The sequence below is a fragment of the Parambassis ranga genome, chromosome 10 (assembly GCF_900634625.1).
Source record: "Parambassis ranga chromosome 10, fParRan2.1, whole genome shotgun sequence".
Taxonomy (NCBI): Eukaryota; Metazoa; Chordata; class Actinopteri; family Ambassidae; genus Parambassis; species Parambassis ranga.
The window spans coordinates 5809392-5935725 of NC_041031.1; the positions used below are offsets into that span (position 1 = coordinate 5809392).

Below are 126334 nucleotides of genomic sequence, written 5' to 3' on the forward strand. Positions count from 1 at the left end.
TAAATGTACCATTTCCATTAAAAACCAGTTGACTTCTTTTCAGAGTTAAGTCCGGCCTGGTTTCATTTAAAAGCCCAACATGGCGCCCCTTTATTCACAGAGTCTGTAAGAAGCTAACATGGGAATGGATAATGAGCTTTCCACTACTTTAAAACTCTGCTCTGTGTGTTGGGACTCTTGGGGTGGAGGAAGACTCACACATCGGCTGTCTTGATCACAGTGCCAGTCCACATGTAAAAAGTCGATAACGGCAGTGTGCATCGGGGCTCCGCCGCTCACGCTCCATTAGCTCTGTGTTTCTACAGCCAGCTGTCTCAACACACTCCCGAAATGTCACAAAGAATGAATGCAGCGGGTTGTAGCTGAGTACAATCTGCCTTTACTGTTTCATTTAGAAGTCATTGTGATCCTCGTCCATGGTCATGTGACTCAGGTCAGATTTTCCATTGGAGCTAATGGACACTTATTTCTGGAATGTGTGTGTGTGTTAAACCATATCTCTGAGAGCCTTATTTGACTGCATGGTTACCTATGGCAATTAAACCTATAAATCTAAGCTGTCAGTGTGTTGTCTCTACACCAAGGACACACACACACAGACTCTAGTGAAAATGAAGGCCTGCAAATAGGCTTTCCACCTCCTCACTCATTAATGGAAATACTTAATTAGATGGGATTTATGTTGCACACAAAATACACTTCAATTTCCACTAATACAAGACTCCTGTCCTTCATTCTTTTCATTTCTCTCTCACACACTCTGAAGTCCAGCTCACTTTTCCATCACACACACACACACACACAGCCCTCTCCTTCCCTCCTTGAATCCTAATGCGCTGCTACAGTCAATGAATTAATCATGCATGGTGAAGTGGGCTAATAGTTGCTATGATGTAGAAATAAGAGTTCATTAGCACTAATAAGGAGACTAGCTCGGCTCTTATAATGTAGATCAAGGCCAATCAAAGGCTGGAGTTTTATTTAGAGAAGAATATCAAGTGTAATATGGGTGAAATATTGCAGATTAGGAAGCGTCACTCTTATCATACATGTTAAGGCGTTATGACTTTAACGCCATATCTTTAGCTTGTGAGTCCAAGAAAAGAAATAGCAGGAATGACTGGTTCAAACAGATTTTTAATCCATATTTTAGAGACATTAAATACTTAAAAACAATGGAACTGCATCACAACTTTTTGATCATCACATAGAACAACTTCATTATATAAAAAAAAGAACCATAGAAAAGGCCAAAAAGATAAGCACTGATAGAAACAGAAGAAAAAAAATCAAAATAAAAAAACGAGCTGAAGTTGTGCAACACCTTTAAAAATACAATGCAAGTTGGACAGATGTGTTTGTAGATGTTTTTTTTTTTTTACACATGTTGTGTTGTGTGTACATCAGATCCATTCGTCAGGCTGGATCAGAGGCACAGTGTTGCTGCTGCATTCAAAAGCCAACAAATTCTGATCCTACTTTAATGCCCTGCGTCTTACAGGTTCCTTCTTTTAACATTAAATGCCACGTGAAGGCCCAGAATTCATAGTAATTATGAACCAATGAATCTTTCGCTGTTTTGTTTTGTATGCTACATCTCACATTATAATTTGGACATTATTAAGAGTTGTAGAGCAGAACCGTTTTTTTTTTCACTGCAGGGATCAGGGTGACTGAAAGGCTTTAAGAAACTTCCTGTTTAATGGTTCGGTTTCACTTGGACTGCTTTGATTTCCCACATGATTTAACACGTGTTACAGTTTCAGGAGGGAAGCAAAATGGCAATCTTAGAAATGCTACACATGAGGCAGTGAACGCATCACGGTGGAAATGAACATGGTGTGCAGAGGAATGTTACTAAGTGGAATTATCATTTGTTTTTTTTGTTTTTTTTCCTTTTTAGCTAAATGCAATTTAAAGTGCCAGTGTTAAATATGGAGCTGAAACTATAAGGCCATTAGTTTAGCTTAGCTTAGCTTAGCCGATGCTGTAGGTGCTTTTACACTGATGAAGTATCGTGACAATGTGACAACACAAGGTCGGCCATCTTTGAAATGTAGCAGAACGGAACAAACTTATAAAAACACAAAAGAAAATGATATTTATTATTCCAAATATTATTTAAGTTTGACACACAGCAATGTGCAAAAAGGCAAAATGTGGTTTTAGGTTCAGCCTGGACAAACCTCAGGTTAGTTACAAATCCACAAATTGTTCATTTTTAAGTTATGACATGTTAATCTGTGAGCAAGTTTCTATGGAAACTGTTAACCCTTTGAAGTGATGAACACCAATAGTGACTTAAAAGTGAAATATATAGTTTGGTTCATCAAAAGATTCAAATTCCAAGACCTTTAAAATTTCCAAGATGGCTGCACATGGCCATGTCTACATTCGTTGGACTCTGTAATTTTGTCTCCCTTAATTAGAATGAAATGAAACTTGGCAGAGATAATGTCCACAAGCTTAGCTACAGATTGAAATAACTTGGATGCTTCATCTACATCATTTGTAAGGAGATATTCATTGTAAAAGTGTAAATTTTCAACAGACGAGAATTTTTTTTTTTCATTTTTGCTGTGTGCCATCTTAATTTACAAAGAGCCAGAGGCACACAAACTAATAATTACACATCTGAGCAAATCTCCCAGGTGTTCCCTTTATTATGACACCAAAAGTATCCAAATACACCTTGTGGTTGCTGAGATATACTCAATTCATTTTGGGCATGCCATTTTTCAAGCTGATGCCTTAAAAAATAAGCTTGGGGTAGAAAGGGGTAAATTGAAGGCGTTATCTCATTTTTACCTAATGCTAAGCTAGGCTAATGGCTTCAACACATCATTATTGTAATCGTGGACAATTTGAAAGTGTCTGATTTAAGTAATGATAAACACCGTATGTCATGTTAACAGCTGTGTGTGGTAGTGAGTGTGTGTTCACGTCGCCTCGCAGTGACCTCATCATAAGGGACTAATATTTAGAATACTATATTTCTAACACTGTCACATGACAGCACAACTGAGGACAATAGAAAGAAAACATAAACAATACAAGCTGGTAGATTATATGAATCTCAAAGGAATACACCTTTAAATAGTGCTAGTTCATTTTTTACCGTATGAGGCAGTTTTTGGCAATTCACTCAGCAATCAAAGTGTATCTGTGACTCTTTTTTGTGTGAAATGCAAACACATATTAGACACTCATCACTGCTGGAGAGATCATCAGTGTATTATCCGCTCGCTCCCATCTGTTGTCAAAAACATAAATCAGTCTGTTTAGCTCTCTGCTGTAATCACAGCAGCAGTGCTGTTGTTCCTCTGTCGCTGCTTCTTTCATAAACAAGTTGACAACTGTGATAATGCAACAGGAGCTAATAGGATATTTAATGAGATGGCAGCAGAATAAAAAGGCCATGCTGAGGAAGTGTGTATATGCAAAACTGTTTCAGAACATACACACACATATTGTGACATTGCATATAAATGAACTCTTGCATGAATTCAACATTTACCATAGCCGTCATTTCATATAGAACAGTGGGATGATACCGATGTTTCCCCATGTCACCGATGGAACGTTTTTTTCTTACTTTACAGAGAATTAAAATAAGGGACCATTGAGTGAAATCAATAATAACCATAGTAACATCACTGTTTCACCATAAAAACAAAACAACACCAAACATTATTGAATCGGACCGAGCGGCAGTCCCATGGATCACTGACACGTGACGACTGAGGTCGAACAGTTAGTGAGCTGTCACAGAGGTTAGCAGGCTCACCTTCTAATTTGGCTTAAAAAAATAAGAACAACAAAAGCAAATCGCTAAAAGAACAGGAAGTTGACTTTGGACTGTTTTTCCAGTAAGATTTAGAAGGTTTTTCAGGATTCAGATGAATGTGTCCATGTTAAAGGAATAGTTTTGCTTTCTCGCCAAGAGTCAGATTAGAAGACTGTCTGTATGGTAGCTGTGTAGCTAATATAAACAACTGCTTAGCTTAGCTTAGCATAAAGTCTAGAATTTGGAAAATCTGTCTCTAAGAAGCCCTCAAATTAGATTTTTTTTAAACTAATGCTGTACAGAAACATTTTATAGCTAGTAAAGTTATGCTACATCAGCTACATGAGCTAGCTAGAAAAGTAGCCTGACAGACTAGGTGGAAGTTTGAAGTTGGGTTAATGGCATCAAAATTCATCATCGTCATTTATATGTAAATTTAAGCTTAAGTTTGTCATCAATCATCTATTTTTGCTTCAAATAAACAGGCTCAATACATATTTATCTCAGAGCGTTTAGGGACAGGTCGTGGGACAAGCTAGCCTTTTACCATTTTCCAAGCTAAGCTAAGCTAAGCTAAGCTAAGCTAAGCTAAGCTAATTAGCTGCTTCATATTCAATGTACAATTATGACAGCAGTGTCAGTCTTTGTTTGCCATATTACTACCAGGAAGAAGTGCAATTAGCATAAATGCCCACATGTGTCTTTAATGTGTTTTGTGTGTCTGCCCCTCTCTCGCGCTGTGCGCTGTAGTGTTGTGCATTTAAAGCAGTTCCGTATTATCAGGTGATGCGGTACATTCACACTGTAAACGACCGATGCAACAGGAAATACACTGACTTTTCCAGATTGGGGACAAGTAGTTCTTGGTCTGAAGCTATTATTTATTGCATGCAGTGATTATTATTATTTTTTAATTTTCAGGCATTTCAGACAAACCCATTCTTGCTCAAATTATCAAAAGAAAACAAAAAATACAGCAACTGATAAAATACAGCAACTGATGCAAATTTGACACTTCCCTCCTCCTTCTTCTTCTTAAAGCCAAATCCTGGTGTCGTCATAAACGCCAGTAAAAAGCTTATGGAAACCATTGATTTTACAAAACAAAACAATCTCATATTTATACCAATATGGTATGGAAAATCATTTAGGTTCATTCTTTGTTTTTTTTTTGTTTTTTAAATAAATAGAGCAATTCCCACCGGACACAAATAGAGGCACTTGAGTTTCTTTCATTACTTTTCTTCTTTTTTAAAGTGAAAATGATTATTTTCACATCCGCATTGTCTTTCATACACATTCAAGTGATGGTCAAATGATCCAAAAACCTAAAAAGTCATGCTTTTAAATGTGCTGGATTTACACAGACCAAAGAAAACACATTTAACTCTTCATGGCACAGTGAGACAACAAAGTCTCTGCTTCTAATGTACCACGAAGAGTTAAAAAAAACACACACATAACGTTTGGTGCTGTGTAACTGCAGCCACAGCTTTATGCATGGACACCCCCCACCCCTCACACACACACACACACACACACACACCCTTTACCACCTCCATTCATTCACATTGAATCATTGACACAAAAAAACAAAAACAAAACCACACAGTCTGTACATTATGGTACACAAAGATCCTTATTGTTCGGTCCAGGTAAATGATTTAAATAGACTTGACAATCAGCTGTACACATACGCACATCAACAACACAACAACACAGCACATGTTGGGGGAAATGACTATAAGATACCTGGCAGCAGTTGATTTGATCTCATTTAAGTGCTGTACAAAGTCGCAGATTTGCGTTGACATCGGGGGCAGATGAGATTTTTTTTTTCCACCCTGCTAACTTGCTCTGCATGTGGGTGGGGGTGGGGGGTGGGGGGCTTAATTAGAGCCAAATCACACTGAATCTTGTAGTTTTTTCCCTTCCGTAGGTGTTTGACGCCTTAGTGGGTGGGTTACTATGGGAACTAGAACTGAGTGGAATTAGACAAAAGCCCATAACAAGTAAGAGAAGAACCAGAGAGAAGCTTTATTTGATGTAAAAAAAAGGACCATTTAACTGACTGTTTGCTCTGCTCAGTAGGTAACTCCAGGAACTACACCTACCAGGTCATGTGACTCTTATTTGAAGCTACGACCTGTGTCACTGATCTAACCCTGAATGATTTTTGTCCACTTCTCTTTGGTTCAAGCCGAGCGCCTGCCACTCTTACACTGTTTAATATGTGTATTATTAATGGGTGGCAGGTTTTGGTAGTGCTTTAAATTGCAAGTATTATTCATGTGTTTGTGCAGTTACTTTCACTGCCAGAAGGGGGAGACACATCCTCTGTACTGGAGCTTTAATGTCATGAAACTAGCCTTGAATTTTATTATGATTTAATAAGCATCCTAAAAAGCAGTATTACTGTGGCTTGTGTGCCATTATTTAAACATATAAACCTAATTATTTGTGATTTATCATCCTCTGTGGCTTGTTTTCTTGTGATTATAGATCTGTCTCATAAGCCCCCAATAACTATCTTATTACTAATTATTTACATAGTGAGGCTGCAATCTACAGCATTACCAAAAGTTGTATTTTTCTTTATTTATATGTGGACATTTCTAATCATTCAGCTCAGGCCATGTTAGGCTAACCACACTGGGACAGGCCTTTGATAGACTGGTAGACTGGTGTGAGCTCATGGTTTGCTGCTATATCTCCATGTATGTAAGTCTTAACACTGTAGTGGCTCGCTCTTGCTTCTGGCTGTCTTGCAGGATCCCTCTCTGCAGACTGAAGGCGGACTAAAGCAGCAGCAGAGGACTGACTTCCACCAGCTCTAGTGGTTGTAGCTGACCATCCCTGCTTTGCTATAGTGTGGTCCTTATCTAATGGATTGGACCGGTATTTTTTTCACTTGGATCAATATCAGCCTGAGGCTTTAATTCTATTCCCAATCACTGACACATTTCTGGTCCACTGCTGGAGGAGGAGATGAGCCTCTGTTGAGCTCTTTCCCTACATTCAGCCTCCTTAAATCACACCAGCCCCTCATGTTTGAAAATGATTCCCTCTTACTAAAAACTACTTCTCTTATTCCATTCAGGGACACAGAGGGCTTTAAAACGCGGACTGCTCCTTCAGGGATTGAAGCAACCTTCACTGATGTACTGTTGCAGTCACTCCAGAAAGCAGCATCAGCCAAATGTTAATATGTTCATTTGTATTGTGTGATTCACACTTAATATTCCCATTCCCTGACTAACTGCTCAGCTATAACTGCAGGTGCATATCAGCCCAATTAATCCACCCAGTCTGTGCCGTCACATTACCGTGCATGTTGTTGGGTCATTTGAAGGATCCCAGTGGGAAGAGATGCTTCGTCCTGGGCCTCATCTCACTTGTTATCCCAGTTCTAGCTCCCAGGCCCATTTCTCTCTCTCTCTCTCTCTCTCTCTCTCTCACTCTCTTTTATTTTATTGTGTTTTTATGTTGGCTCAGGTCTATTCTTTACAGCAGGTGAGCTTCTATGCGGAGCCAGTGCAGTCCCTGCCTGATGTAGCGGACCAGCTCAGTCATGCTGCTCTGCTGACTCAACGACTCCATCACCGAGTCCAGTTCCTGGAAGAAGTCTACGGGAGGGATAGAGACAGAGTTAGTCCATCTGCTGCTGGAGTCACACATGTAACTGGTGTTCTGATTGTGCTGTGGGCTTCAGAAGGAGGAAGGTAGGAGCCATTCATTCACAACTGCACGCACTTATTACAGTGTATAAATATACATTCATACATGTTGTGACTGTGCAGAAAGGTGCAGTGTGTTAAGGAGGAACAATGTTTAACCCTTTGAAAGTTCAGACCTCACAAGTGCTTGGTCCCAAGTCTTTATAAGTCCCAACACTACCTGGGTCTTATTTTTCTAAACTTCTGGAGCTGATCCAGCTGTTGATGGGGATGGCATTTTGTAGATGACTTTATCTGCTAATTGTATGGACCAAGCTACAGCTAGTTGGTTAAAACCAAGTGGCAACCTTCAGGGCTCAAACTTGAAGCCCATGCGGAAGTGTCAAAACTGGTTGTTCACACCGCAACCACTGGCGGCTGGCTCCAGAAGCGAGTCATTTTCCATAGACTCCCATGTTAAAATGGCCGACTTCTAACTTGACACAGAAATGAACATGTTTACAGCCTGGTACAAAAAAACACATTCTGGTCTCTAATGATAGGGTTTCTTCTTGTCAATTGTACGGTGGGGTGAATTTTTTTATAACCCACTCGTTTCAATTTTATTCAGACTTAAAATTACGCATAATTATGGGCGTTGCCACTTGAGCGACAGACGATTGCCGCGAGTTTCCTGCTTCCACGACCACCCCCCCCCCCGTTCATATTTGGAGTTTTGGCTGATGTGACGCTGCCAACATGGCGGCAGTCAGAGTGTCTCGGAGCCTCCCACCGAGCCTCAAAACGGCTCTAAAGAAACAAACGGGTGACGTCACAGAAGCTTTGTCGATAGTTTTTACTGTCAATGGTTAAAACTTGCTTACTTGCTGATGTCATCCTTAGCAAACCACTGTCTGAGTGGATAAAGATGGCTGCTGATTTCTCATGCAGTGAAAAAACTGGGTTTTAACAAACTTGATTACTCTTTGTGTCTGTGACTCTTATGTCGTATTAAGTCGAACTAACTGTTCCTGCAGCAGTTGAGATGAATGAAACCTGAATTGGAAAAAAAGTGACTACAACATAAATCTTAGGATAGTGTAAAAACACTGCAGGAAAACAAAAAAGATTTATTACTCTCAATGTTTCCAGATGTTGATGAAGAAAAATGTGCTCATGACACAAAAGTCAATAAAGTCAACAAAGATGATTGATGCTGATTTTCAACTTTTACCCTCAGACCGTGGATTCTGATTTAATAAAAACATACATGAAGTCCTGTGTGACTGTAGTCCTACCTTGGCAGTCAGTGGCCAGTCTGTCAGCCGTTTCCCAGTGTTCATAGCTCCGCAGGATGTTGTTGGTGATGTTAACGTGGCTGGCAGCCATGTGGTGAATCCGTTGGGGAATAGCCACACTGCCTGTTGACCCCGGTGCGCCTCCGGATCCTCCTCCTCCTCCTCCGCTGCTGCTGGCAGGGGAGGGACTGAGTGAGAGGGGAGATGGAGTCCCATTGACCCTGAAAAACACAGCAACACAGTTAGTCGCAGTAATTCCACAGGGACTGTATGCTGGAGCGCTGGAGCTTTTATGTTATAAAGAGGAAGTGCTTTCAGAGTTGTTCTTAATCTTAAAAGTATAGCAGTATGTGGTGATTCCTGTTAGATCCATCCATCCATTATCTGAACCTGCTTTGTTCTGCAGTGCTGGGTCACGGGGGGCTGGAGCCTATCCCAGCTATCTATGGTTAAGAGGCGGGGTACACCCTGGACAGGTCACCAGTCCATCACAGGGCAACATATAGACAACCATTCACGCTGACACTCACACCTACGGGCAATTTACAGTGACCAATTGACCCAAGCCTGTCTTTAGAATGTGGGAGAAAGCCAGAGCACCCAGAGAAAACCCACACAGGGGCCCCTAGTCAGAATCGAACAGGGGGCCTTCTTGCTGTGAGGCTGGAAGGATCGATATTAGATCCATTGTCTATATAACTTTTATTATTATGTTCAAGGGGAGGTGAATGAGAAGAGATTGGGGGGGACATCCAAAAAACCCTCTATGCAGGGACACATTATTATTACACAGCATTCCTACTACTGGTCAGGTGGTCAATGGTTAGGTTGAACCATGCAACCGAAACAATGAAAAGACACTCTACGGTTATTGTTGGGTGTTAGAGAAGGTGTAACATTCCTAATATTACTGTACAGTAACATTAGACCTGTCAGTATAAACTGCTCCCCACATCTTGCACAGCTGGATGTGAGACTCTGCCAGTGATGTAATGTCTGTGATGCGGCCTTGACCCTGGCTAACCTACGACTTGTGCCTGATTCAGTGCTGTGCGCGTGCACACACACACACACACACTAACTGAGCTCCAGTCCTGCTGTTGTGCAGCGTCAGAGCTGTCCAAACTCATTAGCCTCACATCCGCAGCTCTCCTCCTCCATCTATCATCACTCCCTCCATCACTCCTTCTCACCCGGCACTCAGCATCCCCTCCAGTCTTCTCCTTCTCACATCTACAACAAATCAATCCTTTTATTTGCTTCCTGAGGGGTTTGTTTGAGCAAGTGACTGTCAGTGCTGGGATGGGATTCTACAGCAGAGCTCTGGTGAATTATAAATTCTCAATTAGAGAGGTGAATAAAGGCGGGGTGATCCTGAATGTGTGTGTACTCACTTCCCATTAGTCCTCCAGGGAGAAGGGGCTTGGTGGGAACTCTTGGCTGAATTCTGGATCACAAAAACATAAAAATATATTCAACAGAGAAGAAATACTAAGCATATTTACACTACTAATAACCCAAATATATTTAAGAGAATGTCCTGCATTTTTTACATATAACTTTATATATGAAAGTATAAAATGATGATAGACATTTATAAACACTATAGTCCTTATGTCAGGTAGCCAAAGACTTCTTGTCTGTTCATACACATGTAAGAAAGTCCTAAGCTGCAATTTATTTTGGATTTAAAAAAACATAAGCATAAAGCATTGGTATTATAATGTGAGCTTAGCCTGACTTCTGAACATGAAACAGGATGTAATATTATTCAGTGATGAGAATTTACCAGTCCACATAAATGTCTCATGTGTATTACAGAACTACATAGACTGCTTTTTGTGTCATCTCTCTTTTAAAAATGAACTGTTCTGACTCTATGTACACATACTTTATGTACACAGCTTCCGCACACATGCACCACTAAACCCCCCCCAGTCAGTCGCTTCCCAGAAATCCAATCCCATCAATGCAAATGCAGCACTGTGATAATGACATCCTCAGTAATTAATTAAACTAAACATAATTAATCAAAACAAGCACATTAAACCCTAACAATCCACTGCCATGATTGATGGAGCTAATTAATACATAATATCAAAGAGAAAGAATGGAATTTAATAACGGCATGCAAAATTAATGTACAGGCACCATGAAAATGAATATGAGATGTATTTGAGGGATTGTGATTGGCTTTGTGTGTTTTCACAGAGGATGAGAGAGGGGACAGACTGTGTGTGTGTGTTACCTTGAAGTACTCCATGAGCGACCGCGAGTACTTGACAGCATGGTCTTTCTTCAGATGGAACATCCTCAGATACAGCAGAGACAGACAGCGGTTACTATGGAAACACAAGCATTAGAAGGCAGATGAATCATCCGTACACATTCTCTTTAAAGCTCCATCTTCAATATTATTTTCACATCAACCACGCATAATGCACCTGGACTAGCAACCCCCCCCCCCCCCCCCCCCCCAAAAAAAAAAAAAAAGTCCTCATGGATTAGGAGGAGCTTCAGTGAATTACAAGAGGGTAAATATATAATAATCATTTTGCTATACTGTCAATTTGTTTAATCTCAGCTTGTTTATACTGTATTTGTTGGATTGTTGTGGATAAGAACAAAAATCATTTAAATTCTAATAAAACGTATTTTGCTGCAGGTTCCTGTCACCTTCGTCACTGTCATTGCATCCAACAGTGCTCCATCACCTGCTACAACTCTATAATATTCTTATCCAGCTCCATGACTGGCAAATCCCTGTGACCTCCCCTCTACTGTGAGTAAGCTGCAACCTAAGATGTTTTTTTTTTTAGCATCCAACTTTATGCTGAACCTTTTTGTTACCATGCAGCGGTGATGGTATGTCAGGATTGTTTTTGCTCTGAAGACACAACTGTTGACACTGCTGATTTCTGATATAAGGCTGTGTTTTTGTTTTTTATTGCTTTATTTGTGTGAATGACGCTTCTAAAAATCTCCAAAGATAGTTGCTTCATTCAGCAATTTGGCAGCATACACTGTAGTAATGATAAAATCTCACAATCACACATAAATCTTCATGAACTGTTGATACAGTGGCACGGACCATCCTCCTTCACACACACACAAATATTCATTGGAGGAGAATCGTACCACAGCACGGCTAATTTCTTCTCAGAGATGGTGGCTGAATGGCTGGTGAAGTTCTTCAACCTCATGGCATACCTGCAGTGGAGACATGCTCATTACTCATTTTAAAACTTACACACTTCACTTTTACTTTTAGGTAATGCACATAAAGTCAAGGTTTGTTTTAATTAGAGCATCAAACTCATTCAAAGAGCTGTTCTTTATGACAACAGTGAGACAGCGCTCAGTGATTAAGTCCTTCAGCTCACCGGCAGCCATCAGAAATCCTGCTGAAGTGGCCTTAGGCAAAACAAGCTACAGGTTAGCTTTATCTAACCCTGCGGAAGGATACATTTCTCCTTTGGTTATTTATTAGGCATTTCAAAAGATAACGTCAGGGTCAGCTGTTGCCTCCTGCCCTCCCTGACCTAATCAGCTCTCTCTGCTTAGTGAGATGGTTTATCAGTCAAAATGAAATGCAGCAGCGACAGCTGCATCAAGGGAGACAAGTTACACCCTAATACTTTATTGATTCCTGAAGGAAAACCTGTGTCCTTTCCCCAGCTCCGTCCTCAGGGAGGTCAGGGGTCAGAGCCACAGATCAGCAGCCCTGCAGCTGGTAACGATCCAGTGTCTTGCTCAAGGACACTTCAACAGGATAGATGAGTGCAGCCGAGCAGATCTTGAACCTGAGCACTTCAGTTAAGAGACTCTGTCCCACTACACCACCCTGTTGTCAACCTGCCGCCTTTCAGGCACAGCAGTCATTTGTTATTCTCAGTTTGCTCACTTAAATTTGCACTTAGCGACTTCACACATTTGCGGCTCTGGAAAGCTGGAAACCTGCAGAGATCTAGTAATGCAACACTAGTAAAATTATACTGATTAGCAACCTTGCAGGTCTGCGGGGCTAGAGACAAAAAGGCAGAAAATATGATGTTATATTAGCAGAGCACTGTTTCATGCTAATTTAGTTATGATCAAAATGTTCTATTGACCATTTTAGACCTAAAATTACAACAGGTCAGAAAGGTAATTGCTATGTATGGACAACAGGGGCTCCCTCAGCAGTCTGCTGTAAGCCTCAGGTGGAACTGCAGTTTTTGGCACGTATAACAGTCAACTGTGCAGGCCTCTATGATACAGTGCACTCCTTGTGCGCAATTTTCCCATGCGTTTTGTTGTCTTTATATTTCCAAAGATGGATGCAGGTACTAAGAGGCATCTTCAAACAGAAACCATTATACTCCTATACTCTGTACTTAACTGCATTTAATGTAACTTGATACCCTCTGGCACAAGAATTTCCTTCAGGATTAATAAAGTTTTATCTTATCTTATCTTATCTTAATCGGGGCTGATCTTGGATTTCAAGCTGTTGTGTTCTTGTAGAGGCCATGTTCACCCTCGTTTTATGGAATCCCTTATATAATCTAGAATGGAATCCCTTATTGAATCTAGAATAGAATCCCTTACCCTTTATGGATTCTAGAATAGAATCCCTTATCCCTTATGGATTCTAGAATAGAATCCCTTATGGATTCTAGAATAGAATCCCTTATCCCTTATGGATTCTAGAATAGAATCCCTTATCCCTTATGGATTCTAGAATAAAATCACTTACGGATTCTAGCAAGAAAAGATAATCCTTGAAAAAAGGTCATGTTAGACGTGGAAGTGCAAAATCATTTTTCTGTTTTCTACAGATTTTATTGTTTTTAATTTTGAACATGTGAATTTCAGTTCAGATTTTTTTTATTGTTCACACAGTACAGTATATCTCTACAGATATAAGTCCTTGAAAAGTAGTCAGGTAGCTCACAGAAGCTCATTAGCATGGCCTGAAGTCTATAGTCCTCATACAGTAAGGTACAGTCAGATTATCATTAATCACTGCTGCTCTGAATACCATGCTCTGAATACTATGCTTCATTAGGAAGTGGAGACATGTTTATAGATGTTATGAGCGCACACACACGCTCTCCTTCACAATGTTCATACCTTAACAAAGTTTACTTTAATTGCAGCAACTGCTATGACTACTCTTCCTATTGTACTGTTTTAAAATAGCTTTGCGGTATTGTTAATAGAGCCGTGCAGATATTATGGTAGTTTCATGCTACAAACTCATCAGGGAAGTAATAAAGTAGTAAAAGCGTGTCCATACCTGATAAGCTCCACAGTCTCAGAGTACATTGTGTACGGTGATTTGGCTTCCAGTGGATCCCTCTCCATAGCATTTCCACACTCTATGAATGAAAGAGCGCCGTCTGCGTAGTTCACTGCCTTACCAAATTTATCCATCTGCAGGAAAAGAAAGACAGAGAGAAAGTGACAAAGATAAAAGAAATGAAACAGAGGGGAGAGAAAAAGATGAAGAGATGGAGCAAGCAACATCTTAGCATTGTGGCAGAAACACACAGCCTTCTCTTTGAATAATCTCCCACGAAGATGCAAATCCCCAGATAAATCTGAGGAAACAACGCGTAAACATAAGATAAATAACAAGTTAAATAAATCTCATTTCATTGTTCGGGGGGGGGGGGGGGGGGGGGGGGGATCCGATAATTCTTTTGATATTGTATAATCTTGCAGACATCATCAGTCCTTGAATGCAATGTTCCCTTGGAGACAAAAAATGGTGCAATAAATAACACAAATTATACAGTGCAGTTATTGATATGAAGTAGATTTTCATTCTATGGAGACTTACAATGCACAAATAATTACTTTCTAGACTGTAACACTGTGTGTTTTTAAATCAGATGTTGCTATCTAACCATCTGCCTTCACTTTGCCTCCTGTATGTGGAAAATATGTATGTGGAGCCGCACGCTGTCTTACCAAAGCATCGGCCTTGTGCTTCAGTCTCTTGGCCTCCTGCATGTAGTAGTCGGCGCTGTGGACTCTGGAAACAGAGGAACAAAAGAACATAAATTCTGACGTATTGTTTAACAAAAAACATCCTGCGTGATGGAAGGTGATTTACATAATCACTACAAGTAGCTTGCAGTGAGCTATATACATTAGCCTGCTTACCTCAGGCTTAATGTAACCTTAGTACAACAACTAAACATGTTGTTTCATGAGCAATGCAGGAGTATTATCTCTTCAGTTTTCATGGTAACTGGACGTTGTGTTATGTGATATTACATATTGTTACACAGGTTGTATCACTACATAATTAGGTAGACATTGTTAAAATAAAGTGTTACCATAGCAAGATAAGACACGTTGTGTCACTAATACTCCTCCGAAGGAGGAGTATTAGTGAATCCAATTAAGACTCCTCAGACCTGTGAAGGTGCGAACCTCAGGTAACAGAAGGAGATGAGTTATGCTGCTCTAATTACAGTCACATTGCCACTCTGTCAGTGACATTGCAGTCAATAACTGTTGCAATATTCTGTTTTGTGTTATTAGTCGAGTGCATTCGCTTGACATACGTGTCACTGAAGGACAGTTTGGGCCTGCGAGGTTCTGCAGAGTCCATCAGCTGTTCTGACCACACCTCAGAGTCTGAGTGGCCGTTGGCATGGTAACCTTCCCCACATTGCTTCTCAGCGTGGGAATCCATTTCCTGTAGTAAAGAGAGAGCGAGAGAGAGAGAGAGAGTTGAAATCTGTGCTTCTGATAGTATTCACTTGTTTTATAATGTGCAGTTTTCATCGACTTGCTATTTAAACTTTATTGTTGGCTCCTCATTCACAGTGATGGATTCATTTTGCCAGCTGAATTACAGCACCACTCGTGCTGTCAAGGCTTTAAGTGGGAGCAGACAGAATGAGATGTGGTAAAGGTGCCACATCCGCTCCCTCATTCATACAGTCAAACGCCCAAAATCCATAGCACCGTCATAGTACAAGATCCACGTCGACTCCCTGTTATTTAAATAGAATTATGTTCATTCATGAGCACTTACACTTCCATTTCTCACATGTGATGCCTTTCCTTCACTTCTCCTGTGTCTGTGTGAGGAGGAGGAGGAGGAGGAGGAGGCGGTAGTGGAAGAGGTGGAGCAGGGCATCCCAGCAGCGCTGCCCTCCGGGTTGAGAGAGGAGGCACCATCACAGGTTCGTTTACGTGGTGGATCGTCTGAGAGGGGGGAGAGGAGGGGTGGGAGCAGCTTCTCTTCACGCCGCCGAGACTGCTTCCTGTTTAGAGAACCACTGTGCGGAGACACACACACACACAGTAGACAAGGCAGGTAGATTATTCATTTATTTGGTGAATAAGCTCTGAGCATATTGTCTTTTTAAATGGTTTGTTTTAGGATTTATGATCAATATGTCAACAGTGAATTACCAGGGACCAATCAGATGAAGAATGATATTTGAAAACTAAGAAAACTGAAAGCATAATGGTCTAACAGGAGAAACAAGCCCAAGCTTCCTGTACAGAGTGACATAAATAGCACCCATTCTCTACCCCTTCACTTTCACCTGTTTGTAGGGCTGTTTGGTAAAGGGGTACATTCTGCATTCATTCCCAGGTCACATGACTCTGCATGCTCCCATTGTGATGGAAGCGTGGATCCTGGGTGGAGACATCAAATTCAAAGTGCCTTCTCAGCTAAGAATTGAATGTGTCTCTATTAAAGCATCAATTACACATTGTTGTTTAGTCAGAGTTGACTTTTCAATGACTGAATTTAGAGGTATAAAAATGTAATCTGTTAATTAATCCTCGATTCCCATCGAAAGTAACACACCATAAACAATGGAAAGCCAAAATTGACGTCTAGTGAAGCTTAAGAAGGCAAGATACATACATATACATACAGACCAAGCCTTCTGTCTATTATCTCAGACTATCCTGCCCCCACCATTCCACCACTGCCTGCTGATGAGAGTATATCTAGATAATAGATTTTGCAGGCTTTAATATTTCACCAATGTGGACCAAAAAGGAAAAAAGCTCATCTTATAAAACCCTGCCTGTATGTGTTGGACTAACAAGATCTGCCACTGTTGTTGCAGCTTCATTTGCATTTGCCGAATGACACGGTGTTTTCCTTCTAAAATGTTGTAATTCTGCCTTCCCTGGTAGCACGGTAATGATTATTCCCTCAGCCGCCTTATTGTAGCTCTTGTGACTCATATTGTTTGCAACACAACAGATAATATTTTTATGTTTTTTTTTTTTGCTCTGCCTGGAAACTCTGGGGGTTTGATGCAGCGAGAAAAGTTGCTGAGCTCGCAGAACAAGGCCCCGGGCACCGACATTAGTGATAATATACAAAATCAGGGAGACAAAGACTAATTAGTTGCTGCAGAGAGCGTGTGTGTGTGTGTGCACACTTTTGTGTCTGTATAATTGATTGTGTGTGTGTGTGTGTGTGTGTGGCTTTGCTTGGGTGTATTTGTGTGTTGCTTGTTAAGTGGATGCTGCTGGTATTTTGTTATGTGTGTGTGGACAAGCAGGTGAAAGCTCTCATGGTTCCTTAAATAAGTTAAGACTTGATTAGCATAGAATGGCCACAGTATGTGTTGGATTTTCCTCTGTAATGTATAAGTTAATAAAATATGTTTAATGTTTAATATTATATATAGGAATAAAGTTGAGCTACACAAGACTCATGAAATATATGAGCTTCTGGGCTTAAGCCTCCTTATTATCTAACTTACAAACATTATAAACAGGATACACTACAGACATCTGTTTCCACTCAGTTGCAGCATGTTAAACAGCTTGTACTGCATGTAAGTGTGCCTGCAAATGCACTGACTCCTCACAGCCTCAACATGCCGGCTGAAACACTTATTACATTTTCCATATTTAAATTTGAATGAGCTTATATACAAACAAAAAAACAAACATCCACAAAAGTCAACCGGTACTTTTGTTTTCAGCTGCATTTTGGTCAAGGTAAATCCTGAGGTCAAAACCACTCCGTTTACAAAAAACATTAGACAAACTTCCTATCCTATCTGCAACAGGCTTTTCTACCATTTTCTTGGCTGCCATGGTAACAAGAATTTACAAGCACCTACTGTATATAAGCTAAACACTATACCTCAGAATTGCAACCACTACCACTGGTTTCCTTGTGAGGACTCTGTATATTACGAGGCGCCACCTAGCGGTTTGGAGGACAACAAACAAGCTGGATTAAGCCGAATTGAGCGCGTGTGAGAGTGTCCAGAGTCTGAACGTATCCAGTTTAAAGGCTGTCCAGATACAATCCTACTCTAGCTGGATTGACTTTGTCCAGTGTGAACGGGGCCTAAATTTACTGAGCACCAGTATGGTGTTATTTAAAGACTTACTGCTGGACCACAGAGTCACAGTAAAATACAGTTATTGCAAAGTATTTGAAAAAAAATCGTCAGCCACTGATTGACAATCTGATGTCACAAGGCTAATAATTACTGTAGTGACATGCAAGTTTAAAAAAACTGATTTAACTGTCATCTTGAACCCAAATTTGTGTCGAGTTCAACAGTTAAAATGTGCTTTCAGTCTATTTATGGCTCTGAATAAATATTTGAATCCACCTCTTTTTTTCTGATTTTCAAATGCTGAACAGAAGAAGACTTTCCTGGAAACTCATATATATCAATACGGGCAAATGTAGGTCATTTCTAATTACCTGCAGTCATAATATGACCCCAGTACAGATTGTCTGGAGTCTCAGGAGACTGCTAAGTGAGTCTAAGCATCATCCAGTTTACAGCTGGAATACAAATCCGGATCATAAACAGACAAACAAAACAGTGTCACAGGTTCAACTCCAGGTCACTCCCCTCATTTCCCTTCCACCTCTTGCTGTTGTATGCGCTTTGATAACGCTGAGATGATTAAAAAAAATACTTCCTCTGTAGTTGTCACACTGACGCTTATTTATAGTGACAGCCAGCTTAGTATGTTTTTAATAATTCACACAGAAAGCTGCAATTCACGGCCTGCCGTTCCTGTGTCACTGAGTGAACTCAGATCGCCTGTCTAGTGGCCCCATTGCTACATTCAAATCTTTAAGCCTTCCTAAAAATACTTGTCTGATTACCTTCACTAGTGCCAGTCATATGAGGGCAGGGCGTTTAGTGTAAAGGAGGCGAGGATCAGCCTTTTTCCAGGTTACAGCAGGTACTGCAAGGTACATTTTAAATGACAAAAAAGTCTCCTCCCTATAACAGAGACATCTCCAAGCAATGCAAGTGTTACACTTCCATCTGATCCTTCTCCATGTTTGCAGATGTATTTGAGAGAGTTATAAGTATAATAAAAACACTCATCTTAACCTTTTTGTTCAATAAACAGCTATATAAAAGATTGATCACATTTCCAAGTTTGCTTATAAGACACAAAAATAATTCTGTGTTCAGCCTTCAGTTGCTGCCAGTGACTGCAGACATAAAGTAGTATTGGATGAGTCAGACAGAGAGCAGACATAGTGCCACATACACTGCATGGTTTACCTATAAAAGTTATAAATCGGTAACAATTGATTCTGAGCCCCGCTGACCACGACCAGAAAGAGAGAACACACGTTTTGAAGACTTTACATTGGTTGCCTGTCAGTTTGTGTATTGATTTAAAGTCTTTTTCAGCACTTCATGGTCTTGCAGCAGCCTACTAGTCTGACATGTTTCTTATCTACAAGCCAGGAAGGTCTCTCAGGTCCTCTGCAAGGCTCTCCTAGTTGTTTCATAGTGCAGAACAAAAAACCTTTAATCTGCCCATTTTTAGACTGTACGCCCGAAACCAGAATCAGAGAGCAGCTCCACTTGACATCTTATTTGAATGTTTAAACTGAAATGAATTTCAGATGAATCTCGGTTGTATTTCCTGTGATCTCTGTGATACTAACTTACATTCTGATATAATGAGGCCACTGTTTGTGGGCAGGTGCCAGTACAATAATAAAATATACAGTGAGAAGCCAAAACACTATCAAATTGTGTGTCTGTGCTCTTGCTAATCTGCGTGCTGTCTGTGTCTGTGTGCTTACTCTGTGGAGCTGCTCTTGTGGTTGTGTATTGGAGAGATGCAGGGTGGGAGGAGCAGACAGTCTTTGTCCAATCGCAGCTTCTTGTTGCAGTTGACTGATGATTCTCCGTGGTCCGACTGGGAATGCAGAAGACAGCAAAACACAGAGAGACGAGAGGGAGTCAAATATACAAATGGCTTATATGAAAAGAATTTCAGGAGGGAAATCCAGTTCCGCACCTTGTGTTTCCTCTTGCTCTTGCTGGTGTGTTTGTCTGTTGGAACCACCATGTTTGCAGCCGCCTGCCTTCTGTGTTTACCTCCGTTCTCTCCTCTCTCCGTCCTCCCAGCCAGCCTGGGATTACTCTGCTCCTGCACAGGGGGATTGTCCAGGACCCCCAGCCCTTGGCATATCTTCTCTCTGTCCCTCGCCGTCGTCCGCTCCCTCTCCCCCACTCCGAATCTCTCTCTGTCCTCTCTGTCCGTCTGCCTCTCTCTCTCTGTTAATCTGTCTCTGTCACCTTGCCTCTCTCTGTCCTGCACTAATTGTTCATTTTCTTCCTCCTCCTGCCTCTCCCCTTTCGCCAGCCTTTGTCTCTCTCTCAGCCCTGGCCACTCTCTCTCCTCCTGCTTCTGTCTTTCTCTCTCTGCCACACCTATTCTCTCCTTTTCCCCCTGTCTCTCACCATCCCTCCCTTCACTCCTGTCCCTTTCTGCACCTGCCACCCTGGATCTTTCCGCCAGACCCTGTCCGGGCACCCTGCTGAGCAAGCTCAGGTCAATTTTCACCCATAAACTCTGGATCTCAGGGTATTCTCTCAAGGGAGAAAGAGGCACCTCATGTCCCATATTGGAAGGTGGTGACATGGACTCCAGGTCCTTGCTCTGACCTTCTGACCCTCCAGGATCTGGAACAGATGTACCAAATGAACCACTTATGTTGCTAATGCTTAGAGAGTTACAGCTACTACTGCTGCCATTACTGCCACTGATGATGCTACCATTACTACTGCTGCTACCATTAGTGGTCACATTGCTACCATCTTTGACTCGTAGTCCCTTTCCTCCGAACGTTCCCAGACTCCCCGCACTGCCAGCAGAGCCAAGGCATGGGAGGAGAGGCGCGTGCATGTGCGCGTTGGACAGAGTCTGCGTGTTAATGGCAGAGCGTGTCGTCTGAGGCGGCAGAGCGGGGATTTTGATGGCTTCCTCCGTATCCGAGTGGCACTCTGATGAGGAGGAGGAGGAATCTGTTTCAATGAATTCTCTGGACTTGGGTGTGATTCGGGTGCTGGGACCTCTGTGTTTCCTCTTGTCCTGTCATATTTATGCAAATATATAACAAATAAAAAAAAGGGGGAAAAAAGCAAAATTATAAATGTGCAACAACCTTTAAGGACCACTGTAGCTGTGGGAAAAAAGTTTTTAGCACAAATCAAAGGAAGTCATTTATTCACTGCTGCACTTTTAAACAAAAAAAAAAAACCCTGCCAGTGACAAATGTTACAACCAGAAGCTAAGCATATACAGTGTATTACTGAATGTGATAATATCATGCAAATTCGGCAGCACCAGTTGCCAGCTTGTTCTGCTAATCTGTGAAGTGAAATGAAACATGTTTGACTGTCTAATTTTGAACGTCAGTGATATATTCACTGCGCACAAGTCACACGCTGGAGCGCAGGCAGTCTGTTTGTCACATGCAAATTTAAAGATGCATTACAGAAGCAGTTGCACAGCTTCAGATAAAAACAGCAGAGCTTTTATTCATACTGTAGATCACCAAGTGTCTAATGGAAGTCCACAATTATAATCATCATCAGCAGCGATGCTGAGTCCTGAGATGCTAACTGTCAGAAGTCCATCTGAGGAATCCTCTGACCTTTCTGCGTGCCTGCGTCTCTGTTGGGACGTAGAAAATAAAGATTTGTTTTTTTTTTTTCCGTGCAATTGTGTGTTTATTGCACACTACAAAAAATAAATAAATAAAAAAAGTGAGCAAAAATAAACATGAAAATAGGGAAATGAAAACAAAGCAATGAGTAGGATGGATGATTATATGTGACACCACTTTAAAATCATTGGTTGGTTGCTGCCTCTAAATGAGCCTCTTATGTATTGTGTGCTAACTGCTAATGAAAGGATGATTGCTCGTGTAATGCACTTTCAAATATAGCCATAATGGAAGTGGTAACAATAAATAACAGCCGGTTAAAGCAGGTGGCATTGGAATTCAAACGGATAAGGATGCCATCTCTGCTGTGGAACGCTCTGTGACAGCGAGAGAGTTTACATGCTATTGTACTACTACTACTGTATGATGGGAGTATTTACACAGCACCCATGTTCACTGGGATAAAGAATGCGTACTGGCTTTAGCTATAAAGACAATATTGGTTTCTAGCAATCTGTGGAGTTTTATTCAATTAGAAGAAACAGAATTTAGTGTCTGATCCTGATGGTGCTTTTTTCTTGAGTGATGAATGCAGGAGAACCCCTGTTTATTTTCTTCTTTGAGTGTGCCGCACACCTGCATCTGTGGCATTGTCTTTTGCTTCCAATCCAAACTGACCCTCTGATATTGAACGCTTCATTTCAGATCAATTATCCTCCACAAGAGACAAAGAAGAAGTGAGGAGCAGCATTGTTTGTGCAACACCAACACAAGAAACTACAGCAGCAGATGCAGTGAAAAAAAAAACGTTCCCAGTCTTCAGCAGAACCCACTCGCTTGGCAGACGCCAAACTTCTGGACTCTTTCCAATTCATGTTGCCATCTGCAAAAATCCATTCTCTGTAAATGCCACGTTGTGTTTTGTTGAAAAAGGAAAGAAAAAAGAAAAAGGGGGGGGGGGACTGTCTCTTTGTATAATTCTTATTTACTCTGGTGGCAAAAAGCTTTTCCTTTCTTCAGCCACGTTCTGTGGAAAGTTCACCTCCTCTCCCTGTTGACATTAGTGGTCCTGCCAGCTGTTGTGCACAGTGAAGGCTGGCAGAGGATCAAACGGTGACAGCACTCACACTGCACTTTGCAGATGTTTGCTCTCTGGATTTTCAGATTTTTCAGTAGGGTTATATATATATATATGTGTGTGTGTTTTTATATATAGATGTTTTTAGGTGCAGTGTCAGGTTGTTGTTGAAAGGAAGGGTGATCACAGAATATTGTGTTCAATTTGATTCTACATTCTAACCTTAAATATTGCATTATTTTACTACATTAACATTAGAGGATGAGGGGATAATGATTTTCTGTCTTATATATAACTTCCCTGAAGCCAATTATTGTTGAAAAAATAATGATAAGTAGACACTGAATAATTAATAATATGCCCTGTGAGGATGAATTAAAAGTTTGGAACTCTGTGTGGCTGCCAGGTCGACTGAAGCTCAGCCCGCTGATGAGGAGGTGGCAGATGTCAGGGTCGGGCATGTCATGTCATGTCGGGTCACTTTTTTTTTTGGAGTTTTGTCTCAGGCTATCTGACAGATGAGATGCTGTTTGCTCATTATTTTTCCTCTTTTTAATAACGATGACAGCTGTCTGTTAATGTGCTGCTCGTTAATTTGTTTGCGTTCTTCAAGAATATTCTCCTCAAGCATAATAACGGACGGGGAAATCGGTTTTCATAGCAAATGAGAGGCACCAAAACAGCATGGAAATTCCACAATGAGTTATGTGAAGGGATGCTGACTGCTGCTGTTTTGTTTTTCCCCTCATCATGAAACTTTTTTTCTCTAGTTACAAAACATTAACATTTATAGGCTATTTTATGACTTTGGATTCATTTTCAGACTGCTTTAAATCCCTCTGTTCTTGGCCTGTGTCACATTGTAAAAACATTGTTATTACATAGTATATTGTTGACCCCTTTATGCCTTAATATGGCTATGAAGCACTAGCACAGTATGACCTGAAACCTGTCAATGCGTAATGCCAAAAACAATGAATGGATGGCCAAAGAATCACACTGGGAGAGTTTCACAGATTCTAGGAGGATACCAAAGAGAAAACATTTCTCTTGAAGCTTTCCAGGTCGAATTAAATACCACTGAAGTAATTCAGCTTTAATTTACCACCTAAGCATAAGAAAATAAGGAAAGTTTAACCTCACCAGGAGAGTGAGGGGGTAACTATTCATTTGGCTAAGTTCTTATAAAGGAAAAACCCCTAAATAATGATAATGCTGGACTGAGAGAAATCACATGAACTGCAATATACAGACTCTGTATACAGGATCAACATGCTTGAGTGTGGACAGGATGTTGCTCCCAGTGACCAGTGGTGGAGGAAGTACTGAAGCTTGGTACTTCAGTAAAAGTAGAAGTGCTACATCAACAATCCTACTTAAGTAAAAGTCTTAAGTACTTTTAAATGTACCTAAAGTATTAAAAGTAAAAGTACTCACGCAACAAATATATATTATTGATTTCCATTGCGAAGGATATGAACAGGTTAAAATAATCAAAGAAATCATCTTAAAATTAAAATTGACCATGTGTAGTTAATTTACTTTTTCAGTCCAGAAGTAGCTCTGGACAGGTCTGTGTGTCCTGAGGCAGGCTGTGGGCATCAAGTGAACAGAGAGGCTGCTGATAACAGACAGGCATTCAGCATGTTTACTGTGTCAGTGTTCCTGCTGTAGATTCATGTTATGATCCATGTTAATCAGACATTAATGGATGGACCTGTGTTAGCAGACAGCAGCTAACTAGTTAGCTCACTGAGCCAGAGCACTGGCATCATGACTCAGGCTCATTATAGAAACACAGCTGGCAGCGTGACACCACCTCCATGCAGAGTCTGACCTCACATCAGTCCAGCACAGCTGTATGAACACAACTGAATTCATAAATGTACTTGTAACTACAGACACTGTAGAAATGTAGTGGAGTAGAAAGTACAGATAATAGCTGCATAATGTAATGGAGTAAAAGTATAAAGTATGCACTATTATCTTTACTTAAGTACAAAAGAAGTACAAATACTTAGTTACATTCCACCACTGCCTGTGACACACAGTCACCAGGCTTTCTTACCTGAGCTGTTCTTGTTTCAAACTGTGTTCAAAAAGTTTTCCTGACCTCTTTTACAATGGCACTAGTCAGTGCTGAATGAGTTAAGTAATAATCCATTTCTCTGCTGTACAGTTGTATGACTTTGACAAATCTTTGGGAGCCTTTAAGATAAAATGCTCATTATAGGATACAATGACAATGTGTTGCATATGTGTAGGACCTGGGCATGATCTGTGTTCCAGATGTTTACAAGTGAAGGGATGTGGTGCCTGAGTCATGTACTGGAGCTGCCAAAAGACACACACACACACACACACACACACACACACTAACCTGGTTTACACTGACAGCAGGTACTGGCACAGGGGTTTGCTGTAGTGCTGCTGGTGGAGTGACTGTGCTGTTGTTTGAGTTGGTAGCACTGCGAGGTTCTTTCCTCGGGGCTGTTTTCCCACTGGGGGGTTTGCTTCGCGGCCTTGGAGGGTTCTGATGCTCCAGGGAGGGGGGAGGCAACAGGTCCTTCTCTCTCACTGCAGGGCTAACGGGAGCAAACACAATAAGCAGCAGAGTCTGAATGGGAGTCACTCATGAGCAAGGCACTGCAGCCCCCAGCTGCTGGTGTGCACTTGTACGCTGACAATCAGCAGCACATAATGTTTGCCTTGGCTGACTCCAGGGGGTGAATGTGTGTTCAAATGAAAAAAAATATAAGACAGCATGAAATAATTGAAAACAGCATGCATTCAACCAAACTTGTTTGGATGTGGGACGCTTAAAATGGAAAGAAGGAGGGGAAAGAGAGAGAGAGAGAGGGAGCAGAAAATAAAGAGAGGAAGCTGGAGTCAATGTGTTTTTATAAATTAGCCCAAAGTCAAGCTGTTCACTGACATGTCTTCTACTCAATCAGAGCTTTCTCTCCACAGACATGGGAGTGACAGTTTTCACTGGCTCGCTGCCAAAAATGCTGTCAATACAGTGACGGTGTTTGGAAGGATAGGAAGAGTCCAAACAGTGAGCGTAACAGGCATTATATTAGTTTTTACAGACAGTCACTAATCCATAAATATGAAGTCTTGTTTTTCCACTGAAGTTAAAATTAATTATATTGATTAGAAAAGATATATATATATATATTATTACTAGATGCACACAAAGCTCCGAGATGTTGTAAGTCATGGCTTAAAGAGCCGCTTGTCATTAAAATATATTATTGATTAAAATCAATAATATAAAATAAGAGAACATGTTCAATGACTTTGGGATAAATGAATCTTATATTTCTTTTTTGTCACCTGTTATCATAAATGCATGAACCTTATCGATAGGCTAGTTTAATAGAATAAAGCTCAACTTTTGAGCAACTTTTTGCCGACGACTTAAAATTATTTTGGCACTTTGCATAATTTCAAACATATTCTCTGGGAAGGTTCCAATCAGCATCAATCTAAAAACAATAAAGAGTGGCAGTCTGTGTAAGTAATGGAAAAATAAATACCAATGGAAAAGGAAATGCAGCTGTTTTATTTAAAGTCCTTCCTCACCTGTGCTGGTTTGCTCTGCTCCATGTCTGGTTCTGATTATCCTCCACACTGTTTGACCTCTCTGTCCGCCTGGGCTGTTTCTTCCCTGTGGTGTTCCTCCTTGGGGTTGTGACCTCCGGTCCAGACAACAGGCCCGGCGACAGCCTCATCTTCGACCTCTGGCTCTCCCCTGAGGTCTTCTGGCTGAGCTTGGTCTTGGCTTTCTCCCTGCCCGGGCTGCACAGTGCACCAAAAAAAAAAAGAAAACAGATTTTGTTTTTGTCAGTTGCAGTCTATAGTGAGTTTGCCCATCTGTTGGTGTTTCCTTTATTTATTCAGCAGTTATGTGACTTTACCGATACACCGCACTTGTAGCGCTTACCAGAAGCCTGCCCTTGTATCCTTGTGCTCCACTGCAGGGGCTGCTGGGACAGGGGTGCTGCTGGATCCACACGGCTTGGTCTTGGCAGCTGTACCCACTCCTGATGCTTCATTTCCTGAGGAGAACGTCTCTTGACCTTGACTGATGGAGCCTAAGAGGGAGACCATTTGATCAAAATAGGTTCTAATAAACTGTTTCTCTGTATATGTATGTAGTCACTGATAGACTCTTTCTTGTCTCGTTACCTGTGCCATGATGTTCTTGCTGTGGGGGAACTAAGGGTTTGGTTTGAGCTTGGACTTTATTCAACCAGCTGTCAAGCTGCCACTTGTTAGTAGAAGGAGGCTCCGGCTAGAGGAAATAATATTTCAGAAATACATTCTGTGAAACCTTTTATTAGGACAGTCAGTGAAGAGAAATGGTCATAAACCTCTTGAAAATCTTGCTTAAAGCAGGAAAATAGCTGTGTGTGTGCTGCTCTGTATGCATGTTTGGACTGAAGCTGCTTCACTGTCAAGATCCTCCTTCCCCCCTTTTCTGCATAATATTCTCTCACTTTCTCCCAGTGTGTTCGACTGCATATACGCCCATAAAACCAGGCAGCGTCGAGCCATTAAAATAATATGATAAATAAGGTTGTAATTCGCTTTTCTGCAGTTGGAGTTTTATGACTTTTTAGAACACCACACGGAGGCTGCGGGAAGAGACCATTTAATGTACAGACTCACTCTGAAGTGAATAGTAGTGAATCAGGAAGAATAAAAAAAAGCAATGAACGCAATGAAAGTGCATCTGCTTCTGTGCAAAACAAAGTTAGATACATCTGTCAGAGGTGAAGACACCCATGACATCAACAACCTTTATAGCTGGATAGTTGAATGATTGTTAATGACGTCGCCCAAAAAAAAGGGGAACAGGCAACCTGAGATTTTAATTTAAGTACTTATGTTATAATTTATCACAATACATTAACTGTTCGAAATGTTAGCATTTGTTATAATGCTCAGTTAACAACACTTACAAGGAATACACACTCACACACCTACACACACAGAGTTGTGTGTCTGCCTACCTCTGGAGTGTTTGTGCGGGAGGCCTGATTATACTCGCTGTCACTGGAGCTGCTCTCTGACTCGTCTGTGTCAGACTCTGAGCTGCTCTCTGATTCACTGCTGCTCCCCGATGCACCGCTAAAAAGGACAGAAAAGACAGAAAGAGAACCAACGTGTCACAGTGTAGCAAAACAACAACAATCTGATGGACGCCGTCACCAGTAATGTGGTGACAATAAAGAAAAAGTGTCCCGCAGACAGCAACGTCCCCTCGTTCACTTTGTTTTTAATATTTGAAATGAACCACCAGACATGATGATGATGATGATGATGATGCAGATGATGGTTTATGGCAGGATGTAGCCAGTTTTTTAAACCTCCGCTCTCAAAAAGAAAGTGACAACCCATCCTATTTTTCTAAAGCCACTTTGAAACATGAATTAACCTTAGACTGTACTCGGACACACACACACTTTCAAAATGTCTTAGAACTGCCCTTCATACATTGTTCTTCACTCAAACAGCTCCAGAATGTAACCAGCATGTGTGGCAACACATTTCCTTCACTGCAGTTAAATGGAGCCCTGCAGTCTTAACTGACTCATCCTGTAGTCTCAATCAGTGTCAGAGTAACTGAATGTACCAGCTGGGTCATGGCTTTCTGTCTCATTCCAATTTGTTCTCTGGCTTTGGTGTCAAGACTGCAGTTCCCCTCCAGTCTGCTTTGAATGAGATGAGCTGAAATGATGGTCTGCCATACACAGAAAGTGGTCAGCAAGGGTACTGGGTGTATTTTATGTATTTATGGTAGACTGATGTAAAATGATGCTAATAGACCGCTGCTCATTAGTTGCAGCTGTGTATGCATCTGAAAATGTATGTAAGGACATGCTGTTTAGTGTGGAAGCACAGTAATACAAATATGTTCAAAATTATGAAGCCAGAGTGTCAAGTACGAACTATTTCCAGGAAAATAATTGCAGTATGCCTGCATAAATAATCCCACAATGCAATGGGGGGGAGAGATACAAGCCCACCTTAGAGGACTGTGCTGTGTGCTGCCAGTCCGTCATATAGTGAATTTAACCAAAACAAGGGTGCATGCCTGGATTGCTTGACAATAATTAAATTATTAAATCTCCTACAGTGATCAGAAGCACATCAGGTCAGTAATACATAACTACAGTCTGTTCTTCAAAAATAACAGGCCACAGAATGCAGCAACTGACCAATCAGAACCCAGTATTCAGCCAAACCTTGTATTTAATCTGTATGTTCTCAAAAAGATTTCGGCCACTGAACGACAGTACATTATTGTAAGTACTGTGTGTTTTTGGGTGCTAATCCTATTATCAAAACACATATAAAAACACATTTCTCTCACATCTTGGCTATAGGCAATACAGAATGGGACGTTATATCCACTGTTACTAAAAGGATTCCTAATCACCTCCTACTACATCAATAAGCAGAACATAACATCTAGCTCTCCAGGAAAGCAGAACTCTCTAAAGTGTGTATATTAATCCTCATTTTCTTATTTTATCTATTGTTTTAAAGATAATAACAACCAGCTAATTCACTGAAAGTGAAGCCTCTCATAGAGAATATAATAAAAAGTCCATTAATAAACGCATAAACACAGCGTTTTGAACCTGTGCAATTGTCTCATCCTCTCTGGTGCTTCAGCTGGCCTTATGTTCATCCATCCTTCCACAGAGCTTTAAATGGCCTCCTGGAGGCAACGCACCCACTCGTCCCAACTTAAGAATACACACAAACGCACTCACGCACACAGAAACTGTGCAATTATGTGTAGTTCTCTTTGTGTGCGCGCGAGTGTGCACGTAATTTTGGTTCAAGGCTGCCATCACAGCAGGCACCAATCTGTGTGAGCAGTCAAGCAGCAAATCCATCAACTGTTCCTCCGGCAACACACACACACACAGACACACACAGATACTGTATGAATGCAGTCTCTGCTGTGATTTTTTTTCTTCTATCATTACTCATCTGTCTTCCCTCGCTTTCAATTTCAATTAAATGTTCACCTCAGTTTGCTTTATTAGCATCTCAGTTGTAACAGTATTAGGTTAAACACAGCATCCATGTGTGTGTTTGTGTGTGTGCGATCTCTTGCCCGTTGTGTGTTTGGATGACATATCAAAGCAGCTTCAGAAACTATTCTGAGAAAATGAAAGCTTTTATTTTGGTTTATGTGCTTGGTAAATCAGCTTCACAGTAAAAGAACTGAGGCAAAGATATGATTTCCAATTAAACATTTTTTCCCCTCATTACATGTCGTCCTGTCTTTTAGCAGGGGAGTTTTCTTCATCCACATTATTTCTAAATGAGCAGTGAGCTGTGAGAGTTTTGTATATACTGTTTAATGTCAGGACTGCTGAGATGTGTATTAGGTAACCTTTATTATGCCCAGGGGAAATTTATTGATGAGGCTGAGTGCTTTCAGACAGAAGATTGTCTGTATATCACTGCAGGCAGGGCGAAGAAAAACAACAGGAGCAACAAAAAACATGTGCTGTACAACAAAGAACTATCAGAAGACTAGTGATGATTAAAGTATGTCTATTTACTCATTTGAACTCATTTTGGTCTCGACTAATTCTTGAGAAAAAATATTAGACTGTAGCTGCATACTGTCCTCCACCTTCGCCAGCAGTTCATTTAGATCTGCTACAAAAAGGTGACTGGATGTGTTCCCTTGGCAAGGACACCAGCCTGTCAGTATGCTGCTGGATCCGGATAGTTTTTTTCTGAGTCTGAACAATGTTGAATTTAATCCACCTCTCGGAGGTGGATCTAGGCGGATTGGCTTATATCCGGCTCAGGTCTGAACGCAAATGCGGCTAGCGAAGCTGGGGACGGTGTCCGGGTCGCGTACAAAAGCCGTATGTAAACAACAGTCGAACTACGACAGCTTTGGCCCGAGTTTATTTTTGACAGGGCTACAAAGGAATAAACTGCTTTTTGAACCGAAAAACAAATAAAAGAACGAGCATGTGCACACGTGGCCTGAATGGACTCTGTATATTACGAGGCGCCACCTAGCGGAGGAGGACAACACACAGCCGGATTAAACCGGATTAAGCTGGATTGAGTGCAGACACTGTGTGTGATAGCTAGATTTGAAAATAGGAACGTATCCAGCTTAAAGGCTGTCCAGATACAATCCTACTCTAGCTGGATTGACTTTCTCCAGTGTGGACGGGGTCTTAAAGTAACCAACGAGCAAAAAGCTAAACTAGTAACAATGTTGAAACTTTTTTTCTCTGATCTTGGAATCTGTTGCTTTGTTTACAATGTAATAAAACGGGCATCCTTCACTGTCATTTTATGGAAATGTTGTAAAAACATCTACAGATTGAATGATGATTCAATCATATATTTCTGCAGTTTGATCAGTTGTGTTTGCTGTATGTTGTCTGCAGTATTGTTCTGATCAGATAGATAATCTGATCATCTTTGTGCTAAAGTAACAGAGATTTGCCGTTAGTTTCAGTTTTTCCTTGGGAACAGCCTGTTTTTTTTTTTTGCAGGTTACATAAAGACTCAGAGGCAGAGATGCCAGACAGATGGTGAAAGCAGACATACCCTGGACTTCTGTCTATGTTGACTTTTTAATGTCCCTTATTTGCCTTTAAAGAAACGTTTGATGTGTGGCTAATGAGAATCAAGACTCCTGTGTGTGTGTGTGTGTGTGTGTGAGTCAGCAGCAGAGGAGACTCATTAGTATTGCTGATTCAAATCCAAAAGATCCAGACTGTGGCACAACTACAGCATGTTTCTCTTTATTCATCTGAGGACAACTTTTAGAATGGACACCAACTCGGTCAGGTTTGTGTTGTGAACAGGAGCTCCAGTCTCAGATTTTTTCTTTTAAATCAGTGTTTTAACTTTTAATACTGTTTTAACTAGTTATTTACATACAGATTTAACTGTTCTGCACAAAGTTGGATGCTAAGTTTGATCCTAGCTAAACCATTCTTTATTTATGGCCAAATATGAACATTGGTGCCATTCAATATGTTGAGGTGTTCTTAAAATGAGACTCATAACTTCATTCATTTTAGCTGTGCAGATATCTGTTAAAGTTACACCCAAACATTCCAAAATATTGCAGAAGACATGACCTCAGTATCCTCAGTGACAGGTTTGAAACATAGAAACAGTTGACACAACAAAAACTAGCACTTATTTCTACTGGAGAACAGTGATCCATTTAATTAATCATGATTGATTGAGAGTGAATGTGCAGAGTCGGATTGAGTCCAGCTGGTTCCCTTTCTTACACACACACACACACGCACACACACACACAACATTTGGTTGCTGCTTTCATCCAAAACACCTTCGTGTTTGACGAGTGCCTACATAGTAAGTCTGGGAAACAAAATCCCTCTCTCTGCAGGGTTAGCCCACATTGTCGATAAGACATTTGGCATGAAATCAAGGTGAGAGCAAACATCAGCTGAGTGTATAGAAGTGCTCTGTTCTCACTTGTCATTAGTGCTGGGTAGAGAGGACTTCTCTGAGTGCTGGGCTTTGCCATGTCTGAGTCCTTCTGGAGCCTAAAGCGATGCACAGAAGAATGGATGATTGAAGTCTGCCTGCATTATTTTTTTTATATAATGTCCTGCCTTGTTATTGGATGTTTACAACATGAAATATCTTTTTTTCACACCACAAGAGAGATTCTTCACCAGTCTGTGCAGATAGATGAAACAGTGTGAGGGACATTTAATACATTAAATGGAAGCCTTTTCACAGTGTTTCATAGCAGCTCTTCATTTGCCAAAAGATAAAGCTGTGTGTAAGCATGAGAGGAGTTTATATTTCCCACACTGATATGTTTGTCTTTTTTTTTTTAAATGGCGCAGAGTGAAGTTAAAGGAAAGCGTGAGTGTCTTTTACTCTCAATGGGATTTTCAGTTGAGTGCTCTCTAGCCTATTTTATTCTGGCAACATAAACAGTATGTGTTGGAGGAACGAGATAAAAGGAGATGAGAGAGAGAGAGTGTGTGTGTGCGAGCATTACATCTGGCTCACTTTCCTCCTCTTTTCTCAGGAATCAGCCATCAGCCGTCAAACATAATTTAATAACGTAGTTGGTGCCAAATTAAAATGCAGCGCCAGCTGGTGCAGACTGACGGAGCCGCTTTTAAGTGGACATTTAGGACACTTCTCTGTGTTGTTTAGTTTCTTAAAAACTTCATCCTGGACTTTGTATATATGCATGACTGACCTATGCATGTTATCAACAGAGTGTTTGTCAGTTGTCAGTTCTCTTTTCATTATCGACTATAGATTTACATTGCTCATGTACATTATGACAAAAAGACAATGTAAACTGCTGTCTTTCTATATGTGATGTGTGCTTATTTAGGACACACAGCCATCAGGCTCTCACTTTATTTTGTGTGTGTGTATATGACTGTGTCAACGTTGCATTAAGTAGCACAGATAAGACGTACAGAATAGCCTTTGTAAGATCTTCAGGCTCCAACAGAAGCTTTGGTGTCTGTCTGGTTATTTGTGTGATAAAATCACAGCACAACAGGGGAAATGAAAGCCTTACTAAAGGATCTGTTGGTTTGCTATGTCCAGTGGGCTTTACAAGATACACCCACATCCCCACATAGTAAAACACTCAGAGCATCATGGGGGGAGAGCAGGCCGTATAAGTAAATAATGTGTTCTTAAATTACACTGAGAGACGGTTTGTACGGGTCACTTTTAGAAAACTGTATTTGAACACTTGAAAAGTCAGCTTTGACCTTGAAAACTACAATTAAAATATTCTCACAGAGATATTGACTGTGTGAGTTGTCAGGGTCGAGAATTACTGACAAGTCTGAAATCTGCTTCTATTAGTGCTGTAGCAGACCTACTTTAATGGACACATGAAGATCATTTATATCAGTTTTAACTTTAAAATAGGTTGGAAACTTATTGGCTTTCAGATAATCTTCTCTTGGTGAAGATCATAGCCTTGAATAAATATATAGCTTCATGGCAGCAGACATAAAAAAAGGCTTATAACCACTACAGAGGATATATTTTTTAATCATATTGCAACTAATTGATAAATATGTAGCTCTTGGTTTTGTCTGACAGACCCCTGACCTCTTTTTGCTCTGAGCATCTTTGTTTCACATGGCTTTGTGGACATTTTCCATCTTTGCAATAACTTTATAAAGATGGCTCGGCTGCCTGCTGACTGTCCTTGTGCACTGAACCATGAGTGTGAATCAGTGTAAATCGCTTATAGGAAGAAAAGGACTACATAACTTAAGACTTAAAGAAGTTGTTTAATTTTATTATTAAATTTCCAGACAAAAACCACAGAGGGCCACCCTGACATCGTCCCTCTGTGCCTTGTTGGTCTGATCAATAACCCTTTCATGGTCACTGTCAGACCTGAATCGGGATCGAGGAAACATTTCCCTATGCATCTCCAACCATGATCTCAGTTTTAATTGTATGTTGATCATAAATATTCTCTACATATATTCTTCACATACAGATGCTGTATGAGTGCATAGTCTTTATATGCCCCTCTGTGTGCTCTTTCCAATCCTCCAGGGTCCATCTGTGTTACGTTGTACTGCTCAGTTTGGACTCTGTCACCACTAATTAACCAGCAGGAATTGAACATAAGGGGAACAATCAGCAGACAATAGACAGTTGCTGCTGTGTTTTCATGTTCCAATTGTTTCTCCTGTAAAACTGAATTGATCATCGTCTATAGACAATGGAGCGCATGGCTTCGAGCCAGACAGGCCGTGGTTAAGATAAAGTGAAGCCAGCTGAGACAAGACATACCAGAGGAGGGAGTAAATATGGCTAAACAGGTACATTTGGGTTCTTACAATAACTGAAGAACTGACTGAAAATATGTAGAACAGTATTACAGAACTGTGAAGTGAAGACGTGATGGCCATCTGGGCTCAGTTCATCTGTCATCTTATCATCTGCCTTCGGCTCGCTGGTTCTGCCCTCCACTTGGCAGAGCTTCCTACTGCACAGCTGGCTTTACAATCTATCTCTGTTTGCCTCTCAATCATGTGTGTGTAGTACACTCCAGCATGTGTGTGTTGATGTGTAGCAGGACCGCTCCTTTTGAGTTGATGGAGGGGTGTGGTCACAGAGGGAGAGGCTGAGGCGAAGGGGTAATAAGGAACTGGGTGCACCTGTGTGTGTGTGTGTGTGGCAGCAGAGAAAGAAGCCGGAAGCAGAGTGCATGGAGGGAGGAGGCCTGAACCATCACAGAAACCACAAAATCACCTCAACAGTGCGGCTCAACGGCACAGTGGATGTGCAGAAGTGCTGGTAGCTTCTCATAGAATGTGGGACAAAGCATTGTGTGGCAACCTGATCTCCCCTCACCTCTGTGATCTCCCTGACCTTCCTCTGTAAGAACCTCCGTTTGGATTCTGTTTTGCAAGAAACTGCTGGACCTTCCTTTTTTGTGATGGACATTAATTTATGGAAATTAATGTCCATCACAAAAAAGGAAGAAATAATAATAACTTGACATTGATCACAGCACTCCTGGGTCCTGCGTTTTCTTTTAAAGTTGTTTGTAGTGTGGGGGCAGGAGTGGGCCTAGAGGGACTCTCCTTAGCTCAAAAGTCACAAGCTGAATTTTGTCTGGTGCCCAATTTATTCATGTGTAATTTTGCTAGGCTTCCTTTGGGGCACCCATCATTAAAATGAGTGATGGTCAGAAATATGATCTCAAAGTTAAACTTCTAATTCCATAGATTACATCACACAATTTTTGAATTTTTGCAGCAGAATTATTGTTTTTGTATAAATAAATAAATAATTGTAAACTTCATATCTAAAAAAAAAAAAAAAAAAAAACAGCTTCTTCACCATTTTCTAACTACAGGTGTTCCAGTGGTCAGCGTGAGTATGTGTGAGTGCATGTGTGAGAGAGTGTATGTTTGCCCCAGGGCAGCACTGTGGGGAAGGCTATAATAGGTTTCCTTTCCTACACATGTAGTGTAATGTGTCCCTGCTGCATGGCAGCAGCTGGAGTGACAGCGTTTGAAAAGATGTTTCACATTTGAACCCGTGTCATTCTGCACATCTGGCAGTCTGCGCCCACGCCGCTTAACCTGCCTGTTTGTAACCTGTCAACATGCTTGTATTATTGATCATTTGTGTCTGATGAGTTCCATTACAGACTAGCTCAAATGAGGCTACTGATTTCTTTCAGCCATTATAGCATAGTCTGAGTATGGAGCAAATGGATGTTCCTCACTGATGTACGATTTGTTCTCCAGAACTTGGCAGTGAAGACTCTGAGATGGACGAAAACATTCCATGGCACCATCTATGGGCTTCTGAAGAGCATGTTAGCCATTGTGGTATAGTGCCTGAGTCCACCCATATCCCAGTAAATACAATTAGGGCCAAAATCACAACATTAATTATGCAAAAAAACAAAAAATATTCATACACTACAGCAGGACAGCCAGCGAGGTTTTTAATCACTAGCATGAAACATTTTCTAAAAACTACATTCTTCTTCTACAGCAAAAAAAGGAAACTGCTGGTGTACACATGCAGACTTGACAGCCTGCATCAGCGACCTGTTTTCACTGCTGATTAGGAATGCAAGCACATTCATCTTTGTTGACTCATACTGTATGGGCTTATTGATTTCCCTGTGTCTGAATAGTTTTAAGTCATTGCTCATCCCTGTTATGAAAACAGAGCACCTGTAAATAAAACAGCTCTCAGCCAAGCACCCATTCAACACAGCACTGCTGAGTAAAATAACATTACCCCATACACTGCTACTGTAATGATGACCACTGCTACTAGTATTAAAATAATAAATCCATATCACTGCTGGTAATTATACCCACCGAGGTGCATAACGTACACATAAGATTACAAAGCAGTGATATAAAACTGATATAGTCTAACACACAGTGTGTTGGGATGATGGGTGGCTCACCGTGTGTGTGTGTGTGTGGCAGCGGGATAACGATCTGTATATGCGTGAGGCTGTCAGAGTAAGGATTTTAAAAAATGTGTGTGTCTGTTTGGATGGTGTGAGGAGTGTGGGTGAGACAGTGTGTGTGTGTGTGTGTGTGTGTGTGTTGCTTTCCATGGGGGATATAGCCAGTGGATCGCTCACAGCATCTCTAGTCCTAACGTCCCCGCGGATATGTGTGTGCATGGTGTTCAGTAGATTGGGCTGCAGAGTGAATGGGCTCATTAGCGGTAGCAGAGTAACACATGGCCTGGGGCACACACAGACACACAGCACACTCTCTTCCTCTGTCTCTCTTTCCTTTCTCTCTCTATCTCTCTTTCTCTCACACACACACACAGTCACACTCCAGACTTGCATACTAATGTCCTCAGATTGTGAACACAACGAGCCTCATTTATAAAAGATTCTCATATTCTTCTGCACCAGTCTGGGCTTTACAACACATTCCAAGCAAAAGATGAACTTATGAAAAATTGATCTTGGTGCAAAAATCAGCTGTTTACATGAATTCTCTTCAATGTTCTGTGATGTAACTAATATTTATTTCTAATGAGTAAGTAGGTGACATGTTCCCCCAAGATGTTAACACTTAACATGAAGACATGTAGCCCACACAGCACAGAACGATGAAGGGAAAATGTTAAATGTGATGGAAATGAGATGTTTGCACCCCCAGAAAAATTATTATTAATGACAATATCTACCCTGTCCTATCCTGTATATTTGATATATCTTTACAGGAGAGGCTCAAACCTTCGTCTATATTAGAATAAGACAATCTTGTCTTATCTTAAAAAAACAACATGCAGTCCCCCAGAGAAACCTGGGCTCACCAGTGATGTCTTAGAAAATCTGCGATGATGTTAAAAGTCTAGATGCCAACAACAACACTTCTGGTCTCTTAATTCAAAATAAAAGCACCACAGTAGATCTACATCAGGCTGGAAGACCACAAAGTAGTTACAATAGGTTACAATAGTATTTACACAGACCTGTAGCCCACTCAGCAGCAACATGGAGACAGAGGCAGTTTTAACATGCATACTGATATCACAAAACTATGATCAATTTGTTTGGACTTTTTTCTTCCGGGTAACATAAATCAGGCTGTGTACAAAATCACTCACTCACTCACTGCCTACTCCCCATATGGGGAGTTCAATGTAGGGCACCATATAGTGAACTCATTGGGAAAACATTTTCTAGACCTTTCAGACACTACCGCCATCATTTTCAGTTGCCGTTAATCACATCATTGCGGTCGCAAATAAACCATGTTGATATCTGCCGGCTAAACAAACCACGTTGCTAGCAATGAAATGAATGAAATGAATAAACGTTTTATGGCTTAAAAATAATAAAACAAACACAACGGGTCATGTTATATTCATTAAACAGATCATTATATTTATAAGGCAGGTAACGTAACTTCCGTTCCCGTTCTTCTTGCTGGACCATGCAATGCATGATGGTACATATCACAAATGTAGTGTGATGTGTGGATTGACACAACTTTTCATGATGCATTGTGGGATACATTGAGGGCACTATACAGGGTCTAAAAAATTCTCACTACACATTCGGACAGCACTACAAAATGGTGAAGGCACTATATAGGGCCATATACAGTGGTTAGGGAGTGATTTCGGACACAGCTTAGATATAAAAACCAAATTCGGCCCTGAGTGTGTTTTGTAAACATTTTTTGACCCGAGTATAAAATTAAAGGTTCTAAAACCAAAGTTTGTTTTTGCATAAGATTTTAAAAACAAAAAATAATATCAAGGCATTTAAAGGTAGGGTAGGAGATTTCATTCTGATGCACTTTTTGTTTTAATTAGTGTAACTTCTCTTTACAATCCGATAGCAACCCATTAGTTCCGCAGTTCGCTTTAAAACGAAGAATATGAATCATCTGTGGAAGCTATAAAACGCTAAAAACATCAGCCAATCCTACGAGGCGCCCCTGCGCGGAGTATTGGCTGGTTGTCACTCTCTTCCTGCTCTGCGCGCATCAGAGAGGTACGTGCACTGACGTAGTCACTGGCCGAAGTCACTGACTGGTTGGGAGGCGTGGCTTCGGGGTGAGCTCCGAGAGAAAGGGGCGTGTGTTTACTTTCAAAATCTGGCTGACTCTCAATGAGTTTTCAAAATCTCCTACCCTACCTTTTTAACGACTCATACATGGACCAGAGATGGTTTTTCACCTTGTTTTGTTTCATTTAGGCAAAAAATAAAACAAATAAATAAATAAAAATGCTTTTTGGGGAAAGATTAAGGTTTCGGACAATATTGATTAAAGTCATGGTTAAAATGAAAACACAAAAAAGTGAGGATTTTCAGAGACATTTCTCTGGCCTGTGTCACCTGATATGTCTAAAACTGTGCTGTTGTCCATCCACAGTCAATGGGTCAGTAACTTAATGGTGCTGTCACAATCAAAGCTAACTACAGATCATAATGAGCTGCTAGCACAAACAGGGTAGGCCGTAAAAAAACGGGGGGGGGGGGGGGGTAACCGGGGGTTTAACATGCAAACCATCCCCTTCAAATACATCATGACCCATCTCCACATATCACTTCACTTTCATTCATACTCAAAATTTTGATTTTGATTTGAAACATGGTATGGATGAAAACAGACCCTTTCGTTACATTAAACACATTTTATGAGGCAAAATCCAGCCATCTGTGCAGGTTTTGTGCCAATAATTTGGTTACCATGGTGATGAGTCCTACCCCAGCAACACATTTGACATGCACTACATTCATGATGATCACAGCAAGATAATATTCTGAAATGACCATCACTTTTATGATTTTTAAAGCTGAGAATACAGAAACAAAAGATCATAATAACACACTAAAAATGATACACATCATGATCACATAACTCCAGCATCATCACATCACCACATGGCAGAGGGGAACCAGATCTGTTAAAACATTAGGAGTCCTGCATCTTTTCCCTGTCAATGAACACCAGGTTTGATCTTTTGTTACTTGAATCTTATTCTAATTTCATTCCATTTGAATGACCTTCTTAGAATTGTGCCAAGAAAGTGATCATTTTATAGTACAGTTTATCCAATTATGTAGTAAAGTGTACAAAATTATGCATTAAAAAAACATCAACCGGTTAAATCTGTGTAATGAGACTACATGTATTAAAGGGGGGCCTCAGGAGATCTCCCTCACCTCTCCCTATATGATGACAGGAGTCCATGTTTCCTCCTCCCCTGCATCCACATTTAAAAAGTGCTACAAATAGTGAGTGCTAAGACATCTGCTGCCTAAATTTAAATGTTACAGAGTTAAGTGTCTGAGCACAGGCTGAGGTTATCAAATGGGCACCTGCCACCACAGATGGTTTCAGTGAATTACACCACCAGAAGCTTAATAGCAGCCATATTCACAGTAACCTTCAAATATTATGAATCCTAAAGAGCACCTTTGATCCTCACTAAAACACTTCAGCAACACCCAGTAACCTTAAGCCAGTCCACTTTTCACATTCCAGCTAATAGTCAGTCAAATACGACATGTGAAGGTTATGCGACTTGCTCTGTGATGATCTGCAGTCACTGTGATGTCTTTGACCTTAACTGTGCTTTCAAAAACACCAGAGCTTCATCCGGCACTGACCACAGCTACCTCAACTGTATGTTTTGAGGCAAAGAACATTTATTTATAGCTGGTTGTTTGTTTGATATTGAAAGTCACGTACTGCACTGACTTTAAATACTCGGCCAAAGACGTTCTGACCAGCACACAGAGGGGACGAGGCTCAGACACACTGTCCTAATACAGACTGGGCGAGGATTTTTATTTCTCTCTGCCCAAACAAAAGCTACCTAAACCCCACAGAGCTTGGTTACTTGTCTTACCTTAGGGCCGTGCCCCGGGCTTTGGGCTTGTCGGACACCTGTCAACACACAAAAATCAACGGTTATGTTTAGTGTGAATGTGAGAACGTTTTTTGGCAATAAAGGCAAAAGAGAGAGTCATATGATGGATCATTTGAAGTAGTCTGATGAAGATCAGCATGCTTATTGATCATCAACAACATTCACTGGACAGTGTCAATGAATGGATCAGTTCATCAAACTCATGTTTCACACAGTTTTCATAGGACAGAGAGACATTCAGGTTTGAAATGTGCTCTGCCATGTCAAATTCTGATTAAAAATATGGATTCAACTACACACACAAAAAATGATCTTGTACATATTGATCACATGTGGAACATCTGACATGGACAGACAGTTTGAAAACCATAATAAAACTATTAATTATTCATATTTTTCTTCATGTGTTCATATGTTGTTTTTCTTTAACATGATAAGTTGAATATCTGAATAAAAACGACATCACAAATCACACAGAGTACCAATCAATGCAACTAAGAGCCGCAGTCCAGCTTGTCTCCCACCTAAACCTCCAGGCCTCTTTACACCACTTTTTTCTCCTCAATCAGCCCTTTCTCTTCTTGTCCTCCTAAAGAAGAGAGGAAGCTTTTCTTGTCATTAAAATGACTAGAACCCCTCTCTCTATATGCTCATTATCTTCTCTTCCTTTATCCCATCCTCCCATTGTTTCCTCACTGCCCTCACTCTTCACCCCAACCTTTATTTCTATTCATACTTTCCCTCCTTTCAGCAGAAGAATGGGGTGATTAAGTTTGTCAGTGAAGCCTTTCAAACCCCCACCACCACCACCACCACCCCCCCCACCCTTCTCCCTCATCCTCTTTTCCTCCCTCTGTCACCTCCCAGTCAATTTTGTACATGGCTACATCAATTACAATAACAAAAAAAACATATTTCTTCAAATATCTGCAATTAATGTCACTTCAAACTGTGTGACCCAAAAATTCAAATAAATGAAAACAGGACCTTTTCTCGCCTCTGGCTTGTTGTTTCTCTCTCTCTCTCTCTCTCTTGGAATAAGGTGATTAACTGGACCAGTGAAGTTTCTGATAGATCGATGTGGAGCTGCAGGCTGGAACAACATACCTCCTCAGATCTTTGGCTTTGGGAGACTTGCGGGGCTCATGGAGAGGATCTATGTGTGAATATATTTAGCTTGCTGGTGGCTTTACTTGGATTTAAATAAAGAGCAACCCAACCTGCATTTATACACACAATCTCCTGTGCTGTTATAGCACAGCTGTAAGCATGGTTCCTGACAGAACATGAAGCTGTTGTACTGACAACAAGACGGTTCAGACCTTTATAAGCTTTCAGAGACGTATGTGATTTTATTTCTGAAATCTTTTTTTTTTTTTTTTCTCCACGTTCTCATGTGGGTGCGAGACATCACAATGTTTCACAGCAGGCCTGGCGTTACAGCTTTAACAAGGCTTTAAACACCCCCACACCATCACGAGGAGTAACTGAACAATGATTTCCCCGCTTGTCTTTTACAGTGTCGCTTCACTTTGGGCGAGAGACTTCATAAAGCATTTCTAACACCTGAATGCAGAGTTCAAAATCCACAATTTCTGATGCAACCCTTGCACATAGGTTGCATTGCTGAAAATATAGCAGCTACATGAATTTCACTAGTGGAAAAACAAAGAGACTCTATAGCTTCTTTTAGCATTTTTTTCCCCAACAGCTGCGAGTTGGATTTGACACAGTTGGTCCACTGAAGACGCTTATTTTCCCAAAGGCGTCTGGCTGTGTTCAGAAATTTGAATACTCTTTAATGTGTGTGTGTGTGTGTGTGACACATGTAACCGCACATTTGCAGCAGACTAAATGAACAAACGTTTCCCTTTCCCCCGTGTCAGCCAAGATATGATTTCTCTATTTACTCACCTGCCTTTAAGCCCAAGCAGTCGCCCTTTACATTTACTCACCACCCCTCATCGATCCATGCCTTTCCATACCTCACACACTCTGTTTGCTGCAGTTTGTGCTGACTGTCTAGTTTGCTCGGAGCCCTTTGTTATCTCTGTTTCAAGGTTTATCAGTAGCCTCTGTGCTATTTTTTTTTTATTTCCTGCATTCATTCAAGCACATTTTCTGCACAAAACTCTACACACCAGTGGTGACACAAGGGGAAATCGATATACAAATGATGAGCTACAGCACCTGCTGAGTAAAGCAGGTGATTATACAGGTAACAGATCTTACAGGATGAAAAATCCACTGCTGAAATAAACATAATTATTTAAAAAAAAATATCCCGTTTGAGTTTCTTTAATTAAAGCCGTGCTCATTTTTGACCCTTGTCCTTTTGTCCTTGTCTTCTCTACAAACATCCAGTCATTACTATTTTGGATTTTTTTTTTTAAATTTAAAAAACATTTCTGCCATTGCGCATTTAAACCAACCAGGACTGTGATTTGAGGCCACTTGATGTGCTTCGGATGCATACAGAGGCAGGAGGCTGTAAAAGGTCAGAGCTGCTCACTTCAATACCAAGAAACAGCGTCGGCAGATGGAGATTTCACATGTTTAAAGGTTCCCCGAGCACAGCTATGCTCACATTGTTTCTCACCAGTGATACAGTACATGTTCTCATAAGACACTGATTTCTCCTGACAAGCTGCTCGTGCATTTATGTCTCTGTTTTCTGTCATCTGTCTTAAGTCTGTTTCCTAATGCATCTCTGATGTCATCGTTCAGATGTTAGTTAAACAAAGCAGGTTTAATCAAATTTAAGTGACTCTTTGTTACAAAACTTTCATCATTTTTGCTATTCCTGCTATGATAAGTCAAATTTCCTGCTGTGAATGTGGGTCATCTATTGTTTGATCACCTATTTTGTAGCAAAATAAAGACATCTGAGTCAACCAGAGATGTGTGAGAAAAAACAAACAAACATATGATCTACTGCAGATGATCAGATGTATGGCTCTAAGCATGAAGGAGTGGGTGTGAATTAAAATGAACAGCTGTTCATTGGGGTCCTGTTATAATATTGCAACACAGCAGCTGGATCCATGAGCATCAAATAAAGGTTTCCTTAATCCTAATCTTAATCTTAATCTCGATTAGCTGCTACAGTTTCAGCCTCAATTGCCACAAAATCATGGCTTCAATAGAATAAAAGTGAGTCAGTAAGACCTGCACTTCAACTATAAGGAGCTAAAATGACTCATCTAGCTAAAGTTAGTTCAAAGTTTATGTTGATCACATGGACTTTTATCATCAAAGGCCATAATTAGATGCCGTTGGAGGCATACATCTCCACCAGCCTGTTACCTGAGGCTAACCCTTGAGGCTAGTATTTGAATTTCTCTAAGACTGGTTTCACTAATGACTTTATCTACACGAAACTCATCCACTCAACTTTAATGTTATATGTCATGACACGCTCTACAACAGCAGAATAGGTTTGCAGTATGTTGTAGACACGGCTGCACCCTGTGTGTGTGTGTGTGTGTGTTTACCAGCTGCAACTGTGCTTTTATATGAAGACAGAACTTTTAAGGCTGACTTTGCTCTGACCAAGGTGATCTGTCATCACAGGCTCGCAGAGAGAAGAGAGAGAAATACAGGGAGGTAGAGACAAAGGACAGTCCTGCAGCGGTAATTGGGTTGCTGTTTTTCTGTCAGTTTCTAAAGTCATTAGGAACATCTCTCTCTCTCTCTCTCTCTCTCTCTATCCTACCATCACTCTTTTCCTCTCCTCCCCCCTCTCTCCTCCATCTCCCCTTCCTCTGCTCTTTCTTTCAATTCCCCCCTCTCCTCCATCTCTTTTGCTCTGTGCCAAAAACATATTCATCATACTCCTCTGCTGCCCTCACAGCGTTGTGCCACGGCATACTAATGATGTGCATCTGTGTGTGTGTGTGTGTGTCAGAGAGAGACTGTCAGCATGTGTTTATATTTATGTGTTTTCTGGTGTAAATGCTTGTGAATATAAGTCTGTATGGTGTACATGCTTATGTGCATGAGTGTAATACACGCACGTCTGTGTGTTTGATTATGAATGTGTGTGTGTGTGTATGTGTGTGTGTGTGTGTGTTGTCTTTGACTTCAGGCTATGAAAGCTTGATAATACACCATGCACTCATTTGCTATAAGCCTGTTAACAGCATGCACACAAAAATGCCACTGGATTCATCTCAGCCCTCTCTCTCTCCCTCAGTCTCTCTCTCTCACTGTCTCTCTCTCCCTCTCTCTCTCCCTCTCTCTCTCCCTCTCCCTCTCTCTCTCTCTCCCTCTCTCCCTCTCTCCCTCAGTCTCTCTCTCTCTCTCCCTCTCTCCCTCAGTCTCTCTCTCTCTGTCTCTCTCTCTCTCCCTCTCTCTCTCCCTCTCTCCCTCAGTCTCTCTCCCTCTGTCTCTCTCCCTCTCTCCCTCTCTCCCTCAGTCTCTCTCTCTCTCCCTCTCTCTCTCCCTCTCTCCCTCAGTCTCTCTCTCTCTCTCCCTCTCTCCCTCAGTCTCTCTCTCTCTCTCCCTCTCTCCCTCAGTCTCTCTCTCTCCCTCTCGCTCTCTCTCCCTCTCAGTCTCTGACTCGGGCTTCTTGTTTTCCTCCTCTTTATCTTCCCCTCCTGTCTGTGTTTTTTATCAGTCTGCCTCGTCTGTCTTTGTCTTCCTCTCTCCGTCTCTGTCCCACTAACTTATTCACTTCTTTTCTTTCCTTCTCACTTTCCTTCTCTGTTTGTTTGATTCGCTCTCCATGTCTGTCTTGCACAGAGATTGATGATGAGATAAAAATACACACAGAGTCAATGTGTGGTGGAGATTTAAATGAATAGTTCAACATTTTGGGAGTCACATTTATTCCCACATGACACACAGTGGGGGAAAAAAGACTTTTTTTCCCCTCCACCATCCTATTTCACATATAGCCTTGTAGTCACTGGCATATGCCAAATATATTTTTATATAAAAAAAATCTTCTCTTTTTCCCCTCTAAAGGATTTAAAAAATACTTGTTGACACATGCTGAAAGCATGAAAGATGTAAACATAAATGTGTCCAATAAAATCCGTTTTTGGGATAATTAGCTAATGCAATCATCACGCTGCAGTTTTTATTATTTACAGCTTTACTATTTGCTAACCTGTCTGATTATCTGCTGTTTTTAGTTGCATTAATGTTTCCCTACACCTGGACACTTTAACAATATTGTGGCTAGTGTGGATTAGCCAGTAGTTTTCATTTCAAAGAATTTTCAAGGAGGGATAAAGGAACAATGAAAGAAAAAAGAGTATTTCGGACAAAGAATATAGATTAATTGTACTATTCACCCTCATACTATGAGTAATCATATAAGCACTATGATGACGGAAGCCACTTGCTTCAGTTCTGCATGCACATTATCTCTAATTAACAGATCTACTTTCAGCATAATTATAATAACTAAAACGACTATAAATGACCTGCCATCATTTATAATTATAATATCTACCATCATGGTGATTATACAATCAGAAGGACAGTTAAAATGGGATGAGAGGAATCGGTATCTTTTCATTAACAGAAAATATCTCACGGACTCTTTGATGAGCGCTGATATCTGTCTGCACAGTGGGGGAGGGGACAGCAGCACGACCCCCACTGACTGCTTTGAACTCATCTCTGGCATCATTAGTGCATGATGACAGTGATTAGAGGAGAAAGGGCCACCATGCCAATTTTCATACTGAAAAACAAGACAAGAAGAGCAGGGCGACTGTTCTGCTGTTCATGCAAAGTGCCCCAGAGTGACAAACACTCCTTTAGTCGGTGCATGCTAAATAAGCATGCTGAAAAGCAACAGGATGCAGCGTTGCTATGAAGTTTGTAAGCATCGGTCACAGCAGGTGTGGCATTTTAAAAACTCCTCTTTGTACCAAACGACTGAGCCTGGAGTGCTGCCGGAGCACTTGCTGTATTTAATTGTATTCACCTAATAAATGATCAATTTAAAAATTATTGTACTGATGAAGAAAATGAAGATTATCATTGAAATGATAATAAAACATAATCTAATGAATAGCCGATCATTACATCTACCTTATTATTCCTTAAACAATCAGTCAATAATTGAATTTGTTAAGTGTTAAAAGGCTTATTAATTTTTTTTTCTTTTTTTTTTAGGTATTTCACCTCACTTAAAGCAACAGTATAGAGTTTTCAGCCTCCAAACTGTATTTCCAAAATCACTCTGATGGTGCATCAACTCACAATAGATTAAATGACTCCTCCGTCTGCACTGACACTAGGAAACTTTGGGGTTCCGGTGGGACCCCGTACTAAAAAAATGACTACAAAATTGTCCTACTTTACGGCATACGCCAAATTCACCTCCTTCATTTATCAACGGACAACAAATGGAGTAGGAAGCGACACTGATAGGGGGCAGCAGTGTGCCTGCAGGCATCCAATCTGCCGGAAATTTACAAGAAGAAGAAGAAGAAGAAACAAGAGCAAAAGGCAAAGTTCAAAGTCATGGATGAAGCAGCGAATAACCCAAAAGACAGCAAAGGGGATGTCTGAGGAGATGAAGACAAGAAAAGGGAAGAGTGATAAAGCAAGAGCTCAAACAATGATTAATATCGGTGAGAGCTGAAAAGACCCCGTTGTCAAAGCGACGCAGGTCGGCGATCATGGCAGCTGCAGTAAACAGGATGTAGTTCCGGGTACACACAGGTCCATTGGGTACGGTAATCGTCTCTGGTACAGGACTCCTGATTGACCTGTGTAGCCGAACCGCGTCGGACAGACGACAACGCATCCAACGTCTCTTTTGAATGGAAGCTGGCTACATTAAGGTAATATTGTCATTAAACTGCTTAAATACGCTTTTAATTGAATGGATAGTTACCTGGTTAAACGTTTTTTTTACTGTCTGCATTCGTTGTATTTGTGCAGAAGAGCTAAAAGCTCCTCAAAGTGCACAGCGACAGTTTACACAGAGTTTATGTTGATATGACACGTTTGTCGCTGTCTGGTCAAATGTTAATATGTGATGCATTTTAGACCCAGACATGTTGATAATGTACGTGTTGTAACAGTCTGAGATAAATGTTGTGTTGTTGAGTTATGGAGTGGTGTAATTTCGCTGCGTTTTATTGAGTTCTGACATTGTTGGTTGTGATTAGCAGCAGGTAAACAGGCGGCGGTCGTCTTCCGGGTTTTGTGTGTATGAGTGTCTGCGCCTGCGCAGGCTGAGAGTGGCAGAGCTGGGTTGTGTTGGCGTCGCTTACGGCCCACAGTAGACTGTGTAGATGTATTTGAACAAAACTAAGAAAACGTGCAAACTGAAGCAACCTTCTTGTGTGAGACACACAGCTCCAGCTTTGAGGGAGCTGCTGGTGGCCTTGGCTGCTAGTTAACTAATGTGCGTGTAGAAAAGTTGTTGCAGACAACAGCGTTCATCAGACTGTAGGGGGACCCCGCGAACAGTTTCTCCAAAAACTCCATAGTGTTGCTTTTTACATTTACAATTTCCATTTTGTTATCTGTTGATCTATTTTTAATTATAACACATAACCAAAGGATTTAGGCTAATTCAGTAGTTGTCCTGAAGCTTTTGTGCCATTGCACCATGGCAAATAAATGGTGAGAGAAAATGTAAAGTAACTTCTTAAATTATAGGATAACTGCCATCCTTAGGCATCCTGTAGTCTGACTCAAGTCAGAGCTCGAGTATAAGCTGTTAAAAGGCTCAGATATTCAAGGTCAACAACTTGTAAATCACCATAAACCTGTGTACTTTTTAATGCTTTAATTAAATTTACATTCATTTAGGTTTTAAATTGCCTGTTTAATGTAATATAGTAAAATGATTGTGTTAAAGATTATCATTATTTTTTGATGCAAACACAATTTATCATTGTCCCCTGTCAGTCAGAGCAGTGATGCACATCACCTGAGCTGCCATGATGGACAGAGCAATAGAAACACCCCCATCTTTTACACAGTGAATGTATTATACGCACGGCAGTAGTTTGCTGATGCTGCTCTGACTAACTCAACAACTAACAACATATCAGCCCTTGTGGGTAGTGTTGTGGGTAGTATTACCTACAGTAACTTATTAATAAAAAAATGAATGATAACCTTGTGAACCTTGCGTACTGTAGTACTAAACGAGCTTCACACTTTCACCAGGAGGCTGGGGACTGTGTTATGTCAGACTATTGCTTTTTGTTGGTTTGGTTTAGGCTGAAAAACTGCCTGGTTGGGTTTTAAAAAACACACAATTCAAAACCAACTTTGATGTGCAACACTAATTTCAATCACAGCAAAAATCCGCCTCTGCTTTTCTTGATAAAGTGAACATAACATATGTTTTTGAAATAATTACAGCTACTGTGGAGAGATGAATCGGTCACAGCTAAATTAAACGTATGTTAGCAGATGAATCACCAACGGACAGAGTGAAGTGAAGGATCATGCAATAATTGAATCAATGAATGGACTGCAAAGGAGGCTCACCTGTTGTTCGGCCTCCTCCTCATCGCTGCTGATCTTCAGGTCATCCTCCAGCATACTGCACAGAGACAAGGCGACATGTGTTATTGCAGCCATGACCTCCTGTCTGCTCGTATTATGTCGGATATGGCAAGTCGTGATCTGGAATTCTCTTTGAAGAACCTTTTTGGTGAACGGATTAATTACACAGCAAAAGCAGCACTGTAGGGCTTCATGTTGAGAAATGAGGAAATGGACATTTGCTCCTTAAAAACCTACCAGATGTTCGGCTGTTAGGGCTAGGAAAGAAAAGCCAGATTGTTTTTTCACCTGGAAACTTTCTGTCTGACAACTGCTGACCCACAGCCAAAAAATCCTTGGAAACAAAGAGGACGTGCTCGGCTGAGATCTTCGTACACTTTCTTTACACAATTTTTTTTTTTTTTTTAAAGAGGCTTTTAATTGGAAAAAGAACCCATACTATTCCCTCATTTCTTTTATTGTTTGGGTTTGTTTTAGTCTCCCCAAGCTAGAGATCAAATCCCAACCATATAGATGTACTGTATGCTATGAAAAAGATATATAAGGCACGGCTCATAACATGACCTCGCTCATAGCATCACCTGCTTCATACCACACAAATTATTCAGTATTTATGTGTTGTGCATTGGCAAGTTCCAATGTTTTATTGCTTTATATAAACCCTCCACACAAACTACTGTTATTTTAAGCTGGCACTGCTATTGTTATGACAGGAGAATCCCCTAAAGGGATTTTTACTGCCTCACGAACCACTCTTGTCAGTGCTTGCACCGCTAAAAAACACTCCCTGGTGTTGTGGTGTTTTCAGACGGGGCCGCGTGAGTCGTGAATAACTCAAGCACAATGAGAAAAAGCTTTGCAGATAAGGGGTACAGTGCAGCACACGGTGATGATAGATATGTTTGAATGAATGAATAATGGATTCATATTTTATTTCATAAGAAGGGACAGATGGAGAGAGGGAGATAGTGAGTGAGATGGAGATGATAATGATGGGGAAGTGAAGGGGAGTGAGTAGTGGCGGGGTGGTAGAGAGAGGAAAGATGGAGGCTGAATAGAAAGAGAGAGAGGAAGGGGAGCATGGCAGGGAAATGAATGAAATGCACAAGAGAGAATAGGCATCTATGAGGACAGACGCAGTCAGATATAAATGAGTTATGGACTAAAGCATGCATGACATGCAGAGCTTAGAAAGCAGAGCATCTAATTTCCACTAGGTGCAGATGCTCTTAATTGCCTTTATACAATAGAGTATTTTTATTATTAAAAATAAAGTGCTGCTTGTGCAGTTTGATAACTTGTGGAGGTTTGTTAATGTTTTCTGAAGCCAAATCAAAGTCACGCTCAGCTAATGACTAATTGTAGAGAATTTTAGACGCGCTTCTGCTCAGACAAAACAAAATATATGCAGGAATTACGTTGGAGCCACATACAGCTGTAAGTTTAATCTTGTTAGAACAGGCTTTTGTTTAATCGCCACTGACTTACAAAACAACATATAGGTCATTTGGCCAGTATTGTCATACAACATTGTTCTAATGCAAGAAGCTTCTCCACTATTATTACTACTGTGGCAGCATGTCCTGCCCTGTGTGGCTGTTTTCACCTGCACTTGTTTCTTCAGCCACAAAGGGATGTTAGTTACATTTTAATTGCCTAAAAAAGTTGATGCTGGTGTAGATGGCCAAGCACAGGCAATTTCTAGTGAACAGACTTTTGGCAGGTAAAGAGGAAAAATCCTCTGGAGTTGGTAAAGGTCAAAACAGTGAGAGGAGGGGAATTAACATTAGAGACTGTAAACACTGTCAACATGTTTGCTATTTAAGCTTTTAAGGTTATTGTAAGTGTTGATGCAGGTTTAAAGTAGAAGAAACCTTCTTGTTAATACTCCATGAAAACAGAGAAACTTGTTCTGGCTGTTTGTGAATTCTTGCAGCTCGTTTTCAACACATCGTCTGAGCAGAACTTTTCTTCTTGGTCGTGTCTGAGAACTATTGTGTGATTGGTCGGAACTTTGGAGTGGGCGTTAGTGAATGCAGAAAAGTGGAAACGTGTGTGTATTCCTCTAGCGTGGAATTCACACATTCCAAACAATACTGTCTGCCAGTTTGATATTTGGGCAAACAAGCAAAACTATGAAATAGTAGCAACAAGTCTTCCTTCTCCTCCGCTTCAAACATTTGTATTTCTGCCATTGTTCAGCAGAGAAACGTCTTCGAAACCTCTGTGTGTGTGTGTGTGTGTGTGTGTGTGAGTGCTGCAGTGGAAGGGCTGTATGAGGTGTTCTGCACATACGTTTCTTGTAAACTATGACAAGTCCCGGCCAAAATGATCTTTGTTTTTGTTCTTACCGCCTCCAATTTACCTGTTCTTGTGGAGTATGTAACAAACTTAATCTTTACACCTTTAACACCTCAGGGAATTGAACCCATCACTTTACCTTGCTCTATCTATGGTCCTGAACATTACATATCATTTCAGCAGCTAGTCAAACACGAGGACCAAGGATGTGTGCGAACCTAAGTGTTCTCTGGGTTTCTGAGCCAGCAGCACTCAAAAGCTGGCTTCACTACAGGAGAGTTTTACTCACTTCCTCCGCTCTGTTACTTACAGTACATGCAGTTGTCTGAACATCTTTTTTGCTGGATCACAGTGTCATGAAACTCCTGGCAGGATGGTACAATGTGCTCTTTATTCATTGCTCTCATAAAAAAAGGGAAAAAAGCACACTTCTCTTTGTGTCATTTTGAATTCAGAGCCTATTTGAGAGAGATTATTATTGGGTGCGCTTTCTGCAAAGCTGGACAGAGTAAACATTCTGCAAAGAATATAGCAATTAGCCTAAACGGCTCAATTACTCTTGAAGAAGACGAGGTAGTCCTATTCATTATCTGGAACATTTTACGCTGTTGAGCATCACAGTAAAAGAGAGAATAGCCTAATGGTTGCAGTAAACTAGGCATTGTCTTTAACCAATAACAATTATTTCACCCTAATAAACAAAAGCAGCGTTCAAGTTTAAATACAAAATAGGGAAATAAATGACACCTCAGGGCTCACATTAGTAATCAAGAGAAACGGGCTTATCAGCTTTGGAGGCAAAATAGTGTAATAAGCCACCAAACGCACCACAACTCCAGCAGACAGCATCCCGACAGAAATATAATTAACTACTTAACCACAAACCCGAAGTGGAGGAAATGACAGTTTACATGCCAACGTGGAACTTTAATCAAACCATCCAGCTGAATTAATGCCTTGACTTTTTTTTTTTTAACTTGCAGGATATTTGCATCATCTTTTGGCCATCATGTCTTTTTTTCCCTATTTTAAAAACCTGCCTTGACACCACACTCACTGCTATTTTTAAAGAGCTTTTTTTAATCAAACATGAATATTGAATTGCTCTTAGCAGCAGAAAACTCTCGTTAGTTGCAGAAATCCAGCAGGTGTCATACTGTAGCTCATTTTTAAGATTTAATATGACAGGGAGCAAAAAGACTTTTTTACTGATAAAGAAGCAAATCAAACCAAAGCAAGCACTAAAAGGTGATTTTCTTGTGGATTTAGATAATACTCTGATACTAGATATAGATACATGTGTCCAGTTTGGGTTTAGTTTTTGTCCTTCTAATGCACTTGTGTTATCTGGATGAATGACCAGTTGTTAACCTCCTCACCGTGGCTGAAACATGGGCTGCTTTCACTTTGTGGTATAACTCTTCATAACATTTACATTGTTGTAAAAGAAGGTTTTATGTGCTTTAATCACAGACTGTATATAAAGATGGACGAAATGAAAGCTCCCCGAAAGTGAAATCAGAACACCCTGCCCCTCGTGGGAAGCTGCAGTATAGCTCATAATCCCCACCCCCTGCATGTTATTGGATGGGTCACGGACCCAAATAAAAGCTAAGAGTTCTCCTTAAATCACTCTTATCCTATAGTGGCCTATGGTTGTTAGTTTTTATCATGCTGACCTGTGTTTAAAGGCTCTTTTTTGCTATATGTGTATTCAATTGTAGTAATTAGTGAGCACCAGCCAATGGAGCAGTTAAATTATGCAGAAAGTTGAGGGAGGTGTGATCCTGACATGGCCTATTTTGGGGAAAAAACAAAAAAAACACTGTATAATCCTTCCTTTTCCTTTTTTGATTGAAGCTACGATTGTACGGTTTTCTGCTAAAGGTTTTAAAAACAAAATGATTAAGCTTGTTGTGGTTGGGAACAGGATAAGTCAGGGTCATGAGGTGTGTTTAAAAGGAGAGATTTCTGCCTCTTCAGTCTTCTCCTGCCATGAACACTGCTGCACAGCTCTTTGAGTGATGTGGAGTGGGCTGCAGCCAGAGATGTTGCAATATGCTCCTGGCTCACTTTAAATTAATGTAGCTGCACTTTCCCGCTCTGATCCACGCAATCTTTTTTTTTTTTCCCTCCTACCACCAGTGAATTTCATCCAACAGTCAAGTTTAATTTTACCTTGAGCAGCAGCAGGTCAGAAATTCTGTGTGTGTGTGTGTGTGTAAGAGAGAGAGAGATACTCACGACTTCTGTGGTGCAGTTGGTGGTTTAGCAGCAGGCTTGTTAGCTGATACAGTACATCGCTCTGCAACACAACAGAGGACATTCAATATCACTGTTTTGCATGTGTCAAGCTTGGTGTGTGTTGATTAGGGTTTGACAAGAAGCCAAGCTAGCATCAGTGTAGTATCGTCACACTGGAAAATATGACTAGAAAATATGTTATTGCTTTGCTGTGGTAACTGAACTTTGGATAAAAACTCTGCATACATGTCTATTGCAATTAGAAAATGAAATGGATATCGATCGAGGTTTTTATGATGGAACAGAACTCTTAGCTACATTTTCTATTTGTGTCATTGTCATACCACAGAAAACACAGCTAGTGGGGAATTATTTCAGCTTAATATACACCTTAAAGGTAGGGTAGGATACTTCATTCTGATGCACTTTTTGTTAAATTAGTGTAACTTCTCTTTACAATCCGATAGCAACCGATTAGTTCGGCAGTTTCGCTTTAAAACGAAGAATATGAATCATCTGTGGAAGCTATAAAACGCTAAAAACATCAGCCAATCCTGCGAGGTGCCCCTGCGTGTATAGTTGGCTGGTTGTCACCCTCTTCCTGCTCTGTGTGCACCAGAGAGGTACGTGCATGATGGCCGAAGTCACAGACTGGTTGGGAGGCGTGGCTTCCACTGAGTTTTCCAAATCTCCTACCCTTCCTTTAAATGTCTCAAAACACTACAGCTACAAGAGGTAAGATAAAGAGCAACAGCGTTGTAAAGCCTGTTGATGATCAGTCAGAAGTACTACAGTACAATGTAGACCCAATAGTGTTTACATGTTATGTAACAACTAGCCTAGGTTTTGCCATACAAATGCATATGTGCAGTATGCTTAGGTCTTGTTACAAGGTTGTAAAATGTTTCACTTATATCTTATATTCATATATATGAAAAGGATTTACACACACACAGGCGGGAGACTGTCAGTTATGATGCTGTTACTGTAGAGTTCTGGTGTTGTCTCATTACTGAATCAAACACTCGGTATCAGTATTAAGTAGTTAAAGAGGACTAGCTGCACCAACAGATTTTTGAATATCCAGATACAGATAAACTCACATTACTAATGAATTATGAATTTAAACTGTTTATTACAGCCAAAAAGGGCGGCTTCATCCATTTGTATCTCTTTTAATTTGATGCTGTTCAGTTCAAAGATGCACTTGTTAACCAGCCCGTGCTCCAGTCAGCACTTACTGCTGTTTGTTCAGATGAACACAGAAAGATGAAAACAAAAGGTTTTCATCCTCCTGTGGCTCTGACTTTATACAAACATCAGCTGCTTTCTCAGATTTCTTCTGTGTGGTGTTGCCTTCATGGCCTCTCTGGTGTTAATTATCATAGAGGTTGCATGTATGAGTGTTGATGCTGGGAAACTTACTCTGGTTGTTGTAGCCTGAGGTCACATGCTGTGACTCCTAGAGAGAAGGAGAGAAGGAGAGAGAAAGCCACAGGGAGATGAGTTGAATGAATAAACCAACAGATGTCATTATTGATTTCACAGCAGCACAAGGATGCCATTACACAGAATTCAGATCTTCTTCATCTCTCCGCGCCGACGCTCCACCTCATTCTTAAAACTCACTGGCGGGATTAGTGCGACGCTCGGGGCTTAAAGCACCACAAAAGTCCTTCCTAATTCATTAACTACTGGGTCAGATTTACTGCTTCTCTGTTTACATTCCTATTTCTTTTCACAATACCACCAATGATGCGTTTTTGCACATTAAGAGCGATTCAAAAAAGCACACAGTGAGAATATAATTTCCTTTTGTGGGATATTTGTTCAATATAATATTTCTGCTTTTTTAACGTGAGAACTATTCACACTGTTTACATTAGAGAGATTAGGTTGAGAGAGATGCTTGGAAAGTACAACAAATAAATACTTTTAAGGTGTTATACGTTGTGCTTTCCAAGCATGCATCTCCAGAGCTATTTTATTTTGTCTTATTTATTGTTATATTGCAGCAAACCACAGGAAGAGGGTAAGAAGGAAAAGCTCCCTTCTCAACAGGAAAAAAAAAACCCATGACAGAACCAGACTCAGGGTAGGCGGCCTCGACATCACCTGTCAGACAAACAGCGTGGGTGATAATAATGTCATTTCTGGTGATGACATTTGTTTTTTTGTAAGTACTTGTTTAATGTCTATGTCAAATATCCTTGTATATTTTTAGGATACAAGTTCTTGTATACCATAGTGATAAAATACAAAAGTCTAAAATGGAAAAGCATGAACATTAGAATAAAGACAGACCAGATTCTTTACATTCTTATTTCATCCATTATCAGCAAACTTTACTGTCACTAATGAAAGGACATGAATGGAATGAATAGACAATAATAGTATATATAGTAGTAGAGGAAAGTAGTGCTCATGCAAATGATTTGATCAGCATTAGTTATATTATTAAGCAGTACTATCCAAGCATTTTCTAAGTAAAAATACTGTGTGCTACTGTACCAGCTAAAGACTCTGAGTACCCAATATTGCCACATACAACAAGGTCATTTTATTTACGTTTAAAGGGTTCTGACACTTACATAGTAGTCACTGCCACAGTCAATTTATAAATAAATAGACTATAGAATAGTTAGGGCTTACTGTGAGTATACCCTGAGTGTGCACTTTGGAGACTGAAGGTGTTTGGGGTGGGACCGAGAGAATGTGTACTGACCTTGTTTGGGATGGGAAACTTGGTCTGATCAGCTTTCCCCGGAGTGTGTATGGCCGTGAGTGGAGGAGGCCAGGAATGGGTCATCTCCTGAACACAAACATACACTGTTAATAATATAGGCAATTAGGATGTGATGCACAGTGTGTTGGAGTACCCGGTGAATAACAATGAAGACTCAGTTTGGGTAACTTGGAGCAAAAGGGATTGCTTATGCAACGTCTTTGGTGCAAAAGAGTGGAGTCAGCATTCGATCAAGGTTGTGCTGCACCATCCACATCAGAGTGGACTTTAATATAACTTATAGTAGTATAGAGTAAGAGACGCACAGGGAGCTGGTGGCACACCAGGGATCAGTGTGCTGAGAGTAAATTAAGAGCAGAGTTGTTGAATTATCAAAATAAAAGCTGACTCCAGTCGGCTGCATTACAACTAAGCAGCGCAGCAGCAGCAGCAGCAGCAGCAGCAGCCCCTTTCAATTATTCTAATCACAGTCTTCTCAGTTGAATTCCAGTCTCAATATGAAGCCTCAATTAGTTAACAAGATAAGCATATGCACACGTGCGTGTGTGTGTAAGTGTATGTGTGTCACAGCTATATAAATTTGTTATGTGTTGGCTGTGTCTCTCACAAGCAGTGGAAGGAGGTGCACATTCCAGGAAATATGTTCACACTCAAACTGTGCATCTGAAATATATATTTATAACTTCTCTCTTTTGTTTCCTCTGTCTCACTGTTCCTTTCTCTTCTGTCTTGCACACAAACACACACACACACATGCACACATTCTCTGTAACTGGCATCACTGAAAATGTAAATTTACATTCCTTAGCATTTTAATGACTACTACCTTATTTATCTGCAGTAAGACTCCAACAAATAAAGTCATATTAACACACACTCATGCCACTGTCATGCAGCAGGTCACTAGGTCAAAGGGCCAGAATTTCCCATCATGCATCTCTCCACCCCCTCTGGAGAGGATGACTCATATCCATCAGATGACACATGATTTGTTTGTGTGAAGAAGTGTGTGTCTGTGTGTGAAGGTGTGTGTGAAGGTGTGTGTTTAACTGAGAAGATGCTTTGAGCATCTTACATGTAAGTGTGTGTGTGTTTTTTTTCCACTCTACTGTTGTAACGCTTTCGGTCTGACGACATATTGTGAGTTGCTAGGCAACTGCTCTCTGACATCATTATGTCCCTCCTAGAAGACTTCCTGTACCTGCTTTGACTGACGGGACTCCTGATTACTCCTGAACACGTATGTGGGGGTTTTTACTGAAGCTACAATACAGGGATTGTATGCGAGTGACTCTCTGTCACAGTAACACACACATCACTGTGGTTAAGTTACTGTTACTCATATTATCCACTGTTAGACCCTTTATTAACACAAACACATAGTGCACATTTATTGCATACTCCGGTATACTCCAGAGTACATTGAGCACATAACCTTGCTTAACTCTTTCTTAAGCAGGAGCAGACCTGCATTTTTTTTCAACTGACCATAATTAGAGGAATGCCACTTAAAAAATAAAGAAAACCTCCAGACTGCTTTGTGAACAGAAAGTCAAAATGACATCATTATGTCACAGGACAGGGTTTGCGGTAATGACCTTTAAACTGAAACTAATTTGTGATTGCCTGGTATAGAGCTACAACAGCTGTGTTTCACTATGCTAGTTTTTCCTGTCGAACAAACTATGATATAGAAGGGTAAATCATTTATAGTCTTTCGATCTATAGGAAATAGAGAAACGATATATTGCATCATAAGGTGGTCCAAACACTGTAAAAAGCCAATTTATTCTTTAAAGGATTTGGCTCCACTTCTGTACACAATGTCTCTGATACACACTGTTAACTCGAATTGGGAAAACATCCAAAACAACAATGTTTCTGTGACAACAGACTTGTCGCTGTGCTGTCACAGAAAGAGAAAAATGAACCGCAGGCCTCCGCTCTGATTCACCTCACCTCACATTTTGAACTCCTTGATCTTTCCACTTGACACAGCTAAAAACCACAGACTGAATTCAATAGTGCACCAATATTATTGACAAAGGCTTTTCATGCAGCTCACAGCAGACTATCTGTCACACAGCCTGTTGACCAGCATATTGATTTGTGAAAGGGAGAGAGAGGTGAATGACAGAGGGCAGAGAGGGATGAAGAGGAGAAGGCAGACAGGGGAAGAGAGAGATAGCACTCCGATTCAACAAAGGCAGTAACTTGACATAAAGAAGTCAAAGGAGGTCCTTGTCTTCATAGCAGCAAATCTTTTGACTGGTGAGAGAAGATTAGTGGGGAAACATTTCTGTTCGCTCTGAGGGAGCAGAAAGCAGGCAGAGGGGAGAGTGTGGAAAAAATGTGTTGCTTGATGTGATTTTGATGACATGCAGATAGAGAATGAGAAGAAAAGGGGGCAGAGGAGAGGAGGGAAAGACTGTGGAAAAGATCCTTGCATGATGTCATCCAGCAAAAACAAAAAAACTTGTACAATCATCAACCTAAACCATCACGTCTCCTTCTTCCACTCTCTGGTTCTCTCTCTCTCTCTCTCTCTCTCTCTCCCCTCCTGTCCTTTCTTACTAAAATCCGACTCTCTGGAGAGGGACCAAGGTCTTTGTGAGCAAACAGAAAACAGCTGATAATCAGTGCAATTACTGTGTGTGTGTGTGTGTGTGTGTGTGTACCCAAGCAACATACCCGCAAAATCTCTTCAACACAGCTGGAGTCATTTGGTAGGCTGACCTGGAGAAAACAAAGAAAGAGAGACTGACTTCAGTACTATTTATAGTGACATTACATACCAGAAAAAAAAACACCAGGAACACAGTTTTAAGCAGTAAACAAAGCAGATCCATCCACCCCACACTCATAAGTGATTACAGACATGGCACATGATTTTTTTTGTTCCCCTTGAAATTCTGACAGAATAGGTTAAAACTACCCGTTAGGTGTAGGAAAGTTTGTATGTCTCCCAGTGGCTCGGTGTATCTTTACTCAAAGTGTGCCCTGATGTGTTCGCTTTATATTTTTCCTTCACTTTATACGAAGCTTGCAGGTTATAAAATGTCAACGGAAGGGACGTTAGCTTCCGGAGTTTGTAAGACAGCGTTTCTCCACAGATCTGATGTTTGTTTGCCACAGAGTGTCTGCCTGGTAGGAAGGAAAGCCTTAAAGGCTTAAAGTCAGGAAATAAAAGCCTGAGTAAACACATGGATGTATTAAGAGAGCTGGATACAGCCCCACCACTGTGCTGCCAATTTCTCCTATCATTTGGTCATTTGGGTATTACCTAAAAACACATTTTTCCCAAACAAACCACAATTATAAAAGAACTGCTTGTAAAACTGTTGACAGGATGTATCCAGCTACCATGGAGGTCTCACATTAGTAAAATCTCCACAGAGCAAAGGAAAGTTCAATTTATTTCAGTGACTCATTGCATTTGTAAAGTCTATGGGCTCACTGGGAACCTGTGGGTAGCGCCAGCAGGGTAAACACAAATCACATATCTAGTCTTCCATTCTGACCATTCACTGATGGAACAAATGGTGACTGGCTACATAACAAACAGCTGTTCTCTCAGTTGCATTTGAAGGGTGAAGGTCTAAGTTGATATAAGAACTTCGGGTGTCACTGGGTGGCCAGTTTTAGTAGTAAACCATGCTAAGGGTTGCATTTTTGCCTAGTTGGGCACACTCATAATGAAGCCCTACATTTAATCATGCAGTGTTATTTATAGGTTGGTAAATGGTATACTGCACGCGTCAGTAGCATTTTTCTCTCACTGCATAACCTAGTCATTGAGCATGTCAGCAATGGCAGCTTGCTTTAAAAAGTAAGATGCAATTTTAACCATTTCTTTAAATTCCACGCAGTGCTTTTATTACAGCTCCACACACACACCACTCCTACATGTGCAGAAATCCAGAGCTCAGGCCGGCTCCACCCTGAGGGGCTCCGTCCAGGTCCTGTCATTCTTACATTTCACAACATTCATTTGAAATTGTCTAATTACTGCTGTAATGCTGTAAATTTATATTACGACAAGTGAAAGTCAAAACATTAGTGTGTTGTTTGTGTAAGATGATGATATATATATATATATATATATATAGAACCATAGTATGATCATTTACCCTCCTACCATGAGTAAACACTAATCTGTACATGTGGGCAGAGAGCAGCCATGGAAGGACATTTGGAAAGCTGAAATATTTCAAATTCAAAAGAGCCATGAAATGCCTGTGGTTTGGCCTGTGTTGCGTTAACCACAGGACCATTTCAGCTCCACAGTTCATGGGACTGCCGGGAGTTTTATTTGAGGAGAAAGAACAAGGCCGTTTGAGCTTAGACATATGCAACTGCTCCGATTAACCAGTTCAGTGGCTGCACACTGCTAATCTGTGTTAACATGCGCCCTTGTCAATAAAGTCTTCCTTTGTGAACAGGAGTAATCTGTACTGAGGACTGAAGCACCATTACAGCAGGCAGCCGGGCTATCAATTCAGACAACTCAATTTGTTATAGCTGTAGAAGGTAAAAACCTCAACAAACATTCCTGAAAAAAAGTCAATATGCATAAAAAATATACAAGTTCCACCAAAGTACATGTTGCAGCAACAACAAACAAACTGTTTGGAACACATAACTTCGCTTACTGAAAGGTAAAAAGAATAAATGTCCATTTACGAAGTATCACCAACACAATTTAATTGAAAACAAAAATAAGGCAATTGTCTGGGTGAGGTCTGTGCTTGGATCAGTTCAACAGGCTCATTAAAGAAGAAAGCCCAAGGCAGAAAGACTCTGAGAAAAATTCACTCATGTCTAACATATTACAGCACCATAACCTCTGTAACACACCATTACTAATAGCACCAACACGAACAGAGGAGCAATTTAGTAACCATGATGAGGAGGGTGACATCATCTTCAGCCGTAAATCACTGACTTAAAACAACAAAAGGGTGTGTGTGTGTGTGTGTGTGTGTGTAGTCAGAACCATGTGAGCTCACCCAACCAAATATCCATCTGTATGTTTTCTAGACATGAGCTGTGTTTCCACACAAAAACAGGGCTCTACATCAGAATATTAATTAGACAGTGAGTCAACAGGAAACCTGAGTGGGAGGATGAAGACTTGTTCTTACCAACCAAAGACCCGAGGCTACTTTCTACCAAAACAAATCTTGCAGAATGTTGCTCTGGGCTATGACAATAAAACTGACATGTTACATTTCTGTCATGTGATAATGAACCAACACCTGGTTAATTAGCTAATGAAAGAATGTTTTTATAATTGTTAATAATGATCATTAAGATGGAATGGTTGTGAATTTTGGTCATGTGATTTGGACTCATGTCACAAATGTGTATACTTGTACTCTTGCATTACTTTACACTTGATGGATCTTTTAAATAAATAACACAAATTTTTTTTAGGGAGCACAAAACACACAAAAAGAAGTCAGAACAATAGAGACACTTCTGTCCCAATGAGTAGTGGACTCTGCAAAATAACACTCTCCCTGTGACATTTGCCTAATACTTTCACACTTTAAGGTGTCATATTTGATCGATACAAACAAGAACATTTAAATGTGATTTCCCACTTTGGTATAAAACACAGCTGACAGACAGAAATGGAAACACTCATATGATTTCAGACCCACTGAGTCTGTTTATATCAGGTCTCTATCCATCCCTCTGTGCATCTACAGTATCTCACCTTACCTCACTTTAAGCACCCCTGTCCATCACTGCTGTGATTTAGTTCACTGGAGCATAATACTGACACTACCAGGGTCCGCTCTTTGTATCCTGCTTGCAGTGTGGACCCTTTAAACCAGATGACATATTGTGTGTATTATTACCGGCATACCTCTTAGTCATTTAAAAGAAAGTCTATTCTGAATTCAATGAAAGGGAACAGGCTTTAAAGGATTTTAATGGACAGGTGACTTACATATTAATGTGTGTGTGTGTGTGTGTGTGTGTGTGTTTCCCTAATTGATCTGAATGTGAGATCACGGTTAATGTCAAGGACTAAGAGATGGAGAGAACATAAAAGAGAAATGAACGATGAGCGAGAGCCGCATAGTAAGTCTGCAGGAGGAGAAAGGACAAAATTCACAGAGAAAATAGATACCAAAGAAAAATGAGAGAGCGGCTGAGTGAGAGAGAGATTCGGGGGGAAAATATAGCCGAAGCAATTACTGAGGCAGAAATCCTTTCTCTCTGAAATAGCTGCTCAGATAGATAGATGTCCACACACACACACACACACACACACACACACACACACACAGGCAGACATTTAGCTCAGAGATACATAAGGGCCCATGCTTATATAGACACATACTCCACTACTAACAGCTCATTGATGATTATTTTCTTAATTCATTTTTTGGTCTATGACAGAAAAATAGAAGCAGATAACAAAAGACAAAAAAACAAAACGTTTTTGTCTTATTTGAAGATTGGTCACTTTTTCCACACATGTCCAAGAAAAGTGGCAAACTCTTACTAAAAGCGGAGCAGGAACACCTAACTGTTTTGTAATTTTGCTTGAAAAACAACTTAAACACACTCAATACGCACAATAATGACCACTCTGGCAAATCTTTTTTTTCAAATTGTGCTGGTCTAATCCCCCATTTATGAGACCAAAAAAAAAAAAACATCACTGCAGTGAAAGGAAATCATGTTTTATATGTAGCTACTGTGATTACAAAGGAAGCAAAGCATAGGCTTTAGTCCTCTATTACAAGCTCCGTATGAACAGTAAAAGTCTTCCTCATGTTTATAAATCATAAGTCATCCACCCACAGGAACTTATCATGAAGGACGTTTTACTGAGAAAACAACACATTTCTCAGAGTGCATTACATCTGTCCCCTGCTGAAGAACTCAACAGAAATTAAGGACATTTTACTGGAACTCATTCACACCTATATTACAGGGTCACTTTCACACATCTACTGCAGTTCACTGGGTTCACATGATATAGAATGTGTTCCTTAGCTAACATACCACTGATGCTGTACACATTAGCTATGAACACTATGGTTACAAAATGAGACTAATCAGATACTATCAACACCGAGATCACAGCACGCCCAGGTTTAAAGTAAATCTGTAGGATCAATTGCATTATAATACACTTTCAAAATCAATAGCCTGTAAATACAGAGGGTTGAATTGTCTCAAAAACAAGAGCCTGGAATATAAAATGAATTATAGCCTGACATCCATTCTGATTTGCTGAATGGGCACTTATTACATTAATTTACCACATTAGTGAGGAGCCTGTTTAAACTGCACTAAGCAGTCACCTATAAAATTACATAACAAATACATTTAATGTGATTCCACTCAAATGATTTCGTTTTCTATGCCTGTGTCTTTTCATGTTTCAAATCCACCAGAGTGTCTTGTTTCCTTTGTACTGGAATTAAAAATCATTAAGAGGTAATTACAGTAATGTGTTTAAGACTGAAGAAAAAGCCCCCCCCCCTCTCTGCATGTGTGTGTGTGTGTAAGAGATGAATGACTCAGTTGAATGCATGTGGGAGGACAAAACATGAAATAATAAAAACATCTAAAAAAAACGCACACAGTCTATTACAATAACACAGATAGTTACACGTGGAGATTGACAGAAGCAGTAGATGAAAGAGTGAAAAGAAAAAGAGGATAATGAGCAAAGAAAGGAAAGGCAGACTCAAATCTGGAGCCTGATAAATGTAAACATGTTCTCCTGCACTGTCCTCTGAGAGCGATTAACACGTCCTCTCACATTTCTGCTTTATTTTAGAACTATTTTCCAAGTCTGATGAGGAAACGCTTTACTTTGTTGGCTAAATTACACAAAGTACCCAACTTCATCCTTTAACACAGCTCTCTGAGGCTAGGGGGGAAAAAACTGTTGCTTTGCTGTTATGAAAAATGCCAAAGTCAAACGAAAGCTGTCAATCATCCAGTCAGCGCGATTGAAGTTTCGACGTGTCTACGGTTCAGACCGAGGTCCAGCAGGGTTTGGAAAATCTTCAAGGATTTTTTTGTCCACAGGCTTCTCGTTTATTCGGTTTCATCTGCTCCTTTTATCATCCATATTTCAGCTGTTTACAGAGCTGGAGTGACCGCCATCACTGGGATTACCAGCATGCTAGATAGATCACAAACATTGCCCTCGGAGGAGACTGTGTGTGTGTGTGTGTTGGTTCAACAGCTATGTGTGAGTGATTCACTGGATATGCGTGCATGTTTATGTATGAGTCAGCCTGTCTAATATTTTAAAGATCGTTGAGAACAAGAAAGTAGGCCTATCACCTCAGGCGCCCTTCTTTCGCATTTCATTGATTCACATAGAAGTAATCCCATTTTTTTGGCTTTGTGTTCTTCTCGTATGGAGACTTTAAATGCATTTTAATTCGCCTTGCTCAGAATGCCTTCTCCTGGTGCTGAAGTGGTTTTCATTGTCAGCGTTAGCAGCCATTACTGCGGGATGTCGTGCTATCAGCTTCCTCGGAGCTCAGATGGAAGCAGTGTATTTAGACATATCTCAGTGACACTGTAATTGCAGGGAACATACTGAGAATACAGATGGACAAACAGGAGCTCCTTGCCAAAGGAGTGGTTTGAGGAGTCTCTATGAACACTTTTTCTTCATTACAACTGTCACTATCTCAATCTAACGCAACCCATATGAGTCTAAGCCGCTGTTTACATATTTCAGCCATTTTCAAGCCAGCAGGGGGTAAAAGCAAAAAGCAGTCTAAGCAATATTGGATTTCTGAGGCTGCTGTAATCCCTCACTTTACCATATTTGGGAATGATCAGATCTATAAGGTGCGGATTATATTCTCTTACTTGTCCACACAGACAGTGGCAGATCACACTGGCACAACGTTTTTGTTGTCATACTATTATTAGTCCAACTGGACTCTACTGTTTAACACATGCTGATCAGCGTCCATAGACTCATATTGTCTCTGCCTGCCACACACATTAAAGAAGACCGTTTAAAAGAAGAGCTTGTGATATGACTAAGCAGGAGAGTTGTAGTATTTATATTTAATGTGGTTATAAATGAGGGGTTGCAGTCCATATAGCTGATTGTGTTACAGGAATCTGGTGTTGTACTGGCTTGCCTACTGGCATGGTTTACTGGGAAACAAAAATAACAAGCAGCAGAGCCATCATAATTATTATAAATGGGCCTTCCCTGCTATGAAAAGTCAAAATGGCTCTCATGAAAACAGACTGTTGGCTGATACAAATCTATCTACTCCCACCTCAGTTTGACTTTGGCCAATATTTTAACAGATTCAATAAGAGGAATAAATTTGGACTTGTAGTTGACCTCAAAAAAAAAAAAAAAAAAAGAATTCCTGCTCTACAATGCACATCCAACAGCTTTCCTAGCTTCTTCTGTTGCTGTATAGTACAATGCTGGGGACATTATAAAGTCACAGAGTTGCCACTCTAGACATTTAGCTGCAGTACACATGCATGCGCTCAAACACATACACATGGTTGTACCTTTTCCTGAACATGTGTCATCCTGTTTTTTTGTTACTTGCTCACCCTCCGTTCCCCCCTTCTTCCTCTCTGTCTCTTTTCTTCTCTTCCATCCCTCTCCCTGTTTTTGTGCTCTTTCCATCTCGCTCTCCCAGACTAAAGCTGTGGAGAGGCTGATAAGGAGTTGATTTACCATCCAATTAAATGTCGTCATTGAAACATTGCTTCAAATAAGTCTGTCGTTTTCACGCTGTGCTAATTGGCCTTCCTCTTGCATGTGCATGTGCCAGTGTGTGCGTTTGGTCCTTTTGAGTGTATGCAACTCTTTACTTAAGACAAGCAGATTTAGATTGTTGTTGCTGTGCACTTAAAAAGCAGGTCATTTCAGGTTCAAACTAAGTAGTGTGAGTCTTGGTCTCATTTAAACCATTAAATACAATGAATCAAACCTGAGTGCTCCCTTAATTAATGTTGTACATATTAACACAGAATCACATCTGTATAAAATGGAAAAAAATACCTTCTCACATCAAAATCCCTACACATACACCCTTTTCACATAGGGAAACCAGTTTAAAACATGTCCCTGTAGAAGACTTTGTCAAAATGTAGCAGGAAGACCACTTACAGTGTCTACTTTTTGTATCTCTTACTTCATTCTACTGAGCTCAGCATTGACTGATTGATGCCTGACTACAGACCAGTAAAATTTGTGCTTAAATGTGTGTGTTCACTGGGGTGGGATCCATTAGTCTACTGCAATTTTGCAGCCATTACACAACTGTGACCACTGCAGACCCAAGAATACATGCAGATTCTACCCAGCACAAATGCAGATGTTAGTGGGTGGTGTTAGTTTTGTTCAGCACACAGGAGGTTTATTGTCACCCAATAGCTTGTTGGTTTTCTTAAGGGGTTTTGATGTAGTCTGGTCTCTTTCATAAACTTTGTTTAAAACAGCAGTTCTCAGCCCAAAAGCTGCTATTTGCTGTCTGCTCTACAACAAATAGGAGTAAACAAAGCTAGCAGGTACCTGACAAAGATAATCTGACATTAAAAAAAAGCAAAAATTCATCAAGCGTCATATTTGTTACATGGCCAAAGCCTGGTTTATGGTAAATGCAGATGTCTGTTTGTTTAGATCTCTTATTTTTGACACTCTCTCCCTGTGGCATGCATCTCTACAGCTCCATGTGGCACCATGATTTATGTAGCTCCATGAAGCTGTGTTTAGCGACACAGGACACAAACCTTAACCTCCTGGGTACCGCAAGCTGAAATTTGTGATGTCTGGGTTTGCATGGGTCTTGTGCTCCACAGGCCCAAAAGCTCTCAATACACCTAATCCTGTTTCTAAAAAAACAAAACAAAAAAACAGCACTATTTCTCACACACCGTGTAATAGTTCACCTTTTTCCTCTCAAACACACACACACACATAAAAGGGGCTTTTATAGAATTTTAATAAATCCATGGGAAAGTGCTCTCAAAACTCATTTATCAAACATTTAACACTGACTTAGCTATTAAAGGGGGCGAGAGAGGGAGAGGAGGATAGATTGAAGAAGAGGAGCTATGATCAATGCCAGTGGACCATATAATTGCGCCAGGAGTGGGTTAGCTGAAAACATTAGCCTTGTTTTCTGATGGATCACATCCTGGAGCCGGCTAGCCAAGCTAAACACTTCAATCTGTATTAGTATGACCCAGAGTCATCTGTCTAAAGGAGCCGTGCTGCTACAATTAGTGAAAGTTTTCAACAACTGATGAGCTGATGTGTAAGTAGTAGTAGGTAGTAAAAGGCTGTTTTAAAAGAGGATGTCTCAATGTAATGAAACCTTGTCTTTCCTTTCTTTGTTCTGACACCAAGTTTGCCACTGTAAAGTTCAACCATTTGCATTTTCTAAAGATATTTTTCTTCTCTCGCCACATTCTTTGCTTCCATTTGCAGACAGAGTAATGACTTTTTTACTCACCGACTGAAACAGAGCCCCCACATATGAAAAGAACTACAGCGCATCAGCTTCGCAGAAGCAACAATCACTGGCACTGACCTTCCATTGAAACACTGTTTGCACCATCAGAAGAGCCAAGAAGAGAGTTTCCAGCTCACAACATCTTTTCTAGCTGCCCTCTCAGAAAACTTCTCCAGATGTGTTACGAGAGAAACCTCAGGAACTGTTTCTTACCCTGTGTCACTGTATTCTCAGCTTGTTCTAGGTAGTTCTTGTTCTCAGCAGCACAGTCACGAGTAGTTTCTGGTGATTGGCTGGCAGATTTCTGGGACTAGGGCGACTTTGTTACAGGTGGTAAAACAGCCATTCACCAACCTGCACTTGGGCAAGTCACTTAACCTGACCTAAAATATAGTTCCATATGCAAATCGATATGTTATATACTTTTGTAAGCTTTCTGGGTATTGTAACAATTCTTTGTGCAGAGTTATATTTATCTCTAGGGGTGGGATGGTTCAGGAAAAAAATCAGAACCGTTCGGTACACGTGTTTCGGTTCGGGGCGAGTGTTCTGAAGTCAGGCTACTGTCCTCGACAAGCAGCGACTGTGAGCTCCTCCCCCGCCTCAAAACACTCACAGACGGTCACTCTCTCTGTAGCTTCATGCAGCAGGTTCAGCTGCAGGCGGAGCAGAGAGACCCACAGCACTCTGCGTCCAATCGTGCACAAAGCTGTCGCTGGTCCCGTCAATGCTTACAGAGCGGGATGAAAATAGCATATTTCAATGGCAAAAATTAAAATAAAACCACGGACATCAGTACTGTTAGCATTGCATAGCTTAGCATAGTCATAGAGTTCAGTCTATCCAACTAGCCTGTTCTCTGTCCGACGGTGGGAGTATGTGTGCACACGTGTCTGTGTGTGTCTGCGCATGTGTCCGTGTGTACGTGCATCATGCCTCTGTGCGCGGACAGCAGTGGTGAATTGTAAACGCACAACCATGCAGACAGAAACGACATGTAAATAATGTAAATAAGATAAATAACATGAGCTCTTTAGTTTGTTTAATAGAACAAGGTGTAGACCTGTTCTATAGGAACGGTTTTCTTAAATGGCTTCTGTTATGATCTGGTGCTATATATTTGGGCAGCAGTGGCTCAGTGGGCAAGGCACTTTACCCGCACTGCCTCCAGTGCACTCACTGGTGTGGCGCGCCTTGCTGGTCATTGCATGACACTGCTTGGCAGCAGCCTTAAAAAACAATAATTTTCTTCTGGGATTATTAAAGTATCTAAAATAAAAATAAAAAAATAAAATAGAGATCAAATTGACTTGACCTGATATAATGATGGGGAAACACTGAACTAATTCTTAAATATAGTAAATCTTGGATAATTAGGATATATATTTTGTGCTCATCTATGGTATTTAGTAGAAAAAACCTCAACATTGTAAACCAAACTAAATTGCTGCTAGAAGCCATCGTGTTTATTCGGGTAATTTTGCAAAATGTAGCATCTGGTATTCAGTAGATTCGCCAGTTGCTAATGTTGCTTTTCACTATTTACAGTGTAGTAAATGTAAGTATCTTTCTGAGGGACTTAAATTATGGTTAGAGGGTCACAGGTTAGGATATAGACATTTCTCCTGGTGTATTATTAAGACTGTAAGATTCTTTAAGATTCTTAGATTAGTAATGTAAACTAGAATTTTTCAGCAACACCACAGCCAGCCTTCATCACCCGTACTTTCTTCCTGTTTGTTTGGTGTGTTTATGCCTCTAAAAAAAACACATCTTATGTAAGCCATGAAGCTACTAATAACAATGTCATCAAACTTTAATTAAATGCTAGATAAGAGAAATGATAATGCCAGAAATACTTCTGCAGCAGCAGCAGTACTGTGGAGTTACTGCTGTGGATGACATCTATATTATACGACAAGGGGAGGAAGATTCACTACTGTGATTAATAGCGAACAGAACACCTCCCACATACATTCCCACACACTCTGTCTCTTCCTCTACCCGGTCAACACACACACACTCACACTCAGTCCCTTTTCTAAAATGCACACACACACACAGCTATATTAATGGAAAGAAAAGGGCTTTATATAGCCACACACACCTCTCTGTTTTAATTAGTGGAAAGAGGAAACACACACACACACACACACACACACACACACTGCTACTGCAGTATAGCAAAGACAAGAGAATGATTGACAGGTGTATGCGCGTGTGAAGGCAAATTTCAAGCTGGGTATATTTGATTTGTTGTGTTGGCAGGATGTGTTTGAGTGTGTGTGTGTGTGTGTTGGTGCTCACTGTGTGTGTGGTCCGTCTGTGTGGGGTTCTCAGCGTGATGTTGGAGCACTAACTAAATAAGTGCCTCTTGAGAGAGGGGGATGGAGGGTAGGAGGTAAGAGGTGGAGGTGGGTGGGGATTCTCTGTTGTACAATAGGGCATCGAATGTGTGTGAGTGTGTCGTGAACATTCCTCTATACAATTGTATGTTTATCCATATACTATGAATCCCAGAGGACTGAATGAATCCCTTCTGCAGACAAAACCCATCAATTCAACTCAATATTTTCTTACTTTGAAAGGACCTTTTTTTTTAATTATATAAAATCCCAATGAAAAAAGGAAGCACATAGGATTAGACAGAAAGGAAAATAGAAAGCCATGATGTATCTAGGACTGCAAAAATATAAACTTCATCCACCAGTGTTATTATAAATGAGGTCTTTTCTGATATTGTGTCTTCATTTTATGGCACCTGTTGGCACAGCACTTGTTTATACGATCGTTCTTGCTGGTTCCTTATTGATTCGGTGTGAATTTGGTGAAAATACAAGCTGGTTTTATATATAAGTATATAATATTTTGTGCTTAGATTTTGCTTAACAAACTGATGCAGATATACATAAATCTTTTCCTAGTCGAAACTGTACCTGCTGCATTGTAATTATAATTCATTGTACTTACTATTACACAGAGTGTAACCCCAGTATATCCCCTCAATTTAATCCCCCCAACTATTTCAGTGCCACCATCCACAATCATCCCATCCACATGACTGTGGCAATTATAACAATAACAACAACAACGATTTCAATCAACACCCAGTCGACCTAATGCCCTTCCTTTTCCGAATATTGTGAAAACACCATATTTTTAAATGTAGATTTGAAACTGAATATTTGAGCTTTGTCTGGCGTTCTTCCCCAGACTGTTCCACAGTTTGACTCCACACACACACACACACACACACATAGCTTTTCCGGTGTTTGTCACCCGCTGAACTTTGAATTTTCCACTACCCCTGAGATAATATCCCCCATCTCTGTCAGTGAAGAGTCTTTGGATGTTTGCCAGTTGTTATGGGCTTTGAATGTTATTCGTGCTGTAGATCTTGGAATTTAAAGAGTTACACAATGATACCATATTCTTCCATTTTTTTCTTCATGTCCTGCTAGAAGAGCCATAGAATGTGTTAAAGGATGAACTACGACTGCTAAGGTGACCCAGCAGAGACATCTCAGCAGCATCAGTGGTGCTAGCCTGGACGCTGACAACCGCAGAGGAATACAATGAGGTGAGACCTGTGTGACTTCACAGGTAAGCTGTGCATGTTTACACTACAGCCAAAAGCACTGCCGCAGTATTTCACACCATGGTGGCGCAAACACACTTACAGGATCACATGCAAACATTCGCTACACACTGCTGGCTATCCAAGACCTTTGCTCTCTTTTTATCAGTAAAAAAATAACACCTCAAATTAATTTATTAAATTCTTAGTCCTTTTTCTGACTCTCCTCTTGTTTGTCTGATTAACTTTCCTTTAAATCGCTCCTCTCCAAACAAACACATCATGGATATGTTGCAGAATGTGTGATAACTTCTTGAGCATAAACTGTGAATTAGCACGTCCTCCTTCCACCTTGACTGTTGTCTCATCAGCCTGTCCCTCCTCCTTTTTTTATTTTATCCTTCCTTTCTTCCACTCCTCTATCTCTCCTTCCTCTCTATGCAGTTTAAGTCTAAATCAGGGGATTTGGGGGTGTTAAGAGCTGAGGTGTAAAACACCGACTGGCTCTCTGTAAGCTCCTAAGAGGAGAAAATAATCCAACACAAAGTCTTTTTTCTCAAAAGCAGCTCTCCTCCCCCCTAATCACCCTATTAGCTGCCTCTTCCTCCTCTTCTTCCTCCTCTCCTCTCCTCTCCTCTCCTCTCCTCGTGATTTTTCATGTGTGTTTCTACCAATATTAATGTCCATTTAATTCATCAGTGATGTTGTTGGCTGCACAGACATCAACAATGACAAGGCATTTGTTCTGATTGCAGTATGACTTTTGCTCTTTCAACCAATCAGGCTTCATGTTTATTGATAACTTACATTTCCATAAATCTCAGGCTTTGCTGCTTCGTGCAGCCAGGTTCGTGTCTCACTGCCAGACTCCTGTAATATCAAGAAACAATGTACAAAATGCAAAACTAATGGCAAAGAGAGAAAGAAGGAGCCATTTAATCGTCTATCTTCCGTGTAATCTCTCTGATGCATTCTACCGCTCGCTCTCCTAGAACTAAATCATAAACTGTTGCGCACAGAGAAAGAACAGAAAATGTTGTTTCCTCTCACTTTCCTTCCCCGGTCATATCTCTCTCCTCCTCTCTCTCTCTCTCCCTGTGTTTCTGCTGCTCTCTCACCCATCTCTCTCATCTTCCTTCTCTCACATCCATCCTTCTCCCTCTCTCTCTTTTTTATATTCATAGGATTTTAAAATGTCTGTAATGGCCCTGGTAGATCAAAACACTCCTTCTCCCACTGTGTGTGTGAGCCTGCTTGTGTAGCATTTACATCTGTGTGTGTGTGTGTGTGTGATTTGCATATCGCGGCTATGCTCTGATTGGCAAACTGGCAACACAGAGCCCAGCGGGGCATTTTTTATTAAAAGGCCCAACCACACACACACACACAAACACACACAAACATAACACAAAGTTGGGAACAGCCACTGGCCTGTATCAGAACCTAATGAATAATACTAAAGAGCTAGCAGTAGGGGTTCTCCATGTATTGTTCTGTAACGCCAAGAGCAATAAAGATTTTTATTACCATATTTTTATGGGCGCCAGACATAAGCTGTTACGGAATCAACAGATATTTTATTAGTCGTTGGGATCAGTTTTTTTTTTTTTACTGTCCAAAAAAAGTTGCCTTGTAATCTATTATATTTTATTATTCAAGATGCTTAAGTATTAGGTAGGATGCTTTATTACTCCAACTTTAATGTTATTGTATTAAAACAGTGCAGCATGTCATTAAGTCACATGTTAGCAATGTGTTTGGGACAACATGAAAGAAGATTTAATTTGAACTGAATAATATGGATTTTTCAATATTTCCAGTCATATATCACTGCTAAGGTCTGTAATGTGTCTGATGTGTTCTCATCAGAGAAAGATACATGGACTACAACTGCAACATTAAAAAAAGAAGCTTTTTTAAGGCAAGTAGGCAATCCACTTTATTTGGCACCATGTGGGCACATAAAAGACTAAATGTACTTTCAGAAGCACTGGCTCCAGCTATCAGATGAAATAACACAGTGAGATATAACGAAAAGAACAGGGTATAAACTACTGCAAATGTAGATTTACATTTGCCTCTAAGACAAACTGTGTATTATGACTGGAGACATAGGAGACACTGTTCTCTGTTTGTTGCTGCCAAAATGTTACTAAGCTTTTGGTTATAGCTACAGCTTTAATAGCATTGTGTATAATCTTTCATTATCTGATTTTGCTGAAAATAAATTTTGTAATTATGTTAAAGCATTTTAATTTTAATCAAAGCATCATTAATGGATTATTTGGCAGCAGCAAAATAAAGTATGATGTCAACATTGGTCTAATGACAAATATGTGAGCAGATGACTCGTTATGCAAAATTGTTAGGTTTTGGATCTTAAAGGTAGGACAATGACCTGAATAATACTGAAATATTTTTTAGAGATGAGGGTACTGGTAAACTTATAATTTTACATGCCACTCTGCATTGCAGATATTCAGGTTTGATAATGTTACGCTGCCGTATTACTTTTCTTTCTGCCTTTTCTTATAATTATTTTATTGAAATGTCACAGACTCATGCTTTGAACTATGAAGTTAAGTCTTGACTGTGTAAACCCATGTCATCAGCGGCATGCTCCTCTGGCACACTAAGGCAAATCAATCCGGCAGATGATGTGAAAGCGGCTGTGAAAGTGCAGGGATTGACTGCCGTGACCCTCCCAGGTCAATGACCACCAGGAGCTGCTGTGTGCCGAGCGCTCTGATCTTCCCCAACTTGAATCGTTGACCTTAGACTCACACGTGTTACGTGGCTGGTTTTTTTTCTATCTGACCGGCTACTTGAAAATGTTCTAATTCAAGTGGCGTAAAGGAGGGATTTACTTAGGAGCAAGCACCCTGAGGGGCCATAATACACACACTATCAGCCTCTTATAGTGAGACGAGAGATCAATGCTGATCATTGCAGCTATAATCCAGAAGGAAAACCTATAATGTTAATCCTCAGGGTAAACAGTTGATCTGAAATCAGACTCTGTCTATAAACAGCGTCTGGAAATAACTAACCGCTCCGTGCCACCCCCTATATTACAACCATGGCTGCGTGTGTGTTCACAGAACAAAAGCATCTGTGAAATGTAAAGAGTGATGTAGCGATGTCAGCAGTGTTTGACCTGCTGCTGCCTGTACATCATAACATAACATGACATGACACCACCTGCTACCTTGTAACAAAGATGATCCTGGCTGTTAAAATACTGCCACGGAGTCAAGTCCAGGCTGCAGCCCTCGCTCCTCTCTGATCTCTCTTATCACAAGGGCAGCTATTGCTGCGATGACACCCCAGCAGCATCACACTCTCCTCTGCCATTTGTCTGTAAGTATATTTCTCCCAAAGCTCCCTCTTCTCTTACTGTCTTTACTGCAGCCACTCAAGAGTAGTTTGATTCATGTAACTGTGTTCTTTGTTTCTGGAAGATGATTTTATGATGGTTTTATTATCAGCATGAAAGCTAAATCATTTCATCTCCCTCTCTGCCGAGGCAATTAGTCGGCTTTATGAAAATCAAATAAATTAAGGCCTTAAAAAGCTTTGAATTAGTCACAGAGAAGCTTTGAAATCACATGACTGATACAGTATAACGGCTTTCCAGGGGATCCGCAGATGTGAGGCATATAAATATATAGGTACTGATATAGTGAAAGGTGGTGTCGTGCTCGTGTGTGTGTGTGTGTTTGCCTCAGTCGTGAGTTGACAGGCTGCCTGAGGGAAAGAGGGGCCTGATGGGTATTATGCAAATGAAGCCAGCTGTTTGCTGCATTGGCAGGCTCCTCATAACTCTCTTCTAGTTCAGCTGGAACTGAGAAAATATTTTATCTCCTGCTTCTTCTTTATTTCCTCCGAGAAGGTTTTTTTTCCCATATACTGTAATTTTACACTCTTCTTTTGCCATTATTCCAGCTGCCTGACGATCCATCTGCACTGCTGCAGTAATAAATGTACAAACAGGGAGTGCTTCCCTAAGCATTTGTTTACTTGTGCAGTATAAAGTAAATTGCTCGGAATTCATAGCTCACTGAAAAACAAACAGAAGATGCATAGATACTTCACATGTATACATTTACAAATTGTTAGCACCTTCTCTAGTATGCTCATTCACTACACTGTTCTCTCATCCATATTTAACAGGCCTTTGCTTATAACAGAAAATATAAGAAGACCCCATAACCCAATATTTTGTAGCACCTTTAAGGTAATCCAGTGTTTTTAGCATCTTAACAATGCTTCTCAGCTAATAGTCTGACTCCTGAAGCCTTTACATTAGGGCTGCAACGACTACTTGACTAATAGTCAACGGCAAAAGTCAACGACTAACTTAGTAGTTGATGGGTCGTTAGTGACGTCATCGCAAGTGTAACGCATTTGCAGCAGAGAATGATTTTCTGGCTTGTGGTGTAGTGAGATTATTGACGCTTTGGGTGCAAGAGATGCTCGGATGAGCTATTCATAGTTCGGTGTGGAGTAACTGTTTAGATTCGGGCAGATATGGGAATAGGCGGTAAAAGGACACACATGCTCACATGCTTTTTAAAGCTCAAACTGAGGGGTTCAGCCCAAGAGCTTGGCATGGAAGCGGATGAAGAAACGAGAAAGTAGCAGTCCAAAGTAGTTGACTATTAGTCGACTAGTCATTAAGGTAGTCGATGACTAGTGAAATAGTCATTAGTTGCAGCCCTACTCTATATTTGTCATGCTTTGTAGACATTTTCTTGTATTTATTAATTTTTAGGGACCATCAGCAGTGTATCAGGTGTAGGAGAAGGTGAGGACTAATGGATGGATTAAGAGTCCTTTTATTATCCCCACGGAGCTGACGCACTCTAAAGGCTTTGAGTTAAGTTCTTACTGCAAAGGGCAAACAGCCTTTAATTTCACCTTTTGTTTTTACAAGCACTGTAACGGTAGACAGAGCAATAATAATATTTACTCTGAGTTGTAAGTAATATTTGTTAGTGTTGGCCTGTCTGCTGTTTGAGGCTCTTGAAGTAATGTTTTTTATCACTGTTTTAACAGCTGTGTAGAAACAGGATTGATGAGAGCTCGGAGATTGACAACCTATTAGTGCTGCTTTAAAATGTCTCTTCACTTCAGCAAGCTGGCTAATGGTTGTTCGGATTGCTAAGAAAGTTGGCGACATATTTACTATCTCGCCCGCAAGCTCAGTGTCACCACAAATAACCATTTCTAACCACGGCAGGAGGATCCGAGTGCAACGACTCCACAAGCAATTGCCAATAAATCAGCACAGCTGCTGCTGAATTGCACCGGCTTATCTTCCTCAAAGATGCTTAATGTAGCAAATTAATATGTAAATTAGCAAGTGACATCATCTGGCACCTTCCAGCGACACTTAAGCTAGCTGTTTTCCCTTCAGCTTCAGCAACAGACACACTGACGTTAAACTTCATTAATATTTCTGGTTACCTCAGGTGATGATCACACCATTTACACTTTCCTAAATGTACCGCTGTGATACACAATATTATTACATGTAAAAAAAAAAAAAAAAATATTTAGCATTTTAAAATTCATCTATGTACTTTTTTGTTTCTGAGCTCCTGCTGAAACGTAAAGAACTTTGACAGTAGTGGGAAGGAGGATGTAATGCAGAGTGCATACAGAGTCAGTTTAATCAGCTTCTTAGGCTGACATCAATCTTTATAAATGTGTATTCCCATGTTCCTTTTATCAAGCGAATGTGTTATATAAAGGCAGAAGCTTTTCATCCCAAAAGGCATAAATGAATGCTTTCTCTGGAAGCAGAATTGATTTGGTTGGTGTTAGCCTCACGGTGATTACTGACTGGAAGTCTTAGTCTATCCTGCTTCTTATTTACCGCTACATTAGTGGCGAGGCGCCTTGTGCACCTCCGTGCACGCCTGACGGAAACACCACAGCAGGCCTTCAAATCAGTGTGAAATTACATCAGCTCTGTACTTTGAACTACATGTAAATGAAAGTTGTCACAGTGCTGTTGGAAATGTCACCTGTCACCTCTGTGTTTACCTTCTTTCAGCCTTGCTTACAGGACCTCACAAATACACTTGTATATCCACCGGAGTTGAATGTTGTTTACCTGAATGAGAATACACTGGAGAATGTAAGTAACAGAATGTCACTAAAAGCATCGTAACAGCTTGGTTACTGAGAACTTCTGCTGTTTATTTCTCTTTAAGTAGAAAGGACGAGACATTTGTTTAAATAGCCGTTCTTTCTTTCACATATTACAGAATTACTCAATATTGTAACCATGACCTAGTTACTTACTAGTTCAACCTCGAGTTTGCACCAAAAATTTGTCCGAAATTTGGAGAAATTCTCTCATTATTGCGCTGTCACACTGAATTTAAGGAAATTTTTCTGCCAAACTTTAAGAGTGTCTCAGAGTGCCAGAGAACTTAATACTTTGTAATTACCTGAAATTAGATACCCAGGAAAGAAAATCAGACTTATCTTTGTTTGACTTGATGTGTTTGGTTGCTTATGTTTGCCATGAAGTGGATTGATCCAAAGTAAACTAATGCGGTGCCTTACTTTGAGCTGCAGATAGCAACTACGTGTGTGTGTGTGTGTGTGTGTGTGTGTCCAGAGTTAGATTTAAACCTACTGTAACTGTTAGAAACAGATCAATAGCATTATCACTCTTTCCCCTCTCTCTCTCTCTCTCTCTCTCTCTCTCACACACACACAGGCACACACCTGCACAGACTTAGGAATAAAGGGTCTAATCAATAATTCTATAGTGCTAACAGAAAGCTTCCACAGCAGTTTAAAGGCTTATTGCGCACATGCACACACACACACTCAGAAACCACTCAGCTACTGGACTGTGAGCCAAATATTGAGTATTTCCAACACATTCATGTCACCTGGACTAATTTGAAAACAGTGAGAATCAATCATGTTGATTTACTCCTTAGGGTTGTCCTTTATTGGTTTTATGTTCATGTGATGCATTAGGACCACTACTGTTACAACGTTGCTTAACTTTTAGTTCGCATTCTCACTAATCAGAAGGTAAAAAAAAGTGGATTTCTTCTCCTTCGTTTTGCAGACATAAAACGAGCAGCGGGATTCTTGGGAGTCTTTCATTTGTTTTCTGGTTCAATCGTCTTATTTGCTGCTATTTGCTGTTTAAGCTGCAGAACACATCCAATAACTCATCTAACCAGAACAAATACAGCAATGATAAGGTGCTGTAATCAGTCAGTCATTGTCTTTCTCAATCCTCTCCTTCTCCTCTCCCTCCTTCTCATCAACAGTCTCCCCCATTTTCCTCTTCCTCCCCCTCAGTCTGTACTAAGCTTACATTTTCCTTCCAATAAACTCTAATCAGAATAAACATGAGAGGAGCAAAAACTAAACAGTAAGCAGGCGATAATGGAGCATCCCTGGATGTGTGGGTGAAAACAAAGTGAAAGAAACCACTCATGGCCATGAATGTACTTTCTCACTCTCTCTCTCTCTCTCTCTTCATGAGAAAGTGTTTAAAGTATATTTTAATTCCCTCCTTCTATCCCCTGTCCCCCTTGCTTTCTCCTTCTCCGTGCCATATGCTCAAAGCTCCATCTCAGGCTCATTTGCACTGTGCTGCACACAGAAACACACACATACACACACACACACACTAGCTCTATCAAAGCACAGGAACAGCTGGCTTGCTCGATATGGATGACTACTCGCCTGTCAAATAGTTTCACACAGCGCACACACACACACACACCCGCATCAAGCCTGGCATTCCATCCCCATGAGAGGGGGATGAATGTACGGACAGTCGGACAGATTGCAGTATTGTCAGACTTGTGTGACATGACAATTAGCTAATGTAAATATTTAATAATAAAACAGTTACAGGTACTGGAATCAAATATAAAAATGTAAACATGCACTCAGACTCTTGACATCAGAAACAACATGACAGTATGTGTCACTGTTAACCACCTCAACCAGATGGCCATGAATAATTTGTGTTAAGTTAGGAGGGGTCTATTCTATCAAAACGATTTCAGCATAATTAACAATTGAGGTGATCATTTGAAATATTAAATTGACTATCATTTTATCACCTGCTTGATTAAATAAAAATCACTTTAATGGAAGTGAATCCATATAGCTTCTGTTCCAACATAGGTTTGGATACTTTCAGATAATGAATCATGTCAAATGTCAAATCAATGCACGATCAACACTTTTGTCTAACTGGTTGATATGATTTGGTTTAATATCTATGGAATGGCAATTTTGTTCAATAGAAGCATTGACAGTATAAAACTGTGGATGAAGCTTCCACCCGTTAGTTTGTGTGTAATGCCGCCATGTTGGCAGCATTACAGTCTGCCAAAAGTCCCAATACAGACAAAGAGGGGGAGCAACACAGTTAAAACAAGTGAGTTATAAAACAGTTCATCCCACATGCAGTTGACACTAAAAAAGAGCTTATCACTTGAGACCAGAATGGTTTTTATACCAGGTTGTAGACATGTTTATTTCTGCTGTAAAGTTTCGCATTTTAACATGGAGGTCTCGCTTTTGGAGGCCAGGCCCTAGCGGCTGCACCTTGTAGCACTTTTCTATTGGCTTCATGTGATTAATCTCTGTATAGTTTCAATACACCACTCATAATAAGTCACAGTAGTTGTTCTCTTACCTCCCCCGTGTGGTTGAGGTTGAGCTTTGGCAGTTTATTCTTCACATTTCCAGAGTTTCCTCCGTAAGTCTGACTGTTATTAAATCCCTCTGTAGCCACTAGAGGGGGTTTAAGCTGGGGAGAGTCACTAGGCGCCTGGTCCTGGCCATCCATTGGTCGAACATAAGCTGTGGGCTTCTGTTGCACAGCTATCGGCTTTCCAGATAGGCTACCAGGAGGGAATGTGGGTGTGGTCAGTCCAGATGTGGGAGTGGTTAGACCCGGAGTGGGTGTTGACAAAACTGATGTGGAAGCCAGTGGGGAGGAGGACATGGAGAGATGAGAAGCTGTTTCATTTTCAAACGGAGAGGATTTAAAATGTCCACCATTCTCTGTGTTAGTGGAAGACTTAAAGTGGCCACCATCCATAGTCGAAGATCGAAAACTGCCAGCGTCTTTAAAAAAAAAAGAAGGAAACAGAAGAAGAAGTCAAACATAACCAAAGAAACACCTGTTAGAGTGTCGCTCTGCTCTGTGCAGCTAAAAGCTCTCAAACATTGAATGCAAAACATTCCCATTCCCAGATGGATGCAGCCAATCACAATCAAAGCAAATTATGTGTTACTGGGTGGTTTTGAAATCATGCATGAGACGTGGTTATCATCGGATGCAGATGTTAATTTTCATAAATTCCACCCAAAAGGTGAAAGAGTCTGTTTTTCTTTGAAATTATTCATCAGCCCTCATGGCTCAAGCAATTACAAAGACACAGATTATTCATGAGTATCAGAATCCTGCTTTTTGTTGATTGACAGTCATAAACAGTTTCAAATATTCTCCACTATATTTTAAAGCAGCATGTTTTTCTCACTCACCTACTGAAAGTTGGATGAGAGAAATGAGCCCACTAGATGAATATGAAGTTATGTTAGCGGATTATTAGCCAAGGTTAGTTTAGGCAATAAGATTGATTCTAGCCGGTGGACATGTATAAATTGGACAGGTTAGGCAGAGTGGATCCAAGCCTGCTGTTTCCCTATTTACACTTTTACACCAGTTTCCTGGGTTTACCGCCACATTTAGATGTTCTTTGAAGTTTTTTTTTTGGTGACGGACTTACCTGGGAGGGGATGGGCTTTAGGTGGATGGGAAGAGTGCCGTCTAGAAGAGGAAGAAGAGGAAGAGGATGATGAAGAGGAGGAAGACGGGCTTGAATCTTCTTTTAAACCAAGTTCATCTTTTAGCGAGCTAAACAGCTCTTCGTGACGTTGCATTTGCTGTTCCTCTAACACAGACATTTTCCCTCTGCTGCTCGGTGCCCCTGCTGTGACCTGCCCCTGCCCGTTCTGTCCCAATCCCAGAACCAGGCCTGTTGTTTGGGTGTTCTGTCCGTGGCCTCCCCTTGACCAGTCCACAGTGCTGCGGGACTTTTTGGAATTCTGATGCGGGTTTGTTGTTGCGCTTGACGACGATGTTGTTGAGGCAGGTGGTTGCATGGAAACTGAAGAAGAAGATGGCGCATTTCCCACCCTCTTATCTCCACTGCCATCTCCTCCTCCTCCTGCTCCTCCTGGTCCTCCTCCCGCCCCTGCTCCTCCTCTCAGAGCTTCGTTGAAAAGCTGAGACTCCATGCTGGGTCTCTCTGTGGCTGAAGTGGTCGGGGTTTGCTGCTGCGTGGTGTTGTTGGCGGTGCTGCCTTTGGGGATTCCCACCAAGTGGCTCTGGTTGGAATGGCTGGTTAAAAGGTCTTTCATTTCTTCATAGGAGCCCAGTGTGTTCTGGACTCGACTGGCCAACGCGTCACCTTTATTAGTCTGTCAGTAGAAAAGAAGAAGGAAAAGACAAGGGGGAGGGAGAAACAGAGAGTATTAATTAAGGCTCCCATTTCCCATTTCTCCAGGCTTGATGAAAAGCCCTCTTTACTCATCTGGAAAGGAAAAGTGAGAGATAGATAGGGTGACCACTGACCAGACATCAGGACCAGATGATTAATTAAACACATGCCACCCTTAAGAGGGTCCAGTCCAGGCTGGAGCAGTAAAATTAATGGGCCAGGAATCATTATTAGCCTGACCCCAGATTCTCGAGCAATCATGGCTTGGAGGACAGTGCAGGCCGTTCTGATATATGACGATATAGCACCTTTACCTGCCACGCGGTAATGCTCAGATGTTCCTCAAAATAGCTCAGCAGTGCCTTCCGTGTCAGTCATTGACAGATTCTTTAATGATGATCTGATCATTTGGCATTTCTGAAAGGACAAGGGCAATCAGCACTTCTTTCAGCCACTGCTATATTTGGAATCAGAGGACTTGTAGAGTTTTATCCCACCCACTGACTTTTCTTTTTCTTTTCTTTTTTTTTTACCTGCACAATAAACCGAACCAAATAATAATCATGAGCCAAGCCTAAATTATGCAAGATCTACGGTCTATAATTTAAGCGTGACATTTCACCATGAATTTCAGACAAATGATGAACAATGGAAACTCTGAATAAGATCAATGTGAAATGTAACTGTAACTGTAATTTTGTTGTACGTCAGTTTTGTGATGTGGTCAATAGATTTTCTCGACCATAAAGGCAAGGTGGGTGACAACCTGTACTCATCTAATCAGCCATGCACTAACACGGAGGGATAATGTCAAATAAATGTACAGCAGGCTCAAAAGGTTGAAACATGAGAAAGAAGGAAGGAGATCCTTTATCCTAGTTTTAAAGCCTGCTGTATTTGGAGAGCGTAATGACTTCATGAATAATTAATTTATAAGAAGAAGGAGCTTCACTAATCTGAGGTAATATTTCATCAACTATAATCTATATGCCTTTGATTATTTCCTGCTGTGTGTGTTTGTGTGTATGGGGCTTTTCTTATTCCAGCTTTAGTCAATAAACAAATAACACTGTAATAACATGCAATGATCCATGCAGGGGTCTTATTGCTGAGGAGGGAATTCTAAGTGTGTGTGTGTGTGTTCAGCACTTCATATCATTACAAATTAGTCTAACGCCACCCAGTATTTGGTTTAATAGAGGGCCGTGTGAGCACCATTTGACAATATTTGCTATATTGCAGTAGTCTTTTTTCTTAATAACATCGCTCTGACAGTAATTGATCGTTTGTGAGCCAGGTGGAAGTAGATGGATGTTTCTTTTGCTTTCTAGAAAGACACACAACTGTAAGGGACATCAAACCACTGCTGATCTTAAATGTGAACTACTTTTAATTTCTTATTATACTTCCATGTAAAAAAAAAAATATTGTATAACAGATTTCAAAAGTTAAAATATACAGTGACAGCCTGCTAATAATCACTAATTAGCACTAAATGCAAAATACAACTGCGGCTTACAAGATACTGTTTAGCAGGATATTCAGTTATTTGATCAAAAAACCTCACAGATTTAAGAGGGTTCGCTGATGACTGTGATACAAGTCAAGGCATCACTTCGAGAAATAAGCCATCAAACCATCAAATATGTTTTTTTTTTAGATATTTCAGTTTGAACTAAAGCCGGGGACCAACAGCTGTTAATGAATACTGCCAGCCCTGAAGCCCTGTCATCTTAAAGTGAAAGTGAAAGTGACATGCTTCTGTTCAAAACCCTCATTTTCTATCAAACACAATTATCAAAGTATCAAAATCAACAAATCCTTGTGAACACACAGACTATTTGTTGATTATTTGTGTGCTCTAAAGACCAACCTGTGCACTGAATTAGTCCTAGATTACCAGGTAAAGTAGTACAATTAGGAAATCTGTATGGTTCATATCATAATAAATACATCCATGTCCCTCCCTGCTTCACTGTATCCTTCAATTCTACCATAATAAAACAGGAAAAACCATGAAAATTCCCCAAAATGAAACAGGGCAAAGAATCAAGCCATATTTACAAAAGATTCATACAAGAAAGGACAGAATTGCATTCAAATAATCTTAACAGATGTAATTTTTGTGTGTATACACACACGCGCGCACAAACACTGCACACCATAGCAAGCCAAAGTTAGCTGTGAATAAATTAGCCCATCTCTTCTCCATCTCGCACTCATGAATAAAAGATCTGGTGGCTGAAGAGGAACAGAAAACACATTTACAGAGAGGCAAAATGGAAAACAAGAGGAGAAGGAGAGGATGAATACCTATGTGCATGTGTGTGTGTGTGTGTGTGTGTGTGAGTGAGTGTGTGTGAATAGATCATCCCAAATAGCTGCTAACAGCATAACGCTCTTTAACAGGATTAGAAGAGGGATTAACTAATAGCTGACAGAGAGTATGAATACTGGAGAGGGCGAGAGAGACAGAGGCAGAGAGTGACGGACAGTCGATACATAAACAGGTGAAAAGAGAGAGACTGATGGAAACATTAAAAATTAGGGATGTCCCGATCCAATCACGTGATCGGAAATCGGGCCCGATTACGTGATTTCAGACTCGATCGGAATCGGACATTACCTCCCGATCAGGACTCGGATATATTTATTAGGACTCTCAAAGTTAACGCCTTCTGTGCAGGGTGGCTCTGTGCCCTGTAGTGTAGGGGTATGACAGTCGCTTTTGGCGCAAGAGGTCCTGGTTCGAGACCTCGATCTCCTAGCGTGGCGCTCTACACACACATGTTTTGCTAGGATCGGATGGGGACTTGGTATCGGCAGATACTCAAAATCAAATGACTCGGACTCGAGAGCAAAAAAATCTGATCGGGACATCCCTATTAAAAATGAAGATGACATAAGTTCTATAAATCCTATATGAGATAATCAAAGGGAGCCAGATATCGATCTCTAAAAAGGAGAGGAGAAAATGTAGTGAGGTTGTACAGGCACTGAATTAGAGCAAGCATAAAGAAAAAAATGAAATTGTTTGTGTGGTGTATAAATCAGCAGAAGAAAGTAGCAACTGTGCCAAAGCTGTTTTTCAACTTTAGCAGCACTGAGAGATAAACTGGAGAAGTGCATGGAGGAAAAAATATTAGCTAGAAAAAAAAGGAGCTGGAATATGAAACAAAAACATGTTGTCTGCTGTAAATGATGCAGTGACCCAACCCCTTTTATCGGAAATATTTCACCTTCAGTTACAGTTTAGTTAATGTGTGTAAGGCGTGAGGGGAAATACACACAATTTATGTCAAACGCTAACGGAAGGTTTGTGTTTGTGTTTAGGCTCATCCTTTTCTGTAGAACAGCTGATGAAGCACACCTCTTTACTCTGCAGCCATCCTTGATTTCCACACACACACACACGACCTGACCTCCCCTCTGCACCATTAATTAGTTGGAAACAATTAGTTTGAGTGTGGAGGAACCCAGGATTGGATTCATTATCGGAGCAACCTCTAATTTTGCTTCCGCTGGCCCAAACTGTGAGGTGCATCTCAGTAAGAAGCCACGTCCTCGGACACAACAGCAGTTAAACACATTCTGTCAAGATTCAAAAGGGAGTCTGTCCCAAGGTCGATACACTCGGCGGCATAACCAAGTGTTGAAGTGTCTGACGGTGGCAAATGAGAGTTAACAAACCAAAATCAATTTTATACACAGGGGCAGCAGAGTGGCCATGGTCTTCATGCATGACTGGTTCACTTTGCACTAAAGAAGAGACAAAATGATGGCACATGAAACACCTGTGCAGAACAGAGCAAAACCTTCTACCTGAGGATGTTACGCATGTGTCCTTGAGGGGGAGAGAGCACGAGGAACAAATGGTTACATCATCAGCTACAAAAAAAAAACAACATCAAATGGTTCTGGACGTCTTTTGTCTTTTGTCGATTATTGTTAGTTAGCCAGAAACAATTCCTTTCAATTGATTGCTTACACAAAGCAGAATGGTTTCATATGAGGCTAAATGACAAAGCGGGCATGTTTTAGAGGAGAGCGGCCCATCCTCACTGATTAAGATGTCGTAAATTCACTCCATTTGCCCAAATGAAATTCTGTTGTTAGGTATGTCCACTTCTCCTCCTGCAGACATCAATCAACAGCGAAATATAAAACTGTCTCCTCAACGGCAATGATGGAGCACTCAGCGAACAGAATCACAGCTCGGCTGTAAAGACGAGTGTGTGCAGCTTACTGATGTTAGCTTAGCCCTCAGATTTACACAGATTATATTCTGTAGTAATCTGTAAACATACTGTATTTCAGTATATGCATATACTGTTATTATGGAGCTGGTGCTCTACATGAATAGCCTATAGCTAGAAACATCTGGCATGGCTCTCTCAAAACACTCCTAGTACTCCGACACCCCTAATACCTGCTAATTAACATTGTCATTTTTTTATAAATATGACTCTAAAATTCAAAATGTCAAAGGAATTAATAGATACTTCTTGACACCATTAGGCTATTTACAGTGTACAGACAATGGTGTGTCAGTTTTCTCATCTGACTCTCAAACAGTACATTTATTTTCTTACTTTATATGGTTCTCCGAACAGGTTGAATCCAGTAGAGAACAGGTCTTCATCCTGCTGGACCTCCTGGTTCCTCCTCTCCCACTCTCTCCTCTTCAGGGCGCTGCGCTCTGACTCCAGATGACTGAAAAGACACAAAGAGATGCGCTCGTTAGCTTCTCCCTCTGAGGCCAACACACAGCCTGCCACCGATGTAACCCTGTGGGTTTTAATGAGTATTGCTAACAAGTCATTTTGGGAACTGCAAAGAGCAACGGCTGAAATTCTTTTTTTTTTTTTTCATGCAGTGTGATTAAAGTAGCCGGGCTGCTGGTAAAGAAAAATAACAGAGCGAGTCTGAAAATGATTCAAATTCCACATAAAGATGAAAGGAAGAGAAAAATGAGAGAAAAGCTCAGTTTTGGAGTGAGTCTTGAGCAGTGAGAAGAAGTTTCTGCAAAATAATCCAACACAGGGATGAGAACTGCGACCTTAATGCAGTTTAAGATGAATAGTAACACTGTGACACAGGACACCTAACACTCTGGTTAGCACTCTCTGGTGTGTCTGGGTGCTGTGTGTCTACAGCTTGATGCAGGTTACTGTCTACCTTTATTTCAACACAGGTCTGCTGTAGTGCCATTATTAAAAAAAAATATATTATTAAAAAAAATATATATATATATATATCAGATCTGAGGTCTGATATATAAAAATGATACATATATAATAATATATATATCTATATCTATATATAGATATATATATTATTATCACTACTGAGGTCCATGTGATGTAATATATGCCATTAACTAGAGAGTTTCATTTAAACATATCCTAATCCAGTCTTGGGATTGAAACACACCTTATCCACTGAACCACTTGAAAGGACAGATATGTTCCTGTCACTGTGTCTTTAAGAAGAAATAAACACATAAATAAAACTTTTGCTGGTTTCTACCTTCAGGAGAACAGTATGTGTCTTTCTTGAAAGACGGAACTATTGTTTGATTCTCGATTCTTTAAAATATGAAACGACTGAAAACTGCACCTTCTAGTAAACAATGAAAAGGAATGACTGGAAGCCGGTGAGGCTGGTCTGTAGGGAAAACAGAGGGTGGCAAACTCTGGGTTTTTGGAACACTTTTCCTTATATAACCATGTATTTTTAGAAAAACTTTTACTGCACGGTTACGGATTCACCCTGCCCTCTTAAACTTGAACAGTCACCAGCCTCCTCTGAGAAATCTACAAGCTGGCAAGAGAATCTCAGGAGCACAAAGTAATATGCCAGCGTGCTTGCAGATACACGTTATATGCATGAGGCTGTGGCCTGCTGACCCGAGAAAGGGCATCCTGTTTTACCACTTCCACTGCTGAGAGATGAGACAGGCTGGCTAATTAGAGATCAACACAATTAAAAGAGACTTTCTCTTTTTCCTCCAGCAGAACTTGCCTTCAACATTTAATCTATCAGCGAGATGTGAGTGGGAGGGAGAACAAGCGGAGAGGCAATGAGAGAGAGGGAGCAAAAAAAAAAGACCCATGGGAGGGAAAAAGACCCAGTTTCAGGGCAACAGACAGTTTCTTTAAAAGGAAAGAAAAATAACAGAATGATGAAAGACAAGAGTGGAGGAATGGGGAGAGGAAGGTGGAAGAGGAAGAACGGAGGAGCAAAAAGCAAGAGAGAGCAGGGGGAATTCCAGACAAAATGATAGACAGGTGTGTGTGTGTGTGTGTGTGTGCGCGCTTGTGTGAGTGTTTTACAATGTACGTAGATGTGATCATTGGGACCGCTGGTTGACATGTGCATTGTCTGTCAGTGCAGAACGATAACTGACAGAGCTGTCGCTACGACAAACACACACAAACGTACACAGCATGCACACACAAACATACACACACAGCGCTGCAGTCCCATGTGACAGATCACTGTCTCGGTCTGTCACACATGCTAGACATTCACACAGAGGGAAGCAGGTCAGACGAGGTAATTAACACATCCAGGATTTATTTCCCAGCATGCTGCAGAACAGGAAATGGCACTACCTGTCAGACATAGGTTTAGCCTGCTGCTACTAGGGCACACTCACTCAGCTCTGTGGTTGGCTGGATCTTTTTGGATGTGAAAAGTACATGTTTATATTTTAAAAATTTTAAAAATTAGTAGCATGAATTAATTTACCTGAGCACCCCCTGGTGGCCGGTTGCAGTTAGCCTAGAAAATGTCAGAGAAGCTTGTTGCAGATGGAAAACGCTCGACATGTTTACCATTGTGAAAGTGAATAAATTAATTACAAAGTAATGGTCTGACACAGTTTGCGAAAAATGTCATAATGTGCCAAGGTTTAATTTTGAAAGTAGAAAGTGCTAAGAATAACTTGTCGGTGCGTAATGTTACTTTTTTGAATACACACATACAAAGCTTTTCTAACAACAACACTGAACATTGTAAACAAGACTGACTGTGAAATTGGCTCGTGAGCTCATTGCTCCTTTTGCCAAATCTCACACTATGGATGCTTTGTTTCTTAAAAACATGTCCAAGATGACATTCATTTAATTTCAACTTCTGTTTTCATCTTTATCTTCATTTTCAATTTGAGGAAGACGGAAAGAAAGACAGGTAGTGAGGACGATAGATGATGGACACACAAATGGACTGGATTGGATTGGTGGGGATTAATAGCAGTAGTGATATCAGCACTGGGCATACTGTCCATGTTGATATTTTCTGTGAATGAAAATGTAGTGATGGCAGCTTCTTTCCTAACACTCTGTTTTCTTTCTCTGTGTGTGTGTGTGTGTGTGTGTGTGTGTGTCCTGAAGTAATGCTGATAGTCAGAGTAAGCTCTGGGAATTTAATCTCAGCAGAGCTATGCTGTGCTCCCCTGATAACTAAATGCACACAGACACACACACACTCACACAGACCAATGTTTCTAACTCAGCCTCACCACCCTCTCATTTACTGTCACAGCACAGAAATTCAGTATGGTTGTCTCCCTTCCTCAGCAATTTACCTTAGTGCCTGTTAGCAAGGCACTGAGTCTGCAACTCAGCAGGCAGCATTAGAAAGCAGCTGCTTGAGTAACATACAAACGCCCTCCAATAAGCAAAGGTTAATCACAGGGAGGACAAGGGACGTGGTAGGGCTATAGTGTTGGGTTTTATTTATTATATTCCCATTATATAATGTAGAACCTTTAACGGTAAAGGCCAGTAAAAACAGTTTCCACCCCACCGCACAGCAGCCAGATGTTGAAGCCGGTCAGTGGTTTTGGGGATAGAACATGAGTTGATGTGTCTGTGTTCTGTCGTCAGTGGGAAGAAAAGGCTCCGGTCTGCGTATGTCATCAAGAGACTTTCTGGAGCTGCTTCATTGAAAATCAACTGGAGCCTGACTTTGCGGACTCATGCCGCATTTCTTTCTTATGGGAATAACTGTCAGAGCAGTTCAAGGCAGCCGTTTGGAAATGTATCCAAACTCGTTTGAATCCATCAAGACGTTTTAAGCCAAGCTTTCCGTACATTTCAGTCATTTGCAATCAGCTCTCGTGCAGTCAGGTTCAAGCAGAGGCCGCGGTGGCATTTCACAGAGCGAGTTTAGGTCACATCCGTCCTCATGAGCGTTTTGCTTTAACTGACAACAATGCACCACTGGTGTTTATTTCAGGATTTAAAGTGATGTTTAGCAAGACAAAACTGCATTTATCCTAATTATTTTGAATACCAATACTGGTCTCTAATTGGCTGAACGCAGCTCTGCCTATTTACATGAGCGTCATGCATGAAAGTGTTGTTGTTCCTCGTGTACAACAGAGATTTACTGGCCCTGTAAAATGAAAACATTGTGTAGCGTACAGTTAACTCGGGAGAAACACTTGACGTTGCACTTGTGTTGGGTGACTGGCTTCAGCAGCTTCATTCATCCGTCACAATCACTGGCTCATTAACGAGTGTGAGGCGACCAGATGAATAATGAATACACTGCCGTTAGTTTACTCCTGACACATCTCAAGTTTGCGTTTATTATTGGTGTTTAATTATGACTTAACTATGATTTTGAGTTCACTTATTTGTTATTACTGCAAGTTGGCACCAAAAAGACTGACTTCACGGTACTAGTCCTACCTAAATTCTTTAGGTGATTAAATGACTACTTTTTGTCTTGTCTTCATGGCATCATCTGTCACAGGCTACCTTCAATCAATCAGATCAATTCATTTCTAAATCGGAAACAATATTCAAAAACGTAGAAGATGTCTGTATATTTCTTCACAAGGTGCTGATTGGATGCTTACTTTGGTTGTTAACTGTAATGGATTCAGTCGTCAGCATCAAGGTTGTGCGCGACTGGAACCACCTAACAAAAATGGGCAAAGCAGTAATATGAGCTCAGGCAGGTGACACCTTATCAGATGGATGGCGATGTGTGATAGCACCCACCTGTCTATCAAAGTAACCAGGCTCCTAATTATTACCTAATAATCTTAAAACGGTTGCCTGTAAACAAGTTCATTCCTGCTTTTAGGTTGGATATTTTCACATGTAGGTGTATGGGGATTGACTCACTCATTGAGCAAGCCTCAAGTGGCCATTAAAGGAACTGCAGTTTTTTCCTCTCTCTCTCTCTCTCTCTCTCTCTCTCTGAGTTAATCCTACTCTGTACCTCCATTTGTGGTTTTTTATCAGTCTTTATACCTCATTTTGGGATTCACTGACATTCAACTAATGTAGTAATTTATGTGTGAAGACATGTTGATTTATTAAAGGGGATTAGGTCCATTAGCAGAAGCCTTATTGCGACCTGGGAATTTTAAATGTAAAACACTTTGCCATAAATGGCTACTTCCTCAACAATGTCCTCCCTGCGCTCAGTTACACTCACTGTCACCAGCCAACACTGGATATCTTCAGCTTTGTGCTCTTGTGAAATCTCAAACAGAAGTGATACCTGAAGTTTTTCTTACAGAATGTGTAAAATCCCCCTGTCGCTGAACACAACAGAGCTTTGTTAGAGGTTCACAAAAAGCTCCACACAACATGCCTGTATAAAAAAAAAAATTAAAAATTAAAAAAACGTGATATTTTGTTTTTATTTAATCTCAGTGTTTAACCCACGCTTTTGTTAGCGACACCTCTGCCAGTAATGAAGTCATTTGGATAATTTGCTATAAAATAAATCATGTTATTAATCTATTGCTTTTACAAATGAAACGCTGCCAATAATTATACTTTTAGCTGGAGTGGTGCTTTAAAAAGCCCGTCGCATTTTCATTCTTTGTATTTTATTTAACCTGCATTTAACCAGGCAGCTCAATTAGGAATAAACCCTTGAATGTTTGTGGTCTGTGTTCGTGAGTGTGTGTGTGTGTGTGTGTGTGTGGTAGACAGCAAAGGGATGAAGGGGTAGAGCGAGTGTTTTGGAATGACAGGGAGAAGTGAGGGGGATAATGAGAGGAGGAGGAAGAGGAGGAGAGGGGGAAGGAGAGAGGAATAGCTGTCAGGCAGCAGACAAAAGCTTTGTTTGAAGTGTCAGTTCAACGACACGTTGGTGTGCGTCTGTGTGTGTGTGTGTTTTTTCCAGTTTGTGGGTTCATTGAGATGGCATTAGACATCAGAGGAATATCAGCAGGCATTCCTGGATAGACAGAGGAGAGGAGGATCTAGAACGCCATCGATGAGAGAATACACAGATTTCAGGTTTCTCCATGTGGACAGATAGAAGAAGGATGATATGAGGAATCACTGCTTTGTGTATCTGACATGACGGCAGGCACAATAATGAGATACAGCCTTCAAACACATTGTTACCTTATGGCTTTGTTTTCATGCACATCACACAAACCTGTGTATTTGACACTGATGGATAGATAATAGACAGAGCGAGGACAGATCAGGAACAACACGGGACTTCGCTGCTTCCTTGTTTGACCCACATACATATAGAAAGGAGATCTCTCATTTACATATCCACACGATTTCTACACATCAGTAGAGATGTTTCAATTCAGCTTTTCTAACCATCTGTTTGATTTTAGAATCAACAAAGGAGCTATCTGAACTACAAATCCCGCTTAAGTATAAGCCATAGTGATTAACTTATATTCAGCTCTGTGAAGTAAAGTAAATCACACAGTTCACACAACTTCAGCAGCATACGAAGCCTGCATGGAGCAAATGTTTAGAAAGATATTTAGATAGATTTAACAGATTTCCTGGTTGAGTTCAGAGCAGAACTGAACAGTAAACATGTTTAATTTTGCTGCCATGTTCCATTTGAGGCTTTTTTTGTTTTGATATGTAAACAATGAGACAATGAAGCAAGCTTCTTGCTTCTTGCTATTCAAGATTCATTCCTCACAACCACAGCAGTGTGTATCTACAACCTTCACCTTCAAAATGGACTTGATCTGTCATTCTTACTCAAGTCAGGCTTAGTTTTTGAGTTGCAAACGTATGTCTCAGAACAATGAGTGCAATTGTTCACTTTGACAATAAGAGAAAAATACACACAATTGCATGTCAAGAAGATTAAACTAAATGCATTTTTACCTCCAGTAGTGCTTTAAATTGACGCTTGGCTGGTTGTGTCTGAAGTGTCACATTTACAGTAAATTATGTGTCACATGGGTAGAAAACTACCAGTGTGTGTGTGTGTGTGTGTTCTAAATGATGTCCCTCTGCTCTCACACGATGGCATTTTGAGTCCAGCGAAACAAAAGATTAAAGAGAGAGACTGAGACGGAGCGAGATGTTGAAGTGTATGCGATACAATGAAAACAGGCCACTTAGGCATATTTCGGAGTGCAAACACTTTTGAGTAGGATCCCTGTCAGAGCAAACACAGACTCCAGAGACTCTACAGGCCATTCTCACGCCATCCCATCTTCCCACTTCTCTCAGAATTCGTTGTAAGTGTCTGAAGTGGCCCCTCGCTGCCTTTGGTGCAATGATAAATTAATGATAACAAGGTCTCTTAAAATGCATAACAATTCCAATTGTTTGACTTGAATATATTTTCACAGCTTTCCGGCGCTAACAGATAGAAGGTGATAATTTTGTCTTTCCATCTTATTCCATTTTCACATCGGTGATGATAACCTATTATTTTCAGGATACAAGAGGAGCATTGTCAAACAAAGTGTGAAAATTCACAGTTAAACTGTGAAGATTCATACTGTTTGCATTAATAACTAGAACATGTATTTTTTTTTTATTGATCAGGTGTTGCTGAGTGACGGCCAGATTAAAACTGCCATGAGGTGTAATGGAGAGATATCTGACTTTACTCCTGGATTACTGTGGAACTGATTCATAATCCAGCTGACATTTCACATCAATTTTACATTAACATTGCTTTCATGTTGCACATTTTTATCACCTTCTCTGACATGTATGCTGTAAACAAACAGAACGCGCCTGTATTAGCACTTGAATCTTCAAACATGTTTTGTTTGATGTACAGTAAACAGGCCTGTGTACAGCTTGCCTTTAAGGGTTCAGAGAGTGTTCACATCCTGCTACATCACAATTACACCAAGAGGTGAAAAACAAACCACCTGTGTTCAAATTTAATGAGGCACTATAAACTCAAAAGGTGAGGTGATTAGTAGTTTAAACTCCACCTTTGACCTAGAAATTTACAATGAATTTCAATTGACAGCTGTTAACCAACTGAATATTAACTACCAGAGTAAGGCCCCGTTCACACTGGAGAAAGTCATTCCAGCTAGAGTAGGATTGAGCCTTTAAGCTGGATGCGTTCAGACCTATTTTCAAATCTGGCTAGCACACACTTGTGTTCGCACTCAATCCGGCTTCATCCGGGGTGTTTGCTGTCCTCCAAACCACTAGGTGGCGCCTCGTAATATACATAGTCCATTCAGGTCACGGTAGGACCGTGTGTGCGCATGCGTCGTGCGGTTTTTTGTCCCGTGTCATGCCCCGTGAACCAGAAGTAGCACAGTCGCTAGCCGGATTCGCGAGCCACATTTGCGTTCACACCTGAGCCACATTTGAGCCAATCAAACTGGATACTGCCGGATTCGAGGTGTTCACACTCAGAAAAAAAACATCTGGATAGGCCCGAATCCCGCTTTAGCCAGATTTTTTTCCCCAGTGTGAACGGGGTATAAGAGACAATTCATAACAGTGTAAGGTAATAAGATATCTGAGTGTCTTTATATGTGAAATGATATGGTAATTCATATTTTGTCCTGGGTTAAGATTAGATACTTATTTGCATTATTTATCATAAATGCCACAGTAGAATGCGTCTTTCTGTTTACGCAGCATGTATAGTGTGGAACAGTCGGAACAAACAGATTTGGATTTGCCTCTCTGCAAGATATGTGTCAATAAGTTCCCACTATTACCTGAGTGGCCTCAGGTTGTGGCTGAGGGGCGGCCACTACAACATGTGAGCATTAACCGCAGCCCTTCTGTCTGTGTAAACATGGTTCCAGCATGGAAACAGGTGCCAAAACCTCCACAGTGTGCAGTAAAGACCTGTCAGCTTCCTATAAGAGACAAAGCTCCACTTCCTCTGGTTGCAGGCATTCATATTTTTCTCCACAGAAAGCAAAGATGCTTCAATATTATTATTTATGAGAGTCACATGTACTTTAAAATCTAACAATAAAACGTAAGCCATGTCATAAAAAGAGCTTATTAAATAAAAATGTAACAATCTGCTGGGGCATGGCTACAACTGTCGTGTTGTGTGTGTAAACAGAAATGTATGAATTTATTAGACAGTGAAATGAACCCACAGTTATCAGTACATTTCCATCCCTGATTTGTGGTCTCCTGCACTGCATCTTCTGGTTTCACCCAGATTTCCTCATAGGTTCACAATGAACTTTGATTACACCCAGCAGTGCTAATGTTTTGAGGGCTGCTTCCCATCATCAGATTTCAAAATTTCTTTCCGCTCTGCCTTTGATGTGTAACTCCCGAGTCTGCCTAAAGGGTGTTTTCATGTGGCAGCGGGCCCAGACTGTGACTCCCAAACTGAACCAAAAAAAAAAAAAAAAACATAATGTGAATTACTGGGGAGAGATGAGTGTGCATTGGCAACAGTGACACTGTAATCCTAACATTAAAAGGCACCAGGGCAATTATTTCACAGGAAGAGACAACAGAGATGAAATAAATAAACGACACTGTGAAGAAAATCCTGATTGCTCACTGTTGCCTTCTTGAAAAGAAAACTGATTGCACCCTGATTGGACAGATCGGTGATAAGAGCCTCCTTTATCTCCTGATTTTCACCTGATAACGAGGGGTTAATAATTTAACTCACACTCAAAAAGCACTCCTTTTTTTTTAGACACGCACACACACTTCCATAGTTAATCTGCAGACTATTAGCTGATGAGAAAGAATTAGCGTTTGCTAAATTAGTTAATTAGATAATGAATGAACACAGTTAACTACATCCTGTATTCTGTGAAATCAGAGTAAGAGAGGGAGCAAATTATCAGATAACAGGTTCAAGAGAAGGACAAAAGATGTGGGGAGCAGACTGAGACACAGAGAGGGAGAGAGAGAGAGAGAGGGGGAGTCAGACCCGGGCATCTGGTGATGTTAATATTTGCCTCCATATTCTACACACACACACACACACACAGTGTTTATATTCCTGAGAATCCTGTGAATACTGGGATGGTCTCTAATCTTTCACTGTCTCTTCCTGCCCTCATGATAAACTGCCTGTCTAACATTGTTTTCTTATCGCTCTGTGTGTGTGTGTGTGTGTGTGTGTGTGTGTGTGTGTGCAGTTACTTATGAGTATGTATGAGTGCATGAACACCTCCTAATGAGAGTTTGTGAGAAAGACGGTGTAGGATACTGTGTGTGTGTGTGTGTGTGTGTGTGTGTACAAAACTTCCAGAAAATGACAAAAGATAATTTTAGGGAATTAAATTTAGCTCATGCTAACATGAACTTTACATTCTCACTCTCTCTCTCTCTGGTGTGTGTGTGTGTGTGTGTGTCCAAATCTAATGACATTATGCTTGTTAATATCTGTGTCATATAATCCCGGTGCTTTAATCTCTTTTACTGACATTCCTGTATACATCTCCCCTACACTCCACTGTGTGTGTATGTGTGTGGGCCTGTTGAATGCAGTGTTTAAGGCTGTTTATATGTTAATGAGATCTGTCATCTAGAACATAATAGCTTTACTAATGTAATCACCGCCATTATCACGCTTATGATCTCTGTCTCAGACATTATCGCTGATGTCACATGCTTGTCAATGCTGCTGGGATCCTCTGACAGCGTCCCCGTCACTTCTATAACGCACCGGTCGTTCGCACGCTGCTGACATTTCCCGTGCTTCTTCAGTTGAGGAATTATGTGAGTCTGAAATTTTAATTGAAAAGACAGCCGTGTAATCCTCACGCTTTAATCTCAGTGCATTTACATGTGTACATGACCACATACATTCTGTGTGTGTGTGTGCTTGTATTGCCTGCGGCTCATAAATATGTAGCTGCATTTAACCAAATGCTGTTAAGATTAAGAGACACCTTGACCGACAACACACATTCACTTTCATGCTTATCTGACTAACAGTACAAACATGAACATGCAGCTCATCAGCGAGGAGCAACCACAGAAACATTGGCACCAGAAAAGTGCACCGCTGCAGCACATTAGTACAACATGTAAGTATACTGTAGGTGCAATGTTACTTAGACCCTGTTCACACTGGGGAAATCAATCCGGCTAGAGCGGGATTCGGGCCGTACCTATATATAGCCGGATAGTTAGTCTAAACAACGCGAATCTGGATATATCTGGATAGATCTAGATCCACCTCTCGGAGGTGCAGGATTGGAGCCGGATTGGCTCAAATGTGGCTCAGGTCTGAACGCAAATGAGGCTAGCGAATCCCGCTAGCTATGTGATACTTCCGGTTCACAGGGACAGTGTCCGGGTTGCATACAAAAGCTGTATGTAAACAACCGTCGACTTGAGACAGCTTTGCCCCGAGTTTATTTTAGACAGGGCTACAAATTAATAAACTGCTGTTTGAACAAAAAAAAAAAAAAAACGAACCAAAAAAAAAACACGAAAGAACGAACGACACGGGATTAAAAAGCAATAAGGATTAAGCTGGATTAAGCCGGATTGGCACACACGGACATGCGTGTGTGATAGCCAGATTTGAAAATAGGTCTGAACCTATCCAGTTTAAAGGATATCTGGATTAAATCCTACTCCAGCTGGATTGACTTTCTCCAGTGTGAACGGGGCCTTTAGACGCTGGTGTGCTCCTACTATGCAGTAGTGAAGATAGCAGCACACTGTCTGATTAATGCTGACTTCATGCTGTCTATCAAATATAGACACACGCCTCCATCAGTCATTTCTGATTTTTTTCACCCCCCCTGACTCACAGACACAAACAGCTGATTGAGAACACTGTGAAATTTCCAGGTGGCCTGAGAGCTCGCCTGCAGTGAACAGTTAACTTGTCAGAAAGTACACCTGCTTCTCTACCTGTAACAATAGAAACTTCAGTGAAATGGAAAACACAAAATACTTGTAGTTAATTAATAATCTTTGTACTAATTCATTTTTACAGTATCCGTCATAACATTGACACATTGGTGCTCTCACTTTATATTATTATAAAGCTGTTATTGGTAAGTATGTCAATATACTATCTATTTACACATTAACCGCCACCCATGTATACGCCATGTACGCCCACATTTTTGACCCAATTCAAAGATCAAGTCTCTCCCATAAACATCTTCACAAAACACACTACTTTTCTTGTGTAATGGGCAAAATAAGATATGAAATGAGTCATATGTATATTCATGTAACAGTTTCACATCATCATGACAGCATGTCAGTGAAGTCATGTCTGCATACCTTGGCACCGTATCTGCTCATCATTCCACATTTTACACACTTGCTGCTTAAGGGAGAGAAGCTATATCATATTAACCAAAAGCTGAGCATGACATTTGCCAGAATTCCTTATCTGATTGGATCTGATCCTCCCCAGAAACATCAGACCATGGAACACCACTAGTGCCATTATCAGAATCAAGCTTTCAACACAAACCCTAATGAATTTTAATTCATTAATCAATATTACTGACTGATTATGTCAGTAATTTATACATCCTTTTTCCAAAAAAAAAAAAAACATGTCATCACCAAATGTTCAGCTGATGTGTACATATTACTTTCATGGAAAATAATGATGAACCCAAATCACAGGTTTACTATCAAGTGTGCAATATAAAGGAGGTGGTGAGTCCTCCTGCTGAATGTCAACATAAACGTTTGCATTACTGTCCCCAAAGACAAGTCATACCAGTGTCGGTGTTACATACAGTATATCCAAAGGCCGTGCAGGGTAAAGCGGGGGGGCATAAATGAAGGAGGAGTACAGAGTGTCCTTTGCCATTAGGTTCTGACTGATCCCGTGTCCGTACTGGGAATAATTAATGAAGTTATCATTGTTGTGCCAAGTGTGTGAATGTGCACAGTCGTCTCTCTGTCTGTGGAGGTGTTCCAAGGACCCCGCTGCTGTCTGATGCTGCAGCTAAAGTGGCTACATTAACCTTCAAATGAAGACATTTTTATAACACTGTTTACAGTAACATATTGTAATATCCTGACAGCTGTTCCCAGTGTTTAGTCGTATAATGGGGCGCCTTTGATCTCTGCAATCATTTTTCGCCACAAGAAATGCATTTTTTTTTTTTTTTTTTAAATAGAACATTATTTGAATCCAGTTGTATATTGCAGGTAGTTTAAATCTCTATGCAAAATAAAAATAAATCTGGACCCAGAATTGTGTTTGGGACGTATAGGCTTATAAGTGAGAGGACACAGGGGGTTTATGTCAAGGTTGTGCGAGTCATCCCTGCAATGGACTGGCCACCTGTCCAGAGTGTACCCTGCCTCTCACCCGTTAGAAGGCTGGGATAGACTCCAGACCCCTGTGACCCTGTACTACAGGACAAAGCGGGTTCTAATGATGGAAGGACAATGCAATTCTTCAAGCAAGTGCTGGTGGTTCTCCCAACACCACCATGTCAATATTGACTAATATGAAACAATATCACAATAAGATTTTTTTTCCCATGTCGCTCAGCCCAGGTGAAAGCTACCCCCAGCTATCATAAAACTGCCAAATAGCATACTGCACTGATGCTACACATGGTGTACTGCATCAGAATAAACTAAAGTGAAGCCACAGAGTGCTTTTCGGTGTTTTATGGTAGTCTCTGCACAACTGTTGTGAGGCAGCTAACCATGCTTTATGGCACCTTGCAGAGCCAAAACTACCTGTTGTACAATAGGCTGTCAACTAGAGAAAACACAAAATATAATGAATGAGTAAAAAGCCAATTATCCCCCTACAGTGGTATAAATAAACTATCCTGCTGTTCTTACATGACCTCGTCTACTCTGCTGCAACACTCCGCCTGTCCTGCTTTTCCTTCAACCAATCTCTCTCCTTCTCTATGCGTGTGTGAGTCTGTGTGCTTTTGCCTGCCAGCATGAACAAGCTGTACTGGACACACACAGATAAACACACACACACACACACACTCACATACTCGCTACTGCCTGCCAGTTTGTATATGTGCAAGATAGACGAAAGAGCAGCATGTGTATGTGCGTGCGCGTGTGTGTGTCTCAAAAAGATAATACAATTTTTTTTGGGACTCCGGCAGCATTACCTCTTCTTCTATGTTGCTATGGTAACAAGCTCCGGACCAAGAGAGTGAGAGCAAGAAAGATGGATAGAGAGACCCCCAAGGACACACACGCACACACACACACACACACACAAACAGGCGCGCGCGCACACACACACACACACACACACACACACAGCAAACATGCCTCCACACCACCTTCTTCTCTCCTTCTCTCAGACAAAGGCTTTTCCAGCCAATTATCCAGCTCCAGCACATGAAGGGTTAACAGCTGCTTGGTGTCTGTACCACAGAGATTTTACCTCGAGCCATTTGGTCTTGGCTGTAATCGCTGCACACTATTCTGTGGTGTTACACGTATGCCAGCTATGTGAAATAGCATTCTCTCATTGTGGGAAATTTTAATATCAACGTCCCAACACACACACACACACACACACACACACACACACACCACACACACCAGATTACACATTCTGGCTAAACCACATACAACCATACTGTGTCTTTGTTCTGTAGTACTTCCTGGACTAACAGAGACTCTGATTCAAAGTCTGTCACTTCATTTCTTCCTAAGTATATCCTTGATAAGCATCTTACTCAGAAGATTTACATTAATGTACTAAAGGAAACCATGATCAATATTTTTGACAGGCTTGTAGGTCAATGTACACCTCCAGAATACAGAAAGAAACATAAGCATTCTTCAGACTTATGTTTCTGACCAATGAGAAAAATAATTTTCATTAACTTTTAGCCTTGTTTTGGTCACCCTCTAAAATATAGCTCCATTAGTTGCCAAAGTTCATTAACGGACTTAACTGTAAAAACCAAGACACTGAAGCTGGAACACACAAAAATGCCCGACAGACTAGAAGAAGTTTAGTATAGCGCTGTTTTAATCTCATATTTTTCCAAACTATCATGTTAATCACACAGATTAAAAGAAATGACCTTTACTGTGAAAAGTACGTTTTTGTTTAATCCACAGTAATCCACAGAGTTTTTGCAATGTATACAAAGTACAGTGACATTCACACCTTTCTGAAGCACACAGGCTTGACACAGCTTGCTCTTCAAAGCCTGATATAGACATCTGTCAGGGTTCTTCTGTTCAGACTTCATTGTCTCACTGCTGGTGTATAAAAAATGTATCCTATTCTCAAAATATCCAGTTATGAACTTCTTAGAGATGGTACAACCTACAGCCGTGAACCCACTTCAGTATGCTCTCAAGTAAGGCGTGAGTGTTACAGGTATCAGCCTACTTACTCGCTTAAATAAAAGCAAGGCCAAGCTGGTGTTTGTTGATTTCTTGAGTGCACTCTAGACGTGGTGGAAGTCTTTTGTAGTGGCCACAAGGAGCTTAGGCTGAATGTAAACCCTGAACTGATCCTGTGGATTCAGTCCTTTCTAACAGCAGGTCACACTGAATGGACACATTACACACTGTAGCACTATCAGATCTGTCTCTACAGAAGAAGCCCTAAGGGTTCTGTATTATCACAAGCCCTGTTTACTTTGCATACAGATGACTGCAGGAGTACAGACCTCAATATGTTCTCTCTGAAATACTCTGATGATACCAGCCTGGACACATTTAAGAGGCTCCTGAGTGCCACTGGTGCTTTCCTGGGTGAAAAGCAATCACCTCAAATCTGTACGCATCTAAAACAAAAAGAATGGTTATTGACTTCCCATGTGACCTCACACCCCTATCAAATGTGACAGTGGATAGCAAGGCCATTGCGAAGAGATGAGTGTAAGTACTTGAGACTACTACACATGCCCATGGACGTCATTGTTAAGAGGAATGATGAACAGATCCTCTTAAAACAGCAAAAGAGTCTCTTCTTGAGAAAATACAGGTGCCTGGATTTGCACAAGTACGTGCCACAGACCTTTTTACAGATGTTTTACTGAATTCATGTGGAAGTTTGACATCATAGGTTTGGATCTGTGTCTGTGGCCCAACAGGACTGTTAGTGGAAAAAAAATCATTAGCCAAAGATCTGCCCAGCCTCACAGGGATTTACATAAAATGGGTCCCTGGAAAGTCTGAACAATGACTACAGAATCAAACCACATACTTCATACTGACACAGCCAGGAATTCAGTTACATGATCTCTGCGACTGATGTTAGAACAGAACTACACACAACACTTTTATCATTTCAGATAATTGTTCTCTTAGATTCAACTTCAATTCTGATAATCTGACCAATTAGATCCGTCATTCCTTAAAGGTAAGAAACTGGGGATCAACAATAAACTGCTGTTAACTGCAAAACGCCAATTAAGCTCTCATTATTAAAACAATTCCAGGAGCCACTGATAACTAATAAGCTATTAAAGCACTTTAGAAAAAAAAATTAATAAAAACAAATAAACCACACAGGTATCTTTGAGGTATTCTGCTTTGATTGTGTTTAAGCAAATACTAAACAAGCAAATAAGTGTTTCATTTTTTAAAACTATTAATATCAAACACAAGCAAGAAGAGCAAGGCAAAGGGAGGAGAGAGAGAAAAGGACAACCACAACAGCATGAACTGAACACTGAACAGGCTGGTTCCTGGGCTGTTCCTGTAAACAATCACACTAACCATGAGTCCCTGCAATCAAAAAAAATATATATATATAGCATCACTATAATGTTGTATAGTCTAGTACAAGAATAAGAGAGCTATGATATATCCACCTTTGTCCTTGCTTTTATCTGTCAGAATCCTCTTATCTGATAGATTCCTGCAGCCGCCACTATGAGCCCATGCAAACACAACATATTACATAAAGATGAGCTACTGAGTTTGTGGAGAAATCTAGAGATTTACTACAATCTTTTTAATCGGATACTACTGTGACTAATAATACAGGTAGTGCAAATGCCATATATGTGCAGAAAAAGAACATAAATGATATTCTGTACTATAATTTCTGTCTGAATTTAGATTTTTCTTACAAAAGCCAGCCATGGGGTGATGCTTCAGTGCAAAAATCATAATGTTTTTTTTTTAAATAAGAACTGAAGATATGAATGTCAACTGTAATAAAGGAACTCCGACTTTATTCTCATCTCATTTAAGCATTTAAATAAGAGTTTTCACTTGGTGTGTGTCAGTCTGTCAGTCTGTCTGGTGGTGCTGTACCTGTGGCCTCCGGGAAAAAGGCCCTGACAGGACAGACGTTGTTTTCTAGGTCAGCTCTTCCTGCATGGCAGACCATCAAGGCCACCCACGTACCTGGTCGCTACACTGGGGATATGATGTCTTAAGAAGCTTTGTTTTTCAGCAGATTCAGACAGACAAGGACTTTGTGTTCTGTCAGTGTGAAAATGTCTGACGGGACCTGGAATCTGTTTTCGGCTGTTATCCCTTCGCAGGCACAGGCATGTCCTGTTGCACACTGACACAGCAAAGTCCAGGCTAAAAAAAAAAAAAAAAACACTAGAGTCTAGAGTCAGACTGAAAGATCAGTTCGTCAATACACTGGGCAGACATTGGCTTTTGTTACAAGTAGGGTATTGCCTAGGCAGCGTGTCATGGCGTGTGACCCACCCTTACTAATAAGGAGTAGGTATGTGATATGTAATGGGAATAAGTGAGGAGGTGGGAGACTGTATATCCCTGTCCTGGTTCCTGGTTCTTAATAATGACAACCCAACAGAGAGGAATATTATATATATGTTACTCACCTACTTGAAATTCTGAAACATCACCAACTCTAGTCCCAACATTCAGGATGCACCAAAAGTAGCCAATGGAAATCTACACTAATATAGATTATTAGCACTTCTATCTATTTGTGTTGTGCACACACCAATGCATATGCGATGCCTCTCTGTGGACGTGTTGCTATTGCACAAATACAATAAATGGTCTTGCTAGCACTAGACTAACAGCGTAGGTGTCATAGCAGGCAGGTCAGCATTGTGTGGACAGAAGGAGCTGGGATCCTTGCCACCAACCACGCTCGGCACGCTCTATCACCCCGAGGCAAACAGGGCACCGGCACCCGAAGTAAAGATCATTCAGAAAAGCCAGTCAACAAGCGAGTGAGTAGCAAGCATCCTACATATCTCAGGGGTTCCTGAAGGGCTTACAAAGGAGCAGAGAATAAGGCAGCAGCTAAACAACACCCTTGGCCTTTTCACGAAACTAATCACAAAGAAAAAAAAAAAGCGCACAGTGATGGAGTAGTGGAACCAGAGAAGAAGACAATGAGACCGATTTCACTGAAAGTGATACAAGGACTATTACTGGTATTTCCTGCTACAAGTACTGACATCATATGTGATATAACTTCACAAAGCACAAGTAGGATGTGTGCATCACCCAGATGATGAAACACTGAGTCTGACCACAGCACAGTGTAACATCATGAGAGATCCCCTCTGGAATGGCGAACATTATCTCTGACTAAAAAAACTAAAGCACGATATTATAGAATAAATTAGGAAAATATTACAAATCCCTATGAAGCCAAATGACTTTAGTCTGAAGGATTTAATGTGATAACTTGGTGATTATACTCAGAGAACAAGAGCTATAGAAAAAGAATAAGACAGAGAAATGAAAACAGTGGAAGATAACGTGCTAAAGGAGGAAGGCCTGAATTAACAGCCTATGGAGAGACAGTGGGAATTGTGTGTTTACGTGTGAGGAGTTGTGGGAGGGTGATATGTACGTTAGGCTTTGTGTGTATGTGTTGTTATTTACAGTGGCATTAACAATTTGACCTGGTTTCTTTCTTTCTTTTGAGGTTCAGCCCCGCAGGGTCTGAGATTCCATTGTTTTGTTTTGGTTTTTTTTTTTTTGCTCAGGTTTATTATCCTTATTATTCCCCTCCTGCTATTTCACAATTTCCCCTTGGGAGCCTGCAGACTTGTGTAATACTACATATCTAATGATATGCAAATGCTTCATAACAAAGGGTGTGCCATGGTTGCCTAATGGGGGCGCTAAAAATAACATGGAGCCATGAACTGCCACTGCTGTGACTATAAATGTGTACCTATATATATATATATATATATATATATATATATATATATAAATTTCCATTTCATATTGTATTTGTATTTCTTCCAAAATGAAGGATATTATAAGGTATATCATTTAAAATTAGTTTGTATATGGGGGTTAGGGGTTGGTGTGTACACCTAGGTTCAATTTAAAGATAATCAAAATATTTTAGGTGAACATTTGCATTCAAAAATGGAAAAATCAGACCAAAAGTGGTGCAGCTTATGCACAGCAATAACACCACCAATAAAAATGTTCTTTTATTTTTTTTGCTTTTAGTAGCAAGGATATGATGATTAGTCTGATGTGTTGGGAAGCTATTGTTCTGTTAACAACACAGCATGTTGCTGTAAAGAACTGTATCCATCAACATCAAACTCATCCCATAAGAATACATTGAATGAGCTATAAACAGGGTTTGGATGAGAGTAAAAATATTATGAAAAAAAGATTACAAAAGATTAAAAGAAATTCCTCTTCCATTCTTCTACAATCAAGCATTGAAGTACACACACTAGAACTCTACATGAGATGGAAATAATGAAGAGAACACATCAAAGAGATGATCTGAGTGACAAAGTAATGAACAGCAGTGAAGAGATGTGGGATTATGGGCAGTAAACACAAACAGACCAGCTATATGTGCATGAGGATAAAGCAGTGAATCCCTGCCAAATGCTTCAATGTATACTTTTTGACAGTCTTCCTGCTTGTGTGTGTATGTGTGTGTACACTGGCAGTAGGCAAATGTTCTCACGCTCCCCCAAAATGCATCAGGTCTAATTCCCAACAGCTGAAAAATGTCCTGAAGCCTAATTTTGAAAATCACGCTGATGAATCAAGCTGACTTCATCTGTCATCATTTGTGCGTGCGAGTCAAACTTAATGAAACTAAAACACAACAGACCATCAGTTACCTCGGGATCGATATTTAGACAGCCTCTGCGTATAGTTACAGATGCAAGTGTGCAAGGACGCACAAAATGCAAATGCACACGCGCGGTCAAACACGAGTCAGACGCATACACATACTTAGCGTATTGATTGAGCCCCCCCACACACAGTCCACTAGCTGTATGGGCAGAGTGAAGGGTTACAGCTTGCAGTCTGTCCTCACCAAACCGCTGCCATCTATCTACAGGTTAATGAGGCTCAGCCAAGTTTTTTTTTCGTCTTCTACACTGCACTTAGCAGCAGTGAAATCCACATCACATACATCTATAGAGAATATGTCTGGGATGGTAGACTAACATTTATCCAGAAATGTTCAGTCTTCACACTGTTATTATATCTGACCAAATATTCACGACTCAAATATTCACTGCCTTTACAACTGTTATTAATACTTATGAATAGCAGGTCTTGTTTTGAGCATTTTCAATATCATCAGCGTCATTTTTAACATGATTTAAGTTAAACTGGACCGACCTGATTTATGCTGAGAGATTACATAAATATACACTCAGCTAAAGGCTGCACTGTAATTTTGGCAAAAATGTTCAGATTGTGTCTGGGCTGAATCCTGCATACATACATGACAAAACTCTTTCATTGCATTGTTAATAGAGATGCACCGAATTTTCAGCCACCAAAAATTTTCGTCCGAAAACAGAAAGTGCACTTTTGGGCCATTTTCGGCCGATGTGACGATCAGATTTATTTTTCTGCTGGACATTTTTTTTTTAATTTGACAAAATGTTTATTTATGCACTGGTTCTATTTAAATAAGATGCACACATAATGTACACATGAGTGGGGTCAAGCTAAGTTATTTTATTTTATATTGTGCATTGTTTGAATGTGCTAAATAAATATTTTCAATTGTTTTATTCTTTGAAACATTAATATTAAGTTGTGCATTTGCAATGCTTTGATTTTAGTGAGGTTAGTACACAGTTATAGCCATTAATGCAATGGTACTAATAATTGGCATAATAGGTTTTGTTTCAGTGTTTCGGTTTTCGGCCTTAGATTTCTCATTTTCAGTTTTCGGTTTCGGCCAAGAATTTCCATTTCGGTGCATCCCTAATTGTTAATGAGCTGGATAAACAGGATTTTCTATAAGTCTAAATCTAAGTATAAATCAGAGCATTGTCACTACAGCTAATGTTACAGTCTGCTGTAAGATGTTTCCTATAACGTCAAGTGTACAAAAACAGTTGTTTTCCTTTCCTTTCAAGGGTAGATACAGCACCTTCAGAGCAAATCCACTGAGGAGGCGATGGTACAGGGCAACACTGAAAGCAAATGCTAATGGCTATCACACAGACACCCCATGAACCCTCTATGGGAGCCTGCCAAGGACTCCTATGCTGCAGCGATAGAATCACTGGGGTTAGCGTACACACACACACATCCAAAAAAAAAAGGAGGCTCAGACATACCCAAGACATACTGCCAAAGCGAGGGAAGAGAAAGAGAAAAAGACGAGCTCACACATTCAGAAAATGGATCTCTGTGTCCTGCTGGCTTTCAGACAGACAAATTGTCTGTCTGCAGATAATAGAGCCTCAGAAGTGAGGATGAGGAGCCATCTTCAAAATTCAACTATTCAACAAAAAAAGGGGAGAGAATGACAGAAGAGGATGTGTAAAGGGAGAAAAAGTCAGAATGAAATGGGAGAGCGTAAAGAAGACATCTCGACAGAGTAATAGAGATAGGAGAGACTCAGACAGAGAGGGGGCATGTTAATTAGGGAGTAGGTTGATAACAAATGTATTAGCAGGCCTCTTAAGGAAGGCAGGGGGAGGAAGAGGGGTGAGAGAGATAGGAAAAGGTTAACAGAAAGAGGAAGGAGAGGGGAAGACACCAAAGAAAAAGGCAGCCAGAGACACAGGATAATTATGAATTAGTTGATAAAGAGGTAATAAATGTCCTGGAGGGGAGCAGGAGTGACGGAGGACACAGAGGCGCAATGAAGGAGAAAATGAGGACTGGAATCCTTTCCATAATAAACTTTGAGCACTGAATATAAAAAAAAAAAAAGTTATCACCGTGCTTATTTATTAACTTTGATGGATCACACTTCACTTGTGATGTGTTGTGAGGTCACAGATGATTTTCTCCTGCTGGGAAATAAGCAACCAGGAGCCCCTTTGAAATGCTAAGCTGACATTTGTGCTAAAATAGGAGCTATACCTAGCATCACATAAAGAGGACGGCTACAGGTAGACACATTCAGCTGAGTCTGCTCTTATTATCCTGCTATTTGTTAAGCCTGATCACATCCTCACAGTCAGCGGCGACCCGCTGCGCGTCACAAAGCCACCAGCTACATACACAAATAACCATGGTTCATGTTGTTGTCAATTGTCGGACGTGCTACATGTGGTCTGAAAGCTCCAACCGCTTATTATAAAAATATAATTAGCACCAAAGCAGAGCGTAATATATTCATATTTACCAGCATGGTCTGAAAAAGCTCTGTAGCTCACTTTCAATAACAGTTATTATTATCATAACTATTTATTCACCCCCCCCCCCACCCCTCCATACAGTTGCTGTACTATTTCTATGTCTCACTATGGTGGACATGACTCTGTGTGTCTACATGCTGTGCAAACTAAAGTAAATCAGACTAAGAAGCCTCTGGAGAAATCTACTACTACTTTAACAATATGGTTCCTGGTAAAGAACGGCGCTACAGTGCACCCGTCCATGTAGAAAAGAATCAATAAGACAATAATACGGAGCAATCGCCGCGCTGAAACTTTTCCATTAGAACCCCACATATTAACAAATATCGATTAAACAAAAAAGGGTGTAGTTTCTTGTGCAGGACGCTTTCCAAGAGGATGTTCAGCAGCAGCAACATGATGCTTTATTCATTTAACACATTTACTTAAAGAAGTTAAATCTAAATATTAATATTACTCCTCATTCCCAAGTGCCAAACCATTTAACTATTAATCCCTTTGGCACTTCCCTTTCGCTGGATAGCCCAAGGGACACACACACACTCAGCTGGTCTGTGGGGAACTGGGTCCTCTCCTTCAGGCGAAATAAGAATCACTGAAATGTCTTTATTTTAATGCTTAGTAGTCATACTTTGTTTAATGTAGCAAAAAATAAGGAAACAAAAGTAATTTTCATTATGTAGTACAAGTTATTACAGTCTCATTATTTTCACTACAAAGCGGCACAGATTAAGGTTGTGATAAATGTAGAGTATGTGTGTTTTTGTCATCTTATCTGTGAAGGATCAGCTACAATATCAATCAATCAATCAATCAATCACTTCGTCACCTGAAACATATCAATGGCTTCTTCTGTTCAGTGATTTCTATTGGTGAGAGTTTTTGCTAATTATTATCCTCTTCTGTCCTTAAGGATACAATGGGATACATCAAACACACCACTTCCTCAGCTCTGCAGGGGTTGTCCCTGAATAGACTTACCTGCATGACATCAAGTGTTTAGAGCTGTAAAATAAAAAGTAAATAAATAAAAAAAAGCCAGTAAAAAGCTGCTGGATTCAGTGAGTGACTGGTAACACATGCAGAAACACCACTGTTAACTGCAGAATGTTTGGATGCAGGAACTAACATGCCGTAGTGATGCCCTGTATACACACAGTCCACCCTGCATTCACGTTGACACCCTCACAATGTTGTAGGGAAACATCTCTGTACGTGCCATACAGACAGGACACAGCAGATACATGTCAAAAGCGCAGGTGATTATGATAAAAGCATCATTAGGCAGCGTGTTAGCGTATGTCTTCAGGGTTCTTGTGTTAACACTGTAGACCAATTACAATCCAACATGCGCTCTCTCTCGTCCTCCCACTCTCTTCCTTTTACTCGGCGTGTTTCTCCGCGTCTCGCCGCCTCTTTCTACCCAGTGTAAATAATGTAATTTGTCACAGACAGGCCTCCGTGTAGGAGATGACCTTTCCAAATCTCACAGTAAATTGGCCCCGGCTACGTCAAGCTACGTCATTAGCCCTCTCGGTCTCTGTCTCGCTCTCACTTCCTCTGTGTCTGCCTGCCTTCAAATTCACTTGGATCATTTCTGTTTAATTTTAAATTCACTGTTTAATGTACTGTCCAGAGTCTAACAAGCAGCTCTCTCAGTCCATCTCTCTTCTTTTCAAATGTGCCACAGTCATCCTCACACATGTAAAAACCAATCACAAAGGCCTGCTGGGAGTCTTTTTTTATGGGTTTTTGATTGGCTAATGTGACCGGAGTGCTCCCTCTGTCTCCCTTTTTGTTCTGTATGTGTATGATAATTTCTTATTACTGGATCAGACAAACAGCCCGTTTATTGTGGATTGTACAGTTAAAGTAAATACAGCTGTATTAATGCATCATGCATCAAATTGTTGAAGAAGAGATCTCACCAACCTACATAGGCTACCATAACATGCATAAGGCGTAATAATAATAAAAATAAAATTAATAATAATAATAATAATAAAGTTTAGCTATAGCATTACCTGATATTTTTTAATCTAAATTTCCATAAATTTGTAATTTAAATTCCCTAGAGAGGATAAAAGATTCAATTTGTTTTAGACTTTAGAAGCAAACTGTGACAGGCTGTTTAAAAAAAAAAACAAATATATTAAATCATAATGTCTTAAGAGACATGCAGTCCAATTGATTTTTTGAAATTCTGATTCATTTTTTGAGATTCTACTCCAAAAATATCCAAAATGAGCTGCTCTGCAAATGTTTTTATTTATTTTGTTGTTGTATTTCTGTTTTTGTATTTTTTTGTGGTGGATATAATTTTTACATGTTGGACTGGGGCCTTCTATTCTTCCTGACACATTTCAGGTGGAGAAATATTAAATATTGACTGAGAAGCAGTAGCAGAATCTTCAACATTACGTTTTCAGCCTTTGAAGAATCCCTCGTGTACATTTTACAGTAGGCCTAATTGCACAATGCCAGTCACTGCTGGTTGCTGAAGTGTCAAAAATCCCACAATTAAATGTGTGTTAACTGCCTTAAGCTGCTCTGAGTTTTCTCTCTCTGTAGTCTTTATAATTGAATAATACACCGTATTCCGTGCTTTTTTTTCTGTAGTAGACCACCGCCTGAAACATCATGACATCTTGGTGTTTTCACCTTAATGATGTCGGACAAAATGAACCTGCTAAAACATTTAAGATCAGAGGGCTAAAACATCCTGCTAACAGACAGCCAGACAGATTTCCAATACGTCCGCCCAGAGCTAGAATTAAGTCGGCTTTCTGCCACCTTCAAATACTCACACAGACACACGTTCAGATACACAGACACAAAGTAGGTATCAGCAGTATCACCAATGCCAACTACAGCAGAGAGGAGAGGGCTACCAGAGCACTGGGTTCAAGGCAGACTGTGTGTGTGTCTATGTGTGTGTGTGTGCCTAAAAACAGGGAAATAGAGAGAGAGTGTGTGCATGTGTTATCATTCCTCAGCACCATGCTCCTCTTGGCAGATGGCTCTGCCAACCTCGGGACCTGGGGTGTATATGTGTGTGTGTGTGTGTGTGTGTGTGTGTGTGTGTGTGTGTGTGTGTGTGTGTATTGTCTTGGTATCCTAGGGGCACAAGGGCAGAAGCTACCTGGTGTTGACTGCCAAGTCTCTGGCTCTCTTGTGCTTTCTCTTTCTCTAAACCCTCACACACACACACACACACATAATCCTGCTGATATGCCCTGCCCAGTCACGACTTTAATAGCGTATGAGTTTGAATTTTGATACACAAGTTAAAACTGAGAGAAGCTCGAGCAGTGAAATAAAAACTGCCATTTAGATCCAGAGCAGCAGCAGCAGTAATGGTAATGAATGAGTGGATCCTGAGCTCCTGTGTGTAGCTCATAGGTCAGTGTTATCTCACACATTCTAATGTGTGTATCATGTTATCATAACACATAACACGCAGTCCTGCTGTCTGAATTAGTGCTATGCTACCTACTTCATTAGCTAATTCAACTAATTACTGATGAAATTTCAACAAATCAGCAAAGCAAATACTTGATCAGCTAATTAAACTAATTCTTGACGAGTGTCAACAATGAATTAGGGAATGTCATTTTGAGCATAATCACAAAATGCACTTTTGATTTGACCATGTAGCCTGTGCTAACAGATATCTGACAGATTGAACATTTCTTCATCACTTTTCTTCTTTTTCTCTGTTCGAAAACTCCACTTGTACTTCTCTTATCTCTCCTTGGTGTATTCTCTGATAAAGAAAACTAATCTTTAAAAAAAAAAAATCCTCCGGAGCAATAATGGCACAGATAAATATGAGTATTAAAAGGTGAGAAGACAAAGCCAATATTAGAGGAGCGGCTACAAAAGAAACCTGGTGATCTGATCCCGTGGGAAAGCGCGTGCTCAGCTTTATAGTCTAATTAAGACTTACAGGGGCTTTGCCTATTGACAGCAGGACAAATTGTGATTTTTTTTTCCTGCAGAAAACTTACTGTTTTTTTGTTTATAAGCCACTTGAGCTGCATGTGAATTCTCTCTTTCTTTTTAATAAAGATATTGCAGCTCAGAGAGTCATACTTCAGTGTAAGTACTTGAGCTGCACTCATGAGTGACTTTTTACTGCACCTCATTGAGCCACTGAGTGCCTGCTGGGTCTTATCGTCTGATGTTTGTCCTGGTAATTTGCAGTGTGTGTGTGTGTGTGAACTGTTGCATTGTATTATTATTCCATTACCATCAGTTTGAACTTTTCTTTGTAATTTAAAGCTAATTTATTTATTTTTTACATTTTTAATCTGCAGCCACAGTAATCTGATTCATTTAAGGAGTTGATGTTCATATTTATTCCATGTCAATACCTTCAAAGTTTCTGGGAAAGTGTTTGATCCTTGAGGCTAATTATTCATCACATGATCCAGCTTACCAGAAAAAAAAATGCACTGGGTGCAAAGAGTCTTTAAAATTTATGGGAGGCCAACAGAATGCTTACATGTGAACTGAAGAGGAGGGAGACAATTTCACTGATAAAGATGAATGTTCTGCTGCTGAGGATTTTTATATCCCATCCAGATGGTTACTCTTAATTTTCTTATAAGACACTTAAAAAACTGAACAGATGGTGTAGCTGTTTATATGGAGGGTGTGCAAACCCTAAAATGTCTTTACTCCAACTCTCTGCATGTGGAAGGGCACTCCATTTACCTACTAATAAAGTTTTAACAGGCGACCGCCGTCTTTGTGCTCCGGATTATCTGTTTAACAATTCATTCAGAAGCTCCGTCATCATAATTATCATTCTTAAGATTTTTTTTTTTTGCAATTACGCCTTTTATTCAGTGCTTTGGTGATTGAAAGCGGTGAACAGAGTGAAAAGAGAGCGGCAGCAGTGAAACGTGGCTTCAGCTGAGAGCGTCTGACATTGTGGTTTTCTGATAGACGCTCTAAATCTTACAAACAAATGTAAAAAGTTTAGAGATTCTCCTCCATTGTTAAAATGTATAAACAGCTGGAAAGGCACATCTGTATAATATTACATCCTTTGGAGCTCCACCAGGAAAGAAAGAGTCTTTAGTCTGCAGTGCATCACTAACAACTTCTCACAATTACACTTTGGCTCAGAATCACATGTATCTTTCTGGAATATATCAAATCTGCAGGAAACAGGCAGATTATTTTAAATCTGGAAACATTGTCTCAAAGCTCTCTAATCAATATATTTACTTAAACATCAAGGGATTTAAATGAGTGTGTGCAATGTCAAATTATGTCAATCGTTTCCATCGGACCCACAGAGATGTTTGAGCAGCTCAGCTCGTGTGTAAGCTCAACATTTATACAGCTTCAGAAGCTTCACTGTTCTGGTTCGACCATCACATGCACACAAACATGCTGCCCATGCTTGCTGTGTCATATTTTTGTATTATATATATATATATATATATATATATATATATATATATATATATATATATATATATATGATATTGAAGCTCACTAAACACCTATATATATATATATATATTGGTGTTTAGTGAGCTGATTGATTCATACTGGGTTCATCAGAACAACAACTAGATTATGATGTTATAGAAATGAAGCAGCCCCCCCCCCACCCACCCTTTAATTGCCATTTATATGCCTTTATGAAGTGAGACATGTGAATATTTCCTCAGAGTATGCTCGACAAACACACGTTAACCCACAGATTGAATTGGTTTGTGCATATGTGTATTTGCGTTTTGTGAATGTGTGAATTAGGTCGTCCCTTACAACAATAAAGCTAACTAACGAGGACTGGCTGCGTTTCTTTTTCAGCACCATGGACAGTGACTGTTCCAGGTGATCTGATTGGTTTTACCGGCGTCTTCACACCTGCTGACAGAGCTCACATGTTACAGCCCTGTGGGGGTAATTGTACAGTCAGTTTGAGATAAAATGATATATTTTTTTTCAGTCTTATATCTGCTGGACCATTTGTTTGTGAATTCTTGGCAGTTTGGGATGAGACACAGCTTCCTTTCGCAGCCTCTGAGTCACCGATGATGTTGGTGTGAAGTATCATCAAGTGGAGCTGGTTTGGCGAGCCGAGGCCGATCGCACAGCGAGGATGGAGATTGTGTGTGATGAATGATTTTTGTGCTTATTGAGCTTGCACGTGTGACTGAGCTGAGCAGGATTGACGGGCAGATTGAATACTGGACTGTGAGGATGAACACTGAGTGAGTTGACTCTGTCACCACTTTTCTCTGCAGATCCCATCTTTACCCAGACTAGAAGCACCATTTTCAACCATTTTTTGTGGGGTGGGGGTTGAAATATGATGAAACTATTAAGCCCAGATAATAAAAAAAATACAAATAATCAGAGTGGCTTCCTGCAGATGTAAACTTTTAGGCTCCAAAACACGCAGCTGGAATCTTATCATTCCATGCTGACGATATGTGTAATCAATTCTCTAATTAACTACTTAAATGGTTCAACCAATCACCATCAGCATCAATTAACATTCAAAGCCATCTCCCCCAGATTCCAGTGCCATGATTAGCCAGCTACATGATGGGCAATTACAGTGAGCAGTACGCTACATTCAATGCAAGCCCTATTACAATCATACAAAGACTTCAGATCTCCGAGCGACAGAATAAAACAAGAGGGGAGATGGGAGGAGGCGGAGGGAGAAAGAGCAACAAAGAAGAGAGGAGATGAAAGGGTATTTCTACAGGAGGAGGAGGAGGAGAAGACCTACAGTGTTCGCTCAGATTTAACAAAGGCGTGGGGAGCTTCAAGATTGTTTTCTCTCTCTGGTTTTTTTTTTCTTTCCCCTTAAAGGGAAAATCTACTGTCAAACACCAGCCGCACATCAATGGCGAGGGATAGACTTTTAACTCCAATCTGAGTGATTTTCAGAGGCTTCTACTTAAGGTGTGTGTATGTCCTCTTTTATTTCTGTAAAATTTCCACTGTAAAATTTCAGGAAAATAGATCTATTTCAAAACAACTCCTGCTCTGCTGCTCTGCTTTTCATCTTCCAGTGCCAGTGTTATCCTTCTTGTAATCTTGGACACTTGAGTCCATTTCTACATTTATTAGCAGTGAGTCGCCAGCTACATCAAAGCAGCTTTTACAGCTGAAGACGCTGGTTAAAGAGCAGACTTTGGACAGAAACAGAAGAGCTGCACTGGCTCCATTCACAGTCAGATACAACTCATTTAATCTGGATCCTGATTGAAAAGTACACACACACACACACACACACACACACACAGACACACATATATATATATATATATATATATATAAAACTCACACTTGGCTCAGTTAACATGTATAAAAGCAACATTTCTTTCATGCTTCGACCACTGAGCACAGCAGTTATAAGCTTTGTTCCTCAAACGTCTTCAGGGTGCTTCCACATGTAGAACTTGCATTTAAATTAACAGTAAAAAAAAATGCCTTGTGACTCCAAATGTCATAAAAACCACCCAGGATAATCCATACATGGGAGATGTCACCTCCAGGTTGAGGCTCGGTGAGTAGTCTCTGGCTGTTGCCAACTTGGCAGCACCACCAAATTCCCAGTTAGTCCAAAAAAATGGGCAAAGAGGTGAAGTGTGAGTGAAGCAGACATTTGCCTATAGGCAGGCAGCCTAAGTCTTAATATAAAACTGTGAACTAGACTACGATGGGTGTTTGTACTGGGCTGTAAATATTTTATTGTTTTGTTGTAAATTTGGGGAGAGTGACTCATTTTTGGAGGCAGCCTCAAGTGGCCATTCCCAGGACTGCAGTTGCTGACGATGGAGTGCTGCAGGTTTGAGTCTTAAAACCCAGATAAGCATTAGCATATTAGCACAACTGGTTCCCTCATCCAGAAGCCAATAACACTGTTTGAATGAGCAGAACAATGCCTCATCGTACATCATTAGATCCTAATATTGTATCGCCTGGCTGTCACAATCCTCTGTGTCTAAATATTAAAATAAAAATGTCAGACACATAGTTGTAGTTTCTAGTAAACAGAGACATGGATCTGGCTTTGATACACCAGCAATGATAACAACTGCATAAACAGATGCATGAATATTTAATTGGGCTTTTGATTCACTGACACTGGCACACCTTCACAGGTAATGTCCTCTTCAGATTTCATCATCTCCCTGATCGACCTATCAGCAGCTCCCTGGTTGTTCTTTCTTTTTTTTCTTCATTTGATGTTTCAATGCTCTGTGTTTTGTCACAGTAAAGCCTGTTTCAGTGTTTCCCATCAGGACCACCTGACAGCACAGGCGTGATGGAGTGGTGGCAGGGGGAGGGTGACATGTGTAGACACCCCAAGCTTGTTGTTGAGCCCGGAGCAGCTCCACTCCAGCAGTGGGGGGTTAAGTACCTTGCTCCAGGGCCCTTCCGTGGTGGCTGCTGAGGGACATCAGTGTGTGTCACTTTCCCCAGCTCGCGCTCTCCCTGCTGAAATACGGATCCAAAACAGCAACATGGTTGCCAAGTTATCGTGCTCCCACTGTAACAGAGAGTGGATCCGGAGCGACCGAAGAGTCTCCATACTATTTTAACACTATGTGATGTATACTGTAAAACTTGTCCTACTGTAAATAAACATAGCTTTTTTACTTTATTCTTGTTTACAGTGTAACTTGGAGCCATGTTCAGCTCTAAAACAAGCTTAACACCTATCCAAAACTCGTTCGGTTTTAAAAAAATTAAGACACAATTCTACATAAATGCACCTCAACAGGAAGCTGTCCACAAGTCTGTGTTGACAGAATTGCCCTTCCATTACTTTTCATATGCCTAGTTTGTGTGCAAATGTTATAAAATCAGACAGAGACACAGAATTATGAGAAGACTTCTCTTGGTGTGGGTCTTTGTTCTTATGTCCTTTGCTGCATACAAAATGACTTCCCTCTGAGGACTGCAATACATTAGGATCTTCAGAAGATGCTTATTTTAAGACAATAATCAACTTTTTCACTCTAATTCTGACCACATTTTAGAGTGATGAGGCTGCATTTTTACATTATTTCTCATTATATCAGCTAGTTTAAACACACATATTGTTTATTTCCCATCCAGATATTCAGATTTGACATCTCCAAACTGTGTCCACACATGCACCAACACCTGTACTGCACACGGCAGCCTGAACTCTCAAGACTACATTTGTAATAAACTACTAAACTTATGTAGGAACGGTCCATTCACATGGCCTGCTACCCGCCGTGTCCCCGCTCTGCCACGGTACCCGGTGCGTCCCGTCATTCAAATCCAACATTCCTTGATGTCACAATGAGACAGTAAAAAGTCGGCGTTGCGCTGCCTGTGTGTAGCCTGTGCGTGTGTGCATGTGTGTGTGTGTGTGTGCAGGCTACGTATGCATGCCTCCCGGTTCGTCTCCAGCAACAACGGCAGCTTCACGGTGACAAAGAAACAGACGGTTTGCACGATTTCTCACTTTGCCTGCATCTGTGTTTTTTTTTCTTTTAAATAAAAGCCTTGATTTTTACCTCAAAAGCGTGACAGCCACATCCAATCATCCCTCCACAATACACACACACACGCGAGCGCGCATAAAAACACACACATCATAATAAAGCAATGTGCACAGGACTTACCATGGTTGTTCAAGCTCCCAGTCTCTGAAAAAGTCGAATTCAAAGAGATCCATGGCCGCTCCGGCTGGTGGTAGTGGTGGTGGTGGTGGTTAAAATCCAAAGCTGGTGCTACGTGGTTCTACATAGGCTACTGATACTGAGCGAGAGAGAGAGAGAGGGAGAGGGAGAGTGTGTGTGTGTGTGTGTGTGTCAGAGAGGGAGAGAGAGAGAGAGAGTAGACACAAGCTGCTGCCGCTGCCAGGAAGCTGCTACGTGGTCGAGGCAAGCTGACAGCCAGGCAGAGGTGGAGGGGGGGAGAGAGAGAGCGCACACACACACACACACACACACACACACACACTGTGGAAGTCACACTGCAAAAATATTCACTGCAAAAATGTTCCTTCATAACAAGTAGAGCTATTTTTACATTGCACAGATCTTTCAAATATAAACCATGTCATAACTCAGCTAACCAAAAAAGATAGATAGAAAGTGTCAGTTGATGTGAATCAGTGACTTGACATCAAGATGTAAAATGATTTAGATGCTTTCAGAGGGTGTGATGTAATTATGCATGGTGCTGACATGCTATCAGGTTCATCTCTGTCTTACAGGAAGACCTCATGTTCCCTCAGAGAAGACCCAATCTCCGCCCCACAGTTCGTAAAAAAGTCTTCTTTTCTCTCTGTGGTGGCCGCCAAGTGAATCATGTGTGCAGGTGGCTGTGCATAAACACCAAAGCCTACAGATCATTGATAGACAGTTACTGTAAATGTATACTTACCAAAAGTATACAGATTTGAGCATATTTAGTCTCAAAGTACCTCCCCCCATTAAACGTGTACTGTAAAATGCTCATCAGCTGGCTCCAAACACTGAGGACATAACACCGTGACCTCAGCGTGACCCAATGCTCTGATTGTGGATTTTTGTTTGCAGATGATGCATCATAAAGATAACAACTCGAGTATTTTTCATAAACATTAAAAACGAATTCAGCAGAGGAACATGAGAGAGTCTGGAGGAACAAAACATGCAATAAGAACCCCTTAAAGCCGCTACATTTACAATGAACGACGGCTCTTTTAACCTCAAACTAAGCATTAATGCTGTGATTGATTCTCATATGGACTAAAGTATACAGACGCTCCATTTTTCTGGGCCTCCGTCCAGCCCATTAGGCATCTGTAAAGTCTGAGGAGGGGTGATTAGGTCGAGCGTTGGTGGCCTTGAGGCAAGTTCTTCTACACCAAAGGATTTCTTTGAGCTTTTGTTTGTCCCAATAAACTCACAAATTTAACATCAACATGCTTATTTTGTTCTCTAACGCTGCAACAATTTGTCATTGAATGGAAATTTGGGAACTGGTACACAGAAGTTACATCTGCAACATATTAATATAGAGATGGACTGATTAATTAGTTGGTATTTAATGGTTAACAGGACTTAGATCCTAAATGTTTTGTCAATTACTTTTTGGATCTTTGTGCACAGCTAAACACCTAAAGAACTAAAATATTATAATTAATCATAACTGTTGGACGCCTGGACAACAGGTACATTAGAAACAGTTCTAGTTCAGTGTGTGGGTGCATCAGACTGCTTTAACCACCTTCAGACAGATTTCAGAATGCGTGCATGTCTATGTTCAATCAAATAAAGTTCAGCAGACACCAGCCACTGACGGCACGATGAGAACTTCTCAGTACACTGCCTGAATAACAATGGCCGACAGCACAACTGTGCATCTTCTTCTAGCACAAGAACCCTGCTTTTGTGTCTCCGTCTAATATCAGCCAAGGTTGTTGGCAACAGTTTAGCAGCCCACCGCCCTCGTGCTCCGTCACACACTATCTGTGACACATGCCCAGCGGCATGTTTTACTGTTTACGCCTCGCTATGAATAATGATTGACCAGATGGTTAAAACTTCTCACTCAGCATGTTGCGTGGCTGTAGCTGTGGTTCCATTGTGACATCACTGTCTTCTCCTTTGAAACGTCCTCCTGTGCGAACAAGCTGTTTTTACCTCACAGTGAGAGAAGACACAACAAGTCCACACGCACCGGAAGTAATGTTTGAAGATACACAGTGTGTATCTGTGTGTATCTGTGTGTGTGTTTGTCTTTGTTTTGGATGGCGTGTCACTGTGTGTGTGAGTATTTTAGTCTGGTCTGGGGCAACATGCCAGCACTACTCTGCATCACACTCTGCAAACAGCAGCCTCGGATAGAGAGAGGAGGAAGAAGAAGGAGGAGAAGAGGAGAAGAAGAGGAGCATGATGGGAACAAAACACTGCTGGGCATTAATGTCTGTTTATCTAAAAGTGCTGTTTCATGACCTTGATCAATTCCAGCCTTTTCACCACCACAAATCAAGAAGTCCAGACATCTGCAGACCTCAAAAACACCACATCAAAATTCAAACAATTTTCAAGGATTTCAAGCACCTGCGGGACCACTGAGTGTGTGTGTGTAAAGAAACACTGTCCAAAACTAGGTCAGACACTGAGAGACAGAATGACTGGAGCGAGGAGAGGGTAGCGAGACAGAGCACAATTTAAAAAGCAATTGTAGGATGAGTTAATGGAGAATTAGATGATAAAAGGAGATAGATGGACGTGGAGAGAGAATGTAATTAAGGACAAAATATATCATTTCATTCCCGACTCGCTGCACAGCCTTCATCAGCAGAGTGGCTGTTTGTTTAGAGATTTTAATTGTTTTCGTTCATGTCTTTTGCAGTACTGTTGAAGTCTCAGCCGTGCCAGTAATTTATATTTAAATGATGACACTGGGAGTTAGAGTTTCACACTCACACAGGCACACAAAAGAAAAAGAAATACAAACTGATAAAGAGTCAGGAAGGACCAAGTTCTCAGCTTTGAGCTCATTATACTTGCTGTGTATCTTGCAGAAGTTGAGAAGTGCATGTCATGAATTTTCAATATGTGCCCGGGCTTTTCTCCTGCTACCATGTCTCTCTCTCTCTCTCTCTGTCTCTCTCTGGAACACAGAGCTGGAGTTGTGGTGAAATCAACAAAGAGCCACAGCTCCCCCATGTGGAGAAAGAGAAGTATTACATGACGGTGAGGTAGATGAAAACTCTGTTTCCTTGACTTACAAGAGGCCAGTTCAAAAAGATTTGGCAGGTGTTAAGAACAAGCGTCTAACTACAGGCATTAAAACAACACATCATCAAACATGAACTTCAGCATACAATCTACCATCCATCCATGATTATGTATTCAGTGACTTTTTCATTATATTTGACCAAACAATTTTTTTCCCCCCACCAACATGTGAAAGTTGTTATATTAGCTATTGTGTCCCACTTACTCCTGTATCATCAGAGACTCACAAGCCAGCCAACTGCCTGTGGCTCAGGTGGTAGAGTAACTACTAACTGGAAGGTCGACGGTTCGATCCCCAGCCCTGGCTGCAGGCGTGTCCTTGGGCAAGACACTTAACTCTAAGAGGGTAAATGTGAAGTATTGTGAAGCGCTTTGAGTACCTGAGTAGGTAGAAAAGCGCTATATAAGTACAGACCATTTACCATTTGGCGCCGGTTTCGTTACAGTGACCCTGACAGGAAGAGGAAAGGCTATCCACCGTCTGGTGCCATTGTTCAGACACAAACACATGGCTTGAACACAGCAAGATGGATGAGCATAAGATTCATGAAATCACAAGATTAACAAAAAAAAACCTTGCAAGAGGTTCACTGCTTTAATTCAATCACCAGGGTTGTGAAATGAGTGTGTATACCGGGACATTACATTGTAACATTTTACTTGGTGTCCTTTTCACTACAATCCATCATTTAGCTTTCACATTACAGTAAAGGTCAAAAAATCAGTCAGAGCTAATGGAGGAAGATCGACCTTTATTTATTGAAACTGCTTGCATACAAAATATATTGCACTATAACCAGACATGTCAACCCAAACATCTTAAATGCTAGTAGTATGTACAAAAGAAAAAAAAATGCCCAAAAGTGCACACAAGGTTTTACAGCTTTTTTTGACTACCCTGGTTTAAGTATCTACAGATTCGCTGTGTGTCTTCACTTCCTGGCACTCTATTGTTGAACAGCCCACAATGTGTCTAGTTAGTATTTGTTTGTGTTATATACATTCTGCAAATAAGTGTCCGCTGACGTCTGCTGTGGACCGGTGAGCAACGATAACGACAAAAACTGTGGGTCATCGGACCTTAGAACGGCTGCCCGTGAGCGATGCTGCCTTATTATGTTTAGAGAGCATCGTTCCTTGGTCAGAAAAACAAGATTCATAGAAAAGGTCAAGTCCAAGCTTCAGTCACATGACCAACATTTGTAAGACAACACAGTGCTTGAAGAAGAATACAAATTCACAATGTGCTGCTGGAGACAGAGAACTGCACTGTGGTCAGCGTCACACAAGAAAAAGCAAGACAGTGCATCTAAGCTGCACTGGAACCCTCTTGCTGCCATTTGGGATTCCCAGTAAATGTCTACCAGGGAGTCCACATGATAGCATGTGTGCTGCCGGGGATGAATCCAAACGCACACGCACAGTGCACGCTGTTGTATCTGTAACTCTGGTTTGGGATCCCAAATGGTTTTAACAAAGCTACTCCTGTGGAAATGCTTCCCATGCTACTTTCTGTACGACCACATTTATGCTCCCAGAAGGGCTAAACACCAGACAGAGAGGCTAGATGTCTTATTATTATTTTTTTTTTCTGCTGTACTCATCAGTTGCGATAACTCCACGGCAAGTCATGAGAAAACAGCATAAGTGGATAACAATGTCACAACCAGTAAGTATTGAAAGACTTAGTAAGTAAATGCTTCCTTAGCACCATTTCTTCTGTGACCGTGAGTGGTCAGCATGCAACAGTCCTCATGTTTATTTAAAATGTACAGTCTCCACTATGGTACAAGACATAGTGTAGCATTACAATTTGTTAGTAATGCCTCTAAAAAAAATCCAACTCAAGCACAGAGACGCTTTTAAAACTTCAGCCGTCCCTTCTATCAGTTAAACCTGTGAACCTGGTGTTCAATACACCAACAAGCAGGGTGAAGCACAGTCACAGATGTAAAGGATTTCATTTTTTTTGTGTGTGAGAGAGAGAAGTCTCACCACCAGGACCTCACTGACTTCATCTTAAGAAAACTTTACATCAGTCACAAAACAGAAAGAAAACATAACAGAATCTACATGAGACACTCGTGGTTGATGAAAAGAAGCTGGGTTTAAATTGTTCGGGGGTGTCTGTACACACAAAGCCTAATATTTATCCAGGGTCCTGCCTATAGGAAACATTTACCGCCTTAAAGATAAAAGGGGAAAAATCCACCGTGAAATATCACAAACAGTAAGAAGTCAGCTGGTGCACATTAGAAAAATGTATTCTTTCTGAAGCTGGCAACATGAATGCCATAGAAATCAATAGATAGCCTGGCTAAAGATGAGGAGCGTGGATTTATTACCACTTACAGACTGAATCTACTGCAGCTTTTCAAAGTAAAGAAAAAAAGCCTAAAAGGTGACAGTGGCTTTATGTTGGTACTCTGGACAGATAGAGCTCCTTCTGTTGTGCTGTAAAAGCTTAAATTGCAGAAACATATTAGGTTCTTTATTTTTTTTAATCATACATTTCTGTTTGTGTCAGAAAAAGAAACTCTTAAAAGTCTAGAATGGAAACCTGTGTGTCGAATTATTGGCACAAAACAATAAAATAGGCTAAAATCAAGACTAGGAAATTTCATCGGACAACATCATAACCAAACCTGCAATATATATTTTCAATGGACTTCAATGAAATTTTGGTGTCCATAGTTTGATAACAAGTACTAGCTGCAGAGGAAAATTTGCTATGTATAAATCAATCTTGTGTCATTTTATCAGGGGGGACTTTAACTGCTTTTAAATGTCCCAGTCCTGATGCACTGTGGACATCTCCTCGTCCTCTCCTAATGACAGCTGTGTGTACACTCAACCTTGCTATGGAGGCTACTATCTTTTCCACACATCATTAAGTTTATTATCAAGAGCTCTAGCATTGAACTGATATCAAACAGCAAAAAAAAAAAAAATATCAGGGTAAGTGCACATTCGAAACAATAGTACAAATCTTTTCTCAGACAAATAATGACATCATTATGTACAGTATGCCCCCTCCCTTCTGTTCCTCCATCATGTTTGTTTTTTTTTTTTGTTATTTTTTACAATGCAAAGCAACTCCATACTGTTGATGCTCTATTGACATGATAAAGGTTACTTTCACTGGAGCCACATGATGGCTGCAGGTGGAAAGTAAACGTCCTAACAGATTAGTGACAGAGAAATTGACACTCATACTTTTTGAAGAAAAAGTAAAGTAGCCTGGTTAACTCATGTTTCCTGTGACACTTCCTAAAAGTGAAAAGGTCCTCATGTGTCTACGGTTGTCTCACACACTGACAGCACGTGTTAATGATCTCTGGCTAGTCAGCACAAGGAGAAAAGAAACACTGATTAAAATAACTGAACTCATGTGTATCACCTTTTTTTTTAACATGTCCAAATCAGAGAAAAAGAAAAAAAAGAAGAACACGCATTGAATACACTAGAAAAGATGCACAGGTAAAAAGACCTGGTTGGACATGTGAGATGTCCTCAGCTCCTTTCATTGCTCACTTACTAAACAGCGTGAAAGAAGTTACACACCACTTTGTACTTCAAGCTTAAATGTCAGAAAAGGAGTGCACGTGTGGAGATAAAACCCTTTGGTGCCACTCAAGGCCGAGAACAGCACTGAAGTAGCTGAGTCCATTTCACAGATCAATTGAGCCAGGTCGTTAGCTACAGGCTTCTGTTTGTACAAGGATACACCTTCAGAGTCTGAAAAGGATCAGTTGCTTAAAGAAAGCACTTTCCTGAAGTCTGTCCGTCTCATAAACATCGACAACCTGCGCTCCGACTTCACAGGAGGCTCGAGATGCTGCCAGTGTCAGCGACGACAGAGCTGGAGCTTATCAGGAGAAAGCCATCTTTAAACATCTGCTCCATTATCAGCGTCTGCTCATCCCTGATATACACGTCTAGGTTGTGATACTAGCCACAATTAAAGGCACATGTCACGTAAAATGTGGTAAAGGGTTCCCTGAGCATTTGTATGGATCTTTGCCAAATCATTACCGAGGCAACATTATATTTAAAATCTTTTAGTTTTTCTTATTGTAAGCATAATGCTCTGTTTTTGTATCTGAGTAACTCAAGGTGTTTTAAGTGCAGACACACTCAATGTCATCAGAGCAGTTGAAATAAATGGCTGCTAGCTGGGTGCAATCAAGATGACACTGATGATTGATGAAATATGTTCTGGCTAGATCTCAAATGGTGGAAAAAAAAATGTCGAAACATACCGTGCCAAAACACTAGCTGCTAGCCGGGTGGTTATATATTCCATCAGTCAATAACTGGATGCACTTTTTTTGGCAAATGATATCTACAAATGCACAGAGAAACCTTGAGACTTTTTTTAAACAGTAACCTTTAGGATCTCTAGTCCTACTATCAGTCACCTTTTCATCTCAAGCATCATAAATCCACAAATGCTTTCTACACTAGCCCATCTACAGTATGTTACTGCAGTCACTTTGAATTTAGGACAATTTGGGATAAGAATATACATGATCTTTGAAGGCTTTCCATTAACTGTACTTTCTATTGTGAGAATAGAATCCTTCTGTGCAAAAATATTTATGAAGTAGGAGACTGGTCAAAGGGTCTACCAAACGGCAGGTTGGAACACCTTCTGATGGGCGCTAGAAGTCTCATTTGCCTGTCCTGGTCAAGACACTTTCAGCCTCCCAAAGACACAACTAATCTTTTTTTTGTTTGTGTCAGTGTTGTCACAGAGCTCCAGCTTGAAGCAGAGCGAGCACAAAACCATCAACACCA

General features: G+C 40.6%; 1 protein-coding gene across 1 annotated transcript; it reads right to left on the bottom strand.

The window, feature by feature from the left end:
- Positions 1-7034: 7034 nt before the first annotated feature.
- aff2 (AF4/FMR2 family, member 2) lies at positions 7035-118594 on the bottom strand. The gene is made up of 27 exons (XM_028416076.1): positions 118421-118594; positions 86653-86773; positions 81347-82040; positions 80248-80681; positions 59175-59219; positions 56463-56549; positions 55163-55199; positions 53738-53798; positions 49175-49229; positions 40679-40716; positions 27778-27895; positions 26951-27056; positions 26706-26856; positions 26345-26560; positions 25137-25341; positions 20471-21101; positions 20025-20392; positions 19807-19922; positions 15778-16024; positions 15302-15435; positions 14700-14763; positions 14023-14159; positions 11880-11951; positions 10990-11083; positions 10136-10188; positions 8742-8962; positions 7035-7413 (listed from the first exon to the last, which is right to left on the bottom strand). The coding sequence occupies exons 1-27, from the start codon at positions 118471-118473 to the stop codon at positions 7292-7294; spliced, it is 4680 nt and encodes a 1559-aa protein (XP_028271877.1). The 5' UTR covers positions 118474-118594; the 3' UTR covers positions 7035-7291.
- Between the last annotated feature and the right edge of the window lie 7740 nt (positions 118595-126334).

What these genes read in the sequence shown, in the direction of transcription:
- aff2 (XM_028416076.1), bottom strand. Translation starts at nt 118,473, where the DNA reads ATGGATCTCTTTGAATTCGACTTTTTCAGAGACTGGGAGCTTGAACAA. An exon ending in CTCAGGCTACAACAACCAGA is followed by an intron (nt 53,799 to 55,162) that starts GTAAGTTTCCCA and finishes GTTGTGTTGCAG; the next exon opens with AGCGATGTACTGTATCAGCT. An exon ending in GAGACTGTGGAGCTTATCAG is followed by an intron (nt 11,952 to 14,022) that starts GTATGGACACGC and finishes TCTCCACTGCAG; the next exon opens with GTATGCCATGAGGTTGAAGA.